Source organism: Acanthochromis polyacanthus, chromosome 2, assembly GCF_021347895.1.
Source record: "Acanthochromis polyacanthus isolate Apoly-LR-REF ecotype Palm Island chromosome 2, KAUST_Apoly_ChrSc, whole genome shotgun sequence".
Classification (NCBI taxonomy): Eukaryota; Metazoa; Chordata; class Actinopteri; family Pomacentridae; genus Acanthochromis; species Acanthochromis polyacanthus.
In genome coordinates, this window is record NC_067114.1 from 3,339,652 (window position 1) to 3,482,168 (window position 142,517).

Sequence of the window (142,517 nt, forward strand, 5' to 3'; positions counted from 1 at the left end):
ACACCAAACGACAGAGGTACAAGAAGCATTCAAATAGCAGCAGCACACATGTTATGTAAACTGCAAATGTCACATAACTGTACGAAAAAAAGAGTACAGATGGAAATACTGAAGTGCAAAGAACGCTGGCTGGCACAGACATTAATGGATTTTTACTCTTTACTTTGAATTTTCCTTCATGGCTTTAAAAATCAAAGTTACAGAAACAGACAGGAACCAATTGATGCCTTTTTTTCGGCTCTTGCAATACTTTAAACATTTTGATGATGATAAAACATTCATATTTTTATCTGAGTCCGTTGTAAATGTTGGAATACATTTTGTAATGATTTTAAACATGTAAATGTTCAACACTTCTGGTAATCTCATGATGCATAAAAACTATTATCTGTTGTAATTGATAAAGGAGAGACCACAACATGAAAACTGTCTTTAAAATTTATTCACAGGCACAGTTAAACTCCAAATGCAATGGATAAAAGAACATGTATGAGCTTAAAAATGCATGTGATCTGATGTATCACATACTGGCAGGTACCTAAAATATTGTACAAGGATATGGGGTAATAAAATAAAATGAAATGAAGTTACATTGAAAAAATAAAATAAAACTGAATAAAATAAAATTACATTGAATAAAAATAACTTAAAATGTAATTAAATTTTGATTAAACTTAATTTAATTAAAATAAAATAGAATTAAATTAAATTAAACTACATTGAATTAAATTAAATTAAATTGAATAAAATAAAATAAAATTGAATAATAAAAATGAAATAGAATTAAATTAATTACATTGAATAAAATAATATTTTAATAAATTAAATTGAAGAAAAATAAAATCAAACATAGTGAAATTAAATTTCATAAAATAAAATAAAATAAAATAAAATTACATTGCATAAAAATATCATTAAATTAAATTAAAATGAATCAAACATAATATGAAATGTTTTATTGTGATTTTCTGAGAAGGTAAAAGTAAACAGGGCAGTGTCTTGTTGTATAATTAGTGTTACATCACAGACTTTTAAAATGGAGATTTAGAGAAAAACCCTTCCTCATATTTAGTATTTATTACCTCCGCCAGGAGGTTATGTAATCACCGGAGTTTGTCCGTTTGTCTGTTTGTCTGTTTGTCTGTCTGTCTGTTAACAGCATAACTCAAACAGTCATGGACGGATTTTCACCAAAATTTTACAGGATGTCCAGAAGAGCACAAGTAACAATCCATTCGATTTTGGAGGTAATCCGGATCACCGTCTGGATCCAGGATTTTTTTGAGTCCAGACAGAGTCCTTCAAAAAAATCCTGGATCCAGACGGTGATCCGGATCACCTCCAAAATCTAATCGATTCTTACTTTTGCTCTTCCGGACATTCTGTAAAAATTTGGTGAAAATCTGTCCATGACTTTTTGAGTTATGCTGTTAACTAACAGACAGACAGACAGATGGCCTGGCGGAGGTATGCGCTCTCCGAGTGCTTTTCTAGTTCTTCATGTTTCCTCTTCAGGACCAAGAATCTCTCAGTGACATTTTAAGGGTCGTAGCATTCATTATATCACGCTGGTTAAATAACAGAAGCTAGAATTCGCTGGTACTTTTCATAAGACTTGTTGCTGATATCATCCTGCGACCACGGTGCCTGGTGGCAGGAGCTGATAAGTTTATCTCAGTTTGACCCTTCCACTTGTGATGCATCAAAAGTCCATTTCCTATTTCGCTTCATACATTAATCTTTTATTCCACCCTTTAACTGCTGCCATAGATTTCAGATCCCTTCCCAAGAAAGACAAGTTTTTACCCCGTTAACACGTCGATAAGGTGTTTTTTCAACATCCTAGAAGACCTGTCTTGAGAGAAGCAAGCATTTAATGCCATGAACAGTTTAAAAACACAAATTCCAACATGTCTGGCTGAAATACCCCAATAACACAACTTGTTATTGAGTAGTTTTGCAGCGTTTGAGCAGAGTTAAGGTGAGCTGGTGTGCTCGAGCTGCAACTGGAAGGATGAATGGAGAGAAAAGCTAGTAATTGTCAGGAGAATTTGAAGTGAACTTTTGAAATACATTAAAAAAACAAAACAAACAAGCTTGTTTCTATGTACGGGTTTGAAGTAAATAAACTTGTCTGGATTGTGTCGTCAGAAGGTGGTCATGTGTTATGTAAGACACGACTGGAATAAACACACCGGCTGTCTAAAAAATAACACAAAGAAGAAAAGGGAACCTAGCAAAACTTTGTCTTCCCTGCAGCGGAAAATGTAGAAAAGTCTTCAGGAACTATTTTCAGCTCGGAAAATTGGAATTATTCTTTCACGTCAGATGGCATCGGACATGATTCATGATTTTAAAAGACGAAAACAATGACAGAAGTGGTAAAAACTGGTTAGTTATGTGAGTTTAATGTTCTCTTTGCTTCAAAAAATTCCCAAGAAGTGCATAAAAAAAGACAAAAACCACATCAAGCAAATGCAAAAACTTTTTTTTCCCCCCAAATACTGCCATTTCAGTTCACTTTTTCTGATGTATTGCTTCAAAATGTGCATAAAAATACATCATGGAAACACATCTAGTGTGACAGTGCTCAAAATAGGAACTTTAAACTAAAATAAAACTATTCAACATTACTATTCAACGTGTTTTTCCGACTGTGACACATCAAACTGCTGAATCCTGTCAAAAATATGTGAAGGAAATGCTGCAGGTCCACATATTCTAGAGGATGCAGTGGTGTGGAGTTAAATCTAAGACATGTTTAGGCAGGAAGGCATTATTTTCATGGAAAATAGATGTAAATGTGTAGCTTTAGATGAGTTTTTGGGGGATTAAATCATTCTGTATTGGAATGTGCTTCTAAAGTGATTATAACTAAATAGTGAGCAGCTACAGAGAGGAGTTCACATAAGGATAGTAGGATAGTACAGGCGTACTTGTACTTGTTCTGTTTGTCCCTTTCCCCCCCTCATTTCTCTGGTAAAAATTAAAATTACATCATGTTTTAGGGTTAAGCAGAGGGAGGCAGCAGAGGTGGGCGGGTCTGCGGTGAAGCTCGCTCCTGATTGGCTGTCTGCGGTGTTCCAGGCAGCTCGAGGTGTTTAAATAGCCAATCACGTCGCTGTCTCCAGTATGTGTAGCAGCGACAGCAGAAAGAGGTCCTCTCTCGGTGGAAGAACCGCGTCCGAGTGGCATCGCCCGTTCTGCTCTTACCTTACTCACTAAAATCAAGTGCCATGGAGGACTCAAGTAGTTGACGTTTCCTGCTGCAACCTTCTCTTTTTCAGCTTTCTTCCACGTCCGATCACTCCCGACCCGGTTTTTATTGACGTTTTTGACCCTTTTGCGAGCTTTGACCAATCCGAGAACATGAAGTACATCATCGGCATCGGCGGGTGAGTAGAGCCGGATGAATGGCGATGCTACAAGCTAAGCTAGCTGGCTAAGCCTGAGCTGCTAGGCCGTAAAAAAGCCCGGTACACGTGGGTGGAGGTCGGTCATGACATCCGCGAAAGTGCTGCTTCCCTTTTCGAAGGTTTTCCGTACTCAAATATGTCAAAAGTCACCGAATTTTCTGTGCAAACTGCTAAGCTAATGCTCTGTTGTATTTTATAAACAGTACCTAAGCTACCCGTAATGGAGACGAATAAGCACGTGTGGCTGACCGGCCCTTTTTCACGTCATGCTCCCCAAAATCAGCTTAAATGAGCAAATTTTGAATTAAAGTTGCTATATAAAGGCTTTTAAATATTGTATTTTATTTGGAAACCAGTGCTACCACATTTGATGAGTGGTGTTGGAAGTATATTTGACCTAGGAGGTTGTACTGACCTCGTTAGGGTGGCTAGGACACTCAAATGATACTTGAAATTTAATCAAAGATGCCTTATAATGTCAATATATTGAAACTATGCATCCTCTGCATGGATATAATGTCTTGTTTTTTTTACCAGATGGGCTTCTCAGAGGTTACTCAACATGTTTTATTATGAGAAATTTCAGAAATAATGTCTCTCCTGTATTAGAAAGCACAATAAAATACCTCTGCTATATTAGCAATCCAACTTTAACAAAAATAGCTCTCACTAACTTGCAGAAACTATTTATCTTTAGTTTTCTTCCTCATAATCCTTGTTTATTGCCTGTCTGTATTTTGCTGTAGATCTGATCTTTCCCAGCAGTTTTTTTTTTTTTTGCTTGTCCGGTCAGTTTAGTGGCCCAATGAAAACCAGGACATTTTCATCACTTTATAAAAAACAGCCAGGATGTTTGCTCACCTTAGACCTCATGAAATGGAAGCCAGTTTGGGTATAATGTGTAATCTGCCGGTTACACACCCTCATGCGTGGGTTGTCTCCTAATCCATTCATTCACTTTTTTTATTTCTTTATTGCTTTACAGCGTAACCAATGGAGGGAAAACCACCCTCACCAACCGCCTGATCAAGAACCTGCCCAACTGCTGCGTGGTCCATCAGGATGACTTCTTCAAGGTGAGCCGCCCTACGCACTCTCACATCTCTTTGAATTTTGTATAGAGTTAACCAATTGGATTTCTTTGAGTAACACAAGTCGGCGGGGCGTCACCGCTTTGCCACTTGTGTTACTAGATTCAGTTTGAGCTAGCGTGTTAAAACACCATCAGAGCCTTCCATATAGCAGAGTGTAGTGGAATGTACCTTGGTACATCTTATCAATGTATGTTTCAGCCCCGAGATCAGATTGAAGTTGGTGAAGATGGCTTTAAGCAGTACGATGGTAAGCCTGGGTTTTTAATGAAAGGGTGTGTACGAGTGTGTGGGTGTTTTGTGTGTTTGCTCAAGCTGTGGCGTCCTGTGTCATTTGTAATCTGCATGCAAAATAGACACAATTTGACTCTGAACACGTTTCTTACTTGCTCTTTGCAATTTTTCTACACGCTTCTTTTTTTTTTTTCCCCTCTTCCGTCCTTCCTACCCGCTTCCTCCTCCAGTCATCACTGCTCTGGACATGGACGCCATGATGAGTACGATCTACGCATGGCTGGAGAACCCGGTGAAGTTTGAGAAGTCTCATGGCGTTAATAACACCCTGGACTCGGAGATCGTCCCCAAGTCCGACCACAAGGAGGAGGAGGAGGAGGAGACTCACATCCTCATTGTGGAGGGCTTCCTGCTTTACACCTACAGGTAGGAGCTTGTCCTGGAGTGGAGGGGTTTTCTCATCGTAAAAGAAATTACTCTAATTGGTCTCTCTGCTTGCAGGCCTTTGATCGACGTGCTAAACCAACGTTACTTTATTTCCATCCCATATGAAGAATGCAAAAAGAGGAGGTGGTAAGTGTCGGGACGCTGCTCTTCATTCGTGTCTAGTTTCGTCTGCAGGCTTGTTGCCTTTTTCTAATTGTTGTTTCCGTGTGCAGCTCTAGGAAATACATGGTGCCAGACCCCCCCGGCCTGTTCGACGGCCACGTCTGGCCCATGTACCTGCAACACAAGAACATCATGGAGGAATCAGCTGTTGATGTTTGTAAGTTTGCTTTTTTTTTTTTTTTTTTTTAAGCATACGGTCACATTTCTGGTCTACTGATCAGAAGGTTTCGGTCGGGTCCTTCGTGGCTGACCCTGTGCTCTGACCCCAAAAATGCAAAACGACGTTCCACAGTGCTGTAGAAATGTATTTGACAATAGATAAGTTCTCAGTGTTGATTAAATGTGTGTTTGCCTTTACAGTGCAGCTAGATGGAACCAAGTCAAAGGAGCAGCTGTTCAACTTTGTCTACGGTGACATCCTGAATTACATCCAGAAGTCTCTCTAACAAAGGTACTAAAATATCCTCTATTGGACCGTTACAGAACCTTCCCTCTCACTGTTCATTACTGATTAATTTTTCTGTTTCAGGTCATCAGATCGGCTAAAGGAGCATTTACTCAACCTGCAAGCAGAAGACCGCCTTGCCTTAAGCTTTCTACCTGGCAGCTCATTTAGCTGACTGCTATGACTTTTCTTTTTTTTTTATGTAAATTTTTAACTGGCAGCATAAAATGCTGGCATGATTTTATATCAACCATATTTATTGCTTTGTTACAGCCTACACTCAAAGAGAGTCGACGGATTTGTTCACAGGATGGTTGCATATGTCAATAAATGATCCCTCCTGCCAACTGTGTGCTCTTGTGATTACTTTTAGGCAATAAAACGCTCCCTCTCCAGCTGCCACACTTGAGTTGGCACACAGTTTCACCTTGAACTGCGGCGACATTGTTAAATTGTCGTTTTTATGTGTGCACGTGTAATCCCGTTTTTAACATTTAGGGCCCTGAATAGCCGCTGAACAGCGACCAGACAGTTTTCACTATCTCGCTCCCAGGCAACAGGTGGTGCAGCGATAAGGGAGCTCGCAAGGTCGAACCTCGTGACGACGGGTTTTCAAATCCAACAACTTATCTAAATTCACACGTACTGGGGGCCCGTTTCTTTGGAAGCATTTCCTGCAGGATAAACTTGCAGTTGCATAACTTTTAAAGGTCACTGTCCTGTTACAGAACAAGAGTTTTCAGGAAAATGTATCATTTAAAGGAGGTCAGCAGTCTAATGTTCCATATGTAGGAAATGACAGACATTGAGCACATACAGTACATAATGTATGTGATGTAACTGATTTCCCACAAAAAGGCACATGTTAAAAGCCTGTTCTAAATGGGTTTGGGTATGTGGCTGCTGGGCTGAAGCATCGCTGGGTACAAACAGACCATCACTTTGAGGGGGAAAAAATGGTTTTATTCCAGCTCCAGTCATTCTGAGTAACTGCTTTCAGAGCTGTGGTTTTAATCCCTTTTTTTTTTTATCTGTACATAAAACGTGCACTTCATTTATTTTGTGGGTTCAACACAATAAGCGTGCGTAGGAAGAGTGGTACAAAACAAACCGCAAATAGCCCACAAATCAAATAAAGTGTCGAGCTAAATTGAAGCGCAGCACGGAATAAATAGTCTAAACGTTAAAATAACTTACTGCCATGTGAGCTGAGGCTGCTGTAGTCATGACCAAATATCAGGCTCAAGCTTTAACTGCATGACTGGCTGCTAAATACAGAATCCAATTAGCTATTTTAAAGATTTTAATGTGCGCATTTATTGTAAACACGGATTAAAATCTTACTTCATCCACTACATCAGAGGCATAAATGGCATTTCCTTGCACATAAGAGACCAGTAAGCTGAGTATAAAGTTCTATCTTTGCATTTAACAGTATAGGATAAAAGGTTTTTAACCCTCGTGTCGTCCTGCAGGTCAAAATTTACCTGTTTTAAAGTTTGAAAATGTGCAAAAAAATAAATATTTTAACAGTGAAACTTCTGATGTCCACATTTTCAACATTTTTGGGTGGAAGAAAAGAAATGTTAGAAATGTTCCTTTAGGAATATTCACAAAAAATCAACCAAAATCCAGTGAAAGTCACTGGATTTTGGTTGATTTTTTTTGCGAATTTTCTTAAAAAATATATAAGTTTTATTGATATATATATATATATATATATGTAATCACTTTAGATATTTTTAGGATTTTTTTTAAAGATTTATACTCATTTTTTGAAATTATTTACGAGAATTTTCTTGCCAAATTTTGAGGATTTTTAAAAAAAATAAAACTTTTAAGGCATTACTGAATTTTTTTTCTGAAGTTTTTGTAAATTTTCAGAAATTATTTTTTGTTGAATTTTTGGATTTTTTTCAGACAAGGAAACTATTTTTTGGTAGCTGTAAATGAGGACAACGAGAGGATTAACTGAAGCAACATGAGTCTTTAAGAGTTTATGCAATACCCTTAATGCTGCACGAGGCCTCTGCATTACTTGTTATTACACCGATACGCTAAAAATCTAAGCTCAGCATCCACACAAGCCTCAAACTGTCTCAGTCATGGGTGTGTCGGGTCCCTTTGAGGAAGTGAAACTGGTTTCAGTGTGTTCTTTCTCCACTCGAGTGTAAAAATCGCACATTATGTAATGCAGCTATAGGAATGAATGGAAGCAGGTCAGACGTATATGTGTGTGTGTGTGTGTGTGTGTTGGGGGGGGGCAAAAGCACTTGGGCTACATGTGAGAAGTTCTTTCCCTCCTCTTTGTGTGTGTGAAGCTGTATTATCCATTAGTGTTTAAAAGTTTCTTCAGTTCTTCTTCAGTTTTCTTCTTCTTTAAATGTTATGGAATCATTCTGGCCCCAAAAAATGAATCTTTAAAACAAACTAGGTGATATTTTTAGGCCTGTGTGGATCTTTTTTCCTTTAAACTGTTTTGCCTCTGCTCAGTTGATGTTACGCATGTGTGCATGGATCTCGGACAAAAAGAGCATGTGTTGTATTATTCACGGGGCACAAAGCAGCTCTGATGGGGTTTTTCTCTGCTTCCAGACAGACTATTGACATACAAGAGTTTCTGCAGCAACAGCACAGACATACACAGTGGACATCTGTCTCAGACCATCTGGTTAATACACTTGTGTTAAATAATAGAAGGGACATTATGTTTTCACAGAGTTGCAGGTTAGATTTTGTTCCCATTGTCACATTTGTGCATTTTGATCACCTCAAATGACTTCTCTGTGTTCACTTTCCTTACAACATACCTGCTCTATGTGTCCTCACACATAAAAATTCAATCTGTCTGAACTTCCAGCTCCTTTGGTCTGAGCTGTGTCTGCTTCACACCACATACATTCATTCATCGCCTCTGAATCACAACCACAGGCTCAACAACACACACTTTATGACATTTAAACTCCAGAATATTCTCTGCTCGCTTGTGTTTGGGCTTTAAGTGAGATGTAGCTGCACTTTATAGGCTGTTGAGTGAGCAGAGAGGAGAAGAGGGAGAGATTGTGCGAGGCAGATCTTGTTACAATCTCACGCATCTTGGGAATTTCCAGCTGCCTTCTTTAGTTTCACGCAGCACAAACACCAAAATACTTCAGCCCATCAGTTTAAAATGCGGGTCTTTGGTTTGGACCACGCTGTGGGAGGCAGAACTTTGTGTTCGTTTTTGCAAAGTCACACAAGGACATCTCAGAGTCTGAACGTTCTCTTGCTCTCAAACCAGATATTCTTCACGTCAGCGTCCTCATGTGGGTCAACATTTTCACAGTAGCTCATAATATGCCGAACATCGACGTCAAATCATTTTGAGATGGTGATAATTTCCTCAAAGGGCAGCGAACTCATTTTAAAATGCGTGTCGGTCTAGACTTGAATGGGAGAGATAAGCGGTTATGTAACCGAATGCTGCTGGCGAGGCCTCCCTGGAAAAAAAGAGAAGAAAAGAGGGGAGGGTTGTAGACCTGCACTGGGGCACAACTGCCTCCTAGCAGGCCTCTACTTCTGCATCACAGTATGTGTCAATATATTCTGAATTCTGACTCTTTTCCTTCTGACAAAGAGCTTTTTATTAGTCGGATAACCCTTCTGATATGTTGTTGTTGTTATCGTGGAAAATGCTTTGACATTTAAAATGTTAACATTAGTTATTAGCACCTCCTAAATTACTGCTGCATGCTTTGAAGGAACGCTAAAACTGACAAACAACACACATTACTGGGTCGATATAGAATTGTAGGACTTTTTGTAACATAGTTGACAGGTACCATAGTTGACATTTTTGCTGTTTTCAGGCCAAAAATCAACTTAACAAACACCACATGGCATTTTTACAGAAAGATTCTTCTAAATATTATATATACAATTGAGGAAAATTGAAATGCAAAGTTATTTCTAAAGATATTGTAGTAAACCTGTTGACTGCTTTATATTAAATAACTCAGAAAGCCTTGGAGTCTGGCCAGTCTTTTCTTCAGGAGGAAATGACATCATGTGGAGCAGGTCATGTGATCTGGAGTTAACACACTTCCTGGAGAGGAGTTTTTGTAATGGGGAGCTTACAATTTGTTGTTTTCCAAATAAATTTTGACATATTGCCAAAAAAGAAATATCTGTCATGATTATCTCAACTTAATAAAAAGAACACAATCCAAACTGTTTTTGAATAAACTCATTTTATTATTGTTTAGCTCATTAGAAGGTGGTTGTTATTAAATTGGGATGGTTATTTAGTTGATATTTTAATGATATCCAGTCATTTTTTATTAATAAGTGATTGTTTCCATAATGAATAATTATGGAATTTGTAAAGACATGATCATATTGAACATAGAAAACATGATTTTTTTTGTTTTTAATAAGAATGTATGCAAGATATATCCCATGGACTTCAAAATCCCTAAATTCTATATTGACCCACATGATTGGCAAAGATGTTTTAAAAAAATAAGCCAAAAGTTTGACCTTTTTTCCAGTAAAAGGAAGTGTTTGTGAACTCCTCGCCCTCCATCACCACAGATAGTAGAATAGCTCAGCAGCGGTGGAGGACACCATCCTCTGACACCCATCTTGCCTCTGGACTACAACAAACCCTGCAGTTTTCCAAACCACAGAGACCGCCACACTCAGGGTTATGAGGCTACAGCGCTGGCTCTCGCTGGATCTTGTTTTTGTCCGTGAGTCAGTTTGTGTAAGCCTGCTTTTCTGTCTGCCCGCCTCGTCCTCTGTCTCCCCTGCACACCTCTCCACTGTGTGTTCGAAAAGCAGAGGAAGCAACAGTCTGCTGCGGTCGACTCAAATAGACCATATAAACAACCCTATAAATCCTCCCTTCAGACCTCTAACTGCATACAGTTAAGGTTTGGATTATCACATCTGCACCTAACACAGGTCAGACGGGACACGGCTGAGCTAACCGCTAACCACCCCGGCAGCAGAGGTGACTGCAGCTCTCAAAACAGTTTCTTTGTCTTTCCAAATGTGTCCTTTAACGTATAAAATAGGAGTGTCAGATTTATTTTAGTTCTGGGGCCACATTTAGCCCAGTTTGCTCTCAAGTGGGTCGGACCAGTTTTTATATGATCAAAACGACAAAAGTCAGATAAAAAAAGGACAAAAAAACAAACAACAAAAACAAGACAAACCATTGTAGAAGACACAAAATGACAAAAAATAAGACAACACAAAATAAAACAAAGACAGACACAAAAAATAGACAAATGAGTTACAAAGCAACAAAATAAATGGATAAACGACAAAAACGACAAAAAAGATTAAACGACTCGCAAAACAACGAATAAAGAAAAACGCAATATGACAAAAATAAGACAAAAAACACAAGCGAGACAAAAAAAGGAAACACAGAATGACAAAAACGAGAAACAAAATGTAACAACCTGCAAACTGCAGATAGTTATCGTTTTACGATATGTATGAGTATAACTGGTGAGAACTACGTTGCCCATGATTCTTTCAATGTGTAATGTTCTGTTTACTCGGTTAATTTATTTTCAAGATGTTTAAGTGATATATTGTAAGACAAAGGGTTTTCGGTGAAGCTGCACTCTTAGCCAATCAGAACTCGTTTTGTTGGCGAGTGGGAAAAACTGGAAGAGAAAAATGGCGCGACGGCGGAGCTACGTTGGAGATAGAGGCAGAGAAGAGTACAGCAGACGAATAGCAGGGAAAGTTAAGTTCGAGGTGATTAAAAGTTGTAGACCTGCATACTTTAAGTATTGGCACAACTAGTATTGAGCAGATTTCTATCCCGTGAAACTTGCAGTTTATCGTCTCAGTATACCGAATTGAAGTGCAGCTAGGCTAGGCTAGTCGCTAGCCGCGGTTATTGTTTTGTTACTAGCTTGAAAAAGTCTAGGCGTGGACTCAAACGTGGACATTTCAGCACGTATTGATATCAGAGACAATCAGTTATAAACACCAGCCGCCACTTTCACTGAGGAGGATCGGGAGAGCTGAGGACTTTGCTGGAGGACCGTGCATGCTAATTAGCCTGTTGCTACTGCTGTGAGGAGGGACCCGCTGCTGGACTTGCGTGGAGACATGGACGACGCTGTTGCATCTCGCCGGCTGATTAATCTTCACCGTCAACTCTTCAGACCTGCTTTGCATCTTGGATTCGTGAGTAAAAGGAGTCGTTTTCTCTGAGGCACAGAGAGGGTTGTTTGCCTTGTTGAAGGATCAGAGGAGTATTTGTTTTTATTTGTGCACCAATTAAGGGCCCCAACAATAAACAAAACCCAAGCGCTTGGTAAAGTTGAACACAAACACAAACTGAACATTTGAAACTGCTTAAAACTGTCTGACTGTACACACACATCTGAACATTGAATACTGGTTAACACTGTTCTGTTAAATATTAAATGTGTTGTTATATAAGTTATTTGATTGTCAAGCATAATTTCTTATTATTTGACATTGTTATTATTCTAGACATTTATTATTTGTTTTCTGGGGAAATACAATTGCAGCTCATAGATTTGTGAGTTTAGTTCCACAGTGGAGGCACTGCGCTGTTATTATTCTTTGTAAACTTTGCCTGTTGTAATGCCATCTATTTAAACAAGGGGATTTAGCAAATTCAACATCAACTGCTAAGCACTCAGGATCCTGTTCTTAAGGCTAGCTAGTAACCTAACCTAATAATAAACTTCCAGCGCCAGGAAAGGGTTACAAATAGTGAAACGACAAAAGTCAGGCAAAAAAAACAAGACAAAATATTACAAAAATGAGACACAAAATGAGAAAACAAGACACAAAATTACAAAACATTTGACAAGCGACATGGAACAAAACAACAAGAGATAAAAAATTTTGACAAATAAGTTACAAAGTGACAAAAACAAGACAAAAAACACAAAATGGCATGCAAAACAACAAATAAAGCTAGACAAAAAAGGAAACACAAAATGACAAAGACGAGAAACAAAATGACAAAAACATGAGAAGCAGGTCTCCAGACTGTGACTAAATGGTCACATTTTGCGACTAAAATTTGAGACAGTGCCAGTAAATTTTTCATCTACTCCTGCATGTGCAACCAGTAAATTTGTAGATTTTTTAAAATTATTATTGAATATTTTTTAAATTAAAAGAACAATCAGCAATCTAGTATTTTATTTTATGAACAAAACAAATTGTCATGGTCTAGAAATTATTTTAAATTCATAGTTTTACTAATTTACAATCTGCAGTTAATGTCTTCTCTGTAATTCTTACACTTTGAGGGCCGGATTGGACCCTCTGGAGGACCGATTTTGGCCCTCGGGCCTCATGTTGGACACCTCTGGTATACAGAAAACAAAGACTAGGGTACGCTCACTTAATCAGATCATCCTGTCCCTCCACCACAGCTCTTCAAAGCCTCCTCCAGCCCACGAGCTGCTCCTATATTTAGTGCTTTTACTGCAGTCTTAGAGGAGCCCATGAAACCAGCCATCCCTGCCATAAAACCTTTAGTGACAATTGGGAGTTGTTGTGCGGACTTGTTTTGAGAGTGTGACCCTTGGCGAGCAGAGCGGGGTTAAAGCTGCACCTGTGGGGGCTCCAGTGAAAACATCTCCTGCGGTTCAACCCGCTCCGTCTGTGTTTGTGCTGAACCCAGCTAGACCTAGGTGAAATTATACCACAGTGCAGACACAACAAGACGCCCTGCAGCCCGTACATGGCGTTAGTTAAAGTGTGCACGCCGCAGCGCGTTACTGCAGCACGGAGGTGGTGGATGAAGCATTTAGACTGTTCACTTATACACACAATAACAAAGTGTAGAAAAACATTTAGCCACAGTGTGTTCAGAGATTTTTACTGGAGTGGAGTTACATAAGCACAACAAGGCCACTTTCAAAGCATTTGCATAGGATGTAGTTTAGGATAGAATTGTCTTATTGCACAGATGGAAATGGCACCACTAAAGCATAATATTAGGGACATAACGGGATCCTCCTCTGTCACCTTTCCTATTTTACTGTCATTTTGGATTTGCACAAACTCTGAAAAACACAGAAATCAGATGTAAGCACATAAGATTGGCCTGCACAGATGTTATTGAACATTTATTTGTGAGTATGCGCTACGAAAGCATAACATTAGGGACTTAAAGGGATCCTGCTCTATCACTTTTTCCATTTAATTGTCAATTTTGGTGTGGGCAAACTATACAGCAACACGAATATAACGTTGTAATCCCTCTTCAAAAGCAGGATCATGAGATTTACCTTAACTCAAGCAAAACAGAGCCACTTTTAAAGCATTGTCATAAGCTGTTGTTTATTAAAAGTGTCTTATTGTGTCAGCTGGCCTGCACAGATGTAACTAAAGCATAATATTAGGGACTAATAAGATCATCCTCTATCACTTTTTCCATTTTACTGTCATTTTGGTTTTATACAAACTGTGCAAAAAAATTAGAATCAAATATATGCTCATAAGATTAACCCTACATCTAACTCTAGCACAACACGACCACTTTTAAAGCATTATTATAAGCTGTAGTTTATTATGGAACTGTACGGATGTGACTGTACATTTATTTGCACCACTACAGCATAATATTAGAGGCTCCTTCTGTGTCACCTTTACATTAAATGATCAATTCTGCTTTTTGGTAATTACATCTAATCCTGTGATCCTCCCTGGAGAGCAGCTCTGTGTCGGTAATCTAGTTTTAGGATTTTTTTCACTTTTGGGCTGGCAGACTTTCATGTGCATTAATTTGTTTAATCAAATCAAGTGATGTCTAAGCAGAGAAACAACTCTACAGAGGTGGATACCAGGGGCCTGCAGGAGCCTGTTTTTCAGGATTAATCTGTGAAGTTTGACTCACTTAAGTTGCTTACTTCTTGAGTTGCATTTAACAGCAATCATCGAGTTTAACTCTCAGACAAATATGGTGGGTTAGGGTGTAGGAAGTCTCTCTGAAATGCAGGGGAGCAAAAGTCACACAGCATGACAAGGAAGTGAAGTAAAACCATAAAAATATCACTGTGTTTTTATATTTAGCACCTTCCAGTCCATGCATTAGGCTGAAACAGAGTTACCATGTGAAACGATTGTTTTGGAAAGACGTGGCGGTTACATAGTAAGCTGTTTTTCTAAGATTTCTGCTCTGCACCATCTGCTGAGTCACAGAAACCTAATTACTAATGTTCTCCATGGCCACTTATCCAGACTTGCGTACGTCGGGTTATATAAGCCCCGGCTGAGAAGGAAACTAACCTCTTCCACTGTCACTCTGGTCAAAAACACCACGGAGATACATTTTCCAGGACTTTTGCTTCGGCTTTTCACATGGAGCTCGGCGTGCATAAATATTACCACAGCGACCGAATGGTAAAAAACCTGAGGGCAATAATAATATGATGCAACCAGGCCCAGTGTGGGCTCGAGGACCATATCCTGTTGTGGTGGATTCTGGGAGAGGCCTGGTGCTGCCAGTCTGGAGCGGACTCACCCCTCTGAATCACTGTTTACTCAGACAGGAAGGCCGCCTGCCCGCTCGCTACAACATCATCTGCTGCTCTCTGACTCGCCTGTGGCTTCGGTGAAAAAAGGGGGGAGGAGGAGGTTGTGTTTTCCCTGACGGCCAAGTTTCTAAAAGCAGACACGAGTTAAAACCAAATGCTTGGAGGCAGCAGGGCCCGGCCTCGGAAACCGCCGCTGTCTACCTCCGAAGCCTCCCACGCCTCCTCCCTCTGGAAGAACAGAGCCTCATTCAAACCAAGCATGAAGTAATTAAGAGCAGATCCTGCTGGAGGCTCAGCTGGTCAAATATTACTATTCCAGAGCAGGGAAAACAAAAACAGAAGCATGTGGAGGGTTGGAATTAAAGCGAATGTGTGACGATTAATAAATAAAAACAGGAAAAAGCTTGCAGATTTTGACCTGTTTTATGAACGTCTGGGTTCACGTCTTATTGGCCAAACTGTTGGCTTTGGAATGATTATTTATTTAGTTGCATTGTGGGTTATTTCTACCCCATAGCTGAAGATTTAAGGTCCATTCAAAGCCTGTCTGGGACCCAAAACTCAACTTTATTTGAATCATAATCAAAAAGGATTTATTGCCAAGTCACATAGGAGGAATTCGACTTTATGTCTTAATGCATAGCATTTAGTAACGTATAAATAAATATAAAGTGCTTTTCAGTGTGGAGGAATGTGCAAATTAGTCACAAGAACTTGAATTTGCTCTCATCTTTTGTTCTTAACCCTCCTGTTGTCTTGCGGGTCCAAATTGACGCGTTTTAAAGTTTGAAAATGTGGGAAAAAAATATATTTTCACAGTGAAACTTCTGATGTCCACATTTTCAACATTTCAGGGAAATCTTTGAACATTTTGTGCTGGGAATAAAAGAAATGTTAAAAATGTTTCTTTAAGAACATTCACAAAAAAATCAACCAAAATCCAGCGAATTTCGCTGGATTTTGGTTGATTTTTTGTGAATGTTCTTAAAGAAAATATTAGAAGTTTTACTGATATATATGGAATCACTTTAGATAATTTTAGGATTTATTTTGGGAAGATTTTTACTCATTTTTAAAGATATGTACAAGAATTTTCTTGCCATGTTTGGGTTTTCTTAAGGGAAATTTTCAAGGAATTATTGGAATTTTATTCCTGAAGGTTTTGCAAATTCTCAGAAATTTAGGGGATTTTTTTTGCTGAATTTTTGGAAGCAATATTTTTCGGTGCCTGTAAATGAGGACAACAGGAGGGTTAAATCCAAAAATAAAGCAGTTGAATGAAAATCTGCACTTTTAGTTTATGTTTCTGTTGAATAAAATACTTAGACAAAGCCCAAGTTAATCAACAAAATACCTGATTGATTCATTACACTTGCAATTCTTTTCTTCTTTTTCTTTGTTTTTGGAGACCATTTTCCTCTCGTTCTTTGATTTATCGCTTTTCCAAACATAACTAACCTCTCTCCCTCTGTGGTCTTCGCATCACACTGACCCAGTTTCAGAAAAATGAAGACAAACAACAGCAGTTGGCGTTGCATAAGGCATTCATATATCCAGCCACCGTGTTTAGGTACACACAGAAGATATGTCAAAGAAAAAGCCAAGGTCGGGGTACTGAAAGTTAAATGAGAAGTGTGGTTTCCACTGCTCTGCCTCACTTTCATCGGTGTTCCTGTTGCCCCTCTCCCTGGTTCTGGACCCCTCCGTGGCCACACTGTGGTGCAGTTTCTGCTCCAAGAATGACTGGGCGGGGGTGGACCGAGCCCTGTTGGTTTTGACTGAGTTTCCTGCTGTAGTAGTGAGTATAAAATTAGTTTTATGTGAAATGGAAGGGGGTGGGACGGACACATGGTGGCGTTGGGACACAGAGGAATGTAACCTACTTTTTCTGTCAACAAACTGCTGTTTGCACGGCTGGTATGTGACAATAATGTATAAAATTAGCGAACAGAGGCGATGTTTTGGTGAAAACATCGGCCTGGTGTTTACCAGTTCGGCGGCAATTTAGGGTTTATGTGGGGGCCGACTTGGACACCAACGAGGATAAGAGTCAGTAAACAAAGATCAGTTGTTCTTCAGCTGACTGTCAGTTACATTCACCTGGATTCCAATGGGATAAAGGAACAATAAACCAGCTTGTTGTTTACATCCTGAATGGAAGACAGAGACTGTACAGGTAGAGCTCAGGTGTGAGAGGTGAACTCTCTAATCATCCATCCATCCATTCTCTATGCACCGCTTTATCCTCACTAGGGTCATGGGGGGTGCTGGAGTCTATCCCAGCTGACTAGGGTGAAGGCAGGGGACACCCTGGACAGGTCACCAGTCTGTCACAGGGCTACTCTCCAATCAGATCATCCTTTTGGCTGCTCATCAGTAGCATCAGTGGGTGAAGAAGCAGAACATCTGGACCGCCAGTCTCCAGGTCTGAATTAGTCTCTGCCGACACCTGGTGGACTCAGATGCTTAATGCAGCTCATATCCAGCAGTCATCATCTATACACTGCTGAATCCTCATGGGGGTGCTGGAGTCTATCCCAGCTAACAGGTACCAGTCTGTCACATATAGAGACACTCACATTCAGACCTACGGACAATTTAGCATCACCAATTATTAACCTCAGCATGTTTTTAGACTGTGGGAGGAAGCTGGAAAAAACCCACTCATGCACAGAGAGAACATGGAAAGTCCATGCAGAAAGATCCCAGGCTGGGACACAAACCGGGGATCTTCTAGTTGCAAGACGACAGCGTTAACCACCGATTAACCACCGTTCTGCTCCTGCAGTCATGTGGAACTGAAATAAGTGATGTGACTAATACAAACTGGTTTCATCTCATTCTTGACCCCTCCCGTAAAAGATATAGTTTTTCATTTTATTAACATGTCCATATGGTGTTTTTAATGTGCTTGAAGACTGATTATAAGTGGAATAAACAGTGAAGCTTTTCCACCTTGTAGCTGCAGCGTGTTAACGACAGTCTAAAAACACGGTTTCAGGATTTTTGGAGTTTTATATTTAACAAAACCAATAAACCAATCATGTCGACTTGCAGGGTGGAGCTCTAAGTGTCATTTTTCTTCTTCAGAATCAATTCCTGGTTTGACCACATAAGGCTAAATTAGTCAAATACTGCAGTTTTTAACTGCAATAATAAGGGCCTTCTGCTTGATCATCTCCGATTTCTTGGATCAAAGCTTTCTCTCTTATAAACTATCGATATTTCAAATGGTATATATGAAATGTTAGTTTGATTTATCAAGTACTTTCCAACAGAAATAAAAAATAAAAGTATTGCCTGTTGATCCTCTTTCACATGCACATTTTTTAATGCACATTAAAATATGAGACTATGTTTGAACGACAATATTAGGAATTATTACACATAAAAGCCTCAAATGTTCACGGCTATTTCTCAACATGGCATTGATTCAGAATCTGCTAACAGCCTACATTGAATACTCTGTCTCTTAGTGAGAAAATGTGTTGAAACTGAAACGTTCTGAATTATATTTTAAACTGTTATCTGAAACGTTCTGAATTATATTTTAAACTGTTATTTTACAGGCATAAAATCCACTAAAATCAAAGGAAAATGAGCATTAAGCGTAAGAAAAATCACTATTTTATAGATGTCTGCCGTGATTTGAAAGGAAAATGTGGAGATTAAGGACTGAAAAATGGTGAATTATTTGAAAAATTAAACTATTATTTTAAAAACAGATTATATTTAGAAAACAAACAGGAAAAAACTCATTAATTTAAAAGTTAAGTCAAAAATAAACTGCAAAATGTGAACATAAGCTACGGTATCGTGAATTTACAGGTATTTACTGGTGTTTGAAAGATTCTGTGTATTATTATTATTATAAAGTGAAGCATGGCGGTGGCAGCATCATGACGTGAAGCACAATGATCAGTGGATTAAATCATGTCTGGTTATGGGTGAGTTGAGATAAAATAAAAACAATTTAAATCTATCATGTAAAGTCCTAGCTTTGAGTGCATCACAACAGGAAAAAGAAAAGATAAAGCAGAAGTCAAAGGTTATAATAACTCACAACGTCAGCGATAGTGAGAGTTTTTATGGCTTTAATCATTGACCAGAAAGGAACTTTATACGTGTATAAACAGGTCCTGATAAAAATGTTGCACTCAAGAAATAAAGAAATAAAATGCAGGTCAAGCTGCCGCATATCACTTTGTGTTGCTTTTATTATTAACTGTACAAACAGTGGAGTTCCAGGCATCACTAGTGCATAGAAGCCTCTTGAAAGGTCCGTTAAACTAATGTACAGATGCTGTGTATGGAGCAAAGTTTGGTACATTTTATCATCCATTATCATATTTTATCCACACATATATATATTATCTGCAGCCCAGAAATACAGTCAGACAAACTCAGTGCAGAACTATTTGATTTTAAACAACATACCAGCTCCAGAACATTCGACACCAACAGGGCCTGAAGCCCACAACAACATATATTAACACTGAGTCTTTAGCAGAAGACAGCAAATGCACTGATTCTCCCCGGAGACCAAAAGCTGTTTGTTCTGTTCGCAGGGAAACGGAAGGTTGATAGTGGGAAGTACCAGCATTTGATGATTCAGTCCATGTCTTTGGTTTGTGGTCATCTTGGCAACGTCAGAGAGGATCGAAGCAGAGGTTTTACAAGTTTTAGAACATTTACAGAGAATCACATGCACAGTCTCCAGGGTCAACCATTTTCCAAAGCACGATGCTGTTGATTGAAATGCACCGTTTTCACATAGATTAATCTTCTAATTAACTATAAAAAGACTGTTTCATGCTTTCAAAATTAAAAACCGTCCTGGTTCAAGGTTGTTTCTTGATGCAGTTTAAGTGCAAAGACACGTGAGAGCTCTGAAAGAGGAACAACAGGAGTCAGACCATCAGATAACGGCTTGGAGCACCGAACTCAAGAGGCTTCAGGTCATTTCTGTGCTCGAAACAAAGACAAACTGAATATCCTTTTTTGTTTTTTAGTTTTTTACAACACATTTGGCTGCAGAAACTGTCCTCCAAAACCTTTATAAGCGGCAATAGACAGGTCTTTGCTTTAAGTTATCTTTTTGAAGTAAATGCTAATAGCATGAATGTAATGATTTTAGAATAATCAGCATTTTAGAGGCTCCTTTTTAGCCTTGTTCAGTCAAGTTCAGTACCTAACAGGTGCTTCACTTGAACTCAAATAGATTTTTAGCACCAGAATTCCAGTTTTAACTGATTAAAATCACATCTATATTGCCTAAACTGTGCCATCATGCAGCATTTCTAAGCAACCATGCAGTAGACGTAACAATAATTTAAGTTAAAAGATAATTAAAGTACTTGTTAATACTCAGGACTACATGTATCAAGCATGGTTCAAGTAGATCCAACTATAACAACAAAATGATTGGAAACAGAAGTCGCCCTGTTAGTTAATATTGTTTGGAATCTTGCATCTAATTTCCCCTCCAGCTGAATGTCTGATTCTCTGCTGTGTTTAGTCGAAAACATCTTAAAATGTCAACACTTTGGAAAATGGTCAGCAGTACTGTGACGTATATCTGACGTTACCGACGCCCTAAAACATACAAAACCAGCCGAGCGGTCCTGGAATACAGCAGACATGCTTGGGGATTCTACGTTCTTTTGGCGGGTTTGGCGGTGAGCTGCCTCTCCCTCTCCTGCTCCTTCTCACGCTGCTGCTCCTTCTCCAGCGCCTCCTTCTGCTTCTGCTGCTGCAGCTTCAAAGCTCTTTTCTGTGGAAAAAGAAGAGCCAGGGTTTAATCGGCGTGTGCACTGTTTCATTAGTTTTCATGTAATAATTTGCCTTTATCTTGGAGCACAGCGCCGACGGACACCTTTAGTTTGGTCGTCTTTTCATGGAGCATAATCATCTCTTTCCTTATGTTCACCAGCTTATTGTGGTAAACCTTCGCCTCTGTAAACTGAAGACAATGAACCGGATTAGAAATCATTCCTGCTGAGGGCAGCGAGTACAAACACGAGTACCAATGAGATTAGAATTAAGCCCAAACATACCAGGGAGTTGAGGTCCACTAAGGTGTTACATTCTCTGAACTTGGTGACTTCTTGGTCCAGTGTGTCTAACAAGATCAGCTGATTTTGTCTGGTGGAGACAAAAATAAAAAGCAGGAAATAAATGTCAGCATTTTTCTACCAAAAATACTACTTGTATTTATGGACAACTACTGAGTATTCAATATCAAAACTGCACGTAGATAAATGAGGCAGAAAACCACATGCAGCATTTCTAGTTGTTTTACTCGATCTGTGGAAGAGAATTCCAGTAAGTGAACATTTTTATAACCACATAGAGCATTCTGTACTGCAGCTGTGTGTTAGTGTGTTTGTTTGTGTATCATTGCTGTGCAGGCAGTTTATGGAAGATCTTTTGCATGTTTTTATTTAATTCACACACACATTAGCTGCGTTTCCATTACCTTTAGATATGCGCAATAAAAAGCTGTAATGGAAACCCAGCTAGTATTAGGACTGATCCAATGTGACTGTTAAATGTCTGTGCACCTCATCTAGTTTACTACAACTGTCTTCTTACTACCTCCCAAAACCACTTTAACCCTGTGAAACCCACTGTTGCAGAAATACAATATCAGTTTTATTTCCTTTTTTGAATATTTTATATATTATTGCTTTCATCTTAAATCGTAACATTTTACTTCTACTCAACCATCTCTGATTTGCAACGAGTAGCTACATATGGTTCAGAAAACATCACGAATGCCTTCTGCATTATTTATTTTGTTTGGGTAATGTGTGCTCTAAAACTGGACTTCAGCATTTCAGCTTACCAATATCCAGAGAATATATGATCTACTTGTCCAGGCTTTTATTACAATTCATTTTTTATTTATACATTTTTAACATTTTATTTTTCAATCGTTCCTGGCGTATTGTCATTCAGTCACAGCTTCAGAAAGTGTGTTGAAGGGCAGTTTTTGAAAAACAATACCTTGGAAAGTATTTGAAATATGCCGCTAAAATTTCACAAATGCTGTCTTAGGTATCCATAATTTAGGATCAAAAAGCATGAAGCAACTCAGAGAAGGTCGAGCAGAAGGCCCCTGATGGTTTTGGGTGGAGCAACCTTTTGTTTTTCTTTATTCGAATTTTAAACATCAACTCACAATCTACAAGCACCTTTGCACAGTTTCAGAAGCCAGCTAGGTCAGATTCTTAAAGCACCCGAGTTGTTTTTGATCAAGTGTTTTACGATTGTTTTTCTGTACTTGAATTCAATCTTTGATCGGACACAAGGAAACGCTTAATCACCGATGATCCTCCCCCACATCCCTGAACTTATCTGTAAACCTCTCAACTGCAAGAACAAACTCACCAATGATTACAATCTGAGTTGTACTAAAACCAGAAGGACATAAACCCTGCCGTCCCATTTAATTATCTCTTTCTGATCTAGCCAACTGCCATTCCACATTTACAGCTACCTCCCCTGAAACAGACTGGATGAGAGATTATTTAGTTATCATTAGCGGTGAAAACAGTGCCGCACCTTGACTCGTGTCATGAAACAGCAATTAAGCGAACACTCACGTGAGCTCTTGGAGTGCTCGTTTAGAGTTCTGCAGATCTGGTAGGTAGTGAGAGAGTAATCCCTCTGTGAGTTTGTCCACTGCTTTCTTATCCACGTAGACATTTTCCACCGGCGTCTGGCTCTCCGGTTGTTGTGATTCCTGCTGTTCTGATTGGAGATCTGTCAAATACGTAAGAAGAGACATTCAAAGCATTTAGTGTTGTCACAAAAGTCTCAAAGAATTAACCAGTTGTTGTCTTTTTACTGCGGTCTGACAGCTTTACAAAGACTGAAACTGCAACTTTATTTAAAATTATCTACATTGTGTCACATTTAAATACAAATTAGGGCTGAAAGTTGAAGACTCTAATATTTTAGTAGTTTTTCATGAAAATAAACACTTGAAAATGTTTGCATAATAAGCAGAAGATGGTAAAACATTGGTGTGAACTCATTTAAATCGACTTGCACACTGCTGAATTGTTTGCAACAGTGACTTGGAACATTTTCAGCTTATCTCACGTTATCCTTTATCTAATTTTTGCTGCTCTGAACCTCCAGTCTGACCGGCTGCAGTCACTGATTGATGCTTCAGGAATCCTCGGTCATAAACCACCTGGCAAAAACTAGTTTTACTCGTTACATTCACTTAATATTCAAAAACTACAGCACCTGTCTGTAGCAACTGTCTGTATCTTGTTTATTTTCTGTTGTCCTACTTTATTGATGACTCTTCCTGTTATTTTATAGAGTAAACACTATGTGTAATGGGACGCTCCAGTAGCTGTAATGGTAAATGGACTGCACTTCCTCAGCTCTTCGTTTAGTACACCCCCCGTCTCGTTAGCTGAACCACAGCCGCTCTCGTCATAAATGTGAGTTTGCTCATCGTGATTGCTGCTCTGTCTGCCTCTGCAGGAGCTTTCTAAAGCACAAAGTCTTTGGGTTTTTTTCTCAACTTAGAGAACTCAACTTTTTAGCTAAAAGCCTGAATGTGAAGGTGGAAACATGATAGCAGTTACAGTGAGAGCAGATGGTTTAAAAATGCTATCGAGACATTAGGGAGAGATGGCCGAGATGAGAAGGTCTTTGTGACTTTTGAGCATATCTTTAGGCAAATAAAGCGACATCCATAATTGCAGAGTTACGATTAAAGAGCTGCGCAAAGACAACATAACACAATATCTGAGAAAAACACACTCTGGCTAATGTTCAAGTTTAAATGTTCAGGTCGAGGCCACACAGTTGTTTTGACTCATTTAAATATTACTCTTAAGACTCTACGATATTACTTATTGTGCGAATTTAGCTGAATAATTTCAATTAATTTAAGTTTCGATTTCTGGCTCGTCAGGAATACTGAGCCAAGCTGCTTTCTCATGCATTTTTTGGCCACTATCATGACTTGGACATTGACACAAATGCTATTTATAAAATGGTAATCACAATAATTCCTGCATGTCATGACTGCTGTACAGCCAGAAACGTTTTTGGCTTGCATTATGACAAGTGCAAAATCCACTATTATTAATAATTAATTACAAATGTGTCACCCAGAAGTCCCTGAAGGAAACTAGGGCAACGATTACTATATCCACATTACAGGAACTGCAATCTTGTTTAGATCATGGTAAATGATTCACAACGTACTACTATAAAGTAATCACTGTCGTGTGAGAGAAATGCCCGTAAATCAGATTCATCCGGCTGGAAGGAAACATGCAGGTATACTTTTCTATTTTTTTCCTCATTTGTAACAGATTTTAATAATCCACAGAGGGAAATCCTGCTGTTAAAGCAGCTTTTGTATTCAGCAAGGGAGTAAACAATAAGACAAAATTCAAGTCAAAATAAGAAAAGAATAAAGAAAATATAATACAGAAAGAAAAAAATTAACAAAATATACAAGAGTGATACAGAAATGTGCAAATAAGAATGTATTTAGATGTGCAAATGACACAGGGAGATTGCAGATGAGCTAACAGATACCATGAACGCCGTTAGAATATAAAGTGTATTGTCACTTTACTCTTTCTGTCTGCGAAAGTAACAACTGAATTTTCCCTTGGGGATCACTTCTATTCTATTGAAATCACGTCACCCTTTTTACATGTTTTTGTAGTGAAGGAGGAATGCAGTAATACCATCCTCGCTAAAAATGTGACTCATTCTGCAATATTTATCAAGATAATGACAATTTGATGAGTGATTTTTATTTTGCATATCATTAATCTCTGGGGTAACCATTTAGGTTTTATGCTGTGCATCTGTTTTTCACTTTTTAATATATATTTTTTTGGCTAACCTATATAGATATACAACTATTAGATCAATATTTAGACTATTGTATTGGTGTTCGTAGGGTTTGTGGGTTGTCTGTGTAACAAATGCTGCTGTTACAAATAATTTCCTTGATAGGATCGATAAAGTATATTTTCTATTCTTTTCTTAACCAAGTGTTGCTGTAGATTAAGAGCTTAAAAAAAAAACCCGTTTGGGGCATGGAAATGGGATGGTGCTCGTGGTCTCTTCTTTTGGTGGCTCACAGGTGAATAATGATGCACATGAAGGGCTGCAGCTGGATTAATTAGTTTAAGTAAAGATTAACCCTCGTGTCGTCCTGGAGGTCAAAATTGACCCATTTTAAAGTTTGAAAATGTGGGGAAAAATACATATATATTTTCACAGTGAAACTTCTGATGTCCACATTTTCAACATTTTTGGGAAATCTTTGAACATTTCTCTTTGGTGGAAAAAAAAAGAAATGTTATAAATGTTTCTTAAGAACGTTCGTAAAAATGTTTTATTGTGAATGTTCTTAAATAAAATATTAGAAGTTTTACCGATATATATGTAATCACTTTAGATATTTTTAGGATTTTTTTGGAAGATTTTTACTCATTTTTTGAAAATATTTACAAGAATTTTCTTGTCAAATTTGGGGGAATTTTTTTTTCAATAAAACTTTTAAGGGAAAATTTTGAGGAATTATTGGAATTTTCTTCCTGACAGTTTTGCAAATTTTCAGAAATTTGGGGATTTTTTTTCCTGAATTTTTTAAATCTATTTTTAGTGCCCGTAAATGAGGACAACAGGAGGGTTAAGTGGTGAGATTCACATTGGACAGCAGGTTGAAAATGAGCTGGCACACCTTCACTTTGTGGAAGTTCACTCTGGGACGAAGGTCCTTCCTCTTCAATCCCCTCTACCTCCATGTGCAGCGACTCTGCCGACCCAGTCTGCTTTCTTATAAACCTGCACAGAGGCACCAAAACGTCTGACAGTTACATTATCTGATGTAAATACCAGCTAAACCAGCAGGAGGTGGTTAGCTTAGCCCAGGCTATCTCCATAATGAGTTAAGCATGACCAGTCAGCAGCTCTCTAATCTGTAAATACTCCCCCCGGGTCGACGTCTTACCTGATTTAACGTCTCTTTAACGGCGGATGTAGTCGTGAGGAGTGAATGTTGGCAGAGACGGAAGACAAAACAAAAAGATTTGTTCGATTTTGTTGCTGCGACTGGAGAGGAAGTGCAAAAAAACAAAGCGTCATGTGACTTCCGCGTCATCGTATGACTGCGTGCGGTGCGGTGCGGGCGAAACCAAACTTGCTAGCGTTCCGTCGGACTGAGAGCAGAGGTGGTGCTAACAGTGCGATGTTTCCTCCGGTATTACCATGACACCTTTTATTTCGAACAACTGACTTTGTGCGGCTGAAAACCACATCTATCGGTAAGTCCGGCTCGTATTTCTCCGCAAACTGAGCGCACAACTTAAAGCTTTGTCCGTTAGTCGGTCCGTTAGGAGAGCTAATAACCAGCTAGCATGTCACTGTTTAGCCGAAGAGGGTGTTTAAAGAGAAGCGCTGGAAAGTTTGTCAGCTCAAGTGGGAATGTTAGTGAGTCAGGCGTCCGTCTTTAACAAAGCCAGTCTCCAGCTTGCTGGCGGTGTGAATAGATGTGTTCGGACCTTGTAGTTGCGACTGCTGAGCTGTACGGGGCTTTAAACTGATAGCAGGTAAAAAATCAATATGCTTTATAGTCATGGATGGTGCAGTACTCCTTCAAAAACGGTAAAAAGAAAGAAAAAATGCAAGATATTGGCAAAATAGATGAAAAGATTGTGTTTTTGTATTTGAGCTTTTTGTATAGAATATAATAGACTAGGTCTTTGTCACTGTTGCAAAAAACAATGAAAATCCGTTTACCAGTCTCCACATAGCAGCATTAAAAATAAACTATATAGGACAGGGCTGTCAAACTCATTTTAGTTCAGGTTAGTTCCACATTCAGCCCAATTTAATCTCCAGTGGGCTAGACCAGTAAAATCACAACCTATAAATGATAACAATTCCAATTTTTTTCTCTCTTTTAGTGCAAAAAAGTACATTCTGAAAATGTTCACATTTAATCAGCTATCTTTTTACAAAACATTATGAACAACCGGAAATTTGTTAAGAAAAATAAATTCAATTTCAACAACATTATGCCTCAGTTTATCATTTGTAGAGTATCTACAAAGGCACAAAACATTTAGTCACAGGTATCTGGAACTGAATGATATAGTATTTTGCTTTAAAAAAGACAAAAATAAGACAAAATGTTACAAAAATGAGACTAAATGACAAAAATGGGAAACAAAATGACAAAAAAGTTACAAAGCGACAAAAAAAATGGAAAAATGACATAAACGAGACAAAAAATGACAAAAGCAGGAAACAAAATGACAAAAGCAATACACAAAACAATGAAAAAAGCAAAACACAAAATGACAAAAATGAGACAAAGAACACAAGCGAGACAAAAAGGAAACTCAAAAATGACAAAAACGTGAGACAAGCGACAAAAATCAAATCAAAAACAAGACAAAATATTACAGAACTCAGAAACAAAATGACAAAAGAACAATAAACAATGCAGTATTTTACTTTATGATGAAAACAACTTGTCATGGTCTAGAAATTATTTTACATTTATAATTTTGCAAATGTACAAATTGCAGTTAATGTCTTCTTTGTATTTTTTACACTTTGAAGGCCGGTTCTGGCTGCATGTTTGACACCTCTGATACTAAAAATATATACAGCTAAAATATCAGAGCAAAATATACAGTGTGGTTAGAGACCTACATAGTTATTGTACATGGTATGAGATGCACTTAAACATGAATATTGTCATGCGATATTGTCATTCACGAGGGAGAGAGCAGAGGTTTGACAGCTTGGAGGAATGCAGGGCTGTTTATGAGTCTGCTGGTTGTGGCTGTAACGTTTACTGGGCTGTTTGGTGATTTCCCTGGCTTTTATAGGTTATGCTAAGACAGTTGTCATATTCACTGATGTTTTAATTGTGTGTCACTTCGGAATTAGAATTATATTATTTGCTGTTTGTTTTCCCCTGCAGGTGCTACGATGGATTAGAAATACAACCCTACCATGGTGCACTGCTGTAAAAATGTGAATGATTACCTCGGAGGACAGTGACATAAAGAGCTCATCTGGTTATACCTTCGTCCCTCGTAAACTTTAAAGATGCCAGGCGGGAACCTCCTCACCAAGGTGCGTTCGGCCTTCAGGAAGGAGAGGAGCGACTGGGACCTGAGCGACACGGCTCCCTTCGACTTCTCTGGCGAGCTGGTGGAGGAAGAGGCGCCCAGATTCAACAAGCTGAAGGTGGTGGTCTCCGGAGAGATGTCGGACTACTCTGCCGGAGCTCCGTCCAACGGAGTGGCGGTGAACACGGTGGTGGTGCCGGGTGATGACGATGACTCCCTGCTGGACTCCTCCTCCAGCCTGGGCAGCCCGGGCTTGAACATGGACCCTTGTGACAACTGCATCAAGAAGAGGGAGATGATCAAGCACAGGAAGGTGATGAAGAGGCTCATCATTGCAGCTTTGCTGTATATTCTTTTCATGACCGGTGAAATTATAGGTAAGCACATGCAGACTGAACCCCTGACTAAACCAGGGGTGCCCGACTCATTTTAATTCAGGTTCCACATTCAGCCCAGTTTGATCCCCAGTGGCCAGTAAAATCACAACATATTAACCTATGAATAACCACAACTCCTAATGTTTCCTTTGTTTTAATGCAAAAAAGTACATTATGAAAATGTTTACATTTAAGGAGTTATCTTTTTATGAAACATCATGAGCAACCTGAGATTTCTGAAGAAAAATAAGTTCAGTTTCAACCACATTCTGCCTCAGTTTATCATTTCCACTTTACAAATCACAGATTGTAAAGTATCTATAAAGGCACAAAACATTTAGTCACAGCTACCTGGAACTGAATGAGATTGTATTTTACTAAATCGGAAAAAATTAAGCTAATAAAAAACAAGACAAAATATTGCAAAAATTGGACCCAAAACAGTTAACGCGAGAAACAAAATGACAAAATGAGACAACCAACACAAAACAAAACAAAAAAGAGACAAAAAAACATTACAAACTGACAAAAAAATGAGACAAACGACAGCAATGAGCCAGAAAATTACACAAAACGACAAAAATTAGACAAAAAACACAAGCGAGACAAAAAAGAAACGCAACAATAAAATGAGAAACAAAATGACAAAAAACATGAGACAAAAGCCAGATAAAAAACAAGACAAATTGGTACAAAAACAAGGCACAACAAAAGAACAAATCAAAACAACTTGTCATGGTCTAGAAATTATTTTAAATTTATAGTTTTACTAATTTACAATCTGCAGTTAATGTCTTCTCTGTAATTTTTACACTTTGAGGGCCGGATTGGACCCTCTGGACTAAACAGTTATTTTATCACCGCTGGTCAATCAGTGACTGATCAGACCCACTGAAAGGCAGAAACCTTCAATGATTACAAACAAGACAAGTTCGACTTTCTCTTTACTGTCAACACTCAAGTTAGCAGAAAAAAGCACGCAGCCCTCTGTAACATCACGAAACATTAACCTTCAGGAAGACGGATAATAAAAAGATGGCACTAGCTGTTTCTTGTGTTGAACTGACTCAGCAGTTGTTCATACTATTAGACATCTCCCAGTTCTACGTTACCGTCATAGTTTCTGCAGTCGGTCTGACAAGCAGCCGCAGGCCCCTATAATTCGTCAGATCTGCTCAACCATCTCAGACATGTTGTAGGAAACCTGTCAGACTCGCTTTCTCATGGCAGACCTTTTACATTATTGATTTACTTTCTGCTGTTGTCGCAATTTATTCATCTGTGGATTATTAATCTGCTTAAAGCGCCAATGTTTCAGAGGGGAAACAAAAATGTTAAGTAGGTTTACATGTGCTAGACTTCTGTTTTGTGGCCCCTGTTTTTCCCATGTTAGATAGAGGGCTTTTGTATTAATAATGAGTCAGTGTTATGTAATAAAACAAGGCTGGCTAGTTTTTGTCAACAGTGTGTGACAGTTTACCACTTTTTTAAAATTTGATCTTGAACTATTTTCGCTGTTTTTCGAATTTAGTTGTTATTTACCAGAAAAATACATCTTGAAACACACTCCAAAAGTCATCTGTCCATTCACAGCAGACTACCAAGAAGTCTAATCACATACTTTGTTGTTGATGTACGTCAAGAGTGTCAAACATGCGGCCTGCGGGTCAAAACGGGCCTCCAGATGGTCTAATCAGGCCCACGGGACAACTTTGTAAAGTGTAAAATTACAGAGAAGACATTACCTGTTAACTGTAAATTCAAAATAATTTCTACACCATGACAAATTATTTAGATCATAAAGTAAAATACTAGATTGTTCTTTTGTCATTTTGAGTCTCATTTTTGTGATATTTTGTCTTATTCTTGTTGTTTTTTTTCTATCTGATGTGTTGTTTGTCTCATGCTTTTATCCTTTTGTGTTCCTTTTTTCCTCGCTTGTGTTTTTTGTCTTATTTTTGTCATTTTGTGTTTTGCTTTATTCATTTTTGTGTAATATTTAGTCTCTTTTTTTGTTTTGTTTCATGTCATTTGTCTCATTTTGGTCATTTTGTGTCTCATTTTTGTCTTTTTGTGTCTCGTTTTTGTAAACTATTGTGTTGTTCCTGTTGTTTTTTTTCTGTCTGATGTATTGTTTGTCTCATGCTTTTATCGTTTTGCGTTACTTTTTTCCTCCCTTGTGTTTTTTGTCTTATTTTTGTCATTTTGTGTTTTGCTTTATTCATTTTTGTGCAATATTTAGTGTCTTTTTTGTTTTCTTTCATGTCATTTGTCTCATTTTTGTCATTTTGTGTCTCGTTTTTGTTGTTTTCTTGTCTTTTTTTGTCAGACTGCGGTCATTTTGATCATAAAGTAAAATACTACATCATTCACTTCCACATACCTGAGACTAAATGTTGTCTTCCTTTGTAGACACTCTGTGATCTGTAAGTTTAGTGTGTAAATGATAAACTGAGGCATAATGTCGCTGAAATTCCACTTATTTTTCTGAAGAAATTTCCGTTTGTTCATAATGCTTAATACAAAGATAATTCATTCAATGTGAACATTTTCAGAATGTCCTTTTTTGCACTAAAGCAAAGGAAAAATTTGGAGATATCGTCATTTGTAGGTCATTATGCTGTGGTTTTACTGGTCGTTCAAGTATGCGATTTAAATTTTTCATGTTTTCTCTTGCTTGCAGGTGGGTATCTATCAAACAGCTTGGCCATCATGACCGATGCCGTGCACATGCTTACGGACGTGGTGGGGATTTTGTTCACTCTGCTGGCCGTCTGGCTCTCCACCAAACCACCCACCAAGAGATTCACCTTCGGGCTGCATCGCGTCGGTGAGCTTCAGAGGCGGCGACACTTCTTCCTTTCACTTCCTCTGAGCTTCTTCTGTTTTGTGTGAAGCAACCAGATGCGGATGAATCACGCTCAAAAAAAGAAACCGCGCGCTCAGCAGTTCTAAACAAAGATCAGGTTCCAGACGGCTTTGATCGCTGGAGGTGCAGATGGTTGAAATTTCTGTCTGTCAGGAACTGATGAATTTGACTTTGGATGTCACTGTTATGAAAATTTATTATTTCATTTCAAAAGTACTTTCCATCAGTGGAGTTTGGTGTGGATATACAGAGACAAGCCACAGCGTTAAAACCCCCTGCAGAGGAAAGGAAGCTGCTTTATTTATCTGTTGATTTAAATGTGATGTAAATTTCCCTCAGATGATAGATGTTTGTTTTCTTTCCGTCGTTACTTTTCGCTTTGTTAATGAGCTTTCATGGATATCCTACAGATGTGATTACATTCCCCTGCTCTTTGACATACTGCTATAATTGAGACACAGTTTACAGAGAGAAAATAATTAGACTTCAGCCTTCAATATTCCCACAATCTCCTACCTCTTCTCTCTTCATTCCCCTAAGACTTGGATCACAGTCATACTCCTTGCAAAGCATACAAATTCTCCCCTTCAAGAGGCTCTGATAAAAGAAGATGAAATAAAAGCAAACACTCAAGAAGAAATGGGGTAAAAGGAGGGAAAGAAAGGCCGACTGTTAAAGAGAAACGGCTTCTTAATGCATTATTGCATAGCTGTTTCCAAACTAAATTATTGCAGGAGCCAAAAATACATCGTATTTATGCAGAAATAGAGTGTTGCATTGAGACTGAGATAATGCTCTGTGTTCCCTAAGGCTCAACAAGTGACAACAAATTTTTGATCTTATTAAAAGAGAGAAATTATACTAAATAATTTGAAATTAATTTAGCCAATAAGTGAAATGTAATCAATACAACAACTCCTATATAACCGCTTTCCTTCTCACACATCCCTTCTGTCTTAGACTATGTTGTTGAAATGCTTTTTTCTCACACAGCTTCTGTTTTTCCTTGCTCTAAATATCCTGTGTTTGTGCGACTGACTGCGACTTCCTGCTCTAGAGGTTGTGTCGGTGGTGCTCAGCGTGCTGCTCATCTACATCCTGACGGCCTTCCTGCTCTACGAGGCGGTTCAGAGGACGATTAACCAAGACTTCAACATCGACGGAGACGTCATGATCATCACTGCAGCTGTGGGCGTGGCTGTTAACATCATGTAAGTGAAAGCTGTCGGTGAAGGGAAAAGCTGCAGGATTTCACAAAAGAAATGCAGAAACGCGTTGAAAGAGTGTCGGCAAAGATTGAACGGTTGAGTCTAAAGTAAAGTCCAGTTTTTTTTTTTTACCACAGTCTGTAGTTAAACAGAGTTTCTGAGTGCGTGAAACCATGACGTCTGGTAGACCAAATGTGTTTAATGTAGGGATGTATGATAATATCGCCCCGCCGGTTTTATCAGCCTGATATTGGCATAAAAATGTGATATTGGTCAATCTCATTATCGTATTTTTTTGCCGATCACGTAGGGATGTAACGATGCATCGTGAGACAGTTAAAAATCGATGCAAATGTGCAACGATTCAAATCAGCTGAGCTGAAAAATGTGTCACGATGCCCTTTTTAAACAGCAGAGTTGAGTTCACTTGATCGACGTCTACGTGTTCGACATCGTACGTCACTGTCAGCTATTCAGACGGAACAAGAGACACGGCGGATTTCGAAATCGAGGACGCACAGACCAGTTTGAACTGTTGTTTGAGACAATTTAATGGCATAAATATGGAATTTTTTCCATAACTTCAGTTGAAGTAGTTTTCTTAATTTACACAGAAAATGTTTCCATCTGAAAGCCTTGTTGCATTTGAGAATGTGTCCAGTGGGGCATCACAATAAAATGAGGCATGATGTGTTAATTCCACGACAGGAAATATGTGATGTTACCTAAAATTAGTTAAATAGCCCACAGATATCGGTATTGGTTGATATCAGAATTGGAAATTCAGAGTTGAACAATATCGGCATATCTGTTATCGACCAAAAAGCCAATATTGGACATCCCTAATTTAATGCTAGTGCTTTGAATAATTCAAACTCTTCTTTTGTGATTTTCAGAATGGGTTTCTTGTTGAACCAAAGCGGTCACGGCCACTCCCACTTTCATGGCCACGGCCACTCCCACGGCCACGGTCACGGCCACTCCCACGGCCACGGTCACGGCCACTCCCACGGCCATGGTCACGGCCACTCCCACGACTCTGCAGCTGCTTCGGGTTCACAGCCGGCCGGTTCAGGTCAGCAGAAGAATAACGACAGCCTCGCCGTTAGAGCCGCCTTCGTCCACGCTTTGGGAGATCTCTTCCAGAGTGTCGGGGTGCTCATAGCTGCCTACGTTGTCCGGTTCAAGGTACACAGCTTCGTTACAGAACTGTCTCCATGAATTTTTCAAGATTCATACACACAGCAGAAACACAGCGGTTACCCTCAGTGATGAAATTCTTATTTTGCGAGATCCCTTCACACAACTGAAATACCAAATAAAATGAGATAAGTTGAAAATAAGATCGTAAAAATAATAAAATAAGATAAAAAAAACTTTTCTGAAGACAGCACAATGGAATGCATTCCAAAATGCACTGAGATGCTTCAGGTGAATCAGCCAATCAGAATGCAGCCTGGGGTGAAGGGAGATGAGGGATTGGGTCAGGTTCAGCGCTGTGCAGAACTGTCAAACCCAGATGGATACAGTGCGACATGTACAAGAGAGGTGTCCAATGAGATGCATAATAGATTGGTTCTGGTCGGGTCATTTCCTGCTCGTCCCCCTCTGTGTGCAAATGTTGGCAATATCGCAGTTCTGTCATACGTAAACAGGCAAGGGATATGTGCAAAATGTTCCTTTGAGTGTTCACCAGTAGCAAGGTTTACTTCTAATGTTTCTAGAGTCATTGTTTGGAAACTTTTATATAATTTACTGTTTCTTTCAGTAGATTCAGTGTTAGTTTTACATGACAAAAAGTTCAGTGGCAATTTAGAATAAAATAGAATATATGCTTTATTGACCGCAGCATTTGATACACAGACAACCCACAAACACAGTGAACACAAAGTCTGAATATTGATCTACTGGTCATAAATCTGTATGTTCGGGGGAAAAAAATTATGTAAGTTAAAACATAGGCACAGCATATACTCACAAGTTAAAATTAGTAAGAATTACTGAGAATTGAAAAGTCTAACTGGAGCTGGTAGGATGGACTTCCTGCTGCTCTCAGACCTAATCTACGACTGAAGGTGCTCTCCCTAAACGCCTCCAGACTGTGTCCTGGGTGAGAAGCACTGTTCCTCACTGAGTTCAGTCCATGTTCATTTAATCAGCGGCTGATTGAAGCTTCTACTAGAGAACATCCCACAGCACAGCGTGAACTCAGCTTGAATGTTTGCTGAGCTGTCATCCTTGTCTGACTTTGAAACTGTGCAGTGATGTTTGTCAAACACTAACTCATCTTTACGAGACATTTAGACCGAAAAATATTGACTCAGCGTCAACAGCAACTTGTAAAACGAGTAGCCATAACACCATACAGTCTTTGGTTTTCCAGTAGTGTACTGTATGTCTCTGTAATTGTTGGCTGTAACTTGTGGCCCCTAAACTGAAGGTAAATTGTTGACTTGAGGTTAACTACTGTGATAACAACAACAAACACGTGCATTATTTACAGTACCTTGTCGTACCTGTGTTTGATGAAATGTAAAAACTCTGATTGTGACTTCACAGCCAGAGTTGAAGTTGGCAGACCCCATCTGTACCTACATCTTCTCCGTTCTGGTCATCTTCACTACACTCCGCATCATTCGAGACACAACGGTGATCGTGCTGGAGGGTGAGTCTTGGCTCCTGTTGCAGAGTGCGGTCAGGCTGCGTTGTTTAGCGTGAGCGACGGTGTGAGAACAGTAATGGTGTTGTCTTTATCTCGCTGTGTCAGGCGTTCCCAGGCACCTGGACACTCAGCGAATCAAGGAGGACCTCATGCAGCTGGAGGATGTCCAATCAGTCGATGAGCTGAACGTCTGGTCGCTGACAGCTGATAAGACTGCAGCACTAGTGCATCTACAGCTGAGTGAGTACTTACATAAGTTTAATACAGTCATTAAAAAACAGATTGCACGCGGAAAATGATTGTGTTTTTCACTTATTCTTGACTTAAAGCGTTTTAAAATAACACAAATCACAAAATGACTCAATGAGACACAATGAAATGAGACAAAACGACCACAAACAGACTGATAATGACCAAAAATGACCACAGAGAGACACAAACTGACGAAGAAACACAGAATGACCACAAAAGGCTCAAAAAGACACAACATGACCGTGCCACATAATTATCATATAAATATACAAAATGACGAGAGACGCACAAAATGACCAGAGGCACACACAAAATGACCACAAAACACCTAAAACTGCCACAGACAGACTGAAAACTGCCACAAAAAGACAGAATAACCACAAAAAGATCTAAAATGCCCACAGAGCAATCTGAAAATGACCAAAAAAACAAACAAAATGAGCACAAAGACGCACAAAACAACCACAAAAAGATACAATATGACCACAAAAATTGACACAAAATGACCACAGAAAAGCACAAAATGACTTAGTGAGACAGATAATTGTCATTTAAAGACACAAAATGATGAGCAGCGTAAATAACTAAAAAAATTGGAAAAATGACGACAAAAACACCTAAAATATATCACAGACTGAAAACTGCCACACAATGGCACAAAATGAAAACAAAACAAGCTGAAAATGACCAAAATAGAAACAAAATGAGCAGGTCATGTGATCTGGAATTAACACACTTCCTTCAAAGGTGTTTTTTAATGGCTGACTTAGTGGAAAGTGATTTCTGGAACACAGATACAGTTTGTTATTTTCCAAATTGCCAAAAAAGAAACATCTGTCATGATTATCTCAACTTAATAAAAAGAACACAATCCAAACTATTTCTGAATCAGCTCATTTTATTATTGTTTAGCTAATTAGAAGGTGGTTGGTATTAAATTGGGACAGTTATTTAGTTGACATTTTAGTGATTTCCAGTCATTTTTTGTTAAGTGAATGTTTCCATTATAAATAATTACGGAATTTGTAATGACACGATCATAATGAACATAAAAAATACAAATTCTTTTACTTTCAATAAAAATATATAATATAATGGACAATTTTTGAGTCATTTTGGACAACTTTCTTGTCAAGTTCAACAAGTTTTATGTCAGCTTGGATCGTGCCCCGTCATTTTGTATCATTTTTATTATCCCCCGCCGGCCATAGGCATGGAGGGGATATTGGCGTGGGCACGTTCGTACGTACGTCCGTACGTCCACATTTCGTTTCCGGAGCATATCTCAGAAACTACTTGAGGGATTTCATTCATATTGCACCCAGGCCATCTCTATATAATATAGATGTGCCTTTTGGGGTGTATGACCTTGACCTGATTTTCAAGGTCATAGTGAGGCACTCCAAATATTTTTTGGTTTTTGGAGCATATCTCAGAAACTACTTGAGGGATTTCACTCATATATTTCACACTAAGCCTGTTGGTAATGTAGATGTGCCTTTTGGGGTGCATGACCTTGACCTGATTTTCAAGGTCATTGTGAGGCACTCCAAATATTTTTTGATTCTGTTTCTGGAGCATATGTCAGAAACTACCTGAAGGATTTCATGCATATTGCACCAATGCCACCTGTGCATAATGTAGATCTGCCTTTTTTGGTGCATGACCTTGACCTGATTGTTTTTATTGTAGTGAAGATGTATCATTTTGTAGGTGTATCGTCCAGTATATATTATTATTTCTTGCACTTAGAGGCACTATATATAAGGCGGGGGATGTTTTAAGCGGAGCGTGTTTATTATGTCTTTGGGATAATTTTCGAGTCATTTAGGACAAATTTAATGTCATTCTGGACTAATTTTCTGTAATTATGGATCGTTTTTGAGCCATTCTCAACCATTTGAGCCATTTTGGAAAAGTTTTGTGTCAAAAGTCCCTCCATTATATATTGACCCCTAACAACTATATCCATTGGATATCTTTGGGAGTGTGCTGTTGGACACTGTGGTTCATCACTTATGTAAGACTCATCTTAGATAATGAGTGTCAGTGAACTTTTGACATGTCATCGTTGTGGCTTCGCTGCTTTTAGCTCCGACTGAGATTGCGTTAAATGTCACTGACCTGTCAGAGCGTAAATGTTTGTATAAAGCCCTCCTCCATCTGTGTCACGCTCTCCTCTGACAATTTGTTTGTATTCAGCTTTGATCTTTATTTTAATAATGCTGCAGCCATCAGGCTTCACAGCAGGGGTGATGCTGGACGGGTGGTTTGCTGATACTTGTTGCTGCCAAACACGGCATGGTGGAGGAGCTTTTATCATCCACAGAATGTTTATCTCTCAAGAAAGTAGAGCGCCAACGCTTACTCTTTACCCTGTCTGCAAATAATTGTAATACCGCTGTCGATTCGAGACAGAAAGTCGAATTCTGTTGTCACAAAATTTAAATAACCTTGACCAAAGACACACTAAAACGTAGAGTAGTGCACATGTATCACATTTATGCACATAATGGAAATGCCTTACACTTTATAGTCATACAGCTTGTTAAGCAAACTGCAGAGTCTACACAAGAGGGAGCTGTTCAGTCGTTGTGGAAGCAGTTCTACACAAGAAATAAAAGTCAGCAGCAACAGATGTGAACGTGTCAGTCTGAACTAAAGTAACAAAAAAAAACAATTTAAACTGTAGATTATAGTTCAACCGCTTTGTGAGCAGCCCTGAAAAGAAACAAACAAAAAACACTTAAATCTAGTGAATTTTTAAATGAACTTGTTGTGATACAGTATCAGTTTGACTGCAGCATGTCTGCTCTCGTATCCTGTAAAAAGCGTTGGATGTTGGTATAAATTTACAGGAGAAAAAAAGCAGCCAATCACACCTGCAGTTTGAGCTGACCCAGCAGGAGAGATCAGGTGTAATTAATGATGTTAATGATTACTGACACTCACACCTGCTCTCAGCTCTGCAGCAGCGGTTACCATGGTGACGTAGCCAGGTTCAACCGACGCCACCCGTGTGACTCTGAAAACTGTGGGTTTAAAGTTAAAATGGCTCGCTAACTCACTGATTATGATTGGTAGGACACCCCTCAGGTCTGCTGGGACGCTTTCCTGCTTCTAATTTCTCCATTTGCTCATCCTCACTTCCTCTGCTCGTGTCTTAGTCCAGCAGAGATGTGTGGAAAAAACACGAGGAGAGAGAAGTCAAGCTTACGGGCATTTAGCAGTATGAGATATCCTCCAGCAGCTGTTTTAAAAATTACATCAGTTAAATAAAACACAGTTACATCATCAGTCTTTTGCTATATTTACTTGGTTTTTGCATTTCAGATGTGTATCACAACTCTTTCATACATCCTGGATGCCAAAAAGACTTTCACACGTCTCCATCCTTGCTCATGGCTCCTTCACTGAGCTTCCTCTGCCTTTGAGACGCATTTTAGGAATCGTGACGTCCTTCAAGGTGGCGCTGAGATTGATTTTCTGGTCACGAGCAGGAAGGCAGAGGAGAAAGGAGATGAGGATTCTAAACTCAGCAGCATGAGATGAGCTTTACTCTGGGTGGAGAAGCTGTGAGCAACGATGCTCAGGTGTATCCCTGATGTGTCCTCTATGAAATCTTATTTACACTTTTGACATAAAAGAGGCTTCCTTGCTAAAATATACAAACCATGCCAGGAGCAGGACTGACAGATGTGTGTGTTCTATCACAGTTATCTTTTTCTAAAACATCATGAACAACCGGGAATTTATTAAGAAAAATAAGTTCAGTTTCAGCAACATTCAGTCTCAGTTTATCATTTCCACGTTACAACTTCCAGATCAGACTGTCTACAGAGGAACACAACATTTAGTCACCTGGAACTGAATGATGTAGTGTTTCATTTTATGATCAAAACAACAGAAGTCAGACAAAAACAAGACAAAATATTGCAAAAATGACAAATAATGAGACAAACAACACGAAATGAAACAAAAAAAGAGAAAAAATTGGATAAAAAAGTTAGAAAGTGGCAAAAAATTTTCAAAAACAAGATAAAAAAAATCCGCAAATGAGACAAAAAGAGAAACAAGTAGACAACCAACACAAGTGAGACAAAAACACACAAAACAACGAATAAAGGAAACACAAAACGACAAAAACGAGACAAACGACAAAAGTCAGACAAAAAAAAGACAAACAATGAAAACAAGACAAAATACAACAAAAATGAGAGACAAAATTACAAAAAAAACTATGAACAGTGTAATATTTAACTTTATGATCAAAATAACTTGTCATGGTCTAGAAATTATTTTAAATTTATAGTTTTACTCATACAATTTAAAGTCGATGTGTTCTGTTTAATTTTTACTCTTTATAAAATCGTATGTTAGACACTGTTGATTTAAAACAACAGTTCTGATGACGTCTCCTTCTTGCGTGCTTTTCTTGCATCTCTGGTGGGAGGAACTAAGACACAAGAAGAGGATGTTGAGGATGTGGGGAAAGAGGAAAAGCTGTTTGCCTTGTATTGAAAAGCATTTTTGTCTCGACAGCGCCCTCTAGTGCTAGCAGCTGGGAGGACGTCCAGGCGAAGGCGCGCCACCTGCTGCTCCACACCTACGGTCTGTCCAGGTGCACGGTGCAGGTCCAGACTTACAGGCTGAGGATGGTTCGCAGCTGTGCACAGTGCCAGCAGTCCAACGCCTAAACGGACGCTCACGCCGACTCCCGCGGTTCGTTTTACGGAACCAGACGGCAGAGGGGCCTGCACGTTACGCTGCTCAACGGCACAGCAGGAGCCACATCTCATGGACGTATGTGGAGACGGGGTGGCTCCAGAGGACAGTCAGTGGACAACCAACAGATGCACATCTCTAATCAAAGGAGCCTCCAGGGACCGGATGCCCTCATGCTTGCAAAGCTTTTGGAGTGGAGGTTGAATGCTTCAGCTGAGCAGAATGAAAAAAAACTTGCCCTTAATTCACCATTTAAGCCTCTTCCGACAGGTAGCTTTTGTTTTTACACTTCGATTTATCGCGGCTGATGTTCTGTCATCGGACGTACAGATTTTACTTTGTGTTACTAGGTGTGAGAGCTTCTTATTTTATAAAGGATATCTGCAGATGAAAAGGTACCTCATGTGGTTTGGTGGTAACTGTGGTCACAGTGCGTACAAGCTGCACTCCTCACCGCCGGCAGAGGAGGTGAGGAACAAACCTTTATCATCGTATCCCTTCGATAGAAACTACATTTCATCAAATGCACTTAATCATTAATATTCCTCAGCCCACATCTGTTGTGGAGCGGATTTTTAAAAGAGAACTTAAGTATTGTTTAAGTAGTCTACTGTGGCTGTACTGACCAACACCTGAAATAACTTGACATTTCTGACACTGGTGTTTTATTCTAGCATGTCTTTTAATTAACTGTTGCCAACAAGCAACTGACAATCAGAGTGAGTCTGACTGGATAAGGAGTGAATGTGGATGGACTGACTCCATCCTTCCACTCTAAGCTCCTTCTTTTCCTCCGTATCATAAACTGACAGTATATTAACGCACACAGGTCTCAGTTATTTTCAGTATTTCAAAGCTGCAGTGTTTTGTTGGAGCGGGACCGAGTTAAAATTTGCCAATAATGTTGTTTATAGTGTTTTGTTTTCAAGTGTTGTGAGGCTGTGGAAGGTTTGTGGTTGAACCTTTCCACATCTCTGATATTAATCATCACAGGAAATCAGGAACTGGATCACTTTTTTGTTTGTAATAAAGTGTTGAACCTTTTTCTGTCTTACTGTCTTGTTTATCAGGAACAAACTAAAGTCAGGAAATGACACAGATTAGTACTACATCCTGTAATGTTCCACTTAAAGTAGGAGTATTATGTCTGCAGAATCAGTGGACGTTTCACTCATGCCTTAATGTGCAATTAAAATGAAATGCAGTGAAGTGATTTATGCTAATACAAATTCAGGGAATACCTAAAAGAAGTCAACAGAATGATAAATGTGTTGCATGTCTATGCTGTTACTAAACACTAGATGGTGCACCTTTGTAGAGGACAGAATTGAACACATGACCTCGTTCTCTATGCAATGAAGCTGCCTTAAAGTCCTAAACTGCATCACGGTGCATGAGTTTGGTTGTAAATGTGCCCCTTGTCATGTAGAGCAATATATTTTATTTACAGTGTGAAAATGGAAAAACAATATAAGATGCATGGTTGAAACTGGTGAATTAGTCTTTCTAATATGTGTTAAACCTGTAAGACCCAAAAAAAGTTAAAAAAAATAGAAGAAAACAATATATATACATATTGATATAGGTATGCATGTAAAAAAATAGAACAGATGTATTTTTGCAGCAGTGGGTTTTACAGGATAAAAAAAAAAATCGGCAAAAACACTAAAGACCAGCAACCCTTTCAGCACTGGATGGTGCACGTCTACAGAAAACAGCAAACTTGCTCTCTGTGCAGTTAAGCTTCCTGAAACTGTATGACGGGTGTAAAAAAAAAAAAGTGCTTTACTTACAGGAAGAAAAGGAAAAACTAAGTGTACAGATATAGAGCTGAAATTGGTAAATTAGGAATATTTATTTAGAGTTAAATAGGAAAGAAACACAAAAGCTATGCAGTGCAGCATACTAAATAAAACTGATACTTCGGTGATTAAAGGCTTGCCACACATAACGAGGTTAATGTTTAAATTCCAGACATATCAAGAATTTTACTGACAACATGAATAAAGTGGGAGTGTCTCCGTTTCCAGGCAACAGCTGCTTTATCACTGAACTAATGAACCGAAGGCGGTGGACTCCTCTGTTTGTCTTCCAGAGGAAACAACATTCACCTGTACGCCCTGCCTTCCTTTAAAGCACCATAAAATCCTTTCACTTACAAGTTAAATAGTCACAGAACTTTTGAAGCATTAAAGCCGCTGATAACGTATGGAGGGAATTTCCATCTGCTGCTTTTACTGTACTGTTTTGAGCAACACCTGCTGGGTCACATGGTCTGTGGTGTCATGATGTCTGATATACAGTCACGTACACAAGCTCCCGACAACGCATCGTTACTGCATCCTTCTCCTTCTGTCATTGTCTCCCTAAATAACCTCTCGGCTGCACTCACAGCCTGACAGGTGACATTGATTGCAGCATGCGACCTTTTGGCCTGCGTTCATCGACTCTTGTCCACATGTTCCATCGAATTTACATTCTCCAAAGCTGTGAAATATGACTTTAATTTATGTGGGAGAGAAAAACTGACATGCAGCCAAGAGGAAGGAAGTGTTTTAAAATGTGGAGCGCCCTTTCGGACCTGTCACCCTGCATGTAAGCGAAACCAGAGAGAGAAAGGGTTCTCTGATCAGGAAACAATACCCAGAGTCCCGCCTTCTCTTTGGTTAGAGTTTAATAAGTCATGAGAAGTCTGTGCAGTCCTGCAGACCTCACATTTCCTCATAATTTCTCTCTCTTCTGAGCCACACTTCAGTTAAGAGGATTGTGTCTCATTATGAAACAATGGGAGCGTTGACGCCCACACAGCCATAAACTAAAGTAGATGAGTGCATTTGCCTGTCGCTTTGGATGGCAGTAATTACTTTACAGCCATCCTCGCTAAACTAAATTAGAGAACGAGAAAGCAAAACACCTGAGCCTGGGATCTTTCTGCATGGAGTTTGCATGTTCTCCCTGTGCATGCGTGGGTTTTCTCCGGGTACTCCGGCTTCCTCCCACAGTCCAAAAATATGCTGAGGTTAATTGATTACTCTAAATTGTCCGTAGGTGTGAATGTGAGTGTGATTGTGTGTCTGTATATGTAGCCCTGTGACAGACTGGTGACCTGTCCAGAGTGTCCCCTGCCTTCACCCGAGTCAGCTGGGATAGACTCCAGCACCCCCCACGACCCTAGTAAGGATAAAGCGGTGTATAGAGAATGGATGATAAAGATTTGATCTACTCTTTAAAAGCACTAAAGGTGAAGGAGAGGCCAGATCTAAATGGCTCTATGCCATCTAGGTGTGCCTCCTGCAAGGAACTGGTGTTAATGAAATGAAAAAAATAGCAATAGTACAGCACAGTACAGTACAGAGGCGGGTCTTTTTTTATTATCAAAATGAATGAATTATGAGCTCCTACAATTACTGAATCTACTGTGTAAAACAGAATATTATGTATATATATTTTCAAGGGGCTACACAGTGGTGTAGTGGTTAGCACTTTCGCCCTGCAGCAAGAAGATCCCCGGTTCAAATCCCGGCCTGGGTCTGGGATCTTTCTGCATGGAGTTTGCATGTTCTCCCTGTGCATGCGTGGGTTTTCTCCGGGTACTCCGGCTTCCTCCCACAGTCCAAAAATATGCTGAGGTTAATTGGTTACTCTAAACTGTCCGTAGGTGTGAATGTGATTGTGTGTCTGTATATGTAGCCCTGTGACAGACTGGTGACCTGTCCAGGGGGTCCCCTGCCTTTGCCCAAGTCAGCTGGGATAGACTCCAGCACCCCCCATGACCCTAGTGAGGATAAAGCGGTGTATAGAGAATGGATGGATGGATATATTTTCAAGTGTTTCCGAGGGGTTGTCTTTCATTAATAAAGACATTTTTAGCATAAATTGATGCAGAAAAAGATCAAATTGGTGCATAAAAGCACATCAAAATACAGAAAATGAAGTGTATGATGCCCAGTATTCAAATGAAACCCGTAGACATTTGCCTTTCTTTCCCAGTCAAATTGTCTGCAGTACATAGTCTCCCTGAGCAGTGTCACTGTAAAACTTATTGAACAGCTTTATAAAATAAAATAAAAGTCATTAAGGTGTTTGACAAAAAGATGCAGTCATTTCATCATTATGCAATCTTGAAGAGATTTCTAAGCCTTGAGAATTTAGAATCATTTAAAAGTCTGTGAATGGGATGGCCCCATCGCCCCTGGGGGATTTTAGCAAAAAGAAAAATGTATTATTAGGTCAGCCACCAGGGGAGACTGTGAAGTAAAATTTAGAAAGTCCTCATTTGCACAGATTATCTATTAAAGGTTGTACAAACTGAACACTCTACCTACAGTTATCAGAGAAAGAGCCAGCTTTGTCAGTTTTCAGAGACAGTATAAGACATGGCTGAATAACAATTAAACATGTTAACATTGAGAAAATCAGGCACTTTAACTATGAGCACTTTATGACAGGCTCTGCCAAGAAAGTACTGTTCTAAAAGCAGTACTTTAGGGTAGGTTTAACCCAGCCACTATTAATTTATTGTTGTCTTTGTTTTACTATATTGTTATTCATACGTCTGTATGCTTTTCTTTTATGTGTGGGACAACAGATGGAAATTATTTGTGCTAAATCTGGCATGTTTATTGCAACCTTGTGTAAACTATTATGAGATTGTGTTTTCATTAATATGCAAAAAATATTTTATCATGTATTGAATAGACATAAATACATTAGTAGTAGTAGCTAGCATTATTCTTTATTCTTAATTTATAAAAAATATTTGCGTGTCAGTAGCATCCAGCCACAAGCTCAATTGTTTCCAATTTCTGCAAACATCTTTAAAATAGTAGTTTGACATTATCTGATGTATGTTTATTGATTAGCTTCGAAGCTAAAGCTAACGTAAGAGTAGCTTAGCTTAGCTTAGCCCCCGGAAGTAGCCCAGAAAATACAACAACTAGCTTCTGGCTAATTCACATTTTAACTGGTTAAACCTTAGAAAACTAAAATGTAAAAAGGACATGCTGGAGCAGGAATAATTCTTAGCGATATTTTGTCAAAAAGGTTTAAAGGTGTTTGCTGGTGAGTTCTGTTACCAGATGAGCTGTCGAAGCTAGCAGGTTGCTGTTCTCATTTTAGTAATAATTAAGTTGAATTAAGTCAAGATATGGTTATCTGACCATCAGTAGTTACTCAAAACCACTGAGGAGTGTAGTTTTTGCACATTATAATGCAGTGTATAATGCATTACTTGGGAACTACTATCAGGTAGATTAGTATCATATTACTGAGTATTTACAGCAGCTGTAAAACCAAATCTGACTGATTTTGTTTTGAACCGTTTTGGGGGGTTTCAAACATGTCACAGTAGAATAATAGTTGTATTTTTAAATTATGGTATCTCAGTCCTGGCTTTGTGGTTTCACTGAATGCACTGAATCCACAGTTCATTTAATTCTTTTTTAATAGTCAAAATGTTCAAAATCAATTCAAAAAGATAAAAATAAATGTATTTCAAACATGAAAACAAATTATTATTCTTAACCCAAATGACAAAATGGCATAAAAACACATTCATTTTTATACGGGTCATTTTTGACCCACTTATGGAAGAGTGTAGACTCCAATCACTGCATCTAAGGGTTAATAGAAATCTGCTCTTTCTTGCTGCAATCAAAGAAATCCAGATGAAGTTTATTCTACTTTTTTCTCACATAGACTTCACTGCAGTATGAGTATCTGTTCCCAGGTTGTTTTCGGGTGTTGATGGGATGGACGTCCTGGAGACGGGTCAGTACAGTGGAGGGTCAAACCCCACCAGTTGAGCAGAAGCATTTCCGCACACTGAGTGTCAAAGCATCCTAGTTTGTGCAGAAAGGATTCTGTTAGACTGATGGGGGGCAGGCAGCTTGTCAGACTCTGTCTAGGAGATGCCCGCCTTGGTTTGTTCTTTTTTTTTTTTACTTGGTGAGATTCTTCACCAGCTCCAGCTCCTCCACGGGCTTCCACTGCTGATTGATGGTGATGAGCTGCAGGGAAAAGCCAGAAATAAAAAAAACAAGGCTTCACCGACCCATTTGAAAGTGTTCCATCAACTTAAAGCAACAGGTGAGTGAGCGAGCGGCTACACGGCGACCACATTAATGTAATTTATCTGATGCCACAAGAGACGACTGGCAGGGATGATAACATGTCGTCGTCAGTGACTCAGCAGGTCGAGGCTGCCGGCTGCACGATTCTGGTCGCATTTAAGAGTCAGAAAGAATCAGAAGCTTCACTAGCAGCTGTGGCAGAGTTGTTGGTTCAATCAGAGTGTCCTTTTGCAACCTGATGGCAGTGACGTGCGTGTAAACGGGTGCATAAGAGGCAATAAATGTAAAGCAGTTTGTAAAGTACTAAAGCTAACGGGTGCTATGTAAGTGCAGTTCATTTATTAACTTCTACACAAACATTACAGCATCTTAAACGTTACCTTTTGGGGTTTGGATGGGTCCAGTCTTTCCCAGGGTTCTGGGTTTCTGGTCTTATTCAAACTACAAACAGCAAATTAAAATGTCACATTATTATTAAGCTTTTTTTTTGACATGCCAGAGTCTGATTTCAGTAAAAAATAAAACAAAACAAGAAAAAGGTGTATTAAAAAGCAGCAAAAAATACAGTAAATGTAATTTTACTACTCACATAACATCAGGTTTAGTAAAGAGAAAGTAGAGAGAAGCAGCAGTGGCTCCCGCTCCAGCAAAAGCCATGAACCCTATCAGAGGGATCAGCTGGAAAACACGTAAAATCTTTTTTTTAATACCCAAAATATTGTTAAAACACATTTATTTCTCTATAGAGGCTACAATCTAAGTCTCAACAGCACAACAAAGTGAAAATTTAACAGCTTACCTCCTTTTTCTTCCTCAACATTTGGAAAAATCCAGACATTTTTCAAATTCTTCAAGCACCTGAAAGAGAAATGAGCTGTTATCTCCACTTTAAAGTGAATATCCTGAGCATCAAGATGTTGGATCAGACAGAGCAGCTGTGTGTGACGGCTCTCACCTGCTGCTGAGAAATTCTCTTAGAGCAGCGCACCACCGGCCAGACGGATGTAGGCTGGATGAGAGGCTGTACGAGGTGAGAGGCACGTAGACAGAAGGAGCTTCCTGCACTCAAACGCATCGCTGGGGGCCGAATAGTCATCGGATCTGTTCAGTGAGATCAATAGATTGGCGTGCAGCGCCATCCTGTGGCTGTGAAAGTCTCAAGGTCATTTTAAACCTTCATCAGTGACAACACAAGAGGCCACACAAGTCAAGTTTTACTCGTTTTATTTGAATTTTAATACAGTTAAAGAAAGCAGACAACATAATCGCGTGTCCTGTTTGTCATCTGGGAGCTGTTTGATACGTGTGGATCTGCTGGGCGGTGAGAGACGGACTCATTTTACTGAGCGACCGCAAGAAATGTGTGTGTTTGATCGCTGAAGCCTCCATGTTTTCATCCAGTAGCGCCAAAAGAGCAGCCTGGAAGACAGAAACACTTTTTAGGTATCCCTATCAGTACATTTCCCTGCATTAACAGAACTGCGCTTTGTTTTTTCTTTACCTCTTTACACAGATTTTCCAGATCAGCTCCAGAATAAAGCTCAGTCTTTGCTGCCAGCTCCTCCACACACACGTCAGAACTAACGGGCATCGACTTGGTACAAACCTTCAGGATGGCCAGACGAGCCTGGACGAAGCAAATAACACATACACGAGGTTAGTCAAGGAGTAGTTAAAGATTCGCTGCTACAAAAGGCAGCTTATCATCTTTTATGTCACTTTCTCACTAGATTGCTGTTATCCTATGACTTTATAACGCCCTTTGGTTTACCGGCTGGTCAGGTGGAGGGACATAAATGATGTGGTCCAGCCTGCCCGGTCTGAGGAGGGCGCTGTCTAAGCAGTCCGGTCTGTTTGTGGCGGCTACGACCATCACGTCTTTGTTGCACACTTCCAGGCAGTCCAGCTGGAAGAACAAGAACAGATTACAGCACAAACTGTTTACTAAACCCAGCTTGTATTGATCAGCTCACAGTGGGCTGGGACCTGGAAATCTAGAAAATTTGACCCCCTCCAAATTGCTTTTATTTTTGTTTTTCTTATAGTAGAATAAAAATCCAGTTCAACAAAAAAAAAAAATCAAGTCAAACGGTCTATTCTTTAAAAAGTTCGGCCAGTTCGAATCTCAGGAAATGACACATTCCACAGGCGTAAAAAAAATGATATTTGAGCTTTTCATTCTATTTCTTTTTGAGAAATTAATAATTTTTACCTGAGATTTTAACAATATTCAGGTTTACCTGCTCCAAATTTTCTTAATTGCTTAAATTTAGAAGATTTCTGCAAAGTTTGGAAAAAATATAGTAAATTTTCACTTTTTTTCTGAGACTATTTTCATGAACCACCCAGAATATTTTCACTTGCCATAAGCCAGATATGGGAAAGTATATATTTTCTGAAAGAATAGGATGTCAGGTGTTGAAAAATACAAGTGTCAGAAAATCTGGCTTATGGCAACTCTCACAGATCAAATTTTACTGAAGAAGGTCTAAGTTCCCCTGTGTGGACGATTGATGTTAACACGTATGTATCCAAACTGTAAGTAGTACTTCTAATATACACGTACTTTGCAGTATAAAAAGACTTCTAGATGTCTGTAAGTGTAACAACTGCCTTCAAATTTTGAAAATGGTCATTTAAGGCATCAATTTAGGGCAGATTTCATTAAAAATTCTTGAAATTTGGTAGATTTTCCAGTTTAGACTTCATGTTTCACTGTTATGTTTTTTGTAAAGTAGTCATTTACTCTGCATAGAATTAGTTAATAAAACATTTGAAGGCAATATCATGTCTCGCCTTTCAAATTTACGTTTAATCACCAAATTCCATCGGTGGAACCCTACATTTATGTCTAGAAAACTCTCCCTGCAGCCTTAACTTTTTAATATAATTTAAAGATATCTTTTTAGATGTATTCCTAAGTATATTGCGGTTGAAATGAGCCCTCAATCACTACCAGGGGATGATTTTTAGCCAAGATATTACATTTTTTCCAAATAATAAGCCGAGCAGCCCACTGTGCAGCTTCAGGCACATTTCCCTGACGTCTGACCTCCTCCTGTGCGTGACTCTCCTCCACTCCTTCTGCCTGGAGGGTCTTCTCCGTCCCCCTCCTCTCCACCGCCTTCAGACCGACTCCATCCATCTCATTCAGGAGGACAGACAGGAGGCGAGTCTGAACGCTGTTGGACGTCTGATTGTTTGACCGAGAGCCGATCAGAGAGTCGATCTCGTCGAGGAACAGGATGCAGGGAGCACAGGCCCTGGCCTGCCTGAAGAGCTACGAGAGGATGGAGGTGTTTATGGATGAAACATACAGGAGGACATAACATCACTGTTTGTTTATCACACACTGGGAAATGAAACCACCTGTGCCAAAGCTTTCTCTGAGTCTCCCACGTACGGAGAGTAGAGGTCGGCCCCGCTGACCGACAGGAAGGTGCAGCGGGAGGAGGCGGCCGCAGCTTTAACCAGCGTCGTCTTCGCACAGCCCGGAGGTCCGTAGAGCAGAACGCCACGAGGACGGCTCAGACCGAGACGAACGAACGCCTCGGGGTACCTCATGGGCCACTCGATACTCTTATGGAGGCACAAGCGGGACAGACGGAGGGAAAATAAGTTACTTGCTACCTACTTGTGTTATTCTATAATTTGGAGGAAAAAAACCAAGCTGTCAGGTGACAAGTCTGTATTTTTTGTTGGATAATTTCTTAGCTGCAGCAACACTACCGCTAAAAAGTTTGGGTTCACTTAGAAATGTCATTTTAAAAACAAAAGCATTTTTTTCAATGAAGATCACATCAAATGAATGACAAATCCAGTGTAGACATTGTTAATGTACTAAATGATTATTCTATCTGGAAAAAGCTGATTTTTATATTTTTTACTATATTTTTACTATATTTTTATGAAAGTTTTATTGCATTTTTATTTTTTACTGGATTTTTCTGTATATTTTCTATATTTTTATTGTTTTTTGGCTATGTTTTCTAAGTTTTTACTATATTTTTCTGAATTTTTTACTGCATTTTTATTTTTTTACTGTATTTTTACTGTATATTTTCTATATTTTTTTTGCTATAATTTTTCTATATTTTTACTGTGTTTTGCTATATGTTTTCTAAGTTTTTACTATATTTTTCTGAATTTTTTACTGCATTTTTATATTTTTTACTGGATTTTTACTGTATATTTTCTATATTTTTTGCTATAATTTTTCTATATTTTTACTGTGTTTTGCTATATGTTTTCTAAGTTTTTACTGTATTTTTCTGAATTTTTTACTGCATTTTTATTATGTTTTTACTGGATTTTTACTGTATATATTCTATATTTTTTGCTATATTTTTTCTATATTTTTACTGTGTTTTGCTATATGTTTTCTAAGTTTTTACTATATTTTTCGGAATTTTTTACTGCATTTTATTATGTTTTTACTGGATTTTTACTGTATATTCTATATGTTTGCTATAATTTCTCTATATTTTTACTGTTTTTTTGCTATATTTTTTCTAAGTTTTTGCTATATTTTTCTGAAATTTTTTACTGCATTTTTATTATGTTTTTACTGGATTTTTACTGTATATTTTATATATTTTTGCTAAATTTTTACTGTATTTTATTACACTACTGTTTAAAAGTTTGGGGTCATTTAGAAATGTCCTTATTTTTGAAAGAAAAGCATTTTTTTCAATGAAGATAACATTTAATTAAGCACAAATCCAGTGTAGACATTGTCAATGTGCTACATGACTATTCTAGCTGTAAATGCTTAATGGAATATCTCCATAGGGGTACAGAGGAACATTTCCAGCAACCATCACTCCTGTGTTCTAATGCTACATTGTGTTAGCTAAAAAGGCTCATTGATGATTAGAAAACCCTTGTGCAGTTACGTTAGCACATGGATAAAAGTGTGAGTTTTCATGGAAAACATGGAATTGTCTGGATGACCCCAAACGGTGCTTAACTTCTATTTTCATTGTTGATTAATCTGTCTCTTGATCTATCAGAGAAGTGGATTATGTGATTAATTTAAGTGACAACTAATCGATTGATCAGCAGAGTTTTGATCATTTCAGCTCTGCTACCTGTCTCAGTTTGAGCTTGACCTCATCCAGGCCTCCTATCTGCTCCCATGTTACTGCAGAGAGCTCCGTCCGGCCCAGGCTGCTCCTCAGGCAGGACGGACGGACCGACTTCAGGGCCTCCTGGAAGTGCTTCATGCCCACCGACTGCTCTCCTGAATCCTGCAGAAAACAATGTTGAGGAAGCCAAAGACAGAACATGCATAAGTCTACATCTTCAACACTAAAAAGTCTCTGAGGTGTGTTGTGTGCAAGGGCGTCAGTTTGTTTTTAAAAGTGGGGGGGATGGAGACCACAGCCATTGTCAGATGGAAATGCACACCCTGGGTGGCGTGCTGGGTAATCGGGGGATATCCCCGGTGGGCCGCTTTATTGTTGGGCCGCTCCAGTCATAAAATAATAATAATAATAATAATTATAATGCTTTAAATCATGGGTCTCAAACTCGCGGGCCAACTGCGGCCCGTGGGACGATATTTTGTGGCCCTCTACTTGAGATCAAAGTTTAGCATTGGTGCGGCACGCCTGCTTTTCTCATATGCTTCTGTGTCGTTGGTAAGACAGCACTTTGAGAAAATGTCGAAGAACGGCGGCAAAATGCCACAAGCTGGACTCAAACTCACAACCACCGCACCAAAGGCAGAAGCTCAACCTGTTGAGCTATCAGTACATGCAAGTAGAAAGGTCTGTGGGCCGCTATAGTACTAATTCACCCGGGCCGAAATTTTGCCTCTGGTCGGAGCTTCCACTTGGCACGGGCGCAAATTTAGCATTAGCACGTTTTTTTTTTTTAAACCTTACGAAGGTGTGCTGCATGTCTGCAACTCTCAGCTGAGTGCAGATGGTGCGTTCAGGAGCGTCGGAATTTTCTATACTACTGAAAATAACTGGGTTTACAACGGCTTACATGTGAAGAATTTGAATGTGTTGGAGACAAAATGACCCCTGACAAAAAGTGGGGGGGGGGGACACGTCCCCACCGTCCCCCCCTAAACTGACGCCTATGGTTGTGTGAACTGCAGTTTTTATCTCAACCCAAATACAAGATATCCCACACACGGCTCAGGAAACTGTTTAAATGTCCGTGCTTTGATTCTGGTGCTTACCTTGGAGTTTTCCCGTATAGCGTGCATGGCGGCCTCCCTGCAGAGAGCGCTGAGGTCTGCTCCTACGTATCCTGTGGTTGTTTGTGCGAGCTCGGCCATGTTGACACCGGGACACAGCGGCATCCTCTCACACAGCACAGATAAGATGGCCTTCCTCTGCTGCAGGGTGGGAGCACCGATAACGACCTGAAGACAGACACTCAGAGGTTCACTTCCATCAGTCGATCACACTTGAGTCAGACTCAGGGTTTAGCCCAGGGGTGTGAAACATGCGGCCTGCGGGCCAAAACCGGCCCTCCAGAGGGTCCAATCCGGCCCTCAGGACGACTTTGTAAAGTGGAAAAATGACAGAGAAAATATTAACTGCAGATTGTAAATGAGTAAAACTAGAAATTTAAAATAATTTCTAGATCATGACAAGATGTTTTGTTCAGAAAGTAAAATACTAGATTGTTCTTTTGTCTTTTTGTATCTGATTTTGTAATTTTTGTCTTGTTTTCTGGCTTTTTTGGGACAAATTAGGAGGAATAGAACTGTCTTTCAATCCTGATGTGTGATTTTTCGCTCTGCATTTCAGCGTTACTACAGAGGGTTAGTGGAAAAAAAGACCTGCAACATCTGAAGTAAGTAAAAAAGCTGTTAGATGCTTCAGAGAAACCCTTTCAAAGATCTCTCATCTACAGAAAGACAAAGATTAAATGTGCTGGAATAAACTGCTTACCTCTCTGTCAAACCTTCCAGGTCTTCGCAGCGCCGGGTCTAAGCTGTCCGGCCGGTTTGAGGCGCCGACGATGAGGAAGCGATCGGACTGATCGATCCCGTCCATCAGCGTGAGGAGCTGAGCGACCAGGCGGTTCTCCGGTGCCGACGAGCCGGTCCTCCTCGGACACAGAGAGTCCAGCTCGTCTAAGAACAGAACACAGGGACCTTCTTCTGCTGCAGATCGAGCTCGTTCAAACACGGTCCTCAGCTTCTCCTCGCTCTCACCCGGCCGTGATCCCACCACCTGAAATAACCGTCAGTCCAATAATGATTTAAACTGCATCTCTACACTAAATGCTGCTCAAAACACTTAAACGATACAACAAAATGAATGAATAAGGTATGTTTTGATTGCAAAAACAGCCCAAACACATAACAATAATAACAGGCCTCCAGCACAAACCCTTGTAGCTTTTAATAGAAAGTAAACAAAGCCACACTGTAATGTAAAACTGAATTATGCTTTGTGATTCTTTTTCTGACTTAAAGATAACATTTTTCATTGGAGCAACATTTTATATTTCTCAATACTTTAATATCAGCTACTATACAAGAAAACAATTACACACAGCCCAAAGAAATGCATTGTTGTAGATTCAATCCTGTAACACCCACTGCTGCAAAAATACATCAGCTTATGTTTTTTATTATTCTCTTTTATTACATATATTATTTTTTTTCTATGTTTGGTTCTTACACAGTTACCGGTAATACCAACAAGGGACGCTTGTACTCAAGAAAACCTTTTTTTTTTTAAACTATCTGATATCTGAGATCCTAAAAAGATCTTAAAAATGCCTCTTCTCTGGGTTTTCTTGAGTAGGAGCTTCACCTACAGCAACCACAAAATCACAGAATTGTTTAATGGTTCCACAACATAAACCCTGGAGCTACAATAATTTGGGAACAGTCTTTTGCTGTATTGTCAAAATCTGCCAAATTCATAAAAATATAACCAAGCATGGACAGCAACATCGTCTCATCGGCTGATTCCACTTCTGTCCTATCAGATGTCACTCAGCTAAAACTATTACTACTTGTACAAAAAGGAAGATTAAAACATCCAACAGGGATCTATAATGTGTGTTGTTTGTTTTGCCATTTTTTTCTGATGATGATACTTCACAGGAGCCATAACTTTTTTATTTTAATACATTTTCTTGTCTTCGTCGTGCTTCTAATGTCAGTGTACTAATTTAACGCAGGAAAAGATGCTGTTATTTTTATTTACCTCTGGCCCTCTGACCACCACCAGGCTGGCTCCCACCTCCCCCACCACTCTGTGCACCAGCAGGGTCTTTCCAACACCTGGAGGCCCCACCAGGAGCACACCTCTGGGGCAGGACACCCCCAGAGAGCTCAGGGTGTCTGGATAGAGCAGAGGCAGCTGCAGCATCTCTCTCAGCGACGAACTCACCTGAAATACAGCAAAAAAACAAAAACACAAACGTAGGTGGAACACACTGAGTAGAAAGATAAATACTTATCAGGTCAGTGAATGTGAGCTGACCTCTTCCAGTCCTCCCAGCGGTACCGTCTCCTGGTCCTGCAGCTGACTCCTGTAGTGCCGGACCGTCTGGAGGCCAGAAATCTCCACACCAGTTTTTGAGGTTATGATTCCAGCGCTGACAGAGTCTGGATTGATGCTTTCAATGACAACATATCTGATATCTGTATCAAACTCCTCCAGGTTGATCACAAAGCCTCTGTGCACGTACACACCTTTCAGCATGTCTTTCACCAGCTCATGGACCAGTTTAGGAGGTGTGTGTTTCTTAAACTCAACAGTCTGGACCACCACAGAGACTTTAACACCTTTCAGTTTGGAGCAGGACACAGGTGAGAGGTGGCCGGGCTCCAGGTTCAGGTGGGCTGGGAGGTGAGAGATCAGACCGGGGGAGCAGCACTTCAGGTCCATCTGCAGGAAGCCCTCCGCCAGGTCCGGCCGGGGCCAGGCGGTGCAGAGGCAGCTTCCCCCGGGAACAGACACCAGCAGCGGGGAGCCCAGAGTCAGACCCAGCGCCGACATCAAGCCCGGACCCAGCCGGCATCTCTGGGAGCCCCGGTCCGATGAAGCCGCCGACAGCAGCCGCAGAGACTCCATCAGCTGCCGGCAGTGAAACAAAAACAAGAAAACAGAGGTGGTTGATTCTTCATTTTCAGATAGGTTTGGGTTTAACACAGAAGTGAAGCTTCAGCTGCTCTCTGAACATTAGCCAGGCTACATGCTAGCAGCTAGCTGTTAGTTAGCTTCATATTAGCTGCGTTTATTACTGAATAGAAACGACGACACGGTGACATACCAGATAACTGCTAGCACCAGACAATAACAGTTAAAAAGTATTAATGTTAGATGAGCTGAGAGGAGCTGATGTTTACTAAACCCATGCGGCGACAAAAGGAGATGGCCAACCAAAACATATCCCTGCGCCTGCGCAATCCTCTTCCTTCTTCTTGTTTGACGTTTTAATACTACTAGAAGATATAAAATAAATAAAATTATAACATTTTAAAATACAATATTTTGTGTTCAATTTGTATTATTATTCTTGCTATATTTTATATTATAAATAATATAAAATATAATAATAATACAAATTGAACAAAAGCTATTATTTTAAAAAAAATTGTATCATTTTAGTCATTTTGCTTTTTCATCGTGAAAATATTTTTAAATCTAATAATTTTTGTTCAATTTGTGAACATTTTTATGCAAAAATCATTCTAAGATTCCATATTCATATATATTTTTCTTTATTATTTTTTTTTCAAATCTATATTTTTGTTGATTTAAAAAAAATCTAATCCGGTACATTTCTTGGATGGCGCCACCATCTTGCAAATAACATTTGCACATAAAACAATATTGCAATAACCTTACATAAAAAATCGACAAATTCCTGATAACAACAGTGCGCGGAACAATAACACTAAAGAAACAGTCGTGGTCGTCCAACAAATTCTACAAACTACCGTTCTGTGGTCTTTGGCGTCACCTTGTGTGCAAAATAAGGAATTAAAATGCATTAAATATTTAAACAAAGATGACTAGAAATTATGTTCCCAGTTTTTCTCAGAAAACAACAGGGGCTCATGAGAGGCCGAGCATCGACGCAGATCTTTTTAAAATGAAATTACAGGCGACAAGTAATCCTGATTTCTGACATGTTAATCCAGCCTGTAATTGGCAGGTAGTCTGAGTCCATCTGCGTCAAGGTGGTCAGGAGTGGAGTCACGTGGTTTCCTATTTATACATAAATAGTGCGGCTGTGATATCGAAACTGCGGAAGGTCGTCTGTCTGTCCCTGCGAGCGGACGGAAGGATTTTGGGGGGGTCTGACGTGTCTCAGGTGACTCTTGCTGCTGAGGGGAAGTTCAATCACCTGGAAATCTTAAAGGCAAGTGTGAGAATAATCACCCAGCAGTCTGTTAATGTGTGACTGAATGAGTGGAGGATGAATCAATGACACCATGTGATTCAGTAAATGAATGAATGAATGAAATAAAACAAAATAAAAATAATAAATGCACGTTAAAAAACAACTGATCAAACCCTCCATTCACAGCGGTACAAGTTTCCACTCTTGTGCTTCTCAGTTGTGATGTTTAGTGTTTTTATTCAGAATCAGAATCAGAATTCGTTTTATTGCTAAGTAGGTTTTTACACTTACAAGGAATTTTCTCTGGTGCTCTTGGTGCAAGTACAATGAAATAGTAAGTAAAAGAGATGTAAGAAATATATGCCAAAATAGACAAATATACAAGGTATACACAGTTACTAAACAGCAGTAATTAATGTAGTCAACAGAGTGTGCAAACACCACTTCTGTGCACTTTCGGTTGTGTAAGAAGGTGTTAGTGGTGTCTGATCTGTCTGCTACTGCCCCGCGACTCTTTATCCGAGCACTGATTCCTGCTCACAACAACCAGGCCAGACTTGGCACGGTTCCCCTCAGCGCCGTCATAAGACCAGATCTCGCGAACAAGCCTGGAGTGTGTGTCCAACCCTGGGCCCTGTGTGTCCTGCACGGCTGAAATGTCACTCTGCTGCATGTAGGCCTCAAGAGCAGACATCCTGAGAGTGTGACTGGGGGCTCTGGAGCTTTTTTTCTGAGGGGGATTATCATGTTTTTTGTTCTCTGGCAGCAGAAGTAGTCACCAGTTGTCTCTGCTTGCTGTCTGTGTTCCTAATCAAGAGCTAGAGGGAGTCTCAGGGAGGTGCCATGTCGACCCTCCTTCGTTGCATCTCCAGCCCTTCTGTGGTTTTGTTCCAGCGAGGCGTCCAGAGGAAGGCACCTGGAAGGAGGCATTTCAGGACTTTCCCTGTGTTATGGGACCAAAAGGCCTCCAGAGGTAGGAAATGTTCAAATCTATTAAAACCTCCCTGCTTCAGATGAAAATATTTCCCCCCCTCAGAGGACAGGCTTTGGGTTTTTCGTGTTCTTTTCTTTCTGGGTTTCCACTGGTTCACTCAAGGACGCGAGAGCGGAAAAAAAAACTTCAAGCGAGTGTTTGCAGCAGGTTCCTAGAGATGTTCCCAAAATAGGGCAAGCTGTTGTGAAGCAGGCCGCAGCCCCAGACGCTGCTAATGTGAATGTGAGAGGTCAGTTAAAGGTGACATGTAGAATCCGTCTACAGCCTGCTGACAGCTCCTTTTGTTTATGGAGCTGCTGGCAGGGCACATGCCAGGGAGTGTTTGTGAAAGTTTTGAGTGACCAAGAGTGTTTTAAGTTTGAATTTTGAGTGTGTGTGTGTATGTTGGGAGTGCAGGCCTCGCTGTGTGTGTGTGTGTGTGTGCTGGCTCGCCGCCAATCACCTGCTAATAATGTCTCCATGGTGGCGAGGTCACCGTACCATGTATGGAGGAAACGTGTAACCTGATACTCTTCCCAGACGCACAATCTAAGTTCTACACTAGAAATCGACCGATATGTGTTCTCCAGGGCCAATGTGGATTATTTGTGATCAAGAAAGGCCAATATTTGGAACAGATACACAATAAATGAAATGTTTTACCAGCATGTGATAGAAGAAGACCTGTCATTCATAACTAGACTCCTTCATTAGTAAGGGTGAATATAACTGAATATGTTAAATAGAAACAGGAAAGATGAAATTAGGATGTTCTCCTGTGTTTATGTGGAATCGACCGTTTGTTTTCTGCAGTTATGTGTTTGCTGTTCTCTGTTTTCTTGATCTTTCTCTATTCATCACTTTTATTGCCCACTGAGGTCCATATTGTAAATCATTATTAATTGCTATCGTCCAGATTATGTTTCAAGTTAAACTGTGGCTGCTTTTCACTTAGCCTTTCCACTTAACTGTGAGAGTAGCTGGGTCAATATATAATTCAGGGACTTTTGAAGTCCATGGGATATATCTTGCATACATTTTTATTAAAATAAAAAAACTAATGCTTTTTAGGTTCATTATGATCATGTCTTTACAAATTCCATCATTATTTATGATGGAAACAATCGTTTATTAATAAAAATGACTGGATATCACTAAAATGTCAACTAAATAACCGTCCCAATTTAATAACAATTTAATTATTAGCTAAACAATAATGAAATAAAATGAGCTGATTCAGAAATCATGATTGTGTTCTTTTTATTAAGTTGAGATAATCGTAACAGATATTTCTTTTTTGGCAATTTGGAAAATAATAAATTGTATCTGTGTCAGAAAAATCACATTCCATTAAGTTCCCCATTACCTCTGAAGGAAGTGTGTTAATTCCAGATCACATGACCTGCTCCACATGATGTCATTTCCTCCTGAAGAAAAGACTGGCCAGACTCCAAGGCTTTCTGACTTATTTAATATAAAGTAGTCAACAGGTTTACTACAATATCTTTAGAAATAACTTTACATTTTACTCAATTGCATTTATAATTAGATGAATCTTTCTGTAAAAATTCCATGTGGTGTTTGGTTATAGGCGGCCATGTTGATTTAAGGCCTAAAAACAGCAAAAATGTCAACTATGATACAAAAAGTCCCACATTTATATATTGAGCCAACTAGACTTCCTCGTTGGTAAGGGTGACTAAAATTGTAACTTTCTCTGTTCTATTACTTTTATTTTTATTGTTTTCCAGACTCAGTTTCAGGTTAAACTGTGGCTGCCTTCTAACTTAGTTGTTAGCGTAGCGTTAGCTACTGTGAGAGGAGCTAACTTCCTGGTTTGTGGCAAAGGCTTGTTTCTTGTTCAGTCTCTGCTTGAGAGACATTTCTGAGACGACAGACAGAGGGAGGAGGCTCACTTTGAAATATATATATTTTCTTTCAAAACTGTAAAAACAACAGAAATCCTCTCTTTATGTCAGGCTTGGAAAACAAATAGCAAAACGCTGCAGCTTCTCACACCCCTAACACTTGTGAAGATGCCATTAGAAGTGGATTAAAGTGTCTTGGACTAACAGAATATGCTTTTAATGAGGATTGTGCTTCAGTATGATGGAATCACAGGAGTGTCACAATAAAAGATAAATCTGTTTAAAAAATAAGGAAATATGTTTGTGAATATGAAGAGGAAAAAAATAAATGTAGAATTATATAAAGAAACATTTTGTCTTTGCTTTTCCCTTTGTTACTAGCATAGTTTTCACATTACTGAATCATGGATTAAAGGCGTCAGACCTGAAGTCGTGCTTTTAATTTATCAGTAATCAGTCAGTAGAAATATTAATTCCGGTAATCAGTAAAATGCCAAATATCAACCACAATAATCGGTCTATCCCCACGCTACAAACACCTTCTACTGTGTTGCCTCTTAAAAGCATGAACAAAATTCCCCCAGTTTTTCATTCTGATGTGTTTTTTCAGTAGCTGGTTCTAATATTCACCCTCACCTGTCTCCCGTCAGGTGTGCTCTACAAGGACGTGGTGGTTGGAGTGCCCAAGGAGACGGTCCAGAATGAGCGTCGCGTGGCGTTGTCTCCTGCCGGCGTCCAGGCTCTGGTCAAACAGGGCTTCAGGGTGCAGGTGGAGAGCGGAGCCGGAGACGAGTCCAAGTTCTCCGATCAGCAGTACAGAGATGCAGGAGCCACGATTACTGACGTGAAGGGAGCGCTGGGATCAGATCTGGTCCTCAAGGTCTGCACACTTCTGTTCACTGATGCTGTCCTTCTCTGTTTAACTTTTAATTTCTACTCCTGCATTCCCACTCATGGCGTTCAACGTCCACTTTGTCAGGTGAACAGATGGCAGAACTCTACAACTAGCATACTTTGTTCTAAGTTTATTTTATTCTGATTTGTAATTTTTAAGTTATTTGTAGTAGTATAATTATGATTTTTTAAAACATATTTCTAATGTTATCATGATGGACAATGTTTGGAAAATCTTTAGAAACTTTAAATGTCTCAAATCTTAAAAAATAGGTTTCTCAAAGTTTGTACATCATTCAGTCATCTTTTCTTCACTGTAAGTGTGGATATTACTGAATTTCAACTTCTGCATTTCTATTCATGGTTTGTAAAAGCTTTTTTTGACGAAAAAAGGCAGCTATTAAAAAAAAGTTTTGTCCTTTTATTGTTCAGATGTTAGTTTACACTGTGTACCAATATGATATAATTTAACCTCTTAAGACCTGCCGTCTACATATGTGGACATGTTTTTCTTTTTTGATTATTTTTTTCCCAAAAGTGCATATTGTTAATACTAATAATAATAATACTAATATTACTACTTCTGCTACTACTACAAAATTAATAATAATATTTGCAATTTAAATCTAGTAAAAAATAATATATATATATAATGTAAATGTAATAAACATAATAATCAGATATTAGATATTATCCAGTTATTATATTTATTGGTTACTCCTTATTCCAAGTAAGTAGAAAAAACAAAAATGCAAACCAAACCAAAGCTCTGGTCTTAGGAGGTTAATAAATAAGTAAATAAATCTGTTAAAAATAAGCAAATAAATGTGTAAATATAAATAAAAAATATGAAGAAATAAATCTGTTAAAGGAAATGCATGTTTAAATAAAAATAGGAATATATAAAAAAAATGAATAAATCTGTTAAAAATAAGGAAGTGTGTAAATATAGAGAGGAATAAATAAATCTTTTCTTCACTCTAAGTGTAGATATTACTGAATTTCAGCTTCTGCCTTTCTATTCATAGTTTGTAATTTTTTTTTTACAAAAAATTGCAGCTTTTTTTTGAAGGTTTGTTCTTTTATTGTCCAGATGTTTAAAATTTACACTGTGTACCAATATAATTAAATAAACAAATAAAACTGTTAAAAAATAAGCAAATATGTAAATTTACATTTTTTTCATTCCACTCATTTTTTGGTGAGACAGGCCTTTGAGGCTCTTATTAAGGATTACAATCAATTTAATTCAAATTCATCTTTGTTATCATGTTGCACAATACTTTGAAAATTTTTCAAAACTTGAGTTCAAAAGAGATTTAAATTTATGAGAAATCTTAAATAGATTCCTGGTCGTCATTGTTCTAAATTCGCTGTTTTATTCTGACTTGTAATTCTGAAGTTATTTGTAGTAATATAATGATTGTTTTTAACTTAAATTTCTCAGTCAGCTCTTTGATGACATGAACCTTCTGCATGTTCTTTGAGGTTCAGGACTTTGGTCCGCTAATTTAATCTGTTTTTTGTACATTTTTAGTTGAGACATAAGAGATTTTTTTGCTTCTGGATTTCAACTCCTGGTTGGTGACTTTTCAGGTCCGAGCCCCCAGTTTGAGTGAGGCGGATCACCTGAAGCCAAAGTCCACGCTGGTGAGCTTCATCTACCCGGCACAGAACCCAGAGCTGATGTCGAAGCTGTCGGAGAGGCAGAGCACGGTGCTGGCCATGGACCAGGTGCCCAGAGTCACCATCGCTCAGGGCTACGATGCTCTCAGCTCCATGGCCAACATCGCCGGGTAAAGAAAACGCATCATGCAGCCTCTGTTCAGGAATGTCTAGCTGCAGTAAATGTGACTTGAACATTTATTTTTTTAGGTACAAAGCTGTAGTTCTGGCTGCAAACCACTTTGGCCGGTTCTTCACCGGTCAGATCACAGCTGCAGGAAAAGTACCTCCAGCTAAGGTAAAAAGTACCTCCAGCCGGTCTGATTTCCAGCTTATCTTCATTGTAACTTAAATAGAAGTGTAATGTGCACTCCTCCTGGTGTTTATGGATGTTTCTGATGAACACAGGTTCTGGTTATCGGAGGTGGAGTCGCTGGTTTAGCAGCAGCAGGAGCAGCCAAGTCAATGGGAGCCATAGTCAGAGGGTTTGACACCAGGTAGAAGAAAATGCCTCAGACTCGGTAATGATGATGGCTCTGATTTTGACAGTGAGCTGAGTGTTTCTTGTCTGCCAGGCCAGCAGCTCTGGAGCAGTTCAAGTCGTTCGGGGCAGAACCTTTAGAAGTAGACATCAAGGAGTCTGGGGAGGGGGTCGGAGGTTACGCCAAGGAGATGTCAAAGGAGTTCATCGAAGCTGAGATGGCCCTGTTCGCCAAGCAGTGCAAAGAGGTCGACATTGTCATCAGCACCGCCCTGATTCCAGGTCAGTCACACCGGTACCTTCTCCTGCTTTCGCCTTTATGTTTTGATTTTTAAAGCCCCATTAATTATTGTTAATTTGCAGCAGCATTAAACCAAATAACTTACATGAAAGAGATTATTAATAGTCATAAACCTGCTGAGAATTATCACCAAACTCTGCAAGTGTGCCGACCTCTAGTGGCCTGGTTATGTGTGCAGTTGGAGTTCAACTACTCTATTTAAAATTATGTCCCAATACACTGTATGTTAAATGTGGTATCCTCAAAATACCAGGGTGTTGGCCACATTTTGGAATAAGAAAGCCAGAATGTTCTTCTGACCTGGACTCCTCTGTGCAGCCAAAGATGCGTCATACACCACCAGTCAAAAGTTTGGACCCACCTTCTCATGCAGTTTTTTTTAAAATTATTTTCTACATACTGAAGACATTAAAACTATAAAAGAAGACATATGGAATTATGTTGTAACCAAAAAAAGTGTGAATCTTCAGCATTAATCTCCAATGTAGAAAATATTGCAAACAAATGAGAAGGTGTGTCCAAACTTTTGACTGGTCGTGCACGTCGTGGAGTCTTGCAAGCATAAACAAGCTTGACCTGCAGAGAATACATAGACAGATGACGGCTTTTTTTTGCCCTACAAACTGACAGATTATATGTGCAAATGGTGCAAAATTATAGAAGTAACTGTATGTGCTTTGCAAGGACAGCTGGAGTAAAAACTGAGACTAAAAGCAAAATGATGAGATTTTAAATTAAGAATGTATAAAAATTGATAATTTAGCAGCCCAAGGACCCAGATGTTTTTTGATAAGTGCTGAGATCCAACAGTGGCAAACTTTCCTGGTTTTATCTGAACCAGTGAGATAAGCTTTTTTTTTCTACTTGAAGTATTTTTCTGCCCCCTTGTGACCAAGAATTGCCTACTGCAGCTTTAATTGGGCTTCACTGTCCTCTTTCCCTTATTTTTATCCGCTCCTGTTCCCATGCAGGTAAGCGGGCTCCCATTCTGATCAAGAGGGAGTTTGTGGAGTCCATGAAGGACGGATCTGTGGTGGTGGATTTGGCTTCAGAGGCAGGAGGCAACATTGAGACCACCAGGCCTGGAGAGCTGCACGTCCACAAGGTGAGGCTTCTCCAGCAGATGTTGAAGAAAAAGAATCCAAAAGAAATATTTAGAGTTTGTCCACCACTGTGAAACATTTACAGATCATGTCTGTTCTTCATTTTTGATATTAACCAGGGAGTAACACACATCGGCTACGCGGACCTGCCCAGCCGCATGGCCACTCAAGCCAGCACTCTGTATTCCAACAACATCTTGAAGCTGCTGAAGGCCATCAGCCCTGACAAGGAGTACTTCTACTATGAGCCCAAAGAGGAGTTTGACTACGGAACGATGGACCATGTCATCCGTGGGACTCTGGTGATGCAGGTGGGTTCTGATTGGCTGGCAGCCTCCTCCGTCTCCGCTGGCATCCGTCCCTCCCTCTCAGCGTGAGCTATCAGACCCTGTCATGCTACAATACGGTGCCAAATGAGCACTAAAACCCGGTCCCAGCTGGGAATCGCTCTTGTTGGATCCCAGCAAGAATGTTATGAATGTTTCAAAATATACTTTCCCAGGAATTTTGGCTTTGACACGTTGTTTATGGCAGGGAAAGCATGCAACCTCAACAGGACATATCAGTTTACCCCTTGTTAAACTGAGCATTATTCAGGCCCCTTAGAAGAGAATTTAGCTTCGAAACCACCGCTAACTGGTTCATGATTGCTGTTTGCTCAGTATAATCTCCGAGGCAGTCCCTGAGTTTGTGCTCCCACCATCCAGCCGAGATCTCCCACAACGCCAAAGGCTTGATGTCTGTTTCTCACGCACAACTTTGTGGACGTCCTCTATGTTCTCACTGGCTTTCTTGTGTGCTTTCTTTTTTTTTTTTCTCTCTTCTTCTGGTGTGTGCAGGAAGGCAAGAACATGTTCCCGGCCCCCCTCCCGAAAACAGCCCCACCAGCCCCAGTTAAACAGAAAACAGTCGCAGAGTTGGAGGCCGAGAAGGCAGCGTCGGTTTCCCCCTTCAACCGCACCATGACCTCCGCTGGTGTCTACACTGCAGGTCAGATCCACGCAGAAATATTCAGACTTCTACACATTTGGACAAAGCTTATATATGCTGTGAAGCCGCGAAGGCAGAGGTGTTTAATTCATTCTAGTTCAGGTTCCACATTCAGCCCAGGTTGATCTCCAGTGCACCGTACCAGTAAAATCAGAGCATAATAACCTCTAAATAACCACAACTCCTAATGTTTCCTTTGTTTTAGTGCAAACAAGTACATTCTGAAAATGTTCACATTCAAGGAATTGGTTTTTATTGTTTTTTTTTGTTTTTGTTTTTTTTACAAAGCAGTATGAATAACCTGAAATTTCTGAAGAAAATTAAGTTCAATTTCAAGAACATTCAGCCTCAGTTTATCGTTTCCACATTACAACTTCCAGATCACAGAGTGTCGACAAAGGAACACAACATTTAGTCACATTTACTTTGTGATCTAAATGACAAAACCAGGCAAAAAAACAACCCAAAGAAACCCAAAATATTAGAATAATGAGACACAAAACGACAAATGACGCAAAACAAAACAAAAAGAAAACAGACAAAAAAGTTACAAAGTGACAAATGGACAAACGAGACAAAAAATTACAAAAGCGTGAAACAAAACAACAAAAGTGTGAAAAGGACACATAAAGCAAAACAAAATGACGAGACAAAAACACAAGTGTGACAAAATGGAAACGCAAAACGACAAAAATGAGAAACAAAATGACAAAAAGGGGCAAAATAACAACAAAAACCAGACAAAATGTTGCAAAAATGAGGCACAAAATGTCAGAAGAACAATGAGCAATCTAGTGTTTTACGTTGTGATCCAAACAACTTGTCATGGTCTAGAAAAGATTCTAAATTTATAGTTTTACTAATTTACAATCTGCAGTTAATGTCTTCTCTGTAATTTTTACACTTTGAGGGCCGGATTGGACCCTCTGGAGGACCACTTTTGGACCACGGGCCTCATGTTGGACACCTCTGCTCTAAGGGGATTCCTACAGTGTTTAGTTCCAGTTCTGTGTAACGCACTCATTGATGCTGCAAACTACATTCATATTAAATTGACCAAATGTAAGTTTAAAACCTAAAATCAAATCACTTTTCATTGCTTCAATGAAATTCAGTTTATATATCAGTCTTCAGTTCTAGCAGCCACAACAGCAAAGTGTGCCTGTGAAGGACATGCTTTAGTTTTGTTTAAATTGTTGGAAAGTCTGAACTTGAGATTTTTCTGCTCCGTGTTAGTCGGATATTAAATTCCTGTCTGCTCAGCGTGCAGCACTTCAAAGTAGAGCTGAGAGGGGAAAAAGTCAACAGTAATTTTGATAAGAAATCAGTTTTGAAGCCGTAATGTCAAACATTTAGCCTTGGCTTTCTCTTTTGGCTGCTTAACTTAGATTATGAAGCTGAAAATGTTTGGACTTGGACCTAATGGAATAATCTGGAGACGTCCACATGCCGTGTTTTATTGATCAGACGATTAATTTATTACTCCAGACAATCGTTGGCTGATTCCTGGATGGAAAAACCCCAAGAGCTTGTTCCAAACGATCTTATTTAGAAGTCAGTCTTCATTTTTTGAACAACAGTCATGATTGCTAAAATTACTGAAACCACTAGATTTTAATATGATTTTTTTTAACGCTACTCGACTACAATTGAGCTCAGTGGCAGATTAATTAAACCTAACATTTGAGTTCAGTTCTTTCAGAGAAACAATGAATCACAACGGTTGGATTACTGGTTTTAATAATGCCAAAGGGTTCATTTTATTCAGTTATTCCACTCCTTTAATGGGGTTTAATGGCTACAAACAGACTGGAAAACAACCGAAGCTCATGATTTCCTGCTGCACTGCAATCACGCAGAGGCACAGAAACACAACAACAGCAGCTCTGTGTGTCTGCAGGTCTGTCCACTTGTCTGGGTCTCGGCCTCATCTCCCCCAACGCCGCCTTCACTCAGATGGTCACCACCTTCGGTTTGGCCGGCATCGTTGGATACCACACGGTTTGGGGCGTGACTCCGGCCCTGCACTCACCCCTCATGTCGGTCACCAACGCCATCTCAGGTCAGATGTGACATGACGACGTTTAGAAACCTAGTAAAGGCGGTTTTTGTTCGGGAATTCTGTGATGTTGAGAGACAAATGAGGAGACGCACTCAGACGGATTATGTTGAGAATAAGGTTTACTGATATCAGGAGAGGTGATGTGAGCTCTGGCAGCATCAGCTCTGAGGATTCTCTGAACCCTCGTGTCGCCCTGCGAGTCAAACTGACCCGTTTTAAAGTTTGAACATGTGGGAAAAGAATATATTTTCACTGCGACACTTCTGATGTCCACATTTTCAACATTTTTGGGAAATCTTAGAGCATTTTTGGTGGGAAAAAATAAATGTTAAAAATGCTTCTTTAAGAACATTCACACAAAAAATGTGTTCCCAGCCTCAGTTTGGGAGACGCAAAAAGGGACAGGGGTCAAAGGTGAAAGCATGCGGGATGATTTCAGGAGATCTATAAGTTCTACAACTTGATTCAAGGTGACTGCAGTTGACTGATGCGACTGCGTAATAGTCTGGGATGTGTTCAACTATCAGCTGCAAGGAAATATGAAAAGATAAGATCTACTTTATTTATCCTGAAGGAAATGATTTTGCCAGAGTACAATACAATGAACAAAGGTTAGTGGAATATACACAATTACACCGAGATTGGTAGTAAAATAGAAATTGTAAAGTGTCTAAAAGTGTTTCTGTGAAGTGTCTTAAGTGTGTACACTGTCTAGAAAAATAAAGAAACTGATATAAGATGACACAAGTACAAGATGTAAGCTGTTTACTAAAACTAATGAGAAACAGATGAACAGAGAATTAAGTGAAAGTACACAGATGTATTGCACCAGAAATACCTCAGTAAGAGAAAAGAGCGTAATTTTTCCTTCACAGATCTTTAAAAACAGCATTTCAGATAAGAATCCACATCAAAATATAACTGATCACATTCTCCCTTTAGATTAGAATACTCAAATGATGATTATTAAGATAAATCAGAGCATGATGTAGCAGGTAGCAGGTAGGAACAAAAACACATCCCACTGGGGAAAAAGCTTTCCAACCAGCCCTCTGTAAGTTTGGAAACAGATTGACTACACCTGATTCATGGAGCAGTGATCCTGGAGTAACACCATTTTATTTTTTTCTGTCAGGTCTGACGGCAGTAGGCGGTCTGGTGCTGATGGGTGGAGGCCTCACACCCTCCACCCTCCCAGAGAGTCTCGCTCTGGCTGCTGCCTTCGTTTCCTCCATCAACATCGCCGGTCTGACATTAAACATAACCATAGAGAAGATTACTCATTGCTGGCTCAACCAATTTCTAACTGTCCATTTCTTATTTCTGGTGGTTTCAGGAGGTTTTCTGATCACTCAGAGGATGCTGGACATGTTCAAACGTCCCACTGACCCTCCTGAGTATAACTATCTGTATGCACTGCCCGGAGCTGCGTTTGTTGGAGGTTATGGAGCCTCTGTGGCTGCAGGATACAGCATTGAGCAGGTGAAAGGACAAACTGATCGTGTTTCCTCTTTAAAATTACATAAATGAAATGATTTGTCAGCTGAAGTGATGCTTAATACGAGCCTCTAGTGAATTCATAGTTGGTTTTAAATGTGCTGACAACTGCTTGTATAACTACCCTTTAAGCATGGTTGATTTTACACAAAATGCAAAGAATTTTTTAGATTTTTTATATAATTATAGACTATGAAATGTCAGAGTACTCAAATATTTCCAAGGTGGCATCTATATCTTTTGTTTTTGTGCCTCCAATAATTCAAGTATTCACATTTGAGCAAAACTGGATTACAAAATACTTCATTTTTTTCAGTGATAATCAAAATTCCATAGCTTTTCACTGCATTTTTTGGAGATGGATCATTCAACTAATCGCTTTGGCTTGAATGACCATTTTATTTCACTGTAAAGGTCCCATATTATACTTCTTTTTAATAAGTTAAGTCACACATATTTCACATTTCAGCTCAAAATACTGCACTGATTGTTAATTCTATAATGCTTTTAATTCCCCTAGTTTTAGCAGCTTTAAATCCAGCTGAGCTGCTGCCATCACACACCTTTATCTGTGTGTCAGTGTGTATCATTCTATGTAGTATGCCAAGAAAAGACTTGGTGTGTCCCAATAGTGCGCCAAAAACAGACCCATGTCCGACTACATCCAGTCAGATTTTGTAGGATGCCGGTCAACATTCTGACCCACAATCCTCTGTGCCATTCTGTCGTGATTTCAGACGACCGCTCATTTTGCAACCAAATCATTTACTGCTGTCCTTGATTACTTACAGTCAGTATTGGTCGTGTAAAGAAACACTGATCCTTGACGTCAGAGTTCATGAGGCTGCAAACTGGTATTAAAGGAGGAATGGGACACTATAATGACGGCACACGATGCCTGGAAACGCATCGCCAATAAAACATTCAATTTGTACTCATTAGCTATTCAGTTTGTCACCAGTCAGCTGATGACTCCCTGATTATGACATTACCGTGTTTATGCATCTGAGCAAACTGTGAAAAGTCAGGAAGGACATTAATACGTGTAAATCCTCTGCGGATGTTTGACTGAAAATACAAACAACTCTACAAACATGCGGTATGTAACCGTAACCAGCGGGCAGCCAGATGCTGTCGCCGACACATAAACTTCCTACAAGATTTCTTCTCCGCTCCAGCAGGACAAGAACATTTTGTCACCAATTTTCTGGCAAAATAAATCCCTATATCGGTTATCTGCCTTTCTTGATTTCCAATAATCAGCACTGGTATCGACACTGGAAAACCCATATCAGTCGCTCCCTATTCAAAACCAATAATAAATGGATTTTGCACATTATGGCACCTTTTTAACTTAGTGTGTTCCTTCCTGCTCACTCTGCTGTGACTCTGACGTGTGTTTTCCCCTCAGATGATGTACCTGGGCTCAGGCATGTGCTGCGTCGGGGCGCTGGCCGGTCTTTCTGCCCAGGGCACCAGTCGCCTGGGGAACGCCCTGGGCATGATGGGAGTAGCTGGAGGCATCGCTGCCACCCTCGGGGCCCTCAAACCCTCCCCGGAGCTGCTGTCTCAGATGTCTCTGGCCATGGCCACCGGAGGAACCCTGGGTAGGTAGACCCCTGCTTGTAGACGACCCACAACTCTAACACACATGGTGCAGTGATCAGACTTGGATTTCTGCGCTGCAAAACGCATCCTCTGTCTCTGATTATGGTTCACTGCAGCCTGATTCTGCTGTGCTTTATTGTCTCGTGACCAGCGAGGCACCTCTGGGTTGAAAAAGAAACAAAATTAATAAAGTTGGGGTGTGGTTCTTCTTCTTCTTTTTTTTTTTTCTAGTCCAGCAGTTTGTTTAGAAAACTACCAGACCACCATGAATGAATTACTGCTTATTAACTTTGCATGCGGCTCCTCGGGTCTTTGAAGAGAGTGAAGTTTTTGCTAATTCATAACAGAGCATCGATCATCCTGTCTGGACACAGAGATGAGTGGATTCCGTCATCATGTGTGAATGTTGTACATGCTAATAGTAATTTAAGAAGCAGGATGATAAATTATGCTGCAATCGTCACACACGCGGGCAGACGACCACGAGGGTTTAGTCGGTGTTAAATTAGTGTCCGTATGCTTTTGAGGAAACACAATTAAATGCTTAGAACTCATTTGTTTGTCTTTGAAGATCAGGCCCCATAAATGAAAACAGACGTCAGCCGTTTAACCCTTTAACCCAGCTGTGTCAAACCCTTTTATTTCAGGTTCCACATTCAGCCCAGTTTGATTTTAAGTGGGCCACACCAGTAAAATCAGAGCAAACTAATCCAAGTCTTTCCTTTGTTTTAGTGCAAAAAAGTACGTTCTGAAAAGTTTCACATGTAATGAATACTCTTTTTGCAAAACATTATGCAAAACCTGAAATGTCGAGCCACAAAGCGGCAACAAAATGGACAAAAAAAAGACACAATACGACAAAAAACAATGAATAGAGTGAAGCACAAACATTTTCTGCTATTCATTGTTTTTTGTCTCATTTTTGTCGTATTGTGTCGGCAAGACAAAAAATGAGACAAGCGGGACAAAATGTAAACACAAAACAATGAAAACAAGAAACAGAATGGAAAAAACATGAGACAGACAAGACAAAATATAAGAAAAGTTAGACACAAAATGATAAAAAAATGAGACGACAAAAGAAAGACGCAAAGAAGTTACAAAGTTATAAAAAATGACAAAAGAATAAAATGACAAAAAATAGACAAACTCAAGTGAGACCAAAAGACACACAAAAAGCAAATAAAACAAAACACAAAATGACAATTGAGAAAAAGTAAACACAAAATGATGAAAACAAGAAACGGAACGAAAAAACATGAGACAAACGACAAAATATAAGAAAAGTTAGATACAAAATGATTTTAAAAAAATGAGACGGCAAGAGAAAAAGACCCAAAGAAGTTACAAAGCTACAAAAAAATGACAAAAGAATAAAATGACACAAAAAAATAGACAAACACAAGTGAGACCAAAAAATACAAATGGCACAAAGACACACAAAAAGCGAATAAAACAAAACACAAAATACTGAAACAAAATGACAAAACCATGAGACAAACAACAAAAATGACAAAGTAACAAAAATTAGACAAAATATTACAAAAATGAGACACAAAACGACACAAGAACAATCTAGTATTTTACTTTATGATCAAAACAACTTATCACGGTCTGGATGTTACTTTAAATTTATAGTTTTACTAATTTACAATCTGCAGTTTATGTCTTCTGAATTTTCTACACTCTGAGGGCCGGATTGGACCCTCTGGAGGACCACTTTTGGCCCGTGGGCTGCATGTTTGACACCCCTCTTTGTTCATTCAGGTTTTACCGCTTAAATTCTTTTTCCAGTGCATGAGAAGTTTGGTTCTGGTGTTCATCTCAGCCAAACATAATTACTCACTGAAATCTGTCTTTTTTTTATCTGTACTGCAGGTCTGACCATTGCCAAGCGCATTGAAATCTCGGACTTGCCGCAGCTCGTGGCAGCTTTCCACAGCCTGGTGGGGCTGGCGGCCGTCCTCACCTGCGTGGCAGAGTTCATGATCGAGTACCCTCACCTGGAAACTCACCCGGCTGCAGGCGTGCTCAAGACGGTGGCTTACCTGGGCACCTACATCGGAGGCGTCACCTTCAGTGGGTCTCTGGTGGCCTACGGCAAGCTGCAAGGTGAAACATCCTAGCGTCTACCGTACAAGTGCATGCAGATATCGTGCATGTGAGATGTTTGGAGTCAGACTGCCTTTTCAGGTCTGATCGGGGTTCCTCTTTAGACACAGACGCTCTAATATCTGTATAAGCACGACGAGCTTTCCGTCCTCTGGCTCTGATTGTCCCTTTCATCTAGTTAAAGCCAAAGATCCTCTGATAAATCCAGACCTGGACTAGAGGGCTTCGTGTGCATGTGTCGGCATTCTCTAATTTGCGTAGCAGTGAGACTGATCAAGAGGAGCACATGAGAAGCTTTCTGGTAATTTGTTCTGAGCAGAGCAGGGCAGCGGCTGCATGGCTGTGGTCGGCGGAGGGCTGCTGGCTGATTTGTGGATGAGACAGACTCTCAGACAGCTGATTAGAGGCCGAGTCTGAGAGCAGAAAGGCAGTCAACACTGATTAAGAGAAAAGTGTGCTGGCATGTTTTATCTGCCAGTTATCCCAGGAAGAGAGTGACGGTAATTTGCGGCTTCTCTGAAAATGTGTTTTTCAAATATGTTGTGGGTTGTAGGGATCCTGAACTCTGCCCCGCTGCTGCTGCCTGGAAGACACATGCTGAACGCCAGCCTGATGGCAGCGTCCATGGGAGGAATGGTGCCCTTCATGCTCAGCACCAGCTATGGCACTGGCATGGGCTGTCTGCTGGGAGTGTCTGGACTTTCCACTGTTATGGTGAGTTTTGAAGCTGCAGGCAGGTGGGGGAGAAAAAATAAAATGGAAAAAGGTCGGGAGTTTCTACTTCAGTAAAAATGTCTGTTTTTGTTTTGTCTTGGAATATACCGCGACATCAGCATGGAATAAAACAGTCTTTCTGGCTCAGAGTGGGCCTTTGGAGGTGAACTATGGTTGTTATTAGGCATGACTGGTGAGTTTAGCTTATTTTACAGAAATTTAGACTTTCTCCTTTAACCCTCGTGTCGTCCTGTGGGTCAAAATTGACCCGTTTTAAAGTTTGAAAATGTGAAACTTCTGATGTCCACATTTTTGGGAAATCTTTGAACAGGTTTTGGTGGGAAAAAGAAATGTAAAAAATGTTTCTTAAGAACATTCACATAAAAATATTTTTGTGAAGAAAATATTAGAAGTTTTACTGATATATATCTAATCACTTTAGATATTTTTAGGATTTGTCTGGAAGATTTTTACAAATTTTTTGAAAATATTTACAAGAATTTTCTTGCCAAATTTTATTTATTTTTTTAAATAAAACTTTTAAGGGAAACTTTTAAGGAATTATTGGAATTTTCTTCTGGAAGATTTTGCAAATTTTCAGAAATTTGAGGATTTTTTTGCTGAATTTTAAATTTTTTTCAGACAAGGAAACAATATTTTTAAGTGCGCATAAATTAAAACAACAGGAGGGTTGATTTCTGACCATTTGATAAACAACAATGTCTACTACACTTGAGTCAATTAAACCCAAATTAGCAAATAAGGTTTAAAAAGGTAAATTTTACTACGCTTAACCCTCTGAACCCCAGTGCAGTTTCATTTGTCGTTGCAGTATAAAATCCTGCACCTCTGTAGAAAAAGCACAACCATGTCTAGAAGTCTTTTGTGAGCAATAACAAAGTTAAAATGCAATAACTGTAAAAAATTAAAGTTGAATTTCTTCCATTATTTTACAACAATTAAGAAATCCCCTGAATAAACGTGTTCCACATTTTCCCAAGTGCCCACAGGTGTTATCAATCCAAAATAAACTTGTGACTCCACGTACTATAGATATTTTCCTACGTGCATTTTTAATTTATCGATCTGCTCCGTGTAATAACTTGTATTTCAGCTGATTTCCCCCCATCACCGTTCATTGAAGCTGAATCATTGGATTCTTGGTTGTGCCGGGAAGTGCAGATTTCTTTTTTCAGAATGTGGTTAGTAGAGCCGGGTTCTGCTCGAGGTTTCTTCCCTGTTAAAAGGGTGTTTTTCCTTGCCACTGTCGCCTTTGGGCTTGCTCTGGGGGTCAGGCATTTGGGTTCTGTAAAGCATCTTGAGACGAGTTGACTGTAATTGACGCTATATAAATAAAATTGAATTGAATTGAATTGAATTGGAATGTGGTTTGGTTCATTTTTGGCAAATTTTTGAATGAGACATGCAGAATAGCGTGACGTTGAGGAATTTAAACTTTGATTTGGATCCATTTTTCCAACTGAGCAGCACATCGTGGATGAGTAGTTCAAGAGCCGTCAGAAAGTGGAAAATCTGACTTTTTTCTTTCTTTTACAGTTAGTTGCTGTGATAAATGTGTCATTTGACAATTTATTTTGGAGATAAGATGCCTTTTAAACCCACTGGTGAGTTTTGGGGTTAAGAGGATTCATTTTTAACACTTTGGTCAGTTTCTTTTTGGGGCTCGCTAAAATCTCGTCAGCGGTCCTTAAAATCTCTTGAATGCAGGAATAATCCTGAACATGATAAACAAAGTCTTTATATCAGATGGCAAACGTTTCAAAACTCTTTCCTGTTATCGATTTAGGAAGAAATCCACTAAAAATAGTTATTTAAGTTGCTTTTAACCTGACTGACCTGTTTTTTTTTTTCTCCCAGGGTGTAACGCTGACGGCAGCCATCGGGGGCGCTGACATGCCCGTTGTCATCACAGTGTTGAACAGCTACTCAGGATGGGCTCTCTGTGCCGAAGGCTTCTTACTAGACAACAACCTCATGACGATTGTGGGCGCTCTGATTGGCTCCTCTGGTGCTATTCTGTCTTACATCATGTGTGTGGTGAGTAGATGCACGTTTCCAGCCGTGTGGGAACTAAATCGCTCATGACAGTTAACTGAGTTTTTGTCTCCGTCCCTTCTAAGGCCATGAACCGCTCCCTGCCCAACGTGATCCTGGGTGGGTACGGCACCACCTCCACAGCTGGCGGGAAGCCCATGGAGATCGTTGGGACTCACACCGAGGTCAATGTGGACCAGACCATTGACATCATCAAAGAAGCTAACAACATCATCATCACTCCAGGTACACACTGAACACACAACACAAGAGAGGCACCTGTAGAAGTTAGACGGAGCTTCCGCATCTGACAAGTGAAGTAAAAATACTTTAAACCTGCAATCTTTCTAACAGCCAGCAGGGGGCGACTTCTCTGGTTGCAAAATTAAGTCTGATCATATCAGCAAATGACCCGACTTCTCACTTAATCTACTACCTCAGTTAACATTTTCTTAATGAGTTAATGATCTCAATATCTAATTTAAAGCCTCTTCAATACAGCAAAGTGTCAATTTTCTAAACTACGATCCTTTTTTTAGAAGAAAATGGATGATAAAGTCTGAGATGGCAACTACCAAGTGGCAAACTAAAGGGTTCAAAACGGTCCAAAAAGTGACGGGTGACCTCATGGTGGCTGTGTTCATCATTTATATACGATTAGAGGTTAAAGGAGACTAATGAAGCTTCAAAAAGAGCTGTAGAGCAAACTACAAAGGTCTGATTGTGTTAATTTTTATCTTAAGTTGTTGCATTTTCAGAGAGAAAATGTGTTGATTTTGCACAGTTTCCTCTTGAGCCACAAAACTTTCAGACAACTTTTCTTATCATATACAGAAGTAGCTATTTAAAGAGACACATATACAGATTTTATGAGCAAAATCAGTGTTCAGCATTCCATTTAAATGTTCAGGTAAGCCCAGGTAGCCATTAATGCATCAGAGGAACACCAGGGAGGCATTTCAAGTTCCTCTCTGGTTACTGATTGAATCTTTAGAAAAAAAAAAGTATACCGTAGATGCATCTGTACTTTTTGAAAATGCTCCTCACTTGTGGACTTCTTTCCTTTGCACCGTTTTGTGTCACTAGCAAAACGATCAAGCAAAAATAAAATCGATATTAGCCAAAAATGAAACTTCCTGCATCAAAATGAAGGAGTGACTCTTACTCTTTTACCTGCTACTTTAAAATGTGGAGATGTATGAAGTCCCCACTTCTATTTCCATTCACTTCTCTCTCATTGCTGCAGCTCAAGCACACCAGCTCACTTCAGACTCTGCTCAAATACCATAAAATTACTCACTGTTACCCAATGGCAGGTTGTAACATTGGAGTAATTCAGTCAGACATGTCAGAAGTGGAAACTATAGTATAGTAAATAAATGGAATCTGCATGTCAATTTTACTGGTTGCTCAGATTTGTTACATACGAAACCCCGAAAGTCTGAATCCATGTTTGCTAGTCTATTAAGGTAGAAATGCTCTACCGTGACCACTTATTTTTCCAGTATATAAAAAAACCTTCAAATGGACATATTAACAATGTGACTAACTAGATTTTTTTTTCACCAGAGGGGTCTTTAAACACAGTCCAGGAAGTATAATTAACATTTTGAACAGTTCAAAACGATTCCACAGTTGGATATAAGAATAGACAAAGTTGGTTTATTCATTGCTATTGCAGCATTTTAAATGTTCTAAAGGCTAATTTTCTACAGACATTTAAGCCCATGCACACGTGTTTCGTAGCAGAGAGCGTAGATACTCCTGAAAAGTCTGGAGCCTTTGGGTGAGACAAGCGTAGAAAGAAGTTTGGGCCGACATAAGAGACCGAGGTGAAGCACAACATCACCATCAGTCTCTCATGACGGCGTGAATCCTGCTCTGTGCTCCAGCTGCAGCTTTTCAAACTGTCTCCATCGATAACGTCACCCGTCTCTCATCTGATTAAATTCACCTGAGCCTGATTGCGCTGCCAAAACGTGGATCCAAAAAGCAAAAGATCAGGACTGATGGTTGATTAATTGAACTCGGAATGCCTCGTGAACCACAAGAGGGAGTAGTTTCCTTACAAATGATCCTTCAGGCACCTGGTCGCCGAGCCTAAAAGACTGGAGGGGGTTTGTATTTGTGTGAGATAATGCCCACATCTTGATTTACTAACCAGAAAAAGGCAGGCTTGTCTGACGGCTGAGTAGTTGTTGAGTGGCCTGAGCGAGAGGAACCACTCGGAATGCCTTGGATGCTGGGACTGCTGTTGTTTTCCAGTGGCTCCGAACCAACGCAAGGACAGCTGTGTGGTCCAACATGCTGCTCTGATTAGAGAAACAGTGAAAAGTCATAAGCACTGTCGAGTCCAGACTCAGGACTTCTCCATTGTGCTGTGAGCAACAAAGCACGGCGGTGAGGAAACAGAAGGCTCCGGTTGTCTGGGGAATTAGAAGATACGGGTTACAAGTGACTGAAGAAAGAAAGAAAAGCCCTCTAGATTAGGGGCGATGCTGAACTCTACGAGGTGCCTGACCACCAGGGTTAAATGGGGGTTATACAGACGCAGGGAAAACAGTTCTTTGCACGCAGGGGACCCGAATGCACGCCACACTTACAAGTTTCCCTCAGAAAAATGTCTCTTGGACCACTGAACTGTTGTGATTTAATACAGCGAGGAGACTTGTGGTGGACGAGGACAAAAGAACAAGAACGACTCTAGAGGAATAACCGGGTTTATTGTTGTCCTGCTGGATTGTTGTGCTTTTATTTTAGAATGAACAATGGTTGTCAACGGTGCATCATTTCCAATAGGGATATAAACAAAAGCACAAATCCAGAATATAAAATGCTGTAGGACAGAGGCGTCAAACTCATTTTAGTTCAGGTTCCACATTCAGCCCAGTGTGATCTCCAGTGATCCAGACCAGTAAAATCACAGCATAATAACTGATAAATAGCCACAACTCCACATTTTTACTTTGTTTTGGTGCAAAAATGTACGTTCTGAAAAAGTTCACATTAAAGGAATTCTCTTTTTACAAAACATCATGAGCAACCCAAAGTTTCTTTAAAAACAAGTTCAATTTCAACAACATTCAGCCTCAGTTTATCATTTACGCATTATATTTTACAGTTCAGTGTCTACAAAGGAATGAAACATTTAGTCACAGCTATCTGGAACTGAACAACTTAGTATTTTATTTTATGATCAAAATGACAGTATTCAGACAAAAAAACAACAACAACATGACAAAAAAGTTTCAAAAATGAGACACAAAATGACAAAAGCAAGAAAATTAGACAAATGACACGAACCAAAATGAGAGACAACAAAGCTTGACACAAAACGAGACAAAATTACACAAACGAAACAAAAAATGACAAAAAAAATAGACAAACACAAGCGAGACAAAATGACACAAACGATACACAAAACAAGAGGCAAACGACAAAAGTCAGACACAAAAACAAAAGCAAGAGAAAATATGACAAAAATGAGACACAAAATGACAAAAATGGGACACTAAATGACAAAAGCGTGGGGAAAAAATGAGACAAATGACATGGAGACAAAAAAATTAGACAAAGTTACAGTGACAAAAATGGGCAAACGAGACAAACGAAAAAAATAGACAAACACAAGCGAGACAAAAATACAAAACAACAAAAACATGAAAAACGACAAAAGTCAGACAAAGAAAACAACAAAATATTACAAAAATGAGACACAAAATGACAAAAGAACAATCTGGTATTTTACTTTATGATCAAAACAACTTGTCATGGTCTGGAAATTATTTTAAATTTATAATTTTACTAATTTACAATCTGCAGGTAATGTCTTCTCTGTAATTTTTACAAAGTCGTCCCACTGGCAAAATTGGACTCTCTGGAGGACCGCATTTGGGCCGCGGGCCGCATGTTTGACACCCCGGCTGTAGGATAACAGAAGGGGATTGCTAAATCTGGAGATCAATGGTGCAGTAATTCATAAGACTGATGTATGTTTTTGTGTTTAGGTTGGGGTCTGTGTGCAGCCAAAGCCCAGTACCCGATTGCAGACATGGTGAAGATGCTGACTGAACAGGGAAAGGCTGTCAGGTAAGAAGTTCAAAAGGTCTGCTTCCACTGCTGCACTTTACAAGCAATCTGAAGTTCGTTAGAAAGAGACAGGTTTCTTTTTTTACTGCTGGAACCATCGATGAGGGAGCAGCGTGAGTTTAATGATTCTTTTCCATCCATCTCCGACAGGTTCGGTATCCACCCAGTGGCTGGTCGTATGCCCGGCCAGCTGAACGTCCTCCTGGCCGAGGCCGGCGTTCCCTATGATGTGGTCCTGGAGATGGATGAGATCAACGAAGACTTCCCAGGCAAAACCCTTTTAAGATGAATTCTATGGGGAACTGTTGTGTTTACTGCTCCACAGTTGTCATTTTCTCAGGAAAAACGGTGACTAGATGATCGGCCGTGTGTCGTAAATGCGTCCACCTTTTGACGTGCACTTGGAGCGGCCACATGTTGTGTCTGGATGTTTAATCGTGTTGTGTTATTAGGACAACAGTTGTTTTCTTAGCAACCTGGCATGCCGTCCGAGACACATGGTTGTGTTTATTACGCACGGAGATTAGTGTGACGCAGGGCTTTGTGTGCTCGTCTGTCTTGTGTATAATAGTGTAAATGTTTGTGACCCACAGAGACGGACTTGACGTTGGTTATCGGAGCCAATGACACGGTGAACTCTGCGGCACAAGAAGATCCCAACTCTATAATTGCTGGCATGCCCGTCTTGGAGGTGTGGAAGTCCAAGCAGGTCAGTTTATCTTAACCTACTGAACTCCAAAACCCCAAAATGTCAGGCTTCAAAGACACGTCGTCACAGTTCCACCGTTTGTCAGAGACTGTGAAAGGGGAAAGAATATCAGATGGTTCTCGAGCTAATCATCTCTGATAGGCTGAAACTTTCCCAAATAAGCTTTAAAATTTTGATGTCCTATAAAAATCATTTTATTCTATAAAACAACAAACATTGCTCTTGTTGCTGCAACCTTGAAGCCATAGAACTGAGCTGCAACAAAATCGGTTGAACTGCAGACTGTGTTTACACAATGCAGAGGAAACACATTAATTAGTAAAATATATACAGTTTGTAGAGTCACCATTTTTATCCAGTATTTATAACATTATTGGGCTCTTGGAAAATATGGAATCACAGGAGTGCCATAATAAAAGATAAATCTGTTTAAAAAAAGGAAATAAATGTGTAAATATAAATAAACGATAAATCTATTTTTTAAAACAAGGAAATTGATGTGTAAATATAAAGAAAAATAAATAAAAATAAATCTGTTAAAATACGTAAATGTGTAAATGCAGAGGAATAAATAAAGAAATAAATGTGTAAATATAAAGAGGAATAAATAAAAGAATAATAAGTGTTAAAAAATATGGAAATAAATGTGTAAATACAAAGACAAATAAATAGAAAAAATAAAAAAAATCTGTTAAAATAAAGAAAATGTGTGACTATAAAGAATAAAAATAAATAAATGAATACAAAACATCTGGAAATATAAAGGTAAGTTTTGACAGCTCATTCTATCTTTTGCAAAGACAAAATTAGATTTTATATTTCATTATTTATTCCTTTACACATTTATTTCCTTTAAAAATAAACACATTTATCTTTTATTATGGCAATCCTGTGATTCCACTGGAAAAATGTTGTACATATTAATGTCAGACACCCCCTTTTTTAAATTATTTTTATGAAAGTACTAATTGGAAAAAAAAATCTACTTTAATTTTTATTTTCCTTTTTTTAAAAATTGTATTCATACTATAACTGTAATACTGCAAAGGCTAAATTTGATTTCCCTGCACTTCTAGTCATGGTTGTGCTGTTTCCATGAAGGTGCAGGACTTTATATTGCAGTCAAAAATGAACCCACAAGTAGCACCCAGAAACTGCTTTAAAAGTGATAAATGAAGCTTAAAATGTGTCGATTAGGACTTGATTTTGACAGTTACGGTACAAAAAGTGATCGTGAACGCCTTTTCTCTCTTAAATTCCACTCCAGGTGATCGTGATGAAGCGTACGTTGGGCGTCGGCTACGCTGCCGTCGACAACCCCATTTTCTACAAACCCAACACCTCCATGCTGCTGGGAGACGCCAAGAAGACCTGCGACAGTCTGCAAGCCAAGATCAGAGAGGCCTTCTACTAGTTACACTTATTATCACTGTGTACAGCACTTCTTAAGTAGACTGACATACGGTATGTGTCCAGCAGTGATTTTAAGGATATGTATATTTTTTGGAGAACAGTTTTATTGGGTTTGTAACAAACGCAGCTCCATCGCCGAGGTGGGGAAGATTCCGAACACGAATTCTTGAAAATAAGGGACATGAATTAGTTAAACACAAATATGTACTGATTTGTAAATAAAATATTTAAACGTATCTAAAGTTTTTCGTTTTTGCACTTCAATTCCGTTTTTTATAGAAAAATCATAGCTTCAACAGAAAATTTCCCCGTAGAAACTGCGCCATATGTGTTCCACTTCTTTCCAGAATATTCTGAATCCTTGAACATTTTGACTTCAAGCTCAAAACTGAAGTTTTTTCTTAATTCTTTGCGTGTTTCTCAGACAGCTTTATTCCATTTTTATGCCATGATCCAGTCTTTGTTGCAACTGCAGATTTTCATTCATTCATGCAACATTTTTAGACTTTTTCTTGTTTTATTGCATATTCTTATACAACTGATATCACAGCATCTTAAAAGAAATAAAAACTCAGCCACAAAATAAAAAAAAAAAAAAAAAAGGACATCATACGTGGGATTACAAATGAATCTCATCCTTCAGTCTCTGATTTCAGCATTTTCCAGCAGAAGTCTTAGCTTTGTTGATAACCGAGTGCAGGTAGGAGTAGAAGAAGAGCAGGTTGTCGTATTCTCCACTGTACTCCTGAGCGAGGCAACTCTCGTGGAAGTCCTTGAGGAAATAATAAATGGCCTCGATGGTAGCTAGGTAGGTGTCCGGTTTGCCCTTCTGACGGCGCCAGAAACATGTTTTTCTCATCTTCAGCTCTACCTGGAGCAAATCTGTGGGAGAACACGTCAGAAAGCACACGAGAACAGCGTGAGATCATGTTCAGCTACTCCTAATGATCACCACGAGTCTTTGAAAAGCTGCACTCTTTCATGATTACCCTGCAGCCTCTCGTCTGTGCTGATCTTGTTGGTCTGGTTCCATGTGCTGTCAATGAAGACCACCTTCTGTAGGGGATGCACCCTTGACTCCGAGCTCTTTGCTTCATCTGGGCTTCCCGACTCCGAGTTCTTCGCGGGACCTTGAACCTCCTCGCTTTTCCGCCTCTTTACGCAGGGTTCATCGGAGGAGTCGTTGCTCCCGTCACGTAAACGCTGCATCATGTGTTGAACCGAAACGGCTCCTGGACCCGGGAACACCAGCACTACCTGGAGAGAGAGCAGAGCGAAACACAATCTGTTTTCCTAACGTATGTTGTTTCTACCGTGCAGTGATTTTTATAAGTTTAGGAAGCCGTGAAACAGAGGTAAACAGTTTGACAGAAGGCAAAGCTGAACACACGAGAGCATTCGGTTTGGTGAAATGGACGGGAAAGCAAGAGGAAAAAATGAGTTTTAAACTGTCAAATACAATAAAGATACGCGCTGTGTAAACTAAAACCACTGGAATTCTGCAAAGTCAAGTGAAATTAGAGAAACTGACTGTATCTGATATGATCAAATTTAAACTTGTCAAGCATCGAATCTGGAAATGCAGCAACTCAAAGTTCTAAATATTTGAAAGACTCCATGTTTTTTCACTACGAAACTGTAAAAAAATCGAAAATTAGCTGCACAAAAGTACATAATGCGTGAATTTAGTGGATATTTACAGCATGAAAACAAGACTAAAACGCAGCTGCTTGCATTCCCACCTGTTCAGACCTGCTTTTAATACAGAATACAAACTTATTTTTATGATGCACCTCTCTTTTAATGTTTGCTGATTTTATACGTAAAGTGTCTTTGAATGTTTTGAAGTGCGCTACACAAATAAAATGCATTATTATTTATAATTAAAATATAAATGAATACAGTGAACATGACGCATTGACAAGAATGATCCTAAAAGGTGAGAGAAAAAATATGAAGACAGCCTAGAGGAGAAACAACTTATCAATCGGGTGATAAAAAGAAAGTAATTGGCAACTACTTGGATAAAATTTTGGGGATTTTAGACAAAATACACTAAATATTCACTCGTTTAATAAATAAATGAGGATTTTCTTTATATAGTGTATTCGTAAATTGAATATCTTTGGATGATACAGGACTTTTGGAGCTGTTGCTTTTGACTTCTAACAGGTAGTTTTTGCTTTTACTTGTCCTTTTTTATTTTTAAAGGTCCAACAATGAATCAGTTCCCTTCATTCTCTGCTTTCTTTGCCCTCATTTCCTTCAGATCTCTCCTATATCTATCCAGCAAAGGTAAAAGAAAAAGCCAAAAAATGAACTTAAAGGTGGAAGATTTAAATGAACTCCGTCATTTGGTGATAAAAACAACTAACCTTGTCCTTTTCATACTCGGGGATACAGGGGTACGTATAAATGGTGACGTCACCGGGTGCTAGAATCTTGGCGTGGATGGCGGTGCTCTTGCCATCTGTCTCGTTGGGATGTTTGATGATGTCTATCTTCACGGGAAGCTGAGCACAACGTGAAATATGTAGTCACATCCAGGAGACGGTTACAGTTAAACCACACCCAAAAAATTCAGAGATCTCACATCGAAGACATAACATCTTCCACCACATTAAGGCACTGCTGTGAGTGTTACTCCACTGCTCTGGTAAAAGAACAATCAAGGCAGCCCTAACCTCCTACTGACCTTTAATGAGGGGATTTCTTGTGGGCTGACACCCACTAATGTGCAGCATGTGTAGCAGAAGAACATCCTTGATCCTCCACATTTAGAGCACTTCAACCTGCCCCTGTGCTGCGCTTCCTCCAGCACCGCATGTGACGCCAATTTTAGACCTTGGAGAGGCTGCTTGGCGAGCTCACGAGCATCCGATGAATCACTGGAGACTGTTGTTTTGTTACGGCAACCAGGATGGAGACGCTGGTCCTGGTCCAGACGACTCATGCTTGCTCTTTAGATGTTGACAGACTCGGAATATGTTGGCTGGACATTCAAAGCTGGGGACGAAACAAATGAGACAAAAATTAACAGACATAAATAATCCAACATTTGCGAAGCTTTAGAATTAGGTGGTGCAATAATGTGGAAAAGCCATTTATTGAGATGGTGGGTATTCCAAAGGTCAGAGGAGGGTTTTTTCAGACAAATTAATGGAACTAAGCTGGCTAAAATTGGGTATATAAAATAATTATAGATAGATAGATAGATAGATAGATAGATAGATAGATACTTTATTGATCCTACAGCGGGGAAATTTTCGATGTTACAGCAGCAAATAGTATAACATTAACACTGCAATGAGACTGTATCAGAAATAGGATTTTAATTTATGATCGAGTCTGAATGCTGTCCTGTTATAAAGTTTCCTATGAATTAAATCACATACAAAATCTAGTTTCATATCACAAACTTTCTGTTACAGGACTCGTCAATCAGTACTTTCCTTTTCAGAAAAGAAGCTGTCTTGTCATTTGACTTTCGCCTAGCCAATACAATTAATCTACATACAGATAAGTGACAATTTAAAGCAAGATTATGAACCCTTGACCCAAAAAGTGAGGGAATCTACTGCCTCTGTTTTGCTGCTGGCCTCAGTTGGGTCCCAGCAAATCAACACAAAGTGATCAGAACCTGTGATGAAACACGTCTATCCTGATGGGAGAGTTCTCTTCCAGGATAGAACCATCATCTCCATGGTTTAAAAGACCTTGAAGATGATGTTAATCATATGGCATTTCCTTCACAGTCACCAGATCGCAAACCAACTAAACACCGAAGTGAGTGTTTGGACCGATTCTCTCCAAGACCATTATCAGAACACCAAATAAGGGAAAATCTTTTGGAAGAATGCTGTTTCATCCTTGCAGGAGAGTTCCAGAGACTTGGAGAATCAATGCCAAAGTGCATCGATGTTGTTCTTATCAAACACTTTATGTTGTTTCTTTCCTCCTTTAATGAATCACCCGTCTGTATGAATAATTCACTGATATGAGGATTGTAAGACTCTTATTTCTTGGAATTTAATTTTAACTTTATTGCTATTTCAAACACACTATATATTTTTGAATTTTTATTCCTATTGGCTTTTCTTGTAGTTTTTTTTATTTGCCAGGAATAAATTCCACCATCATCATCAGTAATACAATTCACTGACCTTATCTGACTGTTCTTTAGAGTGAACTCCTCTCGAAAGTCTTTCTGCTCCTATTCACACTGAGTGATTAATGATCTCTTCTGGCAGCACATTATTCATTCCCAGTGCTAGTATGAAAGCATCAACACTCAGGCTCAAAATACTGTCACATTATGAGCAGAGACACGGCGCCAAACATATCTTAAGTGTTTTTCAAGCATTTTAAGAGAGCAATGCTTCAAAAACAGGATAAATGGCTAATGGTCAAGGCTTGTTGATGTTTGACACTAACTTGAAGTGAACATTAGCATTAGTGACTGGATATAAAGTGAGCTACACCCAGCTGTTTACAATTTAGATAGAGAACAACATGCAGTTAACATATCTCTCTTTGTTTTCCTTTCTAGCTCTGACAGCAGGCTACAAACTCACATCTGCCCCAGCTTTAACACTACCTCATCTCCCAGTGAAGCTAGCTTCTGTTAGCATGTCCTTAGCATGTACGGCTACCAACGTAAGCAGACACAATAATCATAAACACTACTCAAGTTAGCTAACAGAAAACATCCCACCGAGACAGACGGCTGTGTGTTTTCAGCTCAGTTAAATCCACTAGCTCACAATCGTGATACAAACGTGCCTACCAGTGTCTGCTAAATGATGCGCACCAGCGTCTTCTTCTACGCCGGAAGTGCTGCTCCGTTTTCAGTTAGCTGTTGCTAAGCAGCGAACGTGTCGAGGCGGACAGAAGAAGAACTGCACAGAAGAAGGCACTCATACACAAATACTGTTAATTAAATACAAGAAAACTGCCAGCTGTCAGGTAGTATTCATAATTTAAGCAGAGAAGCCCGTGTTAGCCAGTCAAATAAGCATCCACGTTAAAGCTAGCTTGAAATAGTCACTCAAAATAGTTAATGATGGCTCAAACTAACTGGAACTGTTTTCTCAGGACCCTTGTCTATCGCGACAGCGCCACCTACCGAAGTGCTTGGTCGCGAAACTTTCCAACTTCTAGTGTTAAGGTAGGTCTATTCCACCTAAAATACTACTGTGTCTTCAAATTGGTGTAGTTTTAAATCCGTATTTCGCACAAAATATTAGTTTTTGTTAAACTATGTAAAGTTGTGCAGATTAATTTAACCTAAAATACAGATTTCAACCAAGTGTGCGTAGTTTTAGAGATTTTTTCCATTTCAAAGCCTTTTCCAGCTGAAATGCTACTTGTTATCCAAGTACTTTAACTTTTAAAGGTTTATTTCACTCAAATACACAACTTGTGGTTTGAAAGGTTTATTCCACTCAAAACACCACTTTCTGTCCAATTAGATACACACGTGGACAAAATTGTTGGTACCCCTCAGTTAAAGAAGGAAAAACCCACAATTCTCACTGAAATCACTTGAAACTCACAAAAGTAACGATAAATAAAAATTTATTGAAAATTAAATAATCAAAAACAGCCATTACTTTTGAATTGTTGATTAACATAATTATTTAAAAAAACAAACTAATGAAACAGGCCTGGACAAAAATGATGGTACCTCTATAAAAGATTGAAAACTATTTGACCAGAGTGACATGATTAACTCAGGTGTGTCATTTAATTGACATCACAGGTGTTTCCAAACTCATAATCAGTCAGTCTGCCTATTTAAAGGGAGACAAGTAGTCACCCTGCTGTTTGGTGAAAAGGTGTGTACCACACTGAACATGGACAACAGAAAGCGAAGGAGAGAATTGTCCCAGGACATCCGAAAAAAAATGATAGACAAACATCTTAAAGGTAAAGGCTATAAGACCATCTCTAAACAGCTTGAAGTTCCTGTGACAACAGTGGCTCATATTATTCAGAAGTTCAAGACCCACGGGACAGTAGCCAACCTCCCTGGACGTGGCCGCAAGAGGAAAACTGATGACAAATTGAAGAGACGGATCGTTGGAATTGTATCCAAAGAGCCCAGAGCAACCTCCAAAGAAATTAAAGGTGAACTCCAAGGCCAAGGTACATCAGTGTCAGATCGCACCATTCGTCGTTGTTTGAGCCAAAGTGGACTTCATGGGAGACGACCAAGGAGGACACCACTGCTGAAAAAAACTCATAAAAAAGCGAGACTGGAATTTGCAAAAATGCATGTTGACAAGCCACAAAGCTTCTGGGAGAATGTCCTTTGGACAGATGAGACCAAACTGGAGCTTTTTGGTAAGGCACATCAACTCTATGTTGATAGACTCAAAAACCAAGCATACGAAGAAAAGAACACTGTCCCTACGGTGAAGCATGGAGGAGGCTCAGTAATGTTTTGGGGCTGCTTTGCTGCATCTGGCACAGGGTGTCTTGAAAGTGTGCAAGGTACGATGAAATCTGAAGACTATCAAGGCATTCTGGAGAGAAATGTGCTGCCGAGTGTCAGAAAGCTTGGTCTCAGTCGCAGGTCATGGGTCTTCCAACAGGACAACCATCCAAAACACACAGCCAAAAACACCCAAGAATGGCTGAGAGGAAAGCGTTGGACTATTCTAAAGTGGCCTTCTATGAGCCCAGATCTGAATCCCATTGAACATATGTGGAAGGAGCTGAAACATGCCATTTGGAGAAGACACCCATCAAACCTGAGACAACTGGAGCTGTTTGCTCATGAGGAGTGGGCCAAAATACCTGTTGACAGCTGCAGAACGCTCATTGACAAATACAGAAATCGTTTAATTGCAGTGATTGCCTCAAAAGGTTGTGCAACAAAATATTAAGTTATGGGTACCATCATTTTTGTCCAGCCCTATTTCATTAGTTTGTTTTTTTTAATAATTATGTTAATCAACAATTCAAAAGTGATGGCTGATTTTGATTATTTAATTTTCAATAAATTTTTATTTATTGTTACTTGTGTGAGTTTCAAGTGATTTCAGTGAGAATTGTGGGTTTTTCCTTCTTTAACTGAGGGGTACCAACAATTTTGTCCACGTGTGTGTATAGGTATAAACGTCCATTCCACCTGAAATGCTACTTTTTGGTCAAGTATATGAAGTTTTAAAGGTTTATTCCACCTAAAATACTGCTCTGCAATTTAACTTGGTTGCCAGGAGTGCACAAGGACAACTCTGATGGAACAACATGAAACAATAAAAAGCAGCAGCACGCCTCCAATTTGAAAACTTTTAAGTGTGTCACTTCTGCAGTTCTTGTTATTCATGAATCAGTATGTCTACATTATTTTATGATGAAAATGTTCGTATTTGTTTAAAAGAAACCAGAAAAGTGTACTATGAAGTAACTTTGACATAGCCAGCTTTAGGTCTCTGTCCCTTAATGAAGGAGGCATTAAATCAGATTAGTATTTGGTCAAATTAAAGTGAAAATATTTTATTGATTGCATATTCTCTGTGATAGACACAAGTAGACTAACTGCTCTTCTAGTCTGTGTTATATTAGCTGCAATAATGGCAGTGTAACTTACAGTGTGGTCCCGCTCCATCATTTTAGAGTATGTACAGTAATGGTAAAATCATGTTAATGAGTGGAGTTTACAAATAGCTATGTTGCTTTGCAATATTGGTTTGTCAAATTTGATGATACCAGGCTTTTAAGGTTTATTCAAAGATAACCAAATGTTGATATTTGAAAAAAAATCTATTATTTTCCATTTAAACCTTTAAGACCTACCATTGTTCAGACTGCCAAAACCTATTCTTCCATTTTTACATACTGTAGTACAATTCTTTGGAGTATGTTTTTTTTCCCTTTACGTTTGCTTTACTTTACAATAAATTGCTTAAAAGTGCACGAAAACTAAAACGATGAAAATCGTTTTTGTTTTTTCACATATATTTCAAAATGTAGAAATAGCTGTATTCCTCAAATTTGTAAATTTAAAGAAGTTGCGCAACATCCCATGGTCTCGTTTATAAAGGTTTTTGTTATGTGCACGTTATTGTGTGTTTTTACAAGCCCATCACTGCAAAGAAAAAGCGCTCTGGGACCTGGTGAATGTGTGAAATGTTAGAGTAACTCCTCAGACTTATATGCTAAAAGAATGATGGATCTATCTTATCTGGTTTCAAATCTACCGCCAATCAAAAATGAATATGCAGTCATAGCGCCGGCGCTACGCTGGGCTCTATCGGGTTAGCAGGTGTTAAAATGAGCTAGTTTTGCCTATTTTTTTGCGATGTACTTTGTGCATTCTAACATCCCACAGGTCTGAATTTAGATTTTGCTGCAGGCTGAATCCAGAACTCTGTACTGCCATCCTGGTCTCTGCTTTTTTTAGTTATTCAAATATTATTAATGAAAATGAATACCGATGCCACATAAAATGGTAATTAAGTCAAATTATAATGATTTGCTTTCATGCTACTGCAGTGAATATTCCTGGAATGCTCTACAAACTGGTGCTTTTAAATGAGGAAGCATTCACAAAATGTAAGTTTCACAGCAATATGGACAAAGGATTACTTCAGGGAAAACTAATGCAGATTAATGTTTTTACTTGAGTTTTCCCTGAAAAATTATTATTTCAGGGAGACGAGAGTAAAATATTAACATGCATTTGTCTTTTTCAGCACCAGATGTGCTTGGTATGACGTGAAACAGATCGTTTTATGTCAGATTTCAAAGATACCTGAGCTGTCACACTTTTTATGAAACAGACAATTGCATGCAGACTTCCATGGCAAACAGATGTGTATGGAGTGAGAACGTTCATTGTCTGCTATATTAGATTCCAAACAATAAGAAATCTGTCAAATGTGTACTGCATTGCCAGGCTGGTTTGAGAATCGTGGCAGGAAAGCATGATTTATAAATATTAGTCATATTCACACAAGGCCTACCTTACCCTGCATATTAGAAACAGCTTGATGTTCTGTAGAAGGGAGTTTTTTTTAACCTGTAGGCTCAGCATTGCCTTTATCATTAAATTATGACTTAGCTAGACACAACAATGTCAGTCCATCTGCTTAAAAATAAACGTAGATTGACTGATACTGACATGTCTTATTGTTAATATTCATTCATCTTCTCTTGTTTTCTGTTCAGTTTTACACTGAGAATTGTGAAAACAAACTGTTTCAGGAATGTTTGTTCTACTCTTGATGACAGTCCAGATTAGATTTGAAGAAAACTGTTAGTGATACATTATTTTCCCCTGTGTTCTGTGTTGTTACAGCTTAAAATACAGACAAATGAAAACATAAAAATCGAACAAGTGCTATATGATCCTTCAGGTCTTTCCGGGCAGCATTTTACTCACCGTTCCCTGCATCAGATGAACAGCTGGTTGACAGCTTTAGGAGATACCTTGTGAACCTGGTGACCTTCTGGATCTCAGGTAACCACCCACTGATGATACATACCTACAGTTCTTTCATACTTGATGTGCTGTGAGTTTTTGAGCAGTTGGATGGAGTATTTTTCAGCTATGAAGCCTTTTCAGAGTAGAGCTGAGGTTACAGCAGCTGGCTGGAGATGAGTGCAAAGAGGAGAAACCTCACTCATGGTGAGATAAAAGCTTGAAATGTGTCCACTAACGCGTACATTACCAGAGCTCTTATGCATTTATTGAACATCATTTTGCTTGGATTAATATAAAACCAAGCTGAAACCTACTAAACAAGCTTAACATATTTAAGGAAATCCATGTAAATGCAGCAACTTTAGTTTTGCAAACCATCCTTTTGTTTTCATTGAACTCAGTACTTTTTATAATACTACAAAAGAGAAGAAAATCTCATTCCATTGAGATAGTGTAAGATGCAGTAAAGGCCAGTCACAGAAGTCATTTTCTAGATAGATAGATAGATAGATAGATAGATAGATAGATAGATAGATAGATAGATAGATAGGTAGATAGATACTTTATTAATCCAGAGGGAAATTCAAGTGTTCAGCAGCTTACATCTAACAACATTAATATTAAAAGTTAGTATATCCTCTGAAAAACATGCTGCACAAAACTATAAAGAAACACTTCTAATTTTAAAATCTATGGAAATATCAAATGATTTAAAGGTCAATATACAGGAATGTTTTCTCACCTTTTTTTCTCGTGGTTTTGAAATAGTTTCGGTTTATTTGCATAGGTTTGGAGCCTCCCTCCTTTTGATTGATCTAACACAGAAACAAAGTTATGCTAATTAAATCTGTGAAGAATTATTTGCAAAAAAAAATAAAAAATAACAACTTCATTTCTTACATGTCTTTCCAACAACAATAAGCTGTTTTCCACTGCAGGAACTTTGTGTTTGTTCCAACTGCAAAAACTGCCCATGTGGATAAAAGAAGACTGTGCTCGTGTTGTAGAGATTTCTCATTTTCAAAACAGGTATTTGTGAGAAATCTGCCAAGATTCAAGAAGTGTTTGTCAGACAAACAGGCAATCCAAGCAGCCAACGTTAGCTGCACAAGTTCTCTATCTATCTATCTATCTATCTATCTATCTATCTATCTATCTATCTATCTATCTATCTATCTATCTATCTATCTATCTATCTATCTATCTATCTATCTATCTATAGCATATATCAGCATTTTACAGCCATCCACCTATCCATTTAATAAAAGTAAAGGCTCTTTATCTTATCTTCTCCGCACGAGTTTTTGATGAGTAAATCTCAGTTCAAATGATAAAAAGGATTCTAATATTGATTAGAGCTTGCAGGTTGATCCATAGATCCATAGCAGTTTTTTAAACAGAAATTCAGTTGTCAGTTTGTTGTCTTCTCTCACTTACCCTGCTGTGATAATTGTTTTTTTCCTTTAATTTAATTTAATGACAGCGTTGTTTGAGAAAGATAGGAGATGGCACGTGGCAAATAGTCCAGCTGGCGAGGACTTCAGCTGAGCTTTTTCTCTGCACCGTAACCTTCATCTTGGCCATCAGGTCACCTCATCTGCCCTTTCTTACTGGAACTACCGGGCTTTGCAAAAGTTCTGTTACACTTGTTGAGACATTCACGAAAATAAACACAAAGATTTTTTTGGTGCAGTAAGATAAAAGTTTTGGGTGGCCACATTTCTGATTAATATTATCATTAACACATGTATTGAAATATTTGGAAAATAAAAAATTATCTTATTGCACCAAAAAAAATCTTTGTGTTCATTTTGCTTGCATTTTGCAAGTGTAACAGAACTTTTGCAAAGCCCAGTAATACACTTAGTAATCAATGTGAAGGGCTATAAACATGGAGGGGTGACGTTAATGCAGACAGCTTTATGACACGTCAGAGTTGGATTTCTTTACCTTCTATGAAGACATGTATGACTCATTTCAGATGTTGAAAATGTGACCCTTGAGGTAGCATTACATTTGATTGAAAGCAATTAACCACTTTTGCAAGAATTTAGAGGGTTTCAGGAGGAAAGCTGTTGTCAGACTTCTATAGATGTGAAACTCCAATCAACAGATCCCAGATATACGAGCATGATGGCAGACCATAGTCACTCATGTCCTCTGTTTCCTTCTAAGATTTTTGTTAATCACTCATCTCTTATGAGGCCATGGCAGTATTTGTTATTCTGATGGTGGAAGCAAATGTCCATGTGGCAAAACCAAGAAATTGTCTTATGTTTGAAAACTTTAGGAGAGGTCATTCCTTTTTCTGGAGCTGTGCTGCTCTCAGGACTTGAATCCAGTGACATTTGCAATCTGCAACAGGTGATAAAAGGTGATAAAATCTGAGCCGTTTGTACTGTTTATGCCTAAAATTGCGGTCTGTATATATACATCGGTCAACTAATTGTGTAGAATTAGAGAAATTAGTGTAATGTTCTCATGTAGTGTGTTGTTTTTTTTTTGTTTGTTTTTTTTTTGCTGGTGGCCCGTGATAGTTTCCTTATGCGCCTCATTGAAATACCAGAGCCAGTAGACGTTTTTTATTCATGTTCTGTGGTGTAATTAGTTGTGACTGAAGAAGTCAGTGGTCTTAAACATCTTCGGTGCTCATAAACATCTTCTTTTAATCATAGCTTATCATGTCTCAGTGTTGATTTAATCCACTGCAAGTAAAAATGCGATCCAGCGGCGAGCTGTTGGAGGTCCCGACCCTCTTTCACAACAATCTGGAGTTCTGGGGGTTCCGTGCTAAGGGCTGCAAACACAGAATTCCCCAGGTTGCATAACACCAGATTTCCTCTGGGGAAATGAAGGTTTACAGCCCTGAAATGTATCAAGTTCAGCTGCGTGTTCCCTCTCCCCATCCGGGCCTCCCCTTTCTATCCGCTGCCCCAAGACCACCTCTCCACATCGCACGGGACTCCCCAGCCTCAGTCCCTGCTCGTCTTCGCTCGTTGTACTCTGTCATCCTCCCCCTTCCTGCGACTCTCTGCCGTTCACAGCCAGCGTCAGACCTTCTTGTCGGCGTACCCTTCGTCTGCACATGTAGCTTGTACTATGGGACACGTGGTTTTCTGTGTTTGTGCTTCCACAGAAATGCAAATGTAATACTGCAGCTCTGAAGCATTGCAATGAACAGTGAATCATTGTCATAGATTTGTTGTTTATCCCAGGAGGTTCATCAAACTGCATGGTTGTTTTTTAGCTGCTTTTTTGACCAAAGAAATATACAACTACAGGTTTGTGGATAAAAGCATTACTCTGAACTATTATTATAGTTTGTATAATTGTAGTTTGCCCTGTACTTTGAATCTGGAATTGTGGATTTCTGTGTTAACACATAAATCTGACCTTCAATCATGTCTCATGAGAAAGTAACCTTAAGTAATTATTAATAATGCAAAAATAAAAACATTTAGACACACTGGTTAAAAAATTCCTCTTTCATAATTTGAATGACAGTATATCAGGGAAATCATTTTTACTGTAAAGTAACTCAATGTCATTGCTGGCAAGAGTTTAGTCGGTTTCATACTTTATACTATTTGAAAAGTCGCTTTTTTTAAAAAGAATAAAATGATTTGTGATTTCAGGAGCATTTTATTAAACAATATCTGTAAGTCTTGGAAGGTCTTGTAAGTTGTAACAATTTATGCGTCCGGCGTGCCTGCGCTGCGTCTTCTCTTTTGGAAGTCTGCAGCTTCCCGTCTGTGACGGTTCTCTCTCATTCTCACTGGCTTCGGCTTCTCCTCGTCCTGCTGGGAATACACAGCCTTGACTCTGAAATGTGTTTACATTATGAGCATGTTACAAATTATCTGCTAAGACTAACTTTGCGTGACTTGGCAGAAGCCTTCACCTTGCTCAGATGTTGTTTGGGTCAAACGTATTTCAGAGGTTTGCTCTCTCAGTTTGACTGTCTTTATCTGACAGGGGTTCTCCAAGCCAGATGTGAACCCGGGAGAAAGGTAAAGCTCACGCTCTGTGTCGGGGTGCGTCTGTGGGCCCGCGCTCACGTGTTTACATGCAGGAACGTATGGCTTAGGCATCCTGCCAATATGTCTGCGGTATTTTTCTGTGCTGCCAAGACTCCACTTTTAATCAATACTGTATAAACTCAGCGGGAATTAATGCAGCATTTGACCCTGTCATGTAGTTTTCTCTTCCATCATAAATTAACAGATATATCCTCGAGCTGTATTACATCTCAGCCTCCTTTATCAGGCTGAGTGATCTTTTATTATGGGCCAAAGAGTGTCCGAGCTCACTAAAGTTTTCCCAAATGTTTCTTTGCAGTGTGTATTTAATCTTAAAGACAACATCCATGTATCTTATTATCTTGTCGTTATGTCAGCTAAGCAGTGGAATGGACTTCTTAATATCTCCAGAGGACTTCATGTGTAATACAATTCTGTAGAGGATCGTGAGACTAATGAGATCAAAATCACAGAAAATAGCAGATCAGACATTCTGAACTTAAAACAACTTGAGATTACAGTTATTCAGAAACTTGTGCTGGAATATTAAGGCCAGCTTTGTTACTGATAAAAAACATAAAGAAAGAAGCTAGCGTTTATTGAGGAGTTGAGGATGTGTTGACTTGTGTCTCGATAAGTTCATAAACAGGTTGCTGTGAGTTTATTTTGGGATCTTATATACCCCCTAGTGGACAAAAACCCATGAATACAGCGTGTGCTGCTGTCAGATCCAGGTAGAACACTTTATAAGGAACAGGGACACTTTCATGTATGACATATCTGTTTTATATAAAGAAAACAAATAACTTACAACCATAAATGACAGTGTACTGTAATGTTATAGCCAGTACTTTACACTTGCAGTGATATCATGCAGTGAGAGTTGACCGTTCAGATTGAAAAGGAAATTTGATCATTTGTGGTAAAAAATAAATGGATCTCCTGGTATTTATTTCTGCCTTTGTCGTGTTTAGTGAAAATGTCTCAACAGAATCTAAAGCGAATTTCTGTACAAATAAATATATGACCCTTTAGTGGTCAGGATTATTCACTCTTCTACAAAGAGACTGCATAGCATACACATTTAGTATGTTGTTCACTTTGTCTTTTAATCTGTATATCTGTTCAGCAGCAGCAGCAGCAGCAGAATATTTTAGCATTTTCAAAATCACACCTTAATGATGAAGAGAGAGTCAGTGAGCAGCTACAGTGCATCTGACCAGAGTCTGGTTTTCAATTCAGGAAGGACAGATCAAAACAGGTCATTCACAAATAGACCGTCCTATGCACAGTTTTATTCACTGAACACGGCATTGCCATTCATTGTGCTTCTGTTTAGTGTGCTCTGAGCACTTTGTACCGCTGAGAAAGACAAGTCCAGCTTGCTTCAGCACATCTTGGTCAAGCCAAATCTCTGTTCTGGACCTCTCTGTTGATCATTCAGGCCTCCTCATCTGGCTGGTTGGAGATCATCTTTGGAAAAGAATACAGTCCCGACATTGTGTCGTACATGGTTTATAATAAAACACTTAACTGTATCATAACGAAATATAGTATTCATCTCAAAAGAACAATTACATTGAGTATCTTTAGTGGTATTTCCATATTTTCTTGTGTCAACATCTGCTTTGAGGATGTTGGGGATAGTTTCATTTGCACATCTGATATTGTTTTCTGTTATGAGAATGGCAACATATTATAAAATATTACTCAACTAATCTACAGTTTGAGGAGAGTGGAGCGTGATGTTGGTAATGAGTTTACATGTGTCTGATAACATATAGAATATGTGACTGAAATCGTACATAATTTGTAACTCAGTCCTTTGCGTTTTCAGTCCACTCTCCTCTCCTCCTCCCTGCATTTCATAGGGATGAAGTGAGATGCTACTTGCTCCCTCCTGGTCTTCCTCCCTCGCATTGGCCTTCCCTTCTGAGACAGGGCTATGAACATTTCTTTGCCATTTTTAGTCCACTTTGCAGAGGAGTATGCGTTGAAGTAGTTTTCTAGAAAGACCTCCTTGAAGTTGCAGTTTTCATTGTAGATCCTCTGTAATGGAAATACATCAAAGCATTAAAACAATGCAGCTTGCAGCTGCCAGCATTTGTCTTTATTGTCGGTTCTTGGTCTCTGTGATTCAAATAGATGTTTTGGAGCAGTTGTTTTATGTCTGCTTGATTATGGATTAGCTAATAACAGTGTATGACTGTTCTCATTGAGGAAAAATATTACCTTGCCTTGCAGCTGTCCACCCTTGTTCATAGAGATATAATACTGGCTCTTCACACCTTTGATAGCCAGTATCCCCCCCTCAGACACTGTCCTGATCTCCAGAATGCCTGCCAGAGAGTCAGACAGTTAGGAAAATGAGACATATTATAGAACAGATAAGATAGTGTCAACATCCAGCCTTCACTCTGACTCTGCTGTGCACTCAACATTCATCTTCATTAACAAAGGAGAAGGAAGTTCCTGTGATTAATCAGACTGTGGTCTCTCTGGCTTTATTCAAGGCTTGTTAACTGGCCTGGGTGGCCATTACACAAACCACAACCTATGCCATTGCACATATGGGAGACAGATTAGGCCTCTGTCTCTTGGGACTGAGAAAACTACCTCCTTGCATGTGCTCTGCACGCTACGTTTTAGGCCTGCTCTTCAAATCTGTGGGAGGGTAAAGGCACTTATGCGTAACTGTTTTGGTTTCTGATTTTCAAAAATTATTTTATCATGCAACTTGAGATTGAATAGTACGCCTGGCTTTATGTCTGGCAGTTATACGTTGCCGAAGTGCACGGTTCATGCCTTTGCACTGAAGGACAGTGAATAGAATGTGTTAAGAAAAAACTGAACAAAGTGTGCCGTGTTAAAAGTCTGATATTGTATTTGTATTTAAACATACAAATGCAGATGTAAACATAAAATAGTCTCCAAAAATACAATCCTATATAAACAATACTTGCAGTCATACAGTGAAGTGCTGGAAGGGACTTAAGAACAATAATTCATTTTACTTTATCATTTAATCCAACAGATGCACAGACTATTACTTATTAGTCCTTAAATAATAACAGTTCTGCTTCAGTAAATCATACACAAAGCTGTTAGATCTTGGTGATCTTGGTGTTATGTTTATGGTGAATCATGTAGCAGTAAAGCTTCACTGATTTTAAAGGTCACCAACAAGGTCCAGATGCTCATTTTTTTTTAGCTAATATAAAAACCATGTTGTTAATTTTTACATATTGCAGAAATTCTCTCATTTGACAGGCCAAGAAAAAAGAGGAAGGACTCCATTAAAGCTTTTCAGACTGACACTGAGCATGCCGCACTTTAGTGTTTGCTGGATCACAAACAGATGGCAGTCTCCCAATCTTGGAATGTTGTTTGTGCTCTGCTTGCACTTGATATTTTACTTAATATCACTGACCTTTGACTGTCGGATCGTATTCATTGAACCCTATTCTTCTGAGCCCCTGTTCGATTTAGCATGATATAAGGTGGTTTCAAAGTTTATATTATGACCGTTTGAGCTACATCTTAGCTTGTAATCCCCTGATACATTCAAAGTTCGTCGCTCATGCATTGGTGGGAACTGAAGATGCAAGTGGTTTGTTTGGCTCTTGTAGTGTGGGAGTGTTATCCCCATAATATTACAGCTACAGTTGTTTGGTGTACTGTGGAAAGATGAAACACATTTCCACACACACACACATGTTGTTAAGATCTTGTCTCTGATGTGGAAAGCCTCTCAAGGCCCGCTTAAATAGATTTGTTGTCTAAACTAACTTGCGGGTAATCTCTAATTCTACTTTCTCTGAACAGTGTCAGTATTCAGTGTTTACACGATGCAGACAGTCTTTCAGTAATTGAGCATTATTGCTAAAATCGGGATTAATATTGGCTGCTTGATGCTTAATACCTTGTTATTACTGAGGTGATGAGTAGCAAATGCACTCAAATAACTTTTCGCTTTATCTTCAAATACAGTTTGACGTTTACAAAATTACACTCAGTTTAATATTGAGTATTGATTTCAAGAAGCATCTCAGTTTTTTGTGTTATTATTTGTGACTTTGTGGAGAGCTACAGTAGGTGAAAGCAAACTTCTTTCTTCATATCACTGTGTTTCAGTTTCCTGCTTTACAGCTGCTTTTGTTTAAGAATTTTTGATTTCCAACCTGTTGTTTATCTGCTCTATACTTTGGCTTAACACAGCCTTTTAGTCAATATCGTCATATTTTGGCCAAACTGAAATTAGGTTATGCTATTATCTTTCACTCAGACACGGACCTACATGTGTTTGTGATTATTATGCACTATTACTAACTATCCCTGTTGTCCTATAATTGTTTGTTTTTGAGGATTTGTTTACACATTCAGACCAAAATGGGACTGGAAACTAGCAATACCCCTGACCAGAACCCACACGTTGTTTTTTTTTTAGAAACATATCTTCAGCAAAACTGTTTTATGCTTTGATTCCCAATATCAACATTAAATTCTAGTTTGCTCTACTTTTGAGATTCAAAAGTTTCGAAAGGAAAAAAAAAAACAAGTATAATGAAGTCAGAAAACACTTGTGGTTTAAGACATAAGTTCACTGGAAGTGGGACTGTATTTTTGTTTCAGAGGCACATGGAATGTGGAAGCCAAAAATAAGGCAGCCCCAAGTTTCTCATTCTGGTTTCTTCTTTTCTGCTTTCTCATTTCGTGGAAGTACAAATACTTTTTTCATTTGCTATCAGCTTTTACGAGCTTCTTGGTCACTGCAATCACAAACTATGAATCATTAATTTATTACATATACATCTGCACCAGGACGGGCTCATCAAAGGATTATTGGTTGACTTTGTGTGTGCCTTTAGCGTGCGATTGTCAGCCACATATGGGTGAATCAATTTTTCTGTCTTTCACTGCCAATTGTTGCACAAGCATCTCTTCCACGAGGCATCTCTCTTTCATGCCAACATTCCAGCTACAGCCACACTGTCAGATAGGAGGAAATGATAACTACTTAAAACGTCCTCGCCATGACGGGAACATCTTAGTATCTGAAAACACTAACTTTGAAAAATGTTGGCCCCCAGAGCAATCATTTGAGCAATTTACTGAAATTACAGTTATGGCTGGCAAATAAAATGTGCCATTCATCTGTTAATTTGCATTCATCTTTTGATATGTTTTGCTCTCTGTTGTATAAAACAGTAATTTTGTACTCCAAACAATGGATGGGTGCCTCTGTGACTAACCACAGGTTCATCAGAAGGTGAATATCATTAATTATTTTTAGATTATTCTTGCCAGGTCTTCGTCCCAGTGTCTCATTCTGGCGCTGCTGGTTTGTGGGGGAGTAAATCAGGCTGAACAAATGTGAGCTTGTTCTGATGTGAGTCTGGGGTCACAGGGGCCTGGCACTCATAAGTCTCCAACACCCCTCGGTTTACTTCATTACAGCTTGTGTTTAAACGGTGTTGTAGTTTAACAAGCCAAAGCCCCACCTGCTTCATTTTACTTCTGTCACTTTGGCTGCAGTAACGGAGACTTATGACTCATTAATGCTGTGATTACACTGTGGAGAACTCTGTGCAATAACACGTCCCACGTGCTCCTGTCACCTTGACAAGCTAAAGGTTCCCCACCGACTCTCACAAGTAACCTCAAACATTTCATTTTCAAGGACAAGTTCACACCCTGGTTCAAGTTAATGCATGTTTGGAACATATATTTTGGCATATTTGTGGTATTTATGTTACGCACAGCAGCGTGTAATGAACCTTGTATGCAAAAAGTGCTATCCTTACTGTGGCAGTTGGTGGGATCCTGAGTCCCGTTGATGTTTCCGGAGTCATCAATAGTTAGGAACCACTGCGTGCGGCTGAACAGCTGTCGGATGCGCACATCTCCTCCCTCCATGTAGTCATAGTTCCTGGTGTGGCGCTCGTGTTTGGAGCAGTTCATGATGGCAGCAAGTTGCTCTGGAGTGCAGTCACTGTAGACCACACACACACTGCCGAACAGGAAGATAGTGTGCAGGTAGAGTCCCGAGAACAGATTTTGAAGGTTCCATGTCAGCATCCATTTGCGCATTATAATACAATGCAGTGGGGATCAATGAACAACATACTGAAATGCGAGATCCCTCAGCCCTGCGACCCCCTGACCCCTGACTTGTGACCTCCGGGTCCTTTTTCCTGCAGCAGGGATTCCTAGTGGGATGTTGAGACGGGGCGGTTGTGGGGGAGACCTTGTGAAGCTGGCGGGAATCAGCTGGAGAGAAGTCTCACGATGAAGACGGGGAACAGTATCATCAGATGATGTCTCTCTTTAGTCCTCAGAGACGGTGCGCATCGACGGCTCCATCCTTTTGAGACCATAATCCGACAAGAGACATCAGTCTTGCAGCTTTTAACTGTAAAAAAAAAAGAAATCTGTTTGAATTCAGCAAATTGTTTTACTTTTCGGAACACTTCCAAGTTAAAAACAATCGGTGATTACAGGGATTAGCCCAGTTCTGCAATGGAGCTCCCATAAATTTTCTTTCTCATTCAACTTTCTAGTAGCTTCTGCTTTCCTGTGTTTACACAAAGATGTATCGCACATTTCCTAGCAGTAAATGAAAATCTGGTTGGTACACACTGACAGACATTTGTCTCCCTGTCATGGCCCTAAAACAATGAAATATTGCATCAATGCTATTGGATTACTTTACAAATCTGTGATCTGTAACCTCCTCTGTATTTACACACATTCACTTTTAAACAAACAAAATATGCTTCTTTTCTTGTTAAAAAAATCTGGAGTTTAATGACTTACATGTGCTCTGAGTGATGACAGGAGTTGTCAGAGGTGTGTTCCCTTTCAGCAAGAGTTTTAATTAGAAGATTCTCAAGGTCTAAAGCTGTAGAATCAGTTGTCAACCAAGCCCAGTAATGCAGCAAAGCTAAGCAAGAGCTGGGAGCTTCTGTGTATTCCCATGTATGTTTCCCTGATTCTGGCAGGCTGACTCTGTGCATCTTCCACTGTCGCTGTGCACTCTGCTTAGATAAATGCCTCCTGCTGACCTCACTTGAGAGCAATTAGATCCCAACCAGTCAGCTGTCCCTGGCTGAGATGCAATGGAGAAACACCCTCTGCCTGCCTCTCACTGTCACTCACCTACCAGACATGAGAGGGAGCTATAAACTCTTGGAATACCAGGCTCTCCTTGGTATGCGCTCCAAAGTACTTTAAGAACATTTGCATGCACACTCACTCTTGCAGAACTTACGACAACCTCTTTGCCTTTTTCCAAAAAACATCCTGCACTTAAATAGGTTTGTGCTGTGTGTGTTACAGATCTCACACTGACTCGCTTCTACTTTATTGACGTTTAAGATATCTGCTCTAATGAGAGAACTTTAAAGAATCTCTTTCTTATCATTTTAAATGTCACAATTAATTAGTGGTTTCACTTGGCTGCACTGAATCACGGGTAAGGATTTATTGACTCAAGTAAAAAACTTCAAAGAAGCTCTTCAGTTCTCTTCCTTATTGAGCGAAATAGTGGGAAGCAATAAGTTATGGCTGGCAGGTATCCATCCAAGGAGAGAAAAACAGAAGACATAACTGCTCAGAAGTAGTCATCTCGGCGTCAGGGGTCGTGCACTCTTTCACTTTTTGCGTTTGTATTTAAAGTCACAATTTATTACCTTACATACCTGGCCTTTCCTTGGACTCACCACTTCAAAAGTTTATATGGGCCCTAATGACGCGCTCCCCTGGGGAGGTCAGAGCTGCAGGCCTGAGAGAGAAGGACTTCTGGCCGCAGCAGGTCTCCTTCTCATCTCTAAACTGGTGGTCGTAAAGACCTGATCTATTAGGTGTCATTGTAGCCTGTTCATCTGTCCCTTCTGTCACCTCAGAGACGGTTCACACTCCGGTCTTTTGACTGCATAGTCCGAGGAAACACCATTTAGCAAATCACTACAACCACCATATTACAAATATAAGAGCCTAGACATTAAAATTAAAGTTAAATTCTAGATTTAAAAAGTTTTTTATGTTAAAAAAACAAAACAGACAGCAGTCAGTCCTTAAAACAGGTTGCAAGTGAGCCGTATTGCTTTTAACAATGTGTGATGCCACGGTTGGGTTATAGTGCCACGCTATTTGGGTGACAGGTGAAGGGGAGATCCCTGGAACACTGACCCCTTGGCTTTGAAATGTCTCTTCTTTGGTGGGGAAGGAGGTGGAGCTCGTAGTCCTGATGCAGGACAGTGAGCTAAACCAAGCAGTTGACGTTAGCCTCAACTTAACACACAGCTCCAACTCAGTAACCAAACTTCTAGAAAGGGCCTGAACTCTGTCCTTTTCCAAACCAACCTAAAAAAGAGGCATGGTAGAGAGTTAGAGATACATAGAGTCACCCAGCTCAGTGCTGCTGTGTTGGTGGTTTAGGGTGAGAGAGTTTTGGGGAGATGGTGTGGAGAAGACGCATCCATGTTTTGGCCACAAACCAGATCAGTGATGTAGTTAGTAAGCCCCACAGTCACGAGGTGCAGTGTTTTAGGTCATGAACATTTCTCTCAGATAAACTTGTGCTCGAGGTGAAGAGGTTAAATTATCTTCTGATCTTCTTTATCCGTAAGACTAGGTGTGAACCCTTAACTTACAGGTCTGTATTTTCTGTCCATGAACTCTACCTGAAAGAATAAAATCACAGATTCAAGGTATCCACAGACACAATCCAGAAACTGGGATATCTAAAGGGACTCAGGCTAGAACTGCTGCTCTTTCACTGCTGATCAGGATGTTTCCCTCTGAAAGTATTGGTGTTATGGAATGTAGAACATTCTTGGGAACATCTCAGGAGTTGGACATTGTAGATTATTGCTTCAGCCTGCCACCACAACCCGGTCTCACGGGGATTCGTGAAACTGTCACGTAAGTTTTAGTTTCGGTTTCGTGCGCACCAACACGATTTCGTCATGTTTTTCGTGCCGCTCACCACGAAATGTTTTTCGCTGTGGTAATCACATCTGAAAGTGGTTTATACCGGCGGATTCATGACGATCTAAGCTGTCCATCGGCGTATACTGCTTGTGTGATCGCGTTTGCGGCCGCCGGCCGCCGGACATTCTTGAAATTCCTATGCAAATTGGTAAGTGTACCACCGGGTTATGGTTAGGATTATGGTTAGGGTTATGTTTAGGGACGATGTCATGCAAAATATAGCGTTGGATTCGCCGCGGTTTTACATTAAAAATATAATATACACATTCTTTTGAAATACGTTCTGAGTGGCACGAAAAGTCCGCCGTTTAAAATACATTGGTGTGCATTTCGTGGTGAGCGGCACGAAAAACATGACGAAATCGTGTTGGTGCGCACGAAGCCGAAACAAAAATTTACGTGACAGTTTCACGAATCCTCGTGAGATTGACCCGGATTTATGCGTGGCAGAAAAAGGAAGGCATGGGATTCTCTGCAACTCCACCGTTTCCTTTTCAGTGAGTATCTGCATGTGTCACCATTCCAGGGAGTAACCTCACAGGAAAAGGTCACTTCCAGTACGATCCGATACCCACATGCTGACCATTTCATGGTATTTGGTATGAGGTTGGGGTATTGGAGGAATGGCGGGTATGTATCTCTAGATAAGCAGTTGTTCAACCCGTGACCCTTGTTGTCACTTTTGGTTGGATCAGTGGGATCGAGGAAGATGACGTCTCAGGGGACCGGACGTGTAACGGCAACGCTGCTGCAACTGAAAACCAACACACGGAAACGCAATTGTGTAAATTTATCGATCTGAAAAGTCCAACAGCATCTTTGAATGCAGCAGTAACACATCTTAAAAGGTTTTTTGCAGCAGTTAAATGTACCTTTTTGTAAAGTTTTTAATTCAAGTTCACAGATCAAGTGCGGCATCACTGGCCTTATATGATGAGGAAATGGGAGACGAGAAAGTTGAAGACTTGACAGGCTTCAGATTTTCTTTAGCATATCAGACTTCTCTTCTCCCTCTTTGTTTTTCAGAGATGTATGGGTTTACGTATGTGACCTTTGCTTTGGCATAAAACACGTCATTCCTTTTTGTGCCATGAACAAAAAATTTATCTTTGTTACCGAAACTGTTTTCCAAAGTATTCATTGCTGATGTATTCATCTGTTTTGCTTGTCAAGTTTCTCTTAATGTCGTGTTCCGTCTGATCCGGTGGGGCTCTGATACCGTAAGATGATCCACCCAAAGACTTACTCTCATTTATATCAGATTTTAAATCACTCCTTAAAGCACATCTGGAAACACTGTTCTTTTAGCTGTCTTTCCTTTCTTACTTTTTCATTTGTTTTTTTTCCTTATTTCATTACCAGTATTTTTTGGTGTAATAGTGAAACTGAAATTATTATTTTTTACTACCAGTAATTGCAGTCATGTAAGCAGTAGGTGTGGCATCACTGTAATGAAAGTGAAATGAAATCGTCACAGCAGTGTTGTAATGACAGCATCCATCATACGGCTCCTTCAGTGGGCTGTTAGCATGTCTGGAAGCTGAGACTTGAAGGCTGTGTGCTAATTGACACCTCATGTATAGCGTCCATACTGTGATCAGAAGATATTTGTACTTAAATCTTGTGTTTATGTGTGTGTATGCATGCATCTGTGTACATGTATGTGTGTGTGAGTACGCGCAGTTTTATAGGCTAAACGACTGCCTGTTGCCATTCTGGGATCAAAGGCCCGGCACTGTCTGGAGTTTACAGTAGCATAGGAAGTGCAGTGGCCGTGAGGCAGGCGCTCGAGACCTGCGTGAGTGAGCCTTTTTAAATCTCAGCGACTGAATGCCTCCCTCCCATCTGTCTGCCTCGCTTCTTTCTTTCTTTCTTTCTTTCTGGGAGATCAGCAACAATTGATTCCTATTGTTCAGTGTCATGTTGAAGCCAGCAAGAGACTCTGCGAGGGTTTAGATGATTGCAATGTAACACGCGAACAATCGAGCTCCGACTCCGACTCCAAACCCAGACGAATCGCCAGCTCTAGTTTCAGAGCCTTGATGTATACAGCCATGGCCATAAGTTTGGACACAAGTACCATGACGCTTGTGAATCTTAGAAAATACCACAAAATTGTCACTTACAATACAGTACACAACTCCTGAGAACTATATTAAGTTTCATATTTAAAAAAAACATCAAAAGAGTTTGGTGTCATTTTGTTATTCTTACCAAATTCGGTTGTGAAAGTACTGCATTTTTTTTGTTATTTTCTTCTAATATTATGTTTTGGGGACAAATTTGTTCCAATTGTTGGAATTTTTGATAATATTATATCCCTTGTTGATTTGTTGACTAATTAAACTGGTGCTAATCATAAAATATTAGTTATGTTCTGTCATAGACATTAAAACAGACATAGGAAGTCATGCTGTGTCCAAACTTATGGCCATGGCTGTATCTGACTACTGCATCCAGCATAAACTCACAGTGATATTGTCATTGATTGGCCTCATTGCTGTTAGTGTTCAGTTTTTTTCTTTAATTAAGAGACGTTGGGCCTTCGTCATAGAATCAAATGACTTAGGGATTCATGCATTGTTTTCCTGAGCTAAACACAGTGTCACATGATTTGTCTTTCTGGGAACTCTTTTTAATTAAAAATTTCGTCTGAACGCTCACCAAGTAGGCAGTTGTTCAACCATTTGTTCCCAGTCCCGCCTGTGCAGGACAGGAATATTGCTTTCTGATTTATCTCTCTGTTGTATCTCAAGAACCTCTTGGAGTGTTAGCACATGGAACCAGATCCAGAATTTATGAAAGTTTCCACTATTACTGCAGAGACATCTGCCTTCACACAGTATCTGCTCTCAACACTCTAAAAGCATTCCTGAAGAGAGAAGAGCCTCCACGTCTCTCTCTCTCTCTCTCTCTGTCTTCTGGTTGTATGCATTTATGTTGGGAGAATGGATCATCTCTAAGGTCACTCTATTCTTAGCACTGTTTTAGACTGTTTGGGCTTCGCTTTTGCTTTCTAAATTCCACGATAATTAGGGATCTCTTGGGATGGAGCCTCACAACATTAGCTCCAACTATAAATAACTGTAGCTTATAAACATGCACAGTCTTACACGCACTGTACACTCAAACAGAAATACAAAAGGAAAAGTAATATTTTAATGTTCAGGAAAATTCCCGATACCTCAAGATATGTTCAGTTCAGATTTGCATTTACATTTGGATGCATTTTTGCGCTCACCAAAAGAACAGGTTTCAGGTGTTGGAGCTGTACTCACCAGTTAAAGCAGCGTACAAAGAGGAATAGTCAACTGTGGTCTTTGGCAGCAGGCGTTGTGTTACTCACATTACACCTCTGTAGTGTCACACGCTGCAACTCTGCTCACCTCCTTGAAAAGCTTCTTCCTGGATCCTGTGCTGGCACAACGAGTGTTAGCGCAGTAAAGAGTGACACATGGCCACAGCTCAGGATTTCCCTCCTGCCTTTTTGCCTCGTCTGAGGTGTGATACTGAGGTTTCTATTTCCTCATTCTCTTTCAATAAATGCCACTACCCAAAGGGGTTCCTACTGCAGTCAGCCAACGTGAATCTAAAACCACCCTGATGGCGTGGTCTGCTTTTAAAGTGTAACGTCCTTCTGCAGCTACAGGTCATGTAGCTGGATTGTTTAATGAGAGATTTGCTAACAGCTCATCATGGTTGCATGTTGTTGTAGTTCATAAAAAGTGAATATCAGAAGTTCATTTCAACAGTTTGCCGTAAAACATGCTTCTTTTTTCTTTTTAGGCACATTTCACGTTGTGGAGAGTGCGTTAGGCCCGCTGTAATCGGCCATTGTTAGAGAATGTGAACCGACGTTGTGCTTCGGTGTCGGGGGAATACAGTGATCCCATCTAATGCAGGAACAGCTGTTAGGGATCACAGTCTTAACCACTCACCATATCTGCTCATGTATCAGAAAAAGCAGAGCCTTGCTTATAAAAACATGCTCTACCTTAGTGGCTTTAAAGGAGAAAGAGGCTCTAAAATAAGCACTGTTGAGTTTCTGAGTCAAAACAGTGGACGGTTTACATAACCTTTAATTCGGTTCGTGTTTATAATTTGAAGCATAAATGCACCAAGCGACTGCTTTCTGTGACATAAAGGTGTCAGTTTTGCACCATGTAATTTCTCAGTTCAACTGTTTCTTTAGAGGAGAATCCCGTTGTTGGTATTTTATCTAATGGTCCCATCTTCTTACATGGGATTCTGCCTCTGCCCTCTTTGGTGTTTTGCTATAGCACAGGGGTGTCCAACATGTGGCCCACGGGCCAAAAGTGGTCCTCCAGAGGGTCCAATCCGGCCCTCAAAGTGTAGAAATTACAGAGAAGACATTAACTTCAGATTATAAATTAGTAAAAGTATAAATTTAAAATAATTTGTAGACCATGACAAGTTGTTTTGATCATTGCTCTGTCATCATCTTGTGTCTTATTTTTGTAATATTTTGTCTTTTTTGTCTGATTTTTGTCGTTTTGTTTCTCATTTTTGTTGTTTCGTGCTTCGTTTTTGTCTTGCGTGTTTTTTGTGTATATTTTGGTCGTTTAAATCCCTTTTTATAATTTTTTGTCTTATTGTAATCCTCTTGTCTAATTTTTTGTCTCTTTTTTGCTTTGTTTCATGTAGTTTGTCTCATTTTTATCATTTTTTTGTCTCATTTTTATAATATTTTGTCTAGTTTTTGTTGCTTTTTGCCTTCTTTTTTCTGACTTTTTTCATTTTGATCATAACGTGATATACTGTATGGTTCAGTTCCGAATACCTGTGACTAAATGTTTTGTGTTTTCTGACACACTCTGTGATCTGTACGTTTTAATGTGTAAATGATAAACTGAGGCATAATGTTGTTGAACTTTTTTTAAAAGAAATTTCAGTTTTTTCATGATCTTTTGTAAAAACGTAATTCTTTAAATGTGAACATTTTCAGATTTTGACACTAAATCAAAGAAAACATTTAAGGTTGTGGTTATTTTTAGGTTATTATACTGATTTTATTGGTCCGGTCCACTGGAGATCAAACTGGGCTGAATGTGGGACCTGAATTTAAATGAGTTTGACACCCCTGCCATAGCAGATTAGTTTCTTGAGTTGATTTTCTGAATTAGTAACACAATACACTGTAATCTCTTGTTTTGGATGTCTGTGCCTTCGAATTCAAATAAATCTTGTGTCCCAGAAAATGAAAAACATGTTATCTTAACAGTGTATCTGAAGTCAAAACAGACCATAGTTTGGGTTACAGAATCCAAAATTTAAACTATCCTCACAGTTTTCAAGTGAATAAATGTAAGTCAATCCTCAGCATGTTCTCAGATCAGTGGAGTTTCGACCCTTTCTCTGTGTTGCGTGACATCCACATTCACAACATCCCATCTGCTGCGAGATCAAACGCGCTGAGATAACCCGTCTGTTAACACTTCACTGGATGAGCGCTTGAGTTTAGGGAGAAGACCCCTATTATTTTGTGCCTCTTTCTATAATGCAAAAATGACTGCATACATGGCCTGGAATTTTCTGGTATGTGTCTCATGTGTTTTAGGAAGAAATTTCCATTTTCCATTTTGTCTTTCTGCATTTATTTTCATTACTGGTATGTGTACGAGGAATGCCCTGCCAGTATGAATATTTAGTGTCTTTTAAGATGTGACAGCAGTGTGAGAAAATGTAGCCCCTTACAGCTTAAAGATTTATTTCACTCGTGCCACTTTTTGGCTGGCTCTTATTGTTAGGGTGGTCTGCTTAAAGTAAAACAAATGTCAGAGCTTTGGATAAGATTTGACTTAGGCCCTTGGGATAAATATGGACCTGACATTTTCAGTGATTTACCACATTGTTTGACTGTTTTGAAGACGGAGAAAAGCACCACATTTCTACCCATGTTACCACGGCGCTATCACCATGTTTGTCTTCACTAAGATACCGAAGCTGAACATCTATCGCCGTGACATTTTTTGCAAATATTCTTGGTCCCCAGAGGAAGAATTAAAATGACTTTCACGAACCTTCATCTACTAGCAACACCATGAGCAGTAACAGAATACATGAAAGTGTTTTAAGTAATTAGGATACAACAAAGGTAACTGTATTGTAGAAAAAGTGTGGTGATCAGGTTACCAATATATTTTGTAGAAATGGGGATTACTAGAAATATTACAATATTAAAATACATCTTAGAACATAGAACAGTACACTGCCATGGCACTTACACCCCCTGTCAAAAGTTTTAGGACACTTTCTCACTCAAATGAAGTAGAACCTGTCCTACAGCTTTTGACAGGGGGTGTATCTACCAAATTTGGTACACATATGCAGCACATCAGGCTGAACAAAAAAGTCAGTGACAGCCACATTCCAAACCCAACAGGAAGTGAGCTATTTTGCGTTGAATGTCAGATTTTGCCCATTTTTCATTTTTTTCTAGAGCGAACTCCTCCTAGGGGGAAACTTCAATTCACCTCAAATTGGGCCAGTACATACAGGAGGCCTTAATGATCCAAAGTTATTAAAATCTTTTTCCAAAGTCAAAGGGCGTGTCCGTGGCGGCCTCTGGAATTTTGATCCTTCACCATGAAATTTCAAATGCTGTGTAAATGCCCTGAACATGCTCCAATCTGCCTGAAACTTTACATGTATGATCAGAGTCCTGCCCTGATCACATCCATGTGATGAAATACACCCCCTGTCAAAAGTTGTAGGACAGGTTCTACTTTATTTGAATGAGACAGTGTCCTAAAACTTTTGACAGGGGGTGTACATGTGCACACATAATACAGTTGAATGCAAAATCATTCAACCCCCTTGACATTTTTGACATTCTGGCCAAATTAGCAACATTACAACTGCAGGTGATTACTAAATCATATAAGAGATGAACACCTAGTTTATTTAAATATGATACCAAAGCAAAAAATCAGGATTTAATTCATAATCCATCCAAAATTTTCATTTTTGTACAAAAAGCAGGTTGCAAAATGATTCAACCCAATGCTCCTAGCATTGCAACAGACTCTTCTGCTCTGTTAAGCTTTCTGTTAAACACTCAGCCGTGGATTGTACTGCTGGCATTTATTACTACATTGGGTTGCTTTGAAAAATTAACACTTTGATCGAAGTTTTTGGAAGGCAATACTCCATATTTTCCACATATAGTCTATCACCTTACAATAATTTATTACTTCTGTGTGGACAAGTAGAGTATTTACTTTTGGAAATGATCAAAAATAAATACCTTAGAAAGACTATATTGAAAACACAGGCTCCAAAGTCGAATCTCAGTCCAACAAAAGTGAACACACCTGTGATCGCTGACACGCAAGTTAGAAAACCTGTAATCACTAAAGCTAAATCGAGTACAGCTGTGGTTTCCAGTGAGCCTAACTGCTCGGAAATGGTTATAAACTGACCTGTAAACACCAGAGCTTTCACAGTTTTGGCGTGTCTACCCGCGTGTCTGCAATCGTGGTTCGACATAGAAAAGAACTGATTGTGAGGTTTCACAAAGATGGGAAAGGGAATGGGAAAATTGAATGAAAAATACAGTTGCAGTAGAAATCAGGAGGAATAGATCGAACCATCGTACCGCTAAAATCATACCACAGATAGTACACTTCTTGCTCGCTCTTTGGCACAAAAGTAGATGAAACTTCTCTCAGGAACATGAAAACAAGCTTGATGAATATTTGCAATCCATTCTTTTGCCACATGAGACAAAGATAATTCTGTTGGGCTCACATGGGGTCTTGTATGTTTAGTCTGAAGCTGGCCAGGACTACCACAGTGAACGCATAGTCCCAACAATGAACCAGGGAGATGGGGTGTGATGATACAGGCTGCACGAGTTCAAAAGGTGCCGCGGAGATGACATTTATAGATGGCACCGTGAATGTGTGTGGAAATACCAAACAAACGAAAAAAAAAAGACTCCCGGTCTGCAGAAGACTGACAGAAAATGAATATTCCAGGATGAAAATGATCCAAAGCACACTGCCAGAATCTGAGTTTCTACTGAAGAAAAAGTGAAATCTATGATCTGACCAAGTACACCACCTGTTGAAAGTTTTAGGACACTGTCTCATTCAAATAAAGTACAACCTGTCCTACGACTTTTGACAGGGGGTGTATTTCATCACATGGATGTGATCAGGGCAGGACTCTGATCATACATGTAAAGTTTCAGGCAGATTGGAGCATGTTCAGGGCATTTACACAGCATTTGAAATTTCATGGAGAAGGATCAAAATTCCAGAGGCTGCCACGGACACACCCTTTGACTTTGGAAAAAGATTTTAATAACTTTGGATCATTAAGGCCTCCTGTATGTACTGGGACAATTTGAGGTGAATTGGAGTTTCCCCCTCGGAGGAGTTCGCTCTAGAAAAAAATGAAAAATGGGCAAAATCTGACATTCAACGCAAAATAGCTCACTTCCTGTCGGGTTTGGAATGTGGCTGTCACTGACTTTTTTGTTCAGCCTGATGTGCTGCATATGTGTACCAAATTTGGTAGATACACCCCCTGTCAAAAGCTGTAGGACAGGTTCTACTTTATTTGAATGAGAAAGTGTCCTAAAACTTTTGACAGGGGGTGTAAGTCATCTGACTTGAATCCAATAGAACACAACCCCTCCGGCCAAGAGCGGCTGAACTAAATAGTCTCCTAAGAATGGCAAAATATCTCTCTGGAAATCTGTGCAACACTGGGATTTGAAGCTCAGTAATGAAAGATCTTCAGATTTTTGTTGCACCGAGCTCCTGCTGACTATTTCTCTTCACTAAAACTACACATTTTTGAATTCTATCTGAGCAAATACCACCCTCTTCAGCTAGGAAGTAATCAAACTACCGTAAGCTGATACAATGCTGAATCATTTGACATTTAGGTGATAGTGCTTCGAGGTGTTTTCGCTTCAGTTGTGTAGTGTAGAACCAGCAGTCTGTGAAAGTCCCACATGGTGCTAGTGTTTCACAGGAAACACAGTGGGTGGTAACAACTCCATTTTGTTATGGCCTTTGTGTGTCATTTTTTATTTCTGTTTTGGTGCTTTTTCCCCTCCGCAGCCAGATCTTGGTAGGTTAAACGGCTGTGGTCCCGTCCACATGAAGTAACTTGGTTTTGTTAACCCTCAAGTCTGATTCTAAAGCCTGCAACGTTCACGGTACAATTGTTGCTGAAGTAAATTGTTTATTGGAACATTTATCTACTGAGAAAACAACGAAAAACTGTAAAATGCTAAATTGCAAAGTAAGAACTCAAATTCAAACAACAAGTGAAGGTCTGTTCATCTTCTCGTGTCTCGGTTTCTTTACATTTGACTCATGTTTTTATCTTAACTTGAGTATCACGATGACAAATTTTGAGTTGGTCTGAGCTCTGGAAATCCCTTCAGCCACCTAAGCAGTTAGTCAGTTCCCTTTTTTCCCTCTTCCTCTGACAGTCTGTTGGACCCTGCACTAACTCTACGTTCTGTAAATCATCTGAGCATTCATCACAGCTGACATTTGCATGACGTACTTTTCCCCAGAAATTCAACTGGATATCAAAAGTAGTTTGATTCTGTTCGTGGTAGTTCATAAAGTGCTGTTTTTTTAATAATTTACCTGCATGTACAGTTGCAATATTAATATTTAGCATCTCATGAATATCATAGATGTAATATTTATTTCTAGAAAAGGTTGTTCGTGGTCTTAAAACAGCTTCAGTGGGAGACTAAAAGCGCAGATGATGACTGAAAGCTTAAAAAGACTGTGTCAGGATGCACTTTTCACCTAAGAACTGGTGCTTAAATGAGACTAACTGTTCTTTCTGATGCGAAGAAATGGATTCAAACCATCATACTCTCTCTACAATGCTCTTTTAACGGGACTACATAAACCGATTTCGACTTGTACAATGAAAAAGCACACATGACCCCATTTAAGCTCATTAACACGGACTCCCTGTCACTTCCACAACAGACTTTAACATTTTATTACTAGTTTACAAGGCCCCATTTAGCATCTTTGTGTACCAGCTGCTACCTTTGGTGAGCACTCAGTATGTCAGCAGTTAAGTATGTGTAAGTCTGGAGAGGCACGCAACTTAAATATCTCAAGACTTACCTTTTTAATCTTACTTTTATATAGCAAATTTGGAATTTGAAGAATAAAAATAAATTCTAATCTTACATACCGTACTCTCAATTTAGTGGCTATTTTTTATTAGCACATGCGGAGTTTTACTTATTGTGAAAAATAGCATTGTTTGATGGTATCAAAGTATCAGCATTGTATTATCTAAATAAATTGTGATCATAATCACTCCCAGCAGTCATGTGTTGGCTAAAGACAGCTATATTTAAATAATTATCTGAAATTAATACATCAGATAGCAGTCCGTACTCGAGCAGATTGCTGTCACGATCATTTTCAGAACCTCACTTGCTTTCCTCTTTGACACAAAACGCTTCCAGATGAGCGTTTCATTATTCCTCTCAGCATCTAAATGACTCCCTCTGTCCTGTTTTTCTCACTTCACTTCCACTGCCTCTGTGTCACATCCACTGTGTCTGTCTCTGTAGCCCTCTGCAGCTGGAGTACAGGTTGTTTTACAATGATAATAGCATGTTAAAATCCCCACGCAACATGCTTTTAAAAACAGATTAAAGATTAGCGTGCCAATAAAATGCCATGGCTCATCAAGGTGCAATGCTTTACATTCTAGAAAAAAGTGTGCGAGGGGGTCCACACAGCAGGGTGCAATGGTAATAACATGTGTGAGTTTCAAACACACCAAGCATATTAACTTCATAAAAAAATAGCCGTGCACGGGGCTGAGCTAAATGGGGCATTTAATGAATCTGGCATGAATCTGCATTGGAGGGGGTTGGGGTGTTTGGCGGGACGAAGCTGTTTGCTCAGTGTTTCTTGACGTCTTCTTGTGCGGTTTCATAGCTGGGATTTCGTCAGGCTGTTATCAGTAAAATGTACATTGTTGGGGGTTTTCTTAATTAGCCGGAGAGCCTGCACTTTGCCTGCAAGGTAAAGTGAGTTTATTTGTTTAGCATCTTTCCCATAGACTGTATATAAAGATGGACATAGCATCTGGCTCCAAAATTGAAGCCGACCAGGAAGTGTCAAAAACTTTCAATATCACGCCATCCGCTAGGGTTGGCTCAAAAAAGCTTTTGCTCCATAGACCCCAATTCATTTTTGGAAAAAGTAAAATTTGATAGACTGATGTTCTACAGCTCAGGATTTTTTATCGTTAGTTTTCATGGTCAAAATGAGAGATCAGGTGGCCGATCTTAAAATAAATCAATACTGAATTTTAAATAAATCGTTAAAGTTGGCAGAGCCAGGGGGCGTGGCTATACTTGATAGACAGCAACAGAAGCCTCTGCGATAAAATGTGGGCGGGATAAGAGAGTCCTCAGCCAACCCTGCCCCTAGTTGCTCTCCGGTCCAGCCTGTTTGATGACGCTTTTTACGTCACTGGCTCCAAAAAATCCAAAATGGCGACCAGGAAGTAGCAAAATCCATGCTTCATTTTCTCGGCGTTGAAACCAACGGGTGACGTCACGGTTAGTTCACGCCTGATCTTTCCACAACGTCGCAGTACAAAGAGCCCAGTATGACCGGCATTCATACACTATGGGTCCTGTTAATAAAGCCTCTTCTCTACTGTATTCCATTTGAATATTTATAAATAGTTAATTCATTCATTGTAAAACCACTGTTACATACTAGAATAGTGTTGAATAGGTGAAAAATCGTTGTTTTTATAACACCAGTGAGGAAAAAAAACATTTTATTTTTGCTATTTTTGCTCAAAAGACTTCTGCAAAGCCTAGTGTTTGAAACCTGAATTATTTATGCGTATTTTTATTTCTCCAGTCATCTTCTTTCCTGCCTCGTACAGACTCCATGCTGTGTTTTCTTGGTCCGGCCACCTGTGTCGTAGATCAATGCAATAGCCTACATCCTTGGGAGACGTGTGTATTGTGTGACCTACTTATGTGGCACATGTGTCTTTGCGATTACCCAGGTATTTTTAAGTTTGGCCTGAATGTGGCAGCAGAGTAAAGTCCACATTAAGCCATTTCCACTGCAGGAACTTGCGGTCTGTTTTGGCCTTTGTGCAGATTCTAAGCGTGAGAACCACTGCGGAGGAAAAAAGCAAAAAGTACATCTGATCAGCCTTGACGAACTGCCGTGTGGGTCTCGATGTGATTGGGTAAACTCGGAGACGACGGTACTGACTGGTTAGTCAGAAATGCCACACAAACACCATTTTTTCTGCCCTCTCCACTCCTCGTCCAGTAGAAGTCTTCACCATATCGGGTAACAACAAACCCTCCACTGGGCTTTTTCCTGTGTGCCCAAACTGCTAAAGTTTAGTCCATAAACTACTCTTTGTCGTCGTTTTGGGCTCTCTTTGAGTTAACATTACAGTGGAAGCATTGTAAACTGTAAACGGAAAGGGCTGCCTACTGTCACCTAAATACAGTCAACATTGTTAGACCACCTTTGTCTTTTTTCAATTTCTTGTTAATTTTTATGCCTGGTCCAACTAAAGGTACATTTGTTTGGACAAAAAAGTAATGATAACAACAAAAATAGCTCATAAGAGTTTAATTTAAGAGCTGATATCTGGACATTTTCCATGGCTTTTGTGATAATAACCAAAATCCCTTCTTACATCAGTAGCTATGGCATTGTACCAGCAAAAACAGCTTTTAGGCATTCCATATTTTCTTTTCTGTCTGTTTTAGTCACATGATACACACAGGAGTTAGTACTTGATTGATTTTCTTGGTGTAATGAACGGCTGTCTAGGAGATCTTTAGTTTTTTCGCTACTTGTCTCTCACTCGTGACCATTTCCAGCAGCGCCAAGATGGCCGCCTTTGTACCTTCACATAATTCTTTAGTTTTAGGCATTATGTGAGAGCTGACAATTTCTGAGTTGTGCTACGGCTTGAATGTCAGCAGGAAACCGCTCTAAGCCTTTACATGTGCTGTGCTGCTGATGACATGAAATATCCTCTTATATACCCTGGGAATACAATGAAGCTGAAGCATGTCAGATAGGACATAAAGTGTGATGGAATCAGCTGCAATTTTTGTAGTGCTCATTGTATTCTTCAGGTGACATAGCTTTAGTGGCACCAGGCATTGAAATGAACAAGAAATTGAAGAAAACAAAGGTGGTCTGATCATTTTTTCCATGACTGTACTTTGTATGGTGGCCTTACATGACCATAGGAGGCTCAAGGCGACTTTGGCAGGCACTGGCTCAATTTTATTTGCTTTAAAATGTACCTTATCAGGCCAACTATCCCCATCAGCTATACATTGCTGTATTTAGACTGTTATGCTAGCTCTTTTCTCAGAGTATTAAGTTCCCACTGACTTAAAGGATCTGTCCGTTCTAACGTTTTATTCTCTTTTAGCACTTTGTACTGTGGACATTTTAGGAGACATATTTTTAGTTGTTGGTCCAGATTAAACCTTTCTTATTCTGTGAGTCCATCTCCGCCAACATCCAAGCAAAGCAAAGACAACATGCAGTGCCAGAAATTCAGGATAAAGTTAGCATTCCTTTCTGCAAAGCAGCCGATCAAAATAGGACGTGAAATGATGTGGAATACGTCGGTCAGTGTAGCTTTTTATAGACACCACTTCTGAATGCTGTCTAGTCGGAAAAAGCAAAATACGAACGATGAAGCCAACATGAAAAAGAAGTTTGTTGGACGCTGGCAAAAAAAGACTGCGTTTTCCAAACATAAGAATTGTGCAGATGGATGATTTGTTTATTTAAATTGTAGTGCTTATATCCACCAGGCAGTAATCGCACAAATTGATGTTCTAATCTTTCATAGACTGAAGCCCAGATTTTATCGGACGTGTCTCGCTCAGTGTGACATGCTGTAAACTTGCTGTTAAGTCCAAAGGCGCCGGCGCAGCGTATCATTACCTCTGTGATGATTTCACTGAACAAATTATTGTTTATAATCATCTGCCAGAGTCCAGATAAACATATGCTGTACACACAATAATATATTCTCCAAAAGAACTTGTGACTCCACAACTTTAATTTCTCATGCAACCAGAACACAGGTGCGGCGAAGCTTCAGAATCCATATTTTTTTTCAAAAATCCTAAAAATAAACAAAGAAAGTGAACGCTGTGTGAATCACTTGTATGGAACACTTGAGTTATGGTGTGGTTTGGAGTTGTTACAGCCATGAAGACATCAGGAGAGGCCAGCGAGGGAGGCGGTAAGAAGAGACACCTTCAGCTGCTCATGAAGCGCACACACACACCAATCAGCTGTCCTTCACTTCTGTATTGGCAGCGGTAATTAGCAAAAATAATAAGCGGAGAAAAAAAGACACATGATCACAATTAATCTCGCTCGAATGAAAGGCCAAATAAAATTCCTTCTGGGGCAGAGCTCGTTTTGGATCCATCTGAAGTCCTCCTTAATCTTCTCATAGCTACTGGCTTTAGTGGAGCCATAACCATAACACTGAGTCACTCAACTGTTCACTGGCTTCTGAGAGGAATGTCTGTGTCATGTGTTATGACAGAAGTTAATGAGAGCCAGTATTTTGTGTTTTATTTTCATAACCCTCATTACAAAAGGATGACAAGTTCATGGATTCATGAGTGCACACACACACACACACACACACACACACACACACACACACACACACACACACACACACACACACACACACACACACACACACTTACGCACACTCGCAGCTACGAGTTTATGTGGGAGCATTTCTCAAAACACGGAGAAAAACAAATACCTCTTATCAAGTTTACATCTATTTCTCTCAACACTTAGCTAAATCTTTGTGGTATTTACACATTTATCTGTATCCACGAGCTAGTCATTGTTCATGTGTTTGTCTAACCGGATCATCTACGCAGAGTGATGCAAGTGAAACTGTGTGTGAGAACATGCCAGGGCTTATCGACGTCCGTGTGACGTATCCGGGCGGTTTTATTTTTGACAAGTAAAGCACCGCTGTCCGTGGCTTAAAGATAACAGTGCCTCTGTCGTGCCGCCCTCTCTGTCTCATTGTAAGGATGGATGTCTTTTTAATGGCGGAGGTGGGAGATGCTGAGCAGAGCTGGAGAACAGGAGCTGGTGTTGGAGGGAGAACGGATACGCCAGCATTATGAGTTCCTGATATCAGCTAACTCGCCAGGAAGTTTCTCTGTCCGCTTGGTGTGGCTGGCCTTGCGTTTGCAAGATGATTAGGTGATGATCTGCGCATATTATGGCATCTCACCAGCTTTTCATATGTAATTCCATCCACCTTTTCATCTCTCGTCTTTCCCCGTGCGCTGACTGCTAAGTGTTACTGGCTGAACTTTATTCTTGCGAGGTCACAGGTCAGAATTTCTTAGTGTTTCATTAAACTCCTCCGTCACTTGGGAAGCCATTAAGGGAGGAGTCTTGTAGCCAGACAGAGATGGATGAACAGGAACTGTTCGTGTGGAGAGCAGGTGTTGTGTAGGTGGATGTGTGTTTGTGTGTGTCCAACAGAGACCCTTGTGAGGCAACATGCATGCAAAGAGGCCAGGCTAGAGGCCAGAGGAAATAACATTTGTGAGCAGCTATGTCCTGAACTGGCCTCGTTTATAACCAAAGGTGTGCCGCTGTCGTCCGTTCGAGCAAAACAAGCTGCTAAACCTACCAGGGCAACATGTGTTTCTGTTTACCTGTGACATCTGTTGCAGCGAATTAGTCATAAAAAGTGCTCGAAACATTTGCTTAGCTGCCATTCTGCTTTGCAACAAAGCACGCACAGTGAAAACAGTTCACATTTTTTATGAAAGATATTAAAACAGTTACTAAAATATAACAGCTGAACTACACTGAACAGCCACAACATGAAAACTGCTGACAGGTGAAGGGAAAAACATCGGTCAGCTCATCGTTCTGCAGTGAAACCTTGAGTCCTGGTATTCATATGGATGTTTTGTTGAACGCATTGCTGGATTCTAGGAACACAACAAATATGACAAGGTGTTTTCCAGGCCGCCAAACTCCACAGATTCCGAGCTGAGCCACACGATTTGTTGAACCAAGTCTGATCCACAGAGACCAAATCCTCCAAAGAACCTGCTGCCAATGGATGAGTTTTTGTGTCCCTGCTGCCTAATGCAGGAAGGAGAACCCCCACAGAATCAGACAGGTGGTTCTAATGCTGTGGCTGACTGGTATGTGCAGACATAAAGTTAAATTTTCCAGTTAACGCTGCATAATATTGAGATAATATAAAATTGAAAAAAAGGCCTATACACTTTTATTGGACTCGCATTTTTTTTATTACTTAAAGCTGAAATGTGTAACTTTAATCATGTTGCCTCTACAGTAAAGATAGTGTAGTTGCAGGGTATGCAGAAACCCATTTCTTATTTGAGTCAGAAACTTGGAAAATTTGGCAGAATAAAATGCAATCATTCCAATGTGATTACTCAGTTTTGAGTCAAATTTATTGGTGAAGTCAACCAGGACAGGTGCAGCTCAAAAAGCCAAGAAATGTCTTTAAATAGCCCATGAAGGCCACAGATGGTGCAAGGTTTTAGTGCTTTCTGATATTTCAGTATAATGAGGCATGAATTGAAAATGCGTGTCTGAAAACTTTCAGCCGACCTAATTTTGTAGGGACATTTAAAGTCATTTCAGCTGTGATTTTTGCAATATTTTGTTCTTGACGCATATTATTAATTCTGTTTTACATTAGCGAATGAAAGTGTAGATCAATTAACCTTAATCTGCTGTGACCTGGATAGGATCTAATTGTTGTTTAGACCAGTGGTTCTCAACCCTGTTCCTCAGGACCCCATGTCCTGCATGTTTTAGATGCTTCCCTGTTCCAACACACCTGATTCAAATGATCAGCTCGTCATCAAGCCTCTGCAGAAGCCTGGGCTGAATCCCAAACCGCCCCCTACACACTCCCCCTACACTACCGAGTGTCACTCCAAAAGAAGTCACACTCGCAGCTGTGGAGGGCACTTTAATTGAAGGGGGAGGGTATAAATACGATCGTCAGGAATGGGACACCCTGTCGCCTTACCGGCAAACGGAAGACGTCATCGCCATGGTAACACAAAGACGCCTACTGTGCATGGCTGTAGCGCTGTGGCACAGGTTGCCGGCAATGATGTAGGGGCTACATTCTGCTTCAAATAATTCGAAGTCATCCCACATGTTTTCCAATCCTATTATCTGCCATTTCAAATCCAACAAATGAATAAATGAATTCTGTCAGTTGTGTTCAAATTTTAAGGTGTCAGGGGGTGCACAATTGAATCAAACGTCAGCAGAGAAGAAGATTTGTGTCTTTTGATTTATCTTTTTTCACCACTCTTTTTGTGATGTTCTGTCAGTGTGAAAAAGGCGTGAGAGAAATAATGGACGCATGTGGAACTTGGATCGATATGTTGTTTCCTCCTCCATTTCGACGTTGCACTTCCTGAAAAAGTTGTCCAGAGTGAGCATCGATGCAGACTCGCTATTTAAGGGCTGAACAGTCCACTCTCCCTCCGCACTACGCGGTTTGGGACGGCCCTTAATATGGAGGACCCTCCGCGGGAACGCGCAAATGGAGGGGTAGTGTGTGGGGATAGTGTGTAGGGGGCGGTTTGGGATTCAGCCCTGATGACGAGCTGATCATTTGAATCAGGTGTGTCGGAGCAGGGAAGCATCTAAAACATGCAGGACACGGGGTCCTGAGGAACAGGGCTGAGAACCACTGGTTTAGACAAATGCATCTAATGCATTCATTAATATTAACTTTAAACTGAAAGTGTGAGGCACTAGGCAATGACATTATGCTAGTGAATGACTAATATTTTATATTAAATTAATATTTATTTAAGGGAACAAATTTATGATGAGAGAAGAGGCTATGTTAGGCCATTAGTTTATTAACACAGGATAAAGTACACCCCCTGTCAAAAGTTTTGAGATGGGTTCTAATTTATTTGAATGAGAAAGTGTCTCAAACCTTTTGACAGGGGGTGTAAGCCAGCTACTTTTCCTCATTGACCTCTAAAAATTATATCAACCTTGCACCCCGAGTAGAAAAGCCTGAATTTCCTGCCTTGCTGGCATGCCTTTTCCATTATCCAAAGAGGACATTGTTCCCTTATTTGAGAAGATGACTGGCTGAAAGGATGAAAACACTGAATAAACAGTCCTGGCCAAATGGAGGGATAGCATGAGTTTACAGATTAGTCCTTCCCACAGGGCGGAGGGGCCTGTTTCACAATGTGCTTTCACTCAGCCCATATCTTGAGTTGCGTGAGAGATTTCCATATCTCACACACTCTTGTAAATCACAATTGAACAGTAGTAACTCAGAGAATGAACTCCAAACACGTCTGCTTTCAATTTGGGCCCAGGGGTCCTGCCAAGGCTGGGGCAGCCTCAGAGACCACCCCTCTGTGCAGATTTACTGGCCTCATCACCTCTTAAGACTGCAGAAGTGCCTGCCCTGCACCCATCACACTAGACACACAACTCACACCTATATAGCCGGGGGTAACTGAGGTGGAGGAAGGTGTGTGTGGAGTTGTGGAGCGATGGGGGTTTACATGATGGAATATTTAAACTCCACAAAAAACACACACGCTGATGGCAATAACGCAGAGAAGGAAGCTGAAAATATTAGCTAAACATGCGATTTCATTTTAGTATTTTGCATAATGTTTTGCAATACATTGTCAAAGATTATATCAGATTAGAAGTAGTCTTAGGTTTAAAAACATCTCTTCTCAGGTGCACTGTGCACACTCCAAAAAGCTGTCTCTAACTGATCCTTCAAATTGCACAATGTGTGCGAGTCCAGAAGGATGTGTTCTCTCTCTCCAACCCTTTACGAAATTAGAAACTCTCCAGTTTGCAGACTGTGTGATTGTACAACGTGGAATGCATGCATGAATCAGTTTCAGAGCTCATCAATATAGTTTCTGCTGTGTGACTTCTATGTGGTCACACCACTCAACTGTACCAAAGACCAATGTAGCTCAGGGGCCGCAGCAGAGAACATTTCAGTGATGTTGCAAAATCTGCAGATGTTTAAGAAAGCTGGCTGTTGAATCCAGTCCACTATGGTGCTTTGCGTGTTCTTGAAACAGACAGAGTGGCTTGCCATATCCCTGAATGTGGTTTTGAAGTTGTGATCTGCATAAACAGTGGGCAGAGCGCTCTGTAAGGGCCTCTTTAAAAGGGCTGAATGAAAGTTTGAGCACAGAAGAATGCACATATGCTGGTGTGGCCAAAGGGCATCAGAATGCACATTGGCAGGATGTATAAACTCGCTTTGACAAAGATAATAAGCCCAACATCAGCATCTTTTTGCTGAGAGAGAGCTGAGAAATACTCACATTACTAACTGGAAGTTGTGACAACTTTGGCACAGACAATGCTAATGCAGCTTGTGAAGATAATGTGGGTTTGTTTGGTATGTCCTCAGTGAACCTTTATCACCAAATCTTCAGTATGAACTGAGCTTATAGACTCACCAGTGGTACTCACTGAGTCATAAAGCATTGGAGCTCCCCTCACTGGTGACTAGAAGTGTCACTGTCAGCACAGTCATGATGTATAGTGTGTTAATTCCTGGATGACAGTTTGCTGAAAGGTCATATAATTCACATAAATCATCTTACTGCAGGTGTGTCCTGGTGGATAAGAGGTTGAAAGTCCTCTTCGATCATTGATTAAACCCAAAAATGTCATCTCTGTGTATTAAAGTTATATTTTTAGAAGTGTTTTTTCATCAAAAATATCTATTCTATATCGTTGCTTACTCTAGAATGTGCAGATGAATGAAGTCTCTGTTCAGACACTGTAAAACAGAAAGCTGTAATATCGGAGTAATTCAGCCAATGTAAGTTAGAACCAAACAGACCACACTGCGAGTTGACATGATTTGTTCTTTATGTTTGTTACAAATGAAACCCTATAAGTCGGAATCTGTTTATTTTTCTTTTTTTTTGAGTTTTGAGTTAAAAATGCTGTGTCCTTTAGTGTAGCTTGGAAAATCCAAACTGAATCTCCATGTAATCTCCTATCTCCATGTTAGGAGATACAGGAGAATCAGTTTGGCATTGGGCGAATTGAATCGCGTTTCCCTCCCGGGAAAGTTTGGTACGACCAATCATAGCACGGGAGGCGGGAGTTAATGCTGCGTCATCTTCAGCGCCTGGATTACCCGTAAAACACCTGTGCACCTCCCGTAACCAAACACAAACATTAACAAAGTTATTCCTAACACCGCTAATCGTTCGGAAGGAGTCTTTTGTTGCGTAGCCTTTTCAAAAATAAGTGTTGTACTTGAGAGTACCCCATGTATTCGCAGATTTTTGTGACAAAAACGGCAGTAATCATTCACCGCGACGCTTTCTTGGCTGCATGCCATTGTTGTTTGGACTACATGGACTTCAAGGTCGATTTGTTTGTGCGTCACATCCATGTTACACTGATTGGTTCTTTCTCATTCAAGCTGCATTCATTAGCCCCTCCTTTTTGAAATCGTCTCGTATCATCACAATGCCAGACTGCCTTTATTTGTATTTATATTAATACATAAATAAAGTCAGTCTGGATTTTCCAGGCAACCTTTAGTGTACAGAAACACCATATGAACACGTTAACAGGGAAAAAAAAAAAAGCCTTGACTTTCACCAGAGGGGTTCTTTAAAGTACTAACCATGAACCACAACATGCCTGGTTCATGTCTGACTGCCTTTTTATGTCTCTTCCCTTATTTCCATGACCTAATGGTAAGCTGTGTATAAAAGAAGTATTAAAATCTATCTATCTATCTATCTATCTATCTATCTATCTATCTATCTATCTATCTATCCATCCATCCATCCATCCATCCATCCATCCATCCATCCATCCATCCATCCATCCATCCATCCATCCAGTGATGCAAATGCCACGTCCACATTGAGTGGCAGTTGCTAAGGGACGAGGAAAATTAAGTGGAAGCCACTTAAACCTTTAACTTTCAACTGTTTTGCTTAATTTTGCCCAGTTTTAGCTGTTTTCACCAGCCATGGTGGAGGCATCAACAAACCAGAGATCTCAGGATTTGCCCAGACATCCCCAGTTCTGCTTAAACTCACAGGAAATCGCCTTCTCTGTCTGATTACTGAACTGATTGCATGCCCACCAGGACCTCACAGACATAATGTGTCATTGATCTGATTGAGTCATTGGCAGTTTACACAGCAAATTCCAAAGCAATGAGAGATAGGAGCCTGCCATTATCATATTTAATTTCACATTTTTTCAGTTGTTCAGTAGTAACACGGAGGAAACGTGGACTGCTAGACAAGTCCTGGGCAGACCAAAACCACAACAATTGTCTGACTAGAAAAAGGGAGGCTGGTAGAGTAAACAGAGTTGTGTGGCCATGAGGAACCACACACCAAGGCCATGTGGGATGGAAGGAGAGCTTGTTAAAGCAGCCACAATAACGCGTGTGAGACTGTGGACTGATCCACAGACAACCTGTAGCAGCTCACCTTGTCACACAGACCTGACTCTCACACAGGTTTCACACGGATGGATGTTAACACACTTCTTGGAGCGTGTCCCTCTCTAAAATTATTGAGCGATCCCACCATAGCTGACTGTATTACATAAAGGCAGGCAGCAAAACAACAAGCTCGCGCTCTGTCTGTGCACTCATTGAGGGACGGGAGTCTCACATGAAAAAGCATGACAGAATTTTCTAAGAACCTGAATAATCAGCTTACATTGGAGCTAAGTAGGAACAGAGGGTGGTGGACTCGTGTTTGCTTTCCATTTTCAGCTCTGGCACAGATTCAGGCCACCTTGAAGAATCTGAAAACCATTATCCAAGAAAGTTGGTCAAAAGTGCAGACTGTATAGGATATCACAGCGCCGCGCCTCACAGAGAGACAGAGTGATGAAGATGGAGGGGGAGCAAGAGGAGAGTCGGGAAGGGAGGTATCATGGATGAGATATCGTGCGAGAAGGGGAGAAATTGAGACTAACAGAAGTTCAGCACGCCTTCCTGAGCAGACGTCTCAATTACAGCCCGCTCGCCATGTCATTCATGTGGATGTGTCTGGTTTCACAGAGACAAAGGCATCTTCACTCAGTGATGTAATTCAGAGCGGCCGTTTGTCCATCTGAAGTTACCTTCATGGTTGTCTGACACATCACCTTTTGCATGCAACAGCAGATTAGCTGTAGACAGGCCTGCAGACAGGCCTTCCCCCCACATTGTCTCTCCCACACGCTCCCACTGAACATGCTTCAGGAGAGGTCACGCACATGAAGACAACATCAGTCGCTCTCGTATCGCTCTGAGCGAGCTGCTGACTGATGCCTTTTAAAAGGAGTTAGCAATAAAGATAGGTGTGTGTAAATGTAGGTCTGTGAGTGTGAGCTGATGTGCGCTCTTTTTAAAATGTGTGTTGTGGTTGGTTTAGCGCCGTAAATGTGTTTATCTCCAAGTCTGTATGTAGGAATCAGGTCAGATGTCGTCATTGGGCCTTGTCAGTCAGCTGATCACACAAGGCACAAGGCACGAGTGCGAACAAAAAGAAAAAATAGAATAGGCTGAAGAAAGACTAAAAACTCTTTTTTGGGGATCCCCATTCGATTCTACTGACATAAAATAATGATAAAGTTTTTTAAAAAGTGAGAACAAATCAAAACAGGAAAAGCAGGCAGCAGAAAATAAGCAGTCTGGTGCAAATGAAAGACCATTCAATAAAATTACACCTTAAAAAGCATGTAGTTAAAAAAAAACAAATAATAATTAAAACTGAATTACGTCTTTAGATTTGTTTTGGAAAATTTACTTTTTGTTGGCATATTTCACACAAAGGAAGCTTGTTTTTCATAACCTTCGTTCAATTTCCGTGTATTTTCTCGATGACACGCACAAAGGAAACAAACAATAAAATCAGTGATGCAAGTTTTTCCACAACTCATAGTTAGTTAATTTCCATCAGAATGGCGTCGTTAAACGGAAGAGGTTCATCACCAGGATATAATGCCTGGAGAATATTCAGGAATTCTTAAACCACGGTGGATTTCACGTCAACTATTTCAGTTTAAAATATGTTTGTCTGTCAAATTACGTCACAAATGTCTGAATATAATACATGTGAAAATACATAGCCAAGCAGTTTGTAGAAAAACTGTGAGTATATTCTGATATGCTGTTCATGTAATAAATCATTGAGTTCAACACTAGTTACTGGCAGTTTAACGTTGTCTCTTTGTGTTAGCTCTAATAATCCAACAATGTTTTCACTTTCAGCTGATTCCGTTCTCTGTAAATCCTCCAGTACTGTCTCAGTATTCCCAGAGGAGAAGGAAAGGAGCCCAGGTTGATTTTAAGAGGCAAATTATCCCCCTTTAATGATAGGAGAGTAGGGCGATATCTTCTAAAAAATTTTCGATCATTAAATGAGATCATGTTAAAGTAATCATCTCTTGACAGCAATCATGACAGATCCTCAGCAGTCTACCCCCGACTCTCACGCTAACACACTGATGTCATTTAAATCCTCTTCTAAAGGGATTCTGTTTTATAGACACTTTGACAATAATTGACTTTCATCATGTAATGCTGCATTAAATAACAAACACGTATTAAAAAAACAAACAGATGATGTTATATGACCGAGTGGTTCGATCCCGTAAAGAAAAAAAACTTTACATTGAGTTTGACAAGGGACAATCCCCTCCTCCCACCCCCACAAAAAGCAAGTGCAGAGAAACCTCCAGTATGTTTTCATTCTTTTCTCCTCGTAGTCTGACCACCTGCAACTTGCATATGTCATGCTAGTGCCAGTTAAGACATAAAGTAAATGAAAGCCAGACCTGTGCTTTGGGGTCTAGCGAGTTGTAAGGGGGACGTGTAATGGGAAAGCAGAACACTCCCTCTGCACTGTACACAACAGTCATTAGGCAACCCATCTGCTCAACGCTTGCATGCTAAGCTGTAATTTTCAGGCTCTGGTGAGTGTGTCTGTGTTTTTGTGTGTGTGTGTGTGTGTGCGCGGGCGTGTGTGAGAGGCCAGTGGCGGCGGCGGCGGCGGCGGCGGCGGCGGCGGTGGGCTCGAAGCAGAGGAGATGCTTGTGCATGTAGTGTGTGTGCGCTATTATCTGGATGTCATCATAACCGCAGAAATCAGTCCCTGATAGTATCTTCCCCACCCCCTGCTCCTATCCGCAGCCAGAGTCACGAGAGCCGAGGGTCTCCTTTGACCACACACACACACGCACGCACATGCACGCACACACACTTACACTGACACATAGACACTGCATCATGCTTCCACATTTTGTAGGTAAACATCTCCAGATTGGTGAAGTGGGATGGAATTCCCGCCTCTGTGGGAAATGTGCCCAGAACCATTTGTAAACCCTCTTCTCTGCCGCCTCCTAACTCTTTACAGATTGTAAAACTCTGGATTTCTATATTAGGTTACTCCGCTGAGGTTCTCGACCTTTTCTTTCTGTGGGTCATGACAGACCCAAGGAAAAAAAAATGCAGTCACTGGAAAAGGGCAGTTTATTTATCTTTCTCGGGCCGAAGCCTCACAGGTTCGGTCGCATGTGCTCCTTGCCTCGTTATTTTAAGAACAAACGCAGACCATGCTATAGCCCGCTGCTTCTGTGTAAATATGTGGTTAGCAGACTTTGACATAACTTAGACAGTTTACATGTAGACAACACTGTGAATGATATACTGGAGGTTTACTGTACTGTGCTGTATGTTCTGCATTAGGCTTATGAGTTTACTCTAGGGGGAAGCTTTGGCTGTTTCCCCTTTACAAGCATAAGAGTCTACAATCACATGGAAGCGTTGGCAGGCCGCCAGCTTTTACTGTGGTCATGGCTAAACCTGAGCCATATGCCTCATCTAAATCAGTAATAGATTGTGATATGTGTAATAACATTTGTTTTATGATACTTAGCACGAATCTTTGCTCATAAATGTGAAATATTTTGGCAACTGAGACTGAGTTCATAAAAACGTCTGCACGCAAAGTGTCATCCGATGCGACCTTCTATCCTAAACACCGGCCCCGATCTAAGGTCCCGGTTTCAGCTCCAATCTGTGCCGTTTTCCAATCTTCCCTCTGTTCCTCAGTCTTATCTCAGGTTCAGCAGGGCCTGACTCACACGGAGCCAGAGAGGGAGAAAAATGCTGCTCTGCTGTTTGTCCTTCTCATTCCCTTCCTTATTGGACTGCCTAAATGTTGTTAACCAAATCATCATCTGTGGTAGTTTATGCATGCACAGAGGCACAGGGGAAAACAAATGTGGTTCTGATGTGGGTTTGATCATGCTTCTTGTTAAAAGTCTCTGTTTACGGTAATCTGCGACGATTGGAATTACTCCTGTGAGTTAATATTTGCGTAACTCACAGCGGCGGCGGTGGGAGTGTCGACAGTTAGTTGTGTCACCTTCGCTGCAACCCCGTATCTGATGGGAGCAGAGATTTCATCAAGTTTGGGAAATGGAAGATCACAGAGGATCATCCATCTCTGGGGAGGTTGTGCAACGGAGCCAGACACAACTTACATCAAAACACTGATGGACCAACCAACATGTGCGCACCAACACTCAGCCGGTTACACACACACACACACACCACACACACACACACACCACACACACACACACACACACACACACACACACACACACACACACACACACACACACACACACACACACACACACACACACACACACACAGGGACGTTCTCTGTCCAAACATAAATAATGCTCAGGCCAGCAATTGGCCATTAATCCACTCTATGATCAAGATGCCTTTCCTAGAACTGTAATTTGTTGCCCTTTAATACTGAGGGCACTCAGCCACAGATAAGATACATCAAAGTTATCTCTCAGCGAGCACCCTGCTTCCATGCAATGGAAAGTTACTATTTGTGACTGACTGTGGAAAATCTCACATGCCTCCCCGGTAGTAGACCACCAGCCTCAGCTCACAATATGGCCGACTCAGTAGAGAAATAAACAAAGCAGATCCTAATGGATGAATGTGAGGGCTTTTATCTGATCCAGGAGATGCTCACACGCTTTGGCTGCAGGCATAAGAACCAGTCGGAGTGACAACAGGTCAGACACACAGCCTCGGTGCTGTACATACAGTGTACATTCAGTGACTATAATATCTGTGATGTTCCATTGTCACCACATGCAGCTGTATGCTATGGCTCTTCTCCAGAATAAAAATTACTTTCAGCAAAATGTCTGGGCTTTGTATGGCTTTGCCCCTTTCATTCTTTTTAAGCTCAGACGAAAGTTTGCACTGGTTTGTGTACAAAATTACTCAAGAGGCAAAATCTGTGTTGCAAAACTAACCTAGACTGAATCCAGCTCGTTGTTGAATCACATATTCCTGATCTCAGCACAGACTTTTTGGATCTTCATTAATATTCGATAGGCACTGATTATACTCATGTTACCTCAGCTTTCAGTGTCCTATTTGTGTCTTATTTACAGCATTTGTTCCCACAATGTGAAACATTTTATTGAAATACAACATATGGTGCATTACACAGGACAATCATAACTCTATTCAAATTGACAAAAAAAAATCCAGAAGGCATTTCCACTATTTCCAACTTCCACTGGTAGGAAACCACTCCTAGAACCTTTCTGCAGACAGTATAGATTAGGGGTGTATAAATAACCACAACTCCTAATGTTTCCTTTGTTTTAGTGCAAAAAAGTACAGTCTGAAAATGCTCACATTTAAGGAATTATCTTTTTACAAAACATTATGAACAACCTGAAATTTTGCAAAAAAATTTGAGTTAAATTTCAGCAACATTCAGCCTTAGTTTACACATTACAACTTCCAGATCACAGAGTGTGTACAAAGGAACACAACATTTAGTCTCAGGTATCTGGAACTGAATGATGTAGTATGTTACTTCATGATCAAAACAACAAAAGTCAGACAAAAAAACAACAAAGACGAGACACAAAACAACAAAAGCGAGACACAAAATGACAAAAAATGAGAGAAATGACACGAAACAAAACAAAAAGAGGGAAAACATTAGACAAAAAAAGTCACAAAGCAACAAAAAATGAGACAAACGACAAAAATGAGCAACAAAAAGTTGTTAAATGACACAAACGAGACAAAAGAATGACAAATGCGAGAACCCAAACAACACAACGAGACAAAAAAAAACCCCACAAACAACAAAAACTATGCTTATAACAACGAATAAAGCCAAACACAAAATGACAAAAACATGACACATGAGAAAAGCCAGACAAAAAAAAGACAATAAACAACAAAAACAACACAAAATATTTAAAAAAATGAGACACAAAATGACAAAACAGCAATGAACAATCTAGTATTTTACTTTATGATCATAACAACTTGTCATGGTCTAGAAATTATTTTAAATTTCTAGTTTTACAAATTCACGATCTGCAGTTAATGTCTTCTCTGGAATTTTTACACTTTACAAAGTCGTCCTGCGGGCCGGATTGGACCCTCTGGAGGACCGATTCCGGCCCACGTGCTGCATGTTTGAAACTGCTGGTATACTGTAGACAATGGAGATGTGTTTTTTAGCTAATGTTGCAGTTTTTCTACAACAAAGTACAATAGCTGCACCTGCAGTATTTTTGTCAGTCTTTTCTGATCTTCTTTTTTCATGACAGCTGCAAACCAGAGAGAGGTGACAGACTATGCACTGTAAATCAAACTCCAAGGTTTAAAGCATTTACTTCAAGAGAAAGAGACCCAGAAGAAGACAATAATCCACAGATAGCAGGCTTAGTGAGAGCGTCCAGAAATAGGGATGGTATTTCTATATTTACAGTATGTGGAAGCTCAAGACACATGCGGGCCTTTCAACAGGAGAAGACTTATACGCAGGCGGAGGTTTTATTACTCCACTTCTGACAAGCACTTTCACAGCCGTGGCTCCTCTGTGCTCGGCTGTCAGCTCAGGACATAAATCACTCCGCTTACTCTGACAGGTCAGCAGCGTGACAACAGAAGGTAAGTTCATTGTTACAGACTCGACCCTGGACGAACCAGCATCTGGTCTGCCTGAGGATTCGACACTGTCAGATGTTAATGAAATCATCCAGAGGGTCACACCTCTTCTGTCAGGCTCACACTCAACATGGTCCTGTTTGCTTTGCATGAACGTCAAGTTGGAAACCACCAGACCCATAGCCTCAGCCTTGGCATGTGAAATATGTAGGGGTGTCTAAATATACCCCGTCTCCTGGTTTGATTTTCTAAACCAAAGTCACAGGGATGAGTGCGCCAGAAGGGAGGGAGAGGACATGAAGCAACAGGGGAGGAGGAGGAGGAAGGAGGAGAGGGCAATAGAGATGATGGGTATTTCACATAGTCCCGTCCTGCACTCTGCATCCTGGACCTGACCTGAAAGCTGGACCGGCTTTTGAGCCACATCTGTTTTTATTTTTATCCGCAAAAGAGAATAATAAAAACAGGACTGCTCAGAGCTGTTAGCCTGCCATCCCATTGTCAGGGGGAAGTCACAGCAGAGTGTGGGTGGGATATTCTGCTGCTCTCTGCTTCTTGGAAAGCGTTAGCTGCTTGGACTTGGTGGCATGTTTGCAGTTATGAAAAAAACAATAAACCTCGTACATATATATGCAGGACAAACTGAAAAGAAAAGTTAAATAAATTTTAGGAGACAGATACCAGACAGATTTTTGATCGGTTTTAATGAATGCTGGATGTAGACTCATGCTTAAATACGTACTTCATCATGATAGAAAACACAGTTATTTGCAGTAATTTCCTACCTACACTGATGTAAAGCAGTGTTTTCATATTTCACAGTGCAAATTGAGCTGATAATTTGAGCACTGAACCTAAGCCTCCATACCGTGACCCAGAAGAGGTCAGTTCAGACCTCTCCTGTTCAGCTTGTTTTCATAATTTACAGCTGAGTGCAGTCCTTCTGATTTCTCTGCATGAACAGTGGATCGACTATAGATAGATAGATAGATAGATAGATAGATAGATAGATAGATAGATAGATAGATAGTCTAACCTAATTTTAAAATCTATACTGTTTTGTGCCAGGAGTTAATCCAAAAAGCGTTTACTGGCTCGTGTTTTTCTCGCCTCTATACATTTATGATGCACACAAACTCCCCAGATATCTCAAACTGCACCCCACATACCCCACTCAGAGCGCATACCACACACGTCACATAGCGTGTGATGCAGAGGGGCTGCGTGTGGACGGCCGCAGCGACTGTTACCGCCTTTGGAAGTTGGATTTCATCTGAAACAACAACCCCATATGATGGAAGCTGTTGCATAAAATCAGGACATGCTTCTACATACCTTGTAAAAATGAAAGCAGCAAAAACTTTTAAAACAATAAAAGGAGAAAAACAAACTGGCTAGTCACGCATCTTGCACAAGTTGAGAAGTGAGAGCAGCTATGCAGGCCCGAGGCTAAGTCGAACAAGGTTGGCAACCGTGCAGGTTCTTAGGGTGTGACTGTGTGTGTGCATTTGTGCTAATGTATGAGTAATGATCTACAAAGGAGTTGGCAGCAGGACAACAAGGGTTAGCACCCCCTGTGTGAGCACTTTTAGTGTGAGAGCCATTTGTGTAGAATATATAAGCAGGCTGCCTGCTGAGAAAGGTACATAGGCTTTTGCCCTGCTGGAGATATATTAAAAACTCTTGTCTCATGTTTAAGGAACTGTCAGGAATTAGATTATATTAACTCTATTAAGGTTATTAGGTTCGGCATAAAACTGTTTTTGGCAACCAAAAATTAAACGGCTTGTAAAGCCCAGTGTATACATTGATGCTTAGGGAGTAAGATCACCGTACTAATTTCATCAAATGATTCATCAACAATTATCGGAAAGGAAAAAAAGCCTGCTTGGAGGTGTTTATAAGGCCTAATACCACACTTTTAGATATCTAAATAAGGTTAGTGGTTTTACATGGCAGGGTTAAACAGAATGAACTTGTGTTTATCGCAAAATCCCCTTGACTCAGTCAGATAAATAAAAAGTCGTTGAGATGGAATTGTACTCAGCTGAAACTGGGAGGGTCCTTCTTTGCCACCACAGCTGGGACCTGCTCTCTTCAAAGGTTGTCAGTGTTTGAACAGAGCAGTCAGTCTGTGGCCATAACGGTGCATTTCAGGTATGTGAGGAAGCCTAATTCCATATAATTTGAGGGGGCTGTGTGGGTGTTGTGATGACAAATCAGGGTGTATTAGTAGCACCGTGTCTTTTGTCTCAAACCCACAGCTCTTCTGGCATTGTTGACTCCGGTAAAAGAGGGCTGCTTATTCGTTAAGCCTGTGTGCTGATAACCAAGTGCAATTAATGAAATGCTGACAGACGCTACACACACACCCCTGCTGCTCGTTTGATGCATCGCACGCATGTAACAAAGGTGTGCACAGCCTGTCTCATGCCACCCCACTGAATACACACACAGGTCACCAGCCCTGAGTAATTACAATCGTTTGGTCTCCATGTGAAACCGGCAGACAGCCGCAGCGTGACATTATGTAAAAAAATGCAATCACTCTGTCAGTGCAAACATGAAAGATAATACGGTTGTGGAAAGTGCACCGTCTACGACACGTGTGTACACACACACTCGTACAAGTAATGCTACTCTGGACGCTCTTAATGCTCTTAAAGTTATAAGTCAGTCTGTGAGTACACTCTTCGCTCTCGTATTGGTGTTAGTGATTCATGTCTGGATATTGTAAATATTATGGCCAAACTGACTGCGTAGGATGATGGACTTGAGTTTTTCACCCACACTCAACAGTTTTTTGAAATAAACTTATGACACATAACTCGATGACACACGGCTTGATTGCGTAAATTTTCGGAACAGGAACTCAATCTCTTCGGTAATAAAATCCTTCACAGGGTTGGATGTGGAATGACCCCCGGAGTGAGGCGGAGAGGCAGCAGAGGGACGTGATGCTGCCAATGGTCTCTCTGTGTGGCAGCCAAGACCGTTGAGCGAGTCACGAAATCCAGTTGACATGAACCTGATTCACAGGGCCGACTGAAATCTGACACGCACAACTGGAATTTATTGGATATTTACAGCGGGGGAAATGAACGAGAACTCAAGTACTGTACAGAAAGTACAATGTTGAAGTACTTCACACTCACACTATGTTACACAGGAACAAATAAAGTACTTTTCCTTCTTTCTTTAACCTGTAAAGTTACTAGAAAAACAACAAAACATACAGTCCTCTTATAAAACATCCTGAGTTATATATTTAAATGTCCAACAGTATATAAAGTAAATAAAATGGACTCTAAGTCAGTTACAACCTGCTGCTTACAAAAACATAGCATATACAGATCAAACACTCTTGTTTTTGATAGTTTAATTACATTTTGCTGCTAAAACTTTTTTATTTAACTCTTGTGTTGTCCTAAAGTTTGAAAATGTGGAAAAAAGATCTATATCAGTGAAACTTCTGATGTCTACATTTTCAGGGTTTTTGGGAAATTTTTGAACCTTTTATGGTGGAAAAAAAATCCAGCGAATTTTGCTGGATTTTGGTTGATTTTTTTGTGAATGTTCTCAAAGAAAACATTAGAAGTTTTCCTTTTTTTATGTAATCACTTTAGATATTTTTAAGATTTTTTTTCTCATTTTTTGAAAATATTTACAAGAATTTTCTTGCCAAATTTGGGGGATTTTTTAAAAATCAAACTTTTAAGGAATTATTGGAAGTTTCTGAAGGGTTTGCAAGTTTTCAGAAATTTGTGGATTTTTTTGCAAATTTTTTTGATTTTTTTCAGACAAGGAAACAATATTCTTGTGCCTAAAAATGAAGACAACAGGAGGGCTAAGTGAGAGACCTAAATACTTCCTTGACCACTTGCTAGTTGTTGTATATAAAAGATTGCAGATTGTAAATTAATAAAAATATAAATTTAAAATCATTTCTAGACCATGACAAGTTGTTTTTATCATTAAGTAAAATATTGCACATTGTTCTGTTATCATTCTGTGTCTCATTTTGGAATATTTAGTCTTTTTTCATCTGACATTTGTCGTTTGTCTCGTGTTTTTTTGTCATTTTGTTTATCATTTGTGTCGTTTTGTGTTACCTTTTTGTCTTGCTTGTGCTTTTTGTCTCATTTTTGTCATTTTGCTATTTTGTTGTTGTGTGTATTGCTTTTGTCGTTGTGTGTTTTTGTCTCACTTGTGTTGTTTGTCTATTGTTTTAGCGTTTTGTTTCTTTTTTGTCTTATTTTTGTCATTAGTCAATTTTTTTGGCACTTTATAGTTTTTATCCATTTTTGTGTCTTTTTTGTTTTCTTTCATGTTATGTCTCTTTTTTTTGTCATTTTGTTTCTCGCTTTGTCATTTTTTTGTCTTGTTTTTGTCATTTGTCCACTTTTTCGTCTCTTTATAGGTTTCTTGTCCAATTTTTTTGTCTCTTGTTTGTTTTGTTTTGTATTGTTTGTCTAATTTTTTGTCATTTTATTTCTCGCTTTTGTTGTTTTGTTTCTCGCTTTTGAGCTGAGATGAGCTTTTATCTTGTTTTGTCATTTGCCCATTTTTTGTTGCTTTATAATTTTTTATCCAATTTTTTGTCTCTTTTTGTTTGTTTTTTTGGATCTATGTTTCATTTTTGGTCATTTCGTTCCTCGATTTTCTCATTTTGTGTCACATTTTTATAAATTTTGTCTTTTTTGTTGTTGTTTTTTTGTCTTTGTTAAAGTAAAATAGTACATCATTCAGTTTCAGATTCCTGTGACTAAATGTTTTGTTCCTTTGTAGACACTCTGTGATCTGTATGTTGTAATGTGTAAATGATAAACTGAGGCACGATGTTACTGAGATTTTATTTATTTTTCTTAAGACATTTGAGATCAAACTGGGCTGAATGTGGCCCCTGAACTAAAATGAGTTGGACACCCCTGCTCTATGGCTTTAACCTGTCTGCAGTCTGATGCTCTTCCTGCATCAGATGCGATCCAACAGCGCCATCTATGGACGGACCAACGTCTCTGCCTCCAACCGCCCCGAGTCACCACCTCACCGCTGCAAAACACAGCACAGGCCGGACTACTGTCTTTCTCTGAATAAGAACGAGGAACACCATCGAGATGTCTGACATGGAGGACGATTTCATGTGCGACGACGAAGAGGACTACGACCTGGTATTTACAAATAAAACCACTCGGCCTGTTTGCGAATTTTCAGCCGTTTGTCCGCTGAGCTGCTAACAGTGAAGTGCCGAAAGTACGGGCTAGCTAACGTTAGCTGTTTAGTTAGCACGGTGGCTAACACCAGGCTGACAGCGGATGAATAACGTTAGCTTCCTAGCTGGCTAGTTGGGTTTAGCTACTATACAATTTACTAATATTAACAAACGTGAAACGTTTGAGATGACTAACTTAGAGTGCATGGGTTTGGTTGTCTCTGGATTCAAATTGCACGCCTGTGAACCAAGCCACGGGGCTAGTTAGCAAGCCTTGACGTTGGCTAACTTTGCGTTAGCTCATGGCTCGTATTTGCAGAATAATATTCAGTGGCAGTCTGCCATGGTTAGCTCTGCAGTAGCTAGCTGAGAGTTTCTGCTAAACTTATATGTTTGGAATGGATTCCTTGTGTTTTGAACTTTAACGTGTGCATTTCTTTAAACTCAGGAATACTCAGAGGACAGTAATTCAGAGCCAAATGTGGACCTGGAGAACCAGTACTACAACTCCAAAGCCTTGAAGGAGGATGATCCCAAAGCAGCACTTAGCAGTTTCCAGAAGGTGGAGTCGTTCTCCATAAAAACAATCTCTTGTCTGTGTCTATTTGTGTTTCCCATTTACTGAACAACTCACTGTTTCCTGACATGTCTTGATGTTGATGTGTTTAGGTGTTGGAACTAGAAGGAGAGAAAGGAGAATGGGGCTTCAAAGCTCTCAAACAGATGATCAAAATCAACTTTAAGCTGGTATGTTATGTAAGACACTCCATTAATATTTTAAGCTCATCCCAGTAGACATGAATTCTTAATGAGTTGTTTTCCATATGTTTCAACCCTTTAGACCAACTTTCCAGAAATGATGAACCGGTACAAGCAGCTCCTTACGTACATCAGAAGTGCAGTCACCAGGAACTACTCAGAGAAGTCCATCAACTCCATTCTGGACTATATCTCTACCTCCAAACAGGTATGCATGGACACTGTAACATGCATATGTTGTGTCCTTGCAGCAGTAAGTGTCTGGTGTTTAAAATCTTTTTGAAACGTACTTCCTGTTTTACTAGATGGACCTCCTCCAAGAGTTCTACGAAACCACGCTGGAGGCTTTGAAAGATGCAAAAAATGATCGACTGTGGTTCAAAACCAATACAAAGGTATAGAAACAGTCCTTACAGACAGACTCCAGCTACTCTAGCATGCTCATTTCCTACTAAGGTGATTAAAAACATGATCTTTATTTGTTTATTTCCTGCAGTTGGGGAAGCTGTACTTGGAGAGAGAAGAGTATGGGAAACTGCAAAAGATTCTTAGACAACTTCACCAGTCATGTCAGGTAATTCGCTCTTTGTTTTCTTGGTCTGACACAAGAAAAGGGTTTTATCTTGCAGATATTTTGGAACATATTGTGGTCAGTCACTGTAATTTATTTTAAAGAGCATCAGTATTTCAGTATATGAATTTTGAGTTGTTGAAGCAGCTCCCTCTCAAACGTATTGTCGCTAATCCCTGTATGTATTTTTCTTTTACGTATGTCAGCGTAATTAGAAATGACAGCAGCAGTGATTATTGTTATTGACTGACTTGGTTATTCTCTTCTATTTCAACTACAGACAGATGATGGAGAGGATGACCTGAAGAAAGGCACACAGTTGCTGGAGATCTATGCCCTGGAAATCCAAATGTACACAGCTCAGAAAAACAACAAGAAATTGAAAGCCTTGTATGAGCAGTCACTTCATATTAAATCTGCCATTCCTCACCCGCTCATAATGGGAGTTATCAGAGGTACAGTCATGTTGCTCACTTATTCACACAATGTGTAACGGCAGAACTCTTTGCTGAATAACTTGTTTGTTTCCTGACCAGAGTGCGGTGGGAAGATGCATTTGAGAGAGGGTGAGTTTGAAAAAGCTCACACCGACTTCTTTGAGGCCTTTAAAAACTACGACGAGTCCGGAAGCCCAAGAAGGACGACATGCCTGAAGTACCTGGTCTTAGCAAACATGCTGATGAAGTCAGGAATAAACCCTTTTGACTCTCAAGAGGTATGCTATCATATCGAATGTTTGCTTTTAATGACTGGTTGTGTAAGAATATACAGCAGGAAAGAGCAAAGAAGCAGGCGAGCTGGTTGCCGAACAGTTTTTATGCAGTCAGAATTTTTGATAAGGCACACCTCAAATATGTCCAACCAGAATAGCTTGCTGAAAGTATTTTGGGGTTTTGTGCTTAATCGGTGAACATTTACTCAATTTTTCAATCTTTTTTCCAAAGGCCAAACCATACAAAAATGACCCAGAGATCCTAGCGATGACAAACTTAGTAAGGTGAGTGTGCATTATATATTTTTTGTTGTGTTTGCTGTTGTTTCTATCTTTTAAATCCTTTTACTCCACAGTCTTACTCTGAGGTAGACTCTATTCTTACTCTAAAAATAGTGAGACAGACAGTCATTTAATCCAGAGATTTACGTGACAACAAATGTAAATACTCTGAAATGTTTTGCACGGATCATCTGAGTGAAAACTTGTTGGCTCACTTCTTTATTGTAGGCTTAGTGTGTTTGAACAATAGACTTTAAATCTGTCTCATTATCGTGTGCACTTTGTTGTTGCTCACTTCATTGCTATACGTCGGTATGTCATTGTAAGAGAGAACAAGCTTTAAAGGTGAGGTTTAATATGGCTGTGAGAATGAAGTCTCTAGAATCCCACGTTACTGTTTACATGCATGTTAGGTTTGTGCTGAAATGCACTCAGCAGCACAACAGGCATGGTACATATGACTGTGCTGAGTTTGTATCCAGTATCTTAACTTGTTTTTGTTGCTCAGAACTACAAAAATAGACCCAGATTGCTTCCAGTGACAAATCCTGCCTTGTTTTAGATCCACAGTTATCTCTTATGCCCAGATATGCTTAATTTGTGGCTTTGGGTTGTATTATATCCGTGCTGTAACAGTTATGTGCATTATGTTCACTTATTTCAGTGGATACCTTATATAATTTCCTCTGAGTACACATTGATACATTGAGTATTATTGTTGTTCTCAGTTTGACAAACAGTTCTCTGTCAGCGTTCGTACACATTTCACATTATTTATATAAATTATAGAGCATGACCATTGTCTTCCTGAAAGCTTTACTAGTCCTCTGCTTCCTTGTTTGCTCAGTTTTGTCCCCATGTTTACCTAAATAACAGACATGTCTCAGTTTGCTCAGATTTCACGCATTTATTTCCAGTTTTTATCGCATAAACAAGAAACCAAGAACGCACACCCAAAACTCTAATAAGAATAGTGTTTACATGGAAGTGCAGTATTTTGGAGCGTGTTTGACAGCTGTCAGGATGACAGTTTTTGTGTGGGTCACAGAGACACAATGTATACGGCACAACAACAGCGACTGTTTTCCCTTTCAGCGCCTACCAGAACAATGACATCACCGAATTTGAGAAAATCTTGAAAACAAATCACAGTAACATAATGGACGACCCCTTCATTAGAGAGCACATAGAGGGTGAGTGGAGCACGTGACATCAGTGCACATGCACGAGCAAAACGCTGGATTTTTTTTGTAAAACGTGCAGCTGATCGTGTGATGTTGTGTTGCAGAGCTGCTGAGGAACATTAGAACTCAAGTACTTATCAAACTCATCAAACCGTACACAAGAATACACATCCCTTTCATTTCTAAGGTAAGTCCACTCCAAAAATGTCCTTTGCAGTGACTATTTGGTCATAATGAATGTCGATGAAAGGCCATTCAGTCATTTCTGTGAGCATATAAGTGGAGTAAAAGCACATTTTCTGGACACTCGTGTCAAAGTAAAATCTGACATAGTAGGAGGAACAGTTTGGTTGTAGAGGTTGGGCTCCTAAAGCCTCCACTGATTTTCATAATTAGCATGTAATACACATAAATGAAATAAAATGTAACCATCTACCATGAAAAACAACAAACATTCATATGATCTGTTTCTAGAAAGTGTAGCTGTTCCATAGGGATGGGTATCGTTAGGATTTTTATGAATCCGATTCCGGTTCTGCTTATCGATTCCGGTGCCAAACGATTCCTTAATACGATTCCAAAATAGTAAAAAAAAATAGAAGGTCAATAGTTTATTTAACTAAAGTAACTTTATTCCTTTACCTTTAGGAAAACTGTAAACAAAAATAAAATGTGCTAGAATACTAAACTGTATTATACAAGTTTTCTAGTATCAATTTTTTTTATTTGATTCTGCAGACTTTGGCCTCGTCCATTTCCAACCCAAATCACACTGTTTTGTTGTTAGGAAATCAGTAATACAGTGTCGCAGTGGCAGAAATACACAAATACAAGAGCTGAAAATATTTCAAATCAATACAGAATGCCTGTATTGTGTTTATTTTATTCGTCTTGATTTAATTCTATACAAATTCAACCGTTTTATAGTTTGCATGTCATTGATGTTTGCAGGGAAATATAAGCCTACACAAGACGAAATACTGTATTTTTGCCACAGGATTTAGGATGGAAATATGCGACGTTACATTATTTAACTTACCTGAATGACAGAGACTCGACGACCGAGAAAGGATGTAGTCCTTTCACTACAAACTTGGTTACCGCACGGTGACACTCCTCAGCTTTCTCTTTTGTCAGCCTCCTTTTCGCCAACGTGAACGGTGTCTCTTTTGGGGCTGCTGGCAAGGTGCTAACACTGCTTGTAGCAACATTAGCACTGGCTGTGTCGGTCCGCAGAAGATCGAACACTGTACAGTCTTTCAGCTCGATGCCATGGAGTCGTAAATGTTTCGTCAAATTTGACGTGCAGCCTGTCTTACAGCTAATAAGCTTATGACATATGTTGCACTTTCCTTTTTCATCTCTTTGTCTTTCAAAATGAAGCCACACTTCAGAGCGTTTCCCATGGTCCATAGTTAGCAAAGTTTCTCCGGTGTTGTTTTTTTTTCCTTTACGTGACTACGTCACACATATAAGTCCGTCCAAGAACCGAAAAGCAGAACCGAAAGTAAATATTTTTTATGGGTACCCGGTACCCGCCGATTTTGATTCGGTTCCTACTTAGAACTGAATTTCGATATCCAACCCTACTGTTCCAGAATGATTGGTGTACTGACATGAATCAAACGTACATTTCTGAATTCATACCTCCTAATTTCTTCTTGTTTTTTTTTGTTTACTTTATAGTTTACCTGTAAAAGGGTGTATCTTGTTTACAGTGACAGTAGCTAGA

General features: G+C 39.7%; 9 protein-coding genes across 14 annotated transcripts in view; 4 read left to right on the plus strand and 5 right to left on the minus strand.

Moving 5' to 3' along the window:
* The first annotated feature begins 3,118 nt into the window (after positions 1-3,118).
* On the plus strand, positions 3,119-6,142 carry mibp2 (muscle-specific beta 1 integrin binding protein 2). Its single transcript, XM_051944646.1, has 8 exons — positions 3,119-3,395; positions 4,402-4,492; positions 4,709-4,757; positions 4,972-5,167; positions 5,243-5,314; positions 5,401-5,507; positions 5,711-5,801; positions 5,880-6,142. The coding sequence occupies exons 1-7, from the start codon at positions 3,370-3,372 to the stop codon at positions 5,794-5,796; spliced, it is 627 nt and encodes a 208-aa protein (XP_051800606.1). The 5' UTR covers positions 3,119-3,369; the 3' UTR covers positions 5,797-5,801; positions 5,880-6,142.
* Positions 6,143-19,405: 13,263 nt separating this feature from the next.
* Positions 19,406-26,470, minus strand: bloc1s6 (biogenesis of lysosomal organelles complex-1, subunit 6, pallidin). Its single transcript, XM_022203178.2, has 6 exons — positions 26,337-26,470; positions 26,067-26,170; positions 22,936-23,095; positions 21,385-21,472; positions 21,204-21,290; positions 19,406-21,101 (listed from the first exon to the last, which is right to left on the minus strand). The coding sequence occupies exons 2-6, from the start codon at positions 26,128-26,130 to the stop codon at positions 20,982-20,984; spliced, it is 519 nt and encodes a 172-aa protein (XP_022058870.1). The 5' UTR covers positions 26,131-26,170; positions 26,337-26,470; the 3' UTR covers positions 19,406-20,981.
* Positions 26,471-26,497: 27 nt separating this feature from the next.
* Positions 26,498-41,607, plus strand: slc30a4 (solute carrier family 30 member 4). The gene is made up of 8 exons (XM_022203177.2): positions 26,498-26,649; positions 28,320-28,847; positions 31,531-31,677; positions 32,774-32,927; positions 33,821-34,112; positions 35,484-35,589; positions 35,692-35,826; positions 40,381-41,607. Exons 2-8 carry the CDS (start codon positions 28,448-28,450, stop codon positions 40,533-40,535), a joined length of 1,389 nt encoding a protein of 462 aa, XP_022058869.1. The 5' UTR covers positions 26,498-26,649; positions 28,320-28,447; the 3' UTR covers positions 40,536-41,607.
* A 4,381-nt stretch (positions 41,608-45,988) lies between these two features.
* c2h15orf48 (chromosome 2 C15orf48 homolog) lies at positions 45,989-47,731 on the minus strand. The gene is made up of 5 exons (XM_022203181.2): positions 47,590-47,731; positions 47,434-47,492; positions 47,224-47,312; positions 47,015-47,075; positions 45,989-46,571 (listed from the first exon to the last, which is right to left on the minus strand). The coding sequence occupies exons 2-5, from the start codon at positions 47,470-47,472 to the stop codon at positions 46,503-46,505; spliced, it is 258 nt and encodes an 85-aa protein (XP_022058873.1). The 5' UTR covers positions 47,473-47,492; positions 47,590-47,731; the 3' UTR covers positions 45,989-46,502.
* Positions 47,732-47,841: 110 nt separating this feature from the next.
* Positions 47,842-55,693, minus strand: spata5l1 (spermatogenesis associated 5-like 1). The gene is made up of 10 exons (XM_022203179.2): positions 55,100-55,693; positions 54,821-55,006; positions 53,549-53,833; positions 52,828-53,013; positions 51,725-51,883; positions 50,004-50,213; positions 49,687-49,914; positions 48,406-48,540; positions 48,136-48,261; positions 47,842-48,053 (listed from the first exon to the last, which is right to left on the minus strand). The coding sequence occupies exons 1-10, from the start codon at positions 55,691-55,693 to the stop codon at positions 47,916-47,918; spliced, it is 2,247 nt and encodes a 748-aa protein (XP_022058871.2). The 3' UTR covers positions 47,842-47,915.
* LOC110957260 (NAD(P) transhydrogenase, mitochondrial-like) lies at positions 55,612-81,739 on the plus strand. 3 transcript variants are annotated; one of them, XM_051939469.1, is made up of 22 exons: positions 55,612-55,730; positions 57,786-57,942; positions 60,461-60,690; positions 62,301-62,500; positions 62,580-62,667; positions 62,778-62,866; positions 62,945-63,132; positions 64,123-64,256; positions 64,374-64,565; positions 65,094-65,244; positions 67,145-67,306; positions 68,442-68,552; positions 68,643-68,788; positions 70,215-70,410; positions 72,290-72,523; positions 73,077-73,237; positions 75,116-75,295; positions 75,379-75,538; positions 79,300-79,381; positions 79,532-79,650; positions 79,975-80,090; positions 81,358-81,739. In XM_051939469.1, the coding sequence occupies exons 2-22, from the start codon at positions 57,813-57,815 to the stop codon at positions 81,502-81,504; spliced, it is 3,216 nt and encodes a 1,071-aa protein (XP_051795429.1). In that variant the 5' UTR covers positions 55,612-55,730; positions 57,786-57,812; the 3' UTR covers positions 81,505-81,739. The 3 variants fall into 3 exon arrangements, with proteins under 3 accessions (XP_051795429.1, XP_022058875.2, XP_022058874.2); XM_022203183.2 differs by lacking the exon at positions 55,612-55,730 and adding an exon at positions 56,476-56,987; XM_022203182.2 differs by lacking the exon at positions 55,612-55,730 and having other exon boundaries at positions 57,000-57,942.
* A 178-nt stretch (positions 81,740-81,917) lies between these two features.
* On the minus strand, positions 81,918-86,401 carry dtwd1 (DTW domain containing 1). Of its 4 annotated transcripts, none has more exons than XM_051939478.1 (6): positions 86,290-86,340; positions 85,667-85,773; positions 84,199-84,509; positions 83,879-84,016; positions 82,493-82,760; positions 81,918-82,385 (listed from the first exon to the last, which is right to left on the minus strand). In XM_051939478.1, exons 3-6 carry the CDS (start codon positions 84,454-84,456, stop codon positions 82,156-82,158), a joined length of 894 nt encoding a protein of 297 aa, XP_051795438.1. In that variant the 5' UTR covers positions 84,457-84,509; positions 85,667-85,773; positions 86,290-86,340; the 3' UTR covers positions 81,918-82,155. The 4 variants fall into 4 exon arrangements, with proteins under 4 accessions (XP_051795438.1, XP_051795448.1, XP_051795442.1 ...); XM_051939488.1 differs by lacking the exon at positions 86,290-86,340 and adding an exon at positions 86,218-86,236; XM_051939482.1 differs by lacking the exon at positions 85,667-85,773 and having other exon boundaries at positions 86,290-86,401.
* Positions 86,402-95,793: 9,392 nt separating this feature from the next.
* fgf7 (fibroblast growth factor 7) lies at positions 95,794-101,361 on the minus strand. The gene is made up of 3 exons (XM_022203201.2): positions 100,760-101,361; positions 97,188-97,294; positions 95,794-97,004 (listed from the first exon to the last, which is right to left on the minus strand). The coding sequence occupies exons 1-3, from the start codon at positions 101,043-101,045 to the stop codon at positions 96,789-96,791; spliced, it is 609 nt and encodes a 202-aa protein (XP_022058893.1). The 5' UTR covers positions 101,046-101,361; the 3' UTR covers positions 95,794-96,788.
* Positions 101,362-137,068: 35,707 nt separating this feature from the next.
* cops2 (COP9 signalosome subunit 2) overlaps positions 137,069-142,517 on the plus strand; it is a 6,956-nt gene continuing 1,507 nt past the window's right edge. Inside the window, exons 1-11 of the mRNA XM_022203184.2 lie at positions 137,069-137,236; positions 137,726-137,839; positions 137,947-138,024; positions 138,119-138,244; positions 138,342-138,431; positions 138,533-138,610; positions 138,888-139,062; positions 139,144-139,322; positions 139,552-139,604; positions 140,697-140,794; positions 140,890-140,972. Coding sequence (XP_022058876.1) covers positions 137,183-137,236; positions 137,726-137,839; positions 137,947-138,024; positions 138,119-138,244; positions 138,342-138,431; positions 138,533-138,610; positions 138,888-139,062; positions 139,144-139,322; positions 139,552-139,604; positions 140,697-140,794; positions 140,890-140,972 — 1,128 coding nt within the window. The 5' untranslated portion in view covers positions 137,069-137,182. The remainder of the gene's footprint in view (positions 137,237-137,725; positions 137,840-137,946; positions 138,025-138,118; positions 138,245-138,341; positions 138,432-138,532; positions 138,611-138,887; positions 139,063-139,143; positions 139,323-139,551; positions 139,605-140,696; positions 140,795-140,889; positions 140,973-142,517) is intronic.

Bases quoted from the DNA above. Each gene is read 5' to 3' on its own strand.
- mibp2 (XM_051944646.1), top strand. From the start codon at position 3,370: ATGAAGTACATCATCGGCATCGGCGG. The intron at 4,758-4,971 runs GTAAGCCTGGGT...TTCCTCCTCCAG, and splicing joins TGGCTTTAAGCAGTACGATG to TCATCACTGCTCTGGACATG. The intron at 5,315-5,400 runs GTAAGTGTCGGG...TTCCGTGTGCAG, and splicing joins GAATGCAAAAAGAGGAGGTG to CTCTAGGAAATACATGGTGC.
- bloc1s6 (XM_022203178.2), bottom strand. From the start codon at position 26,130: ATGGAGGTAGAGGGGATTGAAGAGGAAGGACCTTCGTCCCAGAGTGAA. The intron at 23,096-26,066 runs GTGTGCCAGCTC...CGTATTTGACAG, and splicing joins TGAACTTCCACAAAGTGAAG to ATCTCCAATCAGAACAGCAG. The intron at 21,102-21,203 runs GTGTCCGTCGGC...CTTTTTCCACAG, and splicing joins AAAAGACGACCAAACTAAAG to AAAAGAGCTTTGAAGCTGCA.
- slc30a4 (XM_022203177.2), top strand. From the start codon at position 28,448: ATGCCAGGCGGGAACCTCCTCACCAAGGTGCGTTCGGCCTTCAGGAAG. The intron at 32,928-33,820 runs GTAAGTGAAAGC...TGTGATTTTCAG, and splicing joins GGCGTGGCTGTTAACATCAT to AATGGGTTTCTTGTTGAACC. The intron at 35,590-35,691 runs GTGAGTCTTGGC...TCGCTGTGTCAG, and splicing joins AACGGTGATCGTGCTGGAGG to GCGTTCCCAGGCACCTGGAC.
- c2h15orf48 (XM_022203181.2), bottom strand. From the start codon at position 47,472: ATGTCTGGATTTTTCCAAATGTTGAGGAAGAAAAAGGAG. The intron at 47,313-47,433 runs GTAAGCTGTTAA...CGTGTTTTCCAG, and splicing joins TGTTGAGGAAGAAAAAGGAG to CTGATCCCTCTGATAGGGTT. The intron at 46,572-47,014 runs GTAACGTTTAAG...TTTTCCCTGCAG, and splicing joins ACCCATCCAAACCCCAAAAG to CTCATCACCATCAATCAGCA.
- spata5l1 (XM_022203179.2), bottom strand. From the start codon at position 55,693: ATGGAGTCTCTGCGGCTGCTGTCGGCGGCTTCATCGGACCGGGGCTCC. The intron at 55,007-55,099 runs GTCAGCTCACAT...GCTGTATTTCAG, and splicing joins CGCTGGGAGGACTGGAAGAG to GTGAGTTCGTCGCTGAGAGA. The intron at 49,915-50,003 runs GTGGTTTCATTT...ATCCTCTCGTAG, and splicing joins CAGAGAAAGCTTTGGCACAG to CTCTTCAGGCAGGCCAGGGC.
- LOC110957260 (XM_051939469.1), top strand. From the start codon at position 57,813: ATGTCGACCCTCCTTCGTTGCATCTCCAGCCCTTCTGTGGTTTTGTTC. The intron at 60,691-62,300 runs GTCTGCACACTT...GTGACTTTTCAG, and splicing joins GATCAGATCTGGTCCTCAAG to GTCCGAGCCCCCAGTTTGAG. The intron at 70,411-72,289 runs GTAGGTAGACCC...TCTGTACTGCAG, and splicing joins GGCCACCGGAGGAACCCTGG to GTCTGACCATTGCCAAGCGC.
- dtwd1 (XM_051939482.1), bottom strand. From the start codon at position 84,456: ATGAGTCGTCTGGACCAGGACCAGCGTCTCCATCCTGGTTGCCGTAAC. The intron at 84,017-84,198 runs GTCAGTAGGAGG...CGTTGTGCTCAG, and splicing joins AAGAAATCCCCTCATTAAAG to CTTCCCGTGAAGATAGACAT. The intron at 82,761-83,878 runs GTTAGTTGTTTT...CTCTCTCTCCAG, and splicing joins CCGAGTATGAAAAGGACAAG to GTAGTGCTGGTGTTCCCGGG.
- fgf7 (XM_022203201.2), bottom strand. From the start codon at position 101,045: ATGCGCAAATGGATGCTGACATGGAACCTTCAAAATCTGTTCTCGGGA. The intron at 97,295-100,759 runs GTAAGGATAGCA...ACTCTCTGGCAG, and splicing joins GGATCCCACCAACTGCCACA to GCATTCTGGAGATCAGGACA. The intron at 97,005-97,187 runs GTAATATTTTTC...TTTCCATTACAG, and splicing joins GTGGACAGCTGCAAGGCAAG to AGGATCTACAATGAAAACTG.